Source organism: Aegilops tauschii, chromosome 2 (assembly GCF_002575655.3).
Source record: "Aegilops tauschii subsp. strangulata cultivar AL8/78 chromosome 2, Aet v6.0, whole genome shotgun sequence".
Lineage (NCBI taxonomy): Eukaryota > Viridiplantae > Streptophyta > Magnoliopsida > Poales > Poaceae > Aegilops > Aegilops tauschii.
In genome coordinates, this window is record NC_053036.3 from 338,724,250 (window position 1) to 338,868,428 (window position 144,179).

Below are 144,179 nucleotides of genomic sequence, written 5' to 3' on the forward strand. Positions count from 1 at the left end.
AACCTGAGTAATGTCGTGCAGTAAGTGAAGTAGAAAGGTAGAAATAGTATGAGCATGTGTGGCATATAGGCATTTGTCTCTTACAACACTAAATGTTGTACGTGCAATGCACGGTGATGTTATGATGTACATGCCTAACTACTCTACTACTATATTAATGGGAGGCACATATTAGGTTTTATATTTGCTTACATGTATGGCCCGAGACCTTCCAACTAGACATGTCTTTCTCTCCGGGTCATACTTTGTATCGTTCATACCACTAGTACTATGTGTGGTCTCCGACCTAAAAGTGGAAGAAGTGGAGACACTCTACCATGCTGTTCATGTCTCACTCCTTCCGCTGACATGTGGGACATCCAACACGTGTCGTGTTTGGCACTCCTTTGTCGTAAGAGTTGAAACGCTAGCTTTCATCAAAATAAAAAATAAATATACATCAGCAGTGATACTATACCACGCGGTTTCCTTGCTCCTCGATATCGGAAAGAATACTTCCGTTCGCCGACATGTGGGATGTCGACCATCCTGGTCCACTTGCCATGCATGCAGAACTCCAAGGAAGAGTCACCCCGGTCATCGCACCGCAGTAATAATGACTAATGAGCCGTAAAATCACAGGCCCAACCTTTCCCACTGTGAAGTTGCTCGGACGAAGGGACCATCATGACTTCGTTGAATTCCGCTTCTTGAAGAAAACTACCGTACCAGCAATACTGCTAGCTACAATAGTACTGTACTCCAGTGGAGGCCTCCTTTGGTTCATAGGATAGGAATTTTATAGGAATATGAAAATCATAGGAAGTGAGATGACATGCATCTCAATTCCTATAGATAAAGAGATGCCATTTGATGCATAGGATAGGAACTTTTCCATTGAGTCTAGGCTAATGTACTAGTAATTTGCTCTAAAAACTACAGTAGTAACTAGTACTGGTACATGCTCGTAATTAATTAAACAAACGTATTGGCGACACAGACACACACACTAACTACTAGTACTACTACTTCTCACATGCTGGCCAGATGCCATCGTTCTCCTTCCCGGATTTGTCGGCGACACCCCACCGTGCTTGGATCTCCACCGAGCTCTTCGCAGCAGTGCGTGCGTCCTCTTCTTTCTTGCGACGGCGGGCCTCTCTTTTCTTGAGTGCTTTCTGCCTTTTCCGCTCCCTCTGTGCGGCTTTGGCCACCTCTTGCTCTACCGCCCATTCGTCCTTGGCAGCTTCAAGGTCCGCCCACGTAGGTGTGATGTCGCGAGCAGTGATGAACTCGGCATGGTGGGATGCCATCTCTTCCCTACCATTTTGTGTGCGGTCATGGGCGGCGAGAAACTCAGCGCGGCGGGAAGCCATCGCTTCCTTCCCAGTTAGTGTGCGGCACGGTGGCATGAACGACGCTTGGTGAGAGCTCTGGGGCGGAGTGGCCGGACAACCGTATAGTGCATTGGTTTGTCAAGAGCTCAAGGACAGACGACGAAGGAAATTTGGATTCCCCTTCAATCCTGGTCATTTATTATCGTAAAATGCATTGGTGGTCATCGAACTTGTCTTGATAGCTCACTTTGATCATTGTACTTAACAATACAGTCATTATATATAGGATATGGTGATTATACGGTCACTGGCTCAGCGTATAGCTCCGTATTTGTCTGGTTGACCAGTCAAACAGTACGCATGCACCTCATCAGCTCATGTTCTGTACCTATCTGTCTATGCGGGCCTACCTGTCAATGGAGAAAGAAATAAAAACCAAAATTATGCATATGTGAGGAATCAAACACAGACTCGTCGCTGCAACACACACTCGTCAGCCAAATGAAAATGAAATACTTTGCGTTAAATGCACAAACCGATTTTTATATTATACATGATGCACACATTAGCGCACACCGTCCATAGACGCAAGTAGCATGTACGCGTGCAGAAACTCACGTTCACGCTGTCAAACCCTGCTAATGCATGCACGTCACCCTCTCAATCAAAGTCCTGCTCATGGAGCAACGCAAACGGCAAGCCTGTCACCTGCGCGCCCCGGCGGTGCCTGACATTACTGTTTAGACGTTTGATGGCGGCCTCCACAAACACCGAGCATATATTTACCTGGCTCAACACCAACGTCATACTCGTGCTTGGGCACCGAGCTGCTCGACATTAGCCATGGCTCTGCACATGACGCGACAACATGACTCGGCGCCTTGCTCATGTATATCACCCATCACAACGACAATCTATAAAACAGCCTAGCTAGAGAGGGTACTTACGGTACCTATATATGTATCGTGAGTGACCGATCATAGCCACTGCACACCAGTGTGTGTTTCATTGATTCGTCCATTATTCGTAAGTTATGCATGGTTGTGTGGTGTCTAATGGTGGTCGTCGAAGGCTAGCTAGCGACAAGAGCGGTTGCATGGACGCCTGGTTTTCTATACGTGTCGTATACGCTTCAAAGGCTCGTCATCCATGAGTTCACATTTTACCACCACGCTAGTGTCTGACCGCCCTGGCCTACCGAAACCCCTTCCATCACTAGTGCGTGCTTCCCGCCTGAAACGGTCACCGTCGCTCCAGAATGTCAAGGCCGCCTTCACGCCCGATGCAACCTCTCACTGGCGCCGGCATTGCAGCAGCGCGACGAGCGAGAGAGCGCCACCCATGCGGCATCCTAGTGCAAGCGATTGCTCTGCGTTAACGACACCACAACCATCTGTCCGTCTGCCACCCACATTAATGACATGCGGCTGCCGACGAACCTACTCCGGTGCCAACCGTCCATCCGTCTGCCGCGGCTCATTGCCATTCGCCCGCTATATTAACTTCAGCCCTACCTCCCAGCCATAGCCAAAGACCCACAATCATTCTCCTCTGGTCCCTTCCTTCTGTCGGCACCACTCCAACCATGGCCTCCTGGCGCTCCAAAGCTCTCTTGGACGTACTATCGCAGGAGAAGACGATGGACATCAGTGGCTCCGCTCCGGGCGCGCTTCAAAGCTCTGTTGGACGTATAGTCGTAGGAGTAGACGAAGGACATCGCCGGCTCCCCCTGGCCACCCTCCACCGCCACGACCATGAAGCCGGCGCACGTGCGCGGGCACAGCCGGCAGCGAGGAAGAGTAGTTGAAAGGATCGAGATGAGGTGTCTAGAGGGGGTTGATTAGACCCTCAACAAAGAAAAGTAGCAGTTTTTAAGTTCTTTAAGTTAAGGTGGACTTTTAGCACAAGTTTCAACATTCACAATACATTTCAAGCAAGCATGGCAAGAGTATATGAGCAGCAGAAAGTAAAGCATGCAAATTGCAATAAACTAAAGGGATGGGATTGGAGTGTGCAAACGCAATTGGAGACGCGGAGATTTTTGGCGTGGTTCCGATAGGTGGTGCTATCGCACATCCACGTTGGTGGAGACTTCAAACCACGAAGGTAACGGTTGCGCGAGTCCATGGAGGGCTCCACCCACGAAGGGTCCATGAAGAAGCAACCTTGTCTATCCCACCATGGCCACCGCCCACGAAGGACTTGCCTCACTTGGGTAGATCTTCACGGAGTAGGCGATCTCCTTGCCCTTACAAACTCCTTGGTTCAACTCCACAATCTTGTCAGAGGCTCCCAAGTGACACCTAACCAATCTAGGAGACACCACTCTCCAAAAGGTAATACATGGTGTGTTGATGATGAACTCTTTGCTCTTGTGCTTCAAATGATAGTCTCCCCAACACTCAACTCTCCCTCACAGATTTGGCTATGGTGGAAAGATGAGTTGAGTGGAAAGCAACTTGGGGAAGGCTAGAGATCAAGATTCTTATGGTTGGATTGGAATGTCTTGGTCTCAACACATGAGTAGGTGGTTCTCTCTCAGAAAATGAATGCTGTAAGTGTAGGCACGTTCTGATGGCTCTCTCATGAATGAAGAGGAAGGTGGAGGGGTATATATACCCTCCACACAAAATCTAACCATTACATACAAAAGAGCCAACTCGTTTAGACCGAATATGTGAACTCGGTGAGACCGATTCAGTTCAAAATGTGAACGCTAGAGTTTTTGGTCGGAACGACATGATCAACTCGGTGGGACCGGTGTGCTAGGGTTAGGGTAAAACCTCAACCCAGTTTGATCGATTACTCCAACTCGGTGAGACCGATTTTGGTAATAAGCAAATAGAGATTTAGTCAAGCAAACTCGGTGGGACCGACTGCATTTCTCGGTAAGACCGAAATAATTGCAACAGGCAACAGAGAGTTTGCAAGCCCATCTGGGTGAGACCGAGATCCCATCGGTGAGTCCGAACTGATTAGGGTTTCCGGCTGTGGCTATGTCAAGTGAACTCGGAGGCGCTAGATGGATCAAATCGGTGGGGATGAGTTTGACTTTAGGTTTGGGACATATTTGGATATGAGGAAGTGGTTGAGGGTTTTGGAGCATCTAACTAAGCACTTTCAGCAAGTAGACCATTAAGCAACACCTCATCCCCTTTTAATAGTATTGGCTTTCCTATGGACTAAATGTGATCTTGGATCACTAAAATAGAAATGAAGAGTCTTGAGCTTTTACCAATCTTCTGTCCTTAGCATCTAGAAGGGGTTCCACATCCTCTTGTCCATGCCACGCCTTTGCTGAACTTTCTGAAATATACTAGATGAAAATATTAGTCCAACAAGAGATATGTTGACATTAATTACCAAAATCACCCAGGGAGCACTTGTGCTTTCAATCTCCCCCTTTTTGGTAATTGATGACAACATACATCAAAGCTTTAGATACAGATATGAATCATAACAAGTAAAGCTTTGGAAAAACATGTAACATGCATAGGCTCCCCCTACATGTATGCAATCATGTAAATATAGAATGTAAGAGCATGTGAATGCATAAGCATGATAGAGCAAGCAATGAGTTACATGTATCTTGTTTATATGCATTAGAGCAAATGATGTGAATAGGAAATGTACCTCCATGTTCATGAGTCCTTCTTGCAAACAATACGTACAACAGCTAGAAATCATCATGCACATGGATGTGATGCATATACTTACCTTGTGGTCTTGAACTAGCTTTGGAAGAGGTGAACTTGAGAAAACAGGGTTAGATAACACAAGAACACCTACTAAACAAAGCAAATTGAGAAAACCACAAAAGTACCAAGATTGGGATGACATGTAGTGAGTGAGTACTTAGTACTCTCTTTGGATATAGACATGTCCCCAAAGAATAAAGATATGCAATGAATTCCAAAGATTTTCCTCCCTTATATATGAACTCTTTCTCCGCCTGAATCTGATATTGGATAATGGGAGAGATAGGGAAAATAAAATCAGGACAAGGCAACAAAACCTCTAATTACTTAAAATGTCTTCCCCTCTTAAAGACATGTGACTTCTCTCCACTATGGTTGATAATCATCTGGAGAAGCTAAGATGTGCTTTCTCTCTTATGTGATAAGCTTTGATGTGCCCTCTCTCCCCCTTCCACATCAATTTCCAAGAAGGGATCTTCTGGAGCATGAGTCATGTAGGTTTGGTCCTTGAGTCACATTACAAAGCAGCATGTAATTTAAGATGCTAGTAGAGGACAAGAATCATCGAGTGGAGCTGGAGAAGAAATGACAATAACAATGGCAAAATGTTTTCTTAGTAGTGAAATTGGTAACGCCGAGACGTCTAAATCGGTGAGACCGAGTTCAATACAAAGGAAAGATTTTGTCATGTCAGCTCACTAGGCAAATGAGATCTCACAAAGATTTGCAGGGAATTAACTGAAAGATTTGCAATGAATTGGATGCAGGAAATGCAGAACCTAACAGACCAAGAAAATAAATCTAGATGAAGTGAAAGGGAAACATGCTAGGCACAAATGCAGGAACACAAAGAAACACTAGAGAACTTCATCTAGAGAGGCTCGACGACAAAGTAACCTATGTTAGAGTATATTGACTGAGGAGTCAAGTGAGAACACTTGATCGTAGGTCATACTCATCGTTTATGCTAAAAATGGGGTTACCATTTTTCGTTTAAGCATTTTGATGTATTCACATCTTGTTGAGTTGCTTTGACCCATGTCTTGGGGTAAAGCTTCTCTAAGATGGAATGACATACCTTGGGTGGTGGTGTTGATCTTGATCATGTAGTTGAACTTGTGTAGGATGCTCAAGGTTGATGTAGTTCATCAAGATTTGGGAGAACCTCTAGTAGCGTGAGTTCATCTACCTACATGGGTTAGTCTTGCAGGGAAGAGCACTTGTGTATCCAAAATGACAATCATGAAATTTGATACCAAATGAAATTTGATACATAGAAAATTGTCAAAGGATATATTGAAAGGATTCATGCTTCCTTGTCTTCAACCACCAATTTGTAGTGACTTGGAGATGTACAGATTGCTCAAGATGTGAGTGAGCTACAATCTCATAGATTTAGATTCAACCAAGTACCTACAAGGGTTAGATAGCATGCAAGGGTACAAGTATAGATCCAAGACATATGATAATTATCATAAGAGAAATATCAAGGATTAGTCAAAGGCTCATGCCTTGCATGTATCCAAATGGAGTTTCTACTCCAAGTTTGAAGCATCAATGATGTTCAATTGACCTCTCAAACGGCAAAATACTTTCTCATCAAGCGGTTTGGTGAATATATCCGCCAATTGCTTATCGGTACGAACATGCTTAAGATCAATGTCTCCTTTAGAAACATGATCTCGAATGAAATGATGAAAAACTTCAATATGCTTAGTTCGAGAATGTTGCACGGGATTGTGAGAAATCTTAATTTCATTATCACAAAGCAATGGAACATGTTTCACATAAATCCCATAATCTTTAAGAGTTTGGGTCATCTAAAGTAATTGAGCACAGCATGAACCGGCGGCAATGTATTCCGCTTCGGTGGTGGATAAGGATACCGAGTTTTGCTTCTTGGAGGACCAAGACACAAGAGATCTACCAAGAAATTGACAAGTACCCGAAGTGGACTTTCTATCAACCTTGTCACCGGCATAGTTCGAATCGGAGTAGCCAACAAGATCAAAGGAAGACCTCTTAGGATACCAAATGCCAAATATGGTGTATGAATTAAGTATCTCACTATCCTTTTCAAAGTCTTAATATCACATTCCTTAGGAGCCGCTTCATATCATGCACACATGCACACACTTAGCATAACATCGGGACGGGAGGCACATAGATATAACAATGAACCAATCATAGAGTGGTAAACCTTTTGGTCAACTGGTTTGCCATCCTTTGTCAAGTCAAGATGTCCGATAGTAGGCCTGGGTGTTTTCATACCTTTACTTTCTTGCATGTTGAACTTCTTGAATAAGTCCTTGGTATACTTCATTTGGGAAACAAAGGTACCCTCCTTAGTTTGCTTGATTTGCAAACCAAGAAAGAACTTGAGTTCACTCATCATAGACATCTCAAACTTCTTCGACATTAGCCTTCCAAACTTTTCACTAAAATGAGGGTTAGTCGAACCAAATATGATCATCCACATAAATTTGGCACACAAATTCACCATTAACCCTTTATTAAAAAGAGTAGAATCAATTTTTCCAATCTCAAAGCCTTTTTCAATAAGGAACTTGGTCAAGCATTTATACCACACTCCAGGAGCTTGTTTAAGACCATAAAGAGCTTTGTGAAGTTTGTAAACATGGTTGGGTTTCTTAGGATTAACAAAGCCGGGAGGTTGTTTAACATAAACTTCCTCCTCAATTTCACCATTTAGAAAAGCACTTCTAATGTCCATTTGATACAAAGTAATTGGCATAAGCAAGTAAGATGCGTATGGACTCAAGTCTAGCAATGGGGGCATATGTCTCATCATAGTCCATACCTTCGACTTGAGTGTAGCCTTGAGCGATGAGACGGGCCTTGTTGCGTACAACTTCTCCATATTCATCTTTCTTATTCCGAAACACCCATTTGGTACCAATGACATTTTGGTTGTTGCCCGGCTTCTCTACCAATGTCCACACTTGGTTTCTCTCGAAGTTGTGTAGCTCTTCATGCATGGTGTTCACCCAATCTGGATCATCAAGCGCTTCTTCAACCTTCATAGGTTCAATGCTAGAGATGAATGAATAATGTTCACAGAAATAAGCCAAACGATTTTTAGAGCAAGTGATTCTCCCGGTTTGAATATCATCAAAGATTTGTTCGACGGGATGGTCTCTTGAAACTCTTGCTCTAACACATGAGAGCTTTTGTTTGGGTCGGGGTGGAACATCTTCTTCATCATCTTGTTCATCCTCTTGGCCTTCTTCATTGTTGGTGTTGTTGTTCTCTTGTGGAGGTGGAGAAGGAGGTTGATGAGGTTCATCTTGGTGTACATCCTCGTTTTACTCATCTTGGCGTGTCCCACTTGTGGATGCCTCCGAGTCAACTCGTGGTTCAACTTGTCGTGAGGTAGAAGCTTCCACTTGGATGGACGAGGTACTATCCTTCACCTCCGTTGGGCGAATCTTGCCAACAGACAAGCCTTGGATTGCTTCCGAAGGGTCTTTGTCTCCTACATCAATTGGCAATTGCTCTACTTGCGAGCCGTTAGATTCATCAAACTTCACATCCACCGTCTCTTCAACCATTCGGGTGAAATTTTTGTAGACACGGTAAGTGTGAGAGTTTGAGCCATAACCGAGCAGGAAACCCTCATGAGATTTAGGAGCAAATTTAGAACGGTGATGCTTATCAAGAATATAGCACTTTGAGCCGAATACTCGAAAGTATCCAACTTGGGGTTTGTTACCGGTGAGAAGCTAGTATGCTGTCTTGCTGAGTAGCTTGTGAAGATATAGACAATTTGTTGCATGACAAGCTGTCTCAACCGCTTCTGCCCAAAAGTGTATTGGCTTCTTGTACTCATCAAGCATCGTTCTCGCCATCTCAATAAGAGTTCGGTTCTTACTCTCAACAACTCCATTTTTTTAGGTGTGTACATAGCCGAGAACTCATGTGAAATCCCGTCTTCGTCAAGAAAGGTGTCCACATTAGCGTTCTTCAACTCCGTTTCATTGTCATTGCGAACCTTCTTGATCTTCACTCCAAATTGATTTTGGGCCTTCCTAGCGAAGTTCTTGAAGATCTTTGGACCTGCGATTTATCATCAAGAAAGAACACCCATGTAAATCTTGAAAAGTCATCGACAATGACTAAACGGAACGAGTTACCACCGAGACTTTTGTAGGCGTTGGGACCAAAAAGATCCATATGAAGCAGCTTGAGCGGTCTTCTCGTGGTCATGATGTTCTTCACGGGGTGACTTCCTCCAACCTGTTTTCCTTCTTGACAAGCACTGCAGAATCTATCCTTATCAAATATAGCGTCTTTCACTCCAAGGATATGATCACCTTTAATAAGCTTATCAAGATTTCGCATGCCCACATGACCTAACCTTCTATGCCATAACCAACCTTTAGAGGATTTAGCAATTAAGCAAGTTCTAGGTTGAGCCTTTTTAGTGAAATCAACAATGTATAGATCACCTCTACGTATACTGGTAAAGACCATATTATTATTATCTCTTCGAAACACTTGGCAATCTACTTCAGTAAATAGGACATTGAAATCGAAGTCAGCTAGTCTAGATACGGAAAGTAAATTATAGCCAAGAGATTCAATGAGCATAACATTTTGGATGGAGCTGTGATGTGAGATGGCCACCTTACCAAGGCCAACCACCTTACCCTTTGAGTTACCACCAAAAGTGACATACTTTCGAGGGCCGTCATTTTCAGCAAGCTCACGAAACATATCCTTGTCTCCGGTCATGGGATCGGTACATCCACTATCAAGAACCCATTCCGTTCCTCCAGCCATGTAGCCGCGAAGGTCATAAGACCAAAGTGTCTCATAGACTCATCAAGATCGAAGTCACTATCATCATCCTCATCATAGTATCCATGTTCAACATCATCTTGTGATTGATCATCACCTAGAGAGAGTGATTCATTAGATGTATGACCATGGCAATGTTCATCTTTATGAATTCTAATGACTTCCGAGATGATATTACTAATGATTCCAACATCTCCTTTGGCACGCATAAGGCCACGAAGCTCAAACAAACAATCACCAAACTTAGGATCCTTTGGATTCATCTTATCTAAAGAAATCGACTTTTGAAGAATCACATCTAGATTTTTCAAGGAATAGTTTGGAAACCGTTCCTCAAGAAATATCCATATGGTGTAAGCACATTCAAGAGTAGGCAAGCGAGTAATCAAATTTCTAGGCAATCCTCTAATGATAAGATTGATAGTTCTAAGATTGCAGATCATGTCGAGAGACTCATCAGAAGTAGGATGCAAGGGGTCAACAAGGGGAGCACAAGGGCTAGTAATGTACTTGTTCAAGTGATATTCATTGAAAATCTCAAGCATCTCATTTTTCTAAGAATTAAAGAACTCTCCATCAAGCATAGGCACTCTAGGTCTAAAACTCCCCATCGTAGACTCATCCATCTTTCTCCAATGGTGATTAAACCAAAGCAATGGAGGCCAATGCTCTGATACCAATTGAAAGGATCAAGAAGAGGTGTCTAGAGGGGGGGTGGTTAGACCCTCAATAAAGAATAGTAGCAGTTTTTAAGTTCTTTAAGTTAAGGTGGACTTTTAGCACAAGTTTCAACATTCACAATACATTTCAAGCAAGCATGGCAAGAGTATATGAGCAGTGGAAAGTAAAGCATGCAAATTGCAATAAACTAAAGGGATGGGATTGGAGTGTGCAAACGCAATTGTAGAGATGGAGATTTTTGGCGTGGTTCCGATAGGTGGTGCTATCGTACAACCACGTTGGTGGAGACTTCAACCCATGAAGGGTAACGGTTGCGCGAGTCCACGAAGGGCTCCACCCATGAAGGGTCCATGAAGAAGCAACCTTGTCTATCCCACCATGGCCACCGCCCACGAAGGACTTGCCTCACTTGGGTAGATCTTCACGAAGTAGGTGATCTCCTTGCCCTTACAAACTCCTTGGTTCAACTCCACAATCTTGTCAGAGGCTCCCAAGTGACACCTAACCAATCTAGGATACACCACTCTCCAAAAGGTAATAGATGGTGTGTTGATGATGAACTCCTTGCTCTTGTGCTTCAAATGATAGTCTCCCCAAAACTCAACTCTCTCTCATAGATTTGGCTATGGTGGAAAGATGATTTAAGTAGAAAGCAACTTGGGGAAGGCTAGAGGTCAAGATTCTTGTGGTTGGATAGGAATGTCTTGGTCTCAACACATGAGTAGGTGGTTCTCTCTCAGAAAATGAATGCTGGAAATGTAGGCACGTTCTGATGGACCTCTCACGAATGGAGAGGAGGGTGGAGGGGTATATATAGCCTCCACACAAAATCTAACCGTTACACACAAAAGAGCCAACTCGGTCAGACCGAATATGAACTCGGAGAGACCGATTCAGTTCAAAATGTGAATGTTAGAGTTTTTGGTGACCGACATGATCAACTCGGTGGGACCGGTGTGCTAGGGTTAGGGTAAAACCTCAACTCGGTTTGACGGATTACTCAAACTCGGTAAAACCGATTTTGGTAATAAGCAAACAGAGAGTTGGTCAAGCAAACTCGGTGGGACCGACTGCATTTCTTGTTAAGACCGAAATAATTGCAACAGGCAACAGAGAGTTTGCAAGTCCATCTTGGTGAGACCGAGATCCCATCGGTGAGACCGAACTGATTAGAGTTTCTGGCTGTGGCTATGTCAAGTGAACTCGGTGGCGCCGGATGGATCAAATCGGTGGGGCCGAGTTTGACTTTAGGTTTAGGACATATTTGGATGTGAGGAAGTGGTTGAGGGTTTTGGATCATATCACTAAGCACTTTGAGCAAATAGACCATTAAGCAACACCTCATCCCCTTTTAATAGTATTGGCTTTCCTATGGACTCAATGTGATCTTGGATCACTAAAATAGAAATGAAGAGTCTTGAGCTTTTGCCAATCTTCTGTCCTGAGCATCTAGAAGGGGTTGCACATCCTCTTGTCCAAGCCACGCCTTTGCTGAACTTTCTGAAATATACTAGATGAAAATATTAGTCCAACAGGAGATATGTTGACATTAATTACAAAAATCACCCAAGGAGCACTTGTGCTTTCAGTAGTACATGGTAGGTCACCACCGCTCTGGTCCTAGGAAGGCCACCGCTCCTCCACTCAGTGGACGCCAAGCTTGGTAGGGTAAACATCGACGGCCGATAAGCCGCTTGACGGTGACGTGGAGGCGGAAATCTTTAGAAGCTTGTGCTCTGGAGGAGGAGGTTATCAAGGCGAAGCTGGACAAAGCCGAGACAGATGAGGAGGAGGCAAAGACAATAGATTGAGCATCAGTTCTCGGGGCTCATGGTCGGACATGGTGGTCGGGCACCGGCGATCATTTAGATTAGGTTTACAGTAGGTTTTAGTACGGTTTGTGTGAAATATGTAATGAATTTCGTCCAGTTTATAGGAAATGTTTTTGAAATATAATGAATTCCATCCGGTTAATTTGAAATTTGCTTTGTTTGCATGAATTTCGTCCGGTTAGTTCATATACTTGTCGAAAGGTATGCGGGCAGCATTGGATGGCATCCTCTGGCATCAGTGTCCTCGGATAGATGCCGGTGTAAATTTGTGGGTCAACGCTGGAGATGCCCAACTATCATGCTATAATCGCTAATAGTGCACCATTATTTCGGAGGGAACAGTTATCCCTCGATCAAAAATCAGATCCACCATGTTTCGCACTCCTGCCACCTAAAAGTGTAGACGCTTGCTTACATAAAAATGGAGCAAGTGGACGGCACTGTAGCACGTCATATCACTCAAACTAGCCCGCCTAACGCGCGGGAAAGCCCCGCCCTCGTCATTTTGTTCTGGATTTCTATCGATCGATCGCACAAAAATGTTACGATTTGCATGTTCAAAAGGAAAAGGCGGCACACTTAAAGCATGCCTGTCGCGTTCGCGTTGCACCCCTGCCAGTCCGGCTCGCACGCCGCTCACCAGAGGGGACACATGTTGTCTTGCATTTTCACTGACATGTGGGACTGCAATTGAATAAACCGTCGATAGCCAAAATCTAATCGCTCGACGGGCGTCGGCTGAGAAGAGAGAGACGGGGGAGGGAGAAGAGATTCCCCACCCGCTGCGCACGGACTCCAAGAAATATGGTGATAATGTGAGGTGGGCCATGCGGGAGTCCGGACCGCTTCCAAGCCTGCTTCTGACCGCCCTAGCCCACCAAAAAACCCCTCCCCCCCTCCCGCGCACGCTCCCCCCTCAAATGCGAGCTGCCCGCATTCATAGCAAGTATAATACTGGGCTATAAGCCCGCTTATGTGGAGGAGAAAGAGGCATTTTCAAAGTCAAGGAGTGGGCTCTGCAAGAGCCCGTCTCTACACGTGCTCCTAGGTATGAAAAAACTAATTCTAAAAAAAGAGGTATAAAAAGATAATTGTGTCTAAAAAAAGAAGGTAAAAACATTTGAGAGGAAATAGATAGAGAAAAAGTGAGAAAAGGTTGTAACTTTATAGCAAACAATATAGTCAACACTATGGTACATGAGGAAGGAGGGAGTTGTGCACATGCCAAGTTCACTGGGCTGCCGTGTTTCACACTCCTCCGTCATAACAGTGGAGACAATAGCTTTCATAAAAAATAAACAATGAATACTCGTCCTCGATATCGGAAAGAATACTTTCATTCAGCGACATGTGGGACGTCGACCATCCTGGTCCACCTCGATCATAGCGCATGCCCAACCTTTCCCACTGTAAGTTGGTTGGACGAAAGAACCATCATGACTTCTTTGAATTCCGCTTCTTCAAGAAAACTTACTATACCCGCAATACTGCTACCACACACGAAGACTGGACGGCACTGTAGCACGTCATATCACTAAAACCCACTAGGCCAAACTAGCCCGCCTAGGATTGGTACGTCTCTGTACTGCTATGATTTTGTGTTCTCAATAAACATCCTTTGTCAATCTAATGATTAGGAGTAGAAAGAGGGTATTTCTCTCTCTCTCTAGATCTTTCTCCATCCCACAACCCCTCTAGCACACGTACACACTCTCTGTAGCCACTACGAAAGTACGACGTCACTGCACATTCATGCTTCCAACAAAAAAATTACACATTCACGCATGTTACAAGTACGTGCCAATTTTGCTGGCTATTAATGTGAGGCCTCCTTTGGTTTAGAGGAATCTAGTAGGAATTTCATAGGATAGGATTTCCATAGAAAAAATTTCTGTAGAGCCCTTTGGTTTATAGGAATGGAATCATATTCCTATGGAGGAATTCTTCCTATCCTCCACATTTCATAGGAAAATAAACATTAGCCTAGACTCAATGAAAAAAAATCCTATGATGTGAATCAAAGGGCATATCCTTTCCTATTCCTACTCATAGGATTTAAGATACATGTCCTCTCATTTCCTATGACTTTCCTATTCTATGATTTTCCTACCCTATGAACCAAATGAGGCCTGAATGTATCTGTGAACCAACTCTTTGAGTTTGATGTGAATCAATGTACAATTGTGGACTATTGTCTGATCGATTGCTAAGCCTACAATTTTAGGAGCTTGGGCTATTGGCCGATCGACGACGGATCAGACCTATAAGCGTACCACGAGCTCATCAGCCCCAATGTTTCTCTCTAGTGAGTTTTTTGCAAGTACTATAGCTCGCACAGTAGCTAGCCTACTAACACCAAGAATCATCAAACAAGCCCTGCTGATATGATAAATAGTTCAAACTTACATCTAAGCATGCGATATATTACATCAAAAGCTGGTGAGGATACATCTGTTTCCATAACTCGGAGAGGGTTCGCATGATTCACTATCAAACAAAAGTAGCAACTACCACCCACACAAGACAGTGCACTAGCCCTAAGATGGTTTGATAACACGCATCGTTCTGGTAATTAAACACAATGCAAACTACCTTGAAGGATTATCGCGACCAACTATTTCTTGTCATCGATCTCTCGGGCAATGACCACAGCACGGACAGCGGCATGGGAATCGATCTCTGGGGTGATGTCCACAGGACGGACCGCGACATTGAAATCGATCTTTGGGGCGATGTCCAAAGGACGGACAGCGGCATCAGAATCGATCTCCAGGGCGATTCCACAGGATGGACCGCGACATCAAAAACGATCTCTGGGGCGTTGTCCCACAGGACGGACCGTGACATCGGAATCATCAAGGACGTCCACCGGCACCTGCACAACCCTAACATATTAGCAAGCACATTTGCAAATAATCAAAAACCACAACTATGGTAAGCCATTTTTTTACCTTGTGTAGCTCACCGGGGGATCCCATCCCTCCGGGGGCCATTGCCTTGCCAGGGAAATACTGCTTCTCAATGGCGACTATCTCCTCAAACTCGGCCTTGAGCCTCTCATAGGTGGCCATTAGAGTTTCTGGGGTAGGCACGGTGGGGCCCTTACTATTGTTCCAACTTTCTTTGAGGACTCTGTCCGCCAACGTCGTCAACTCTTTGGCCAGTGCTTGTTTCTTGGAGTTCTTCGTCTCCATGAGTTGGCCCGCCAACATGGCCAACTCGTTGGTCGGTGCTTGCTTCTTGGAGATATCTGTCTCAAGTGGGTTGTCTGCTGGCAACTCTCTGCCTAGTGCTCTAGGATCCATCAATAAACTGACAAACAGAAAGCAATTGAAAGGAAACCACAATCGCAATGAAAACGGGAAAAGAATAGGCTATGAGAATCGGTCGGTGCTTCGCAAAAAGAAGATTCTCGGAATGAAAATATAGTAGCATCACTGATTCGCCCACCTTTCCTTCATCGGTACAGAAGAAAAATGGTAGAAGTGAGTATCCTAGAGTGAGGTTTTCTTCAAGGGGGGAAATGGCTTCAACGAGCGTTCCAGTGAAATGATGGTTGCTTCGTCGATTCCAACTTCAAGGCCACTTTACCACTGCTGGGAAAGGTGTGGGTTTTGCGATATGATGGGTCATGACGGCCACACCGGGGTGACCAGTGAGTCTCGACTATAGCACCTCGCTGTGATTTGGTGGATGGCATGCGGGCCTGGATGCTTGATTCCCGCATGTAGATAGAGTGGCTAGTCATATACAGTAGTAGTTTGGATGATACACGAGGAGCTCTGTCCTGGTTTATTGGTCCCTATGATAATCTATGCCAAATTTTTACTATAAATTTAACTAACCAAATATTCATGCATGTCACAAAAAATTACATCATTGAAAACTATGTTCAAATACGAATCCAAGAATATAATTTTTTTAACATGCAATGACATTTTCTCAATTAAATCTTTGGTCAAAATTTAGCACAAATTACAAAGGGGCTGAATAAATATTGTACTCTCACATTTTGTTTTGAGGATACTCCCACATAGAAAATATAAATAATAATGCACGTTGGGGTAGCCCACGTTTCTGATAATTTTAGCCGAGGGCTTGTTCACAATTTTTACGAGGTGGTGGTTGTTCACTTAATGGAGGATCTAGTACCAGACTTGAATGATAGAAAGTGCGACCTGGCACACCGTGACACCACTTGGAATAAGCGGGTAGCTACCTCAAAAAACAATCAACAACTCATAAAAATGGTGACCTGGCATGTACACAATTTTAAACGATTGTTTTGATGGAGTGAAAAAAGAAAACTACCCCACTATACGTATATATAGTCCGGAGCCTCCGCGCTTGCTTGCTAGGGTTGCTCTATTCACACAGTCTCATCATCTCCAGATCTAAACAAGATTGCGGTGGTAACACTATCTTTCTATCCTCACGGCTGGTTACAGATCCGGACATATTCCCCTCCGCCTATGAAGGGGAGGAGGGGCAACATTTAGGCCGTCGTCGACAGCGAGGGAGGAGACCCACTACCGGGCGCACCGTTATCTCTGGCCGAGCGCCGGCGCGGGAGGTCCTACGATCCCTTCGTCGCTGCCCTAGTGTGGGCGGATCCGGTGTCCCGCCGCCCACCTATCCACATCCCGATGACCTTCAGGTATAGCTTCCTTCGAAACCGGCCTAGATCTACTTTCCCAGCTCGCTACATCGCTGCATGTGCATCATTTTCTTCCTCTTAGCCCCCCTCATAGCTAGGCTCGATCGGATGGTCCAACATCACCTATTTTTTCTATTGTTAGAGGTAAAGCTACTTCATGGAGTTGAATCTTGTACTCTGTTCAAACAAGAAATAAAGGAGGGAAATTTAGTATGTACATCGGACATGGTACAAATAGGAAGGAAAGGGGGTGAATGTAGTACAAACTGGTCATCCAACCGGTCTCTTGGTCGAAAAGGGAAATATAGGGGAAACGTTGTACACAGTGGTATGACCAGGACTAGATTTGCTATCCACACATAGGAGTAGGTGGCTAGAGTGAAGAAAAATGGGACCAAACCAGATATGTTTCTTGGATGTTTGTTTCATGGGGCAAGAAGCTCTGAATCACCAGTTTATGCCCCAGTTTAGGTACATGGTGCTGGACTGCTATTGCACCCACTGTCCCATGCCCTTACAACAAATATTTAATTGTTCTTAATCTAACTAGCAAGATGCCCGTGCGTTGCACGGAACATCAAGATGAATTTCTATGCGTAGTTTATCTTGTGGGAGAAAAGGGTGAACGAGGGAAGGCCTTACCTGCAAATGTGGAGAGGAGTGCAGGTAAATTATCATAGTTTCCTTCCTATCCGTTAGATATAGATCGAACGGCCTATATTGCAAGATGGCAGGCACACCATCATCACCAACTATGCTTTTTATAAGATTAGAGATAATGCTCCTGGTAAAATGAAGCCATGCCACTGTTATAAGCCATGACAAGTTTAGCCAATTGTTTTTGCTAGTAATTGTTTGAGACTCTGATTGTTTCCTCTGTAGCTTTTTGTGCAAATAGGGATATCCATTTCACCTCGTTGCTATTGCCACCTTTTGGTGCACTGCACAAAACAGTTCTTAAAAGAAGTGACTTTTGTGCTGTTTAACTGGAATGTCAGAATGGAATCATTGGCTCATTTCGGTGGAACTGCATAAAGGGAGATCTGTGTTCCAATCTTCATCATCCATATTGGCACCATAACCTTCCTTTAGGTAAGAATGATATTTAATGCATGAGTTCATCTCTATTTTGCGACTGCAATGAGAAAATAATGCTATTGTTTACTAGTTCACTTGTACTCCCTCACTGACAAAACCAACTCTAAAATAGAAGGCCAATATGTACTTGGTTTCACCAACTGGTGAGGAGAAAGAGAAACAGAGCATGTAGAGGAAGACGAAGAAGAAGAAGGATGAAATGAAGAAGATCACACCATGGTACCATCCTATGTTATCCTGACATCTTGCTAGTGGTATTGTACTGTTGTGTTGCTACTAGTCTTAATTTACTTGGAAGACTAGCAAGATGCCCGTGCGTTGCACGTAACATCAAGATGCATTTGTATGAATAGTTTATCTTGTGAGAGAAAAGGATGAACGAGGGAAGGCCTTATTTGCAAATGTGGAGAGGGGTGTGGGTATCTTTTTGCAAAATTGCCATAGTTTCCTTCCTATCCACCAGATATAAATCGGACGGCCTATATTGCAGGATGGCAGGCACACCATCATCACCAACTCTGCTTTTTATATGAGTAGAGTAGATATAGATAGAGAAATGCAGCAGAGTAGTACTTGGCTTGACGACACATCATACTAATTAATCGGATTCTGGATGCATGTGTGACCCAGCTCTACACGATCAACAATGCCAAGGTGATCTTGCTGAAGCCGAGGCCTCATTCGAGGCCATTCAAGGGCTCCGGCAACGTCTCCCTTACATGTGAGATGATCCTCCAGGGAGCCCTTCCACTTCTGCTGTATCTCCTGCAAGGTCACTTAATTAATTAGGAGTACTTAAGTAGCACTAATTAATTGCTGCCTAATTTTTCTGTCTGAGTTAAACAAATCTTTAGTAGCACCCTATGCCGAATCATGTACGTGTGTATGTGTGTCTGTGGAGGTGAATCATGTGGTGGAGCAGGGAGGGAATCTTGGTAGTGTCATGACATAATAATGCTATTGTTTTGCACGCCAATTTATTTCCATTGGTTCAATGAGGCAATGTTTTACGTATTGTCCATCATGAATTTGATGTTACTGTCAAAGTAATATGCTAATGTCTTTCTATCCTTTCTCACTAAGCTAATGAAGGTTTCACCTTGTTCCTACTTGTGCAAACATGGATCATGTTGTGCCAATCATACATTTTAGTGGAACTGCATAAGAGAATACAATGAACTGTATCCCAGCCAGTGCTTTAACTCCGCTGGAAGTTCTTGATAATCTTTCGATATAATCTCACCCCTGGTAAACAAGAGTGATTTCAACCATACATTTGAAGTGCACAAAAATATATATTATTGAGTGATTCCAGTGAGTGCTTTATCATCTCTTCTGGGACTACTTGAATAAGCTTTGCTCAGGTTGGTACCAGCCTAAGGCCTTCATCCATACTAGTTTGCTGTCGTCTCTATTTGTATCATGCTACTGTGTTGCTACTATCATGAGAAACTCCTTTATCTTTGCACATTAATGTTTTGCAACCTATGATACATGGTAATGCTTCGAGTGCTGAGCTAATTGGCACTGATTAAGTAAACTAATACCTCTTTTTAAGCAAGACTACTATGTTGCTAACTTTACCCATTAAGATAATGAGGGTGCTTCTATTTGTCAGTGTATGTTCATTCAACTAGTCCCACTATTACAGTAATCTCACTCTCTCAATATATGTGCCAACAGGGATGCTCGATTTTGGTGGAACTACACAAAAACTTTGGGTGCTTCATTGCCTCGACTGCTTCCTTCCTTTCCTGTCAGTTGCTTATCTCGGCTTCCAGTCAAAGGAAATAGTAATTGATATGCTACCTCACATAGGTTCGTACCGGTGTTTATCCTGATTATTGTGCTTGTCATATGTATTGGTAATTTGGTATTGTGCTACTGTTTGCCGATTTCATAAAGGAGTAACTTGGAGCCTGAACTCGCAGGCAAATCATTACATTGGGCTGCACAAAAAGATCAGATGGACAGAGTCAATAAACGAAATAAATTTCCAACGATGAGTGTCATCGGGGAGCCTTTTTTTCATGGGTATCAGGGATCTTTTTTTTGTTGTCGCAGGAAAGGGGTATCGGGGATCTAGCTGGTATCATCTTTTCCAGAGGGCGAACTAGTATCAGCTAGGCCTAGGTTTTGTTTTTTAACATGTGTAGCCCACGACATACTGAGACAATGGTTTCAACTTATTTTTTGAGGTCCATCAAGTACGTACCGGCCTATGGGCCTCCCAGTGTAGGTTGTACTTTTTGTTAAAGATCGGCAACCCAATGTATTTTTTTAATAAAGCGCAGATCTCTGTTCTATTTATCTATATATAAGAATAATAATGGTGTGTCCAATTTATGTTTTCCCTTCTAACCACATTACATATATTTATATTATTACTATTATCGTATATTTAATAGAGACTTATATATACATTATAAAAACATCCCACATCTTATTAACTTATAGAAGTAAATGTTTAGCAGAAGTTGGCAAGGAAAATCCCGGTTGTTTTTGACTTACAGGCAAGAAAAATCCTGGTGATTACGTACAAAAGCTTGCGAAGATTTTAAGGACCAATGTAATAATAACGCGCTCATTTTTCTTTTGAGCAATAACTCGCTAATTTGTTAATTTTATATTTAAAAAATGTGTCGCTCTAGTTTATTTTTTGATATTAATTGCTCCTTCTAACATAACATTATATATAGAACAAGCCCAGATAATTTGTGTATTTCAAGAAAGTGCAAATGGGCTGGGATTTCTTAGAAAATATTAAATGGGACGCATTGACTTTAAATTATTTGTTCACCCAGCCCAGCAAATGGAATGTAAATTTTAGAAAACATGGGTTAAATATATGCCACATTTTTGCAGGCTGACATGTGGACCAATAGGTCGAAGCCTACGCAAGGCATTGTCAACTTAGTCAACAAATGATTCTGACATCCACAACCATTGGATTTATATCCAACGGCCGGCATGCACCTTCAATCTCTCGTCTTCTTCCTCCAGCGTCGCTGGGACCGCCTGCTCCGGCCTCCGGCGACTAGCGGCTCTACTTAGCACGCATCATTGCAAAGCGCTACCCCACCGCCGGCCAGGCTATCCCTTCACCCCTCCCCACCTCCTGTTATTCTCCACCGACTACAGCCCCACGCCGCAGCAGAACCGGTTATAACCCTTGTACTCCTCTCAATCTGTGACTCCACTGCCGCGTCTTCCCATCTTCGGGTCGTTCTCGTCCGGGGACTCGCTACGCTCGGCGTGGCGTGGTCAACAAACGAGAGTCATTGGAAGAGGACTGTACGTGGAGAGCCTGACAGCTGGGATCGACATGGTCCATGGTCGCACGCAAGGAAAATTCCTCCTTATGAAGATGAAAAAAATGTTTCCTCCCCCTGATAGCTGGGACCCACCGGCTAAATCTTCGCATGGAAGGAAGTGCCTCCTGGTTATGCGAAAAAACTATTCCTCCCGATGACAGCTGGGACCCGGCAGATTTGGTGGCTGACTTGTGGGCCTACTAAGCTGACGTGTACGTAAGGCTTTGTCAACTTAATCAACAAATGATTCTAGCAACTGGACCCTTGGATGTTAATCCAACAGCCATGCTGCTTCTTCAACCTCTGTTCTTTCTCCTATCTCCCATTGGCGGCAGTGCTGCCGCTCACCCGAACCAGTCAAGTTTCCCACTCCTCTCCATCTGCGACTCCACTGCCGCGTCTTCCCCATCTCCGAGTCGTTCCAGTCAGGGCCTCGCCGTCGTCCACCAGCCTTGGTGCGCTCGGCACGGTGTGGTCAATGTGGTCAACAAACGAGAGTCATTAGAAGATGACTGTACATGAGAGGCTGATAGTGGGGACACACCACGCCCATGGACGCATGCATGCAACTGCATCCTTTTTACCCTAAAAATAATGTTTTCTCCCCCTGACAGCTGAGACCCACCATCTACATCTTCGCACGCAAGGAAGTGCGTCCTTATTACGGTTAGAAAAATGACCCCCCTGATAGCTAGGACCCAGCAGCTATATCTTCGCATGCAAGGAAGTGCGTCTTTATCCTCCCTGATAGCTGGGACCCACCCGGTCAAAGCGTACGTAGTGTTGTCTGTCTTGTCACGAACGTGTACATACATACTGGTTGATCGGCCGCTCTTGAACGATGAACTATGGCCAAGTAAGTAGCAGCACATGTCATAGTAGAGCCCCCCACGTAGGAGTCCAGCATGTCCCGTCTAAACCGTGTACACGTACATATAGCCACACGCCAAAAAATACGGCCACCTACGTACATACGCGTGGGGTCTCAGAACGCGTACTCACGCATACGGACGACCAAGGCTTGTGTACATGGAGACGCAACAGACGGCAGCGACATTGTCCTGTTCATCTTCAGCTAACTGGCTGGGTCGGAATGGAGGAAACAGCGTCGTGTTCACTGGGAGCCAAGTGACTGGGTCGGAACGTGTCCTATTCATTGGGAGGCAATGGACTGGGTCGAAATGGGTTGTGTTCAATGGGAGCGAACTGGCTTGGATGGAATAGCCGGAACGGGGTCTGGTGTACCGCAAAACGGAGGAAAATGGCCTTCTATTCGATCGCGTACGGTCAAAACAGGGTCCTGTTCATCAGGAAGGGTCTAGGTACCGCAAAACGGAGGAAACAGACTTGTGTTCGAGCTCCTACGGTCGAGACATGGTGATGTTGATTGGGAGGGGAGTGGCGTACCGCAAAACAGAGGAAACAGACTTGTGTTGGAGTGCCTACGGTCGAAATGGGGGTCCTGTTCATCGAGAGGGGTGTGGCGTACCGCAAAATCGGACTCCACGGGCTACTGTTCATCCACCGTCTACTGCCTCGCTTCATCCTCCACGAGCTACTATTCATCCACCGTCGACTTCCTCCAGCCTCCACCTGCTACTGTTCATCCACCGTCGACTTCCTCCAGCCTTCACCTGCTACTGTTCATCCATCGTCGACTTCCTCTAGCCTCCACTAGATACTGTTCACCATGGGGTCCTGTTCATCCAGCCTCCAGTGGCTACTGTTCAACCAACCCTCCACACGGGGTCCTGTTCAACCAGCCCTCCACGGGCTACTGTTCATCCAACCCTTCACCGGCTACTGTTCAACCAGCCCTCCACGGGGTCCTGTTCATCCACCCCCAACCGGCTCGATCGGGGTCCTGTTCATCCAGCAGCAACGACCTCTACTACCACGGGGTCCTGTTCATCCAACCCCCACCGGGAACTGTTCATCCAACCCCCAACAACGCTCACTGTTCATCAAGACGCAACAGGTTCGATCGGCTTCAGTTAGCAGCAGTAGCGAACGAATCGCTTGGGTTCAGTTAACAGCCAGGGATCGATCGTTCGGGTTCAGTAATGTAGCCAGTGCAATCGCTCGGGTTCAGTAAGCGAACACATCACTTGGGTTCAGTTAGAGCCCAACGCCTCGCACATAGCGCGTATGTATAGAAGAGAAAACACGCAAACCTCCGTGCATCACTCGGCCCCGACCACCCACCGTAACCGGGAACTCCCCAATATTTTCCTTGCCCTTGCTTCTACCACAATTTTTTCCGTCATGGGCGGCCCAAAGAATGTCATGTAGCTGCGTCTCCAGCCCGCCCAGGAGGAAAAGCCTATTTTTTGTCATGTTTTTTTGTCATAGAAGTAGGAGTGTCGCGGGATATCCGCGGCCACCTATGGGACCGGGCGACCCCTTGCTGGTTCGGCGGGGGACGTCGCGTTGCACAAATAGCAGACCAGCGCACGGCAGCATGGCAGAGAGCACACAAGCAATTTACCAAGGTTCGGGCCGCCGCGGGGCGTAAGACCCTACTCCTGCTTTGGTGGATTGATGGTGGAAATGAACATGGTGGTGCGTGGTACACTTGCCCGGCAAGGCCTGCCTCGGGGCTACGGTGACCACAAGCGTATGGTGGCTTGGGTTTGTCAAGTTTTCAACCCTCCCCGCTCCTACGATTGCCATGGGCCTCCTTTTATAGATTAAGGGGTCACCATAGTGGCAAAACAGTCATTACCTACTGATATGATAGCAAACAGTGCTATCATACCTAACTCTGCAGGCTGACAGGGTGCATTAAATGCACCGCTCAGTGTCACATCACTAGCTGCCCGGCAAGGCCTGCCTGGCTTATCTTGCCAGCTCCGCATCTGTTCTCTTGACACGTCGCTGGATGGGTGTCACCTGTGGGTTTCTTCTGTAGGAGATGGCTGCCATGTGGCAAATGCTGCCACTTAATCACCTTGCGGCTTGACACCGCACTGATTGACAACACGACTCGTATTTGCGCAGTTGGCGGGGTGGTTCAGGCCCCGCAAGCCCCGGCAGGTGCTGCCGGGGAGTCTTGGTTGCTTACTTCTGGTGGTGGCCTGGCCCCTTGCTGGGCTCGCCTGCCCAGCAAGGGAGGCCCTTCTCTTGCCGATATCTTGTTCTTTTGGCTTGATCTTGATCTCTCTGAGCTGCATGTTGGTTCTTCAAGTCTCTTGGCTCTTCGACCTCTGGCTTAAGCTGGTGCTCCAATCTTGATCTTGTGCCTGTGCACAGTTGGGCAACAGACCCAGGGTCTGTTGCACCGGCATAAGCCCCCGGGCCTGCCCCAAACGTGCTGCTGAGCATCGTCGGGGTAGGGCCTAATAAGTGCACAGGCCAAATAGCTGAAGGGGTTGGCCCCTTGAGGTTTTTCCTTGCTGCTCCATTAGTTTTGATCTTGGGGGCGGTTTTTGATTCCCCCGCGTGTCGTGTAAAAGCCAACAGTGGTGGGGTTGTGGCAGTGAATGTCCGTGAATGACTTTAACACACGGGGTAGAAACCGCCAAATTACTCTTCCCATAGGGCGCTCTTATCCTTAGCCACGTATGCCGCATGCATAGCACGGGGTAGGTAAGGGAGGCGCATGGTGCAGAAGAGCATCTTAAAGTGGGTCCGTCCACCTTGAATTAGCGGAGGAGGGCGGCGGTTGCCCGTTGATGGAGCAGCTGCCCTTCCCCGCCCGGCCTATAAAAGGAGGGGTGGAGGAGGGCGAAGTCATCCACCTCTGCATCCCTCTCCTCCTTCTTTCCTGGTTTTCTGCTTCTTCTGGTAATGCTGAAGGAAAGAGCCCCGGGCCAGCCCCCGGGCTTTTGCTTGGGGCAATTGCTGCCTCATGTTGGTGCTGACGCTCGGGGAGTGAGGCTGGTCCTTGGCATGGTGAATTTCTTGGTCTCTTCAAGGCTCAGCTGGGAGGCGGGGCTGGAGATCGTAAAAGGAAGCGGAGGCCAAGGAAGCGCGAGAAGACGGCGTCGACCTGGTGGAAGAAGGCCGGTTATTAGCACTCAGTCGGTCTGCCATCTACCAGCAGGGTTTGCGCCGTTACCACAACCGGAAGGTCAAGCCAAGATCCTTTCAAGAGGGCGACCTTGTGCTTCGGCTGATCCAGCGAACAGCCGGCCAGCACAAGCTCTCGGCCCCGTGGGAAGGCCCTTTCGTCATCAGCAAGGCACTAGGCAACGACTCCTACTACTTGATCGACGCACAAAAACCAAGAGCACGCAAGAGGGATGATTCTGGCAAGGAGTCGGAGCGACCATGGAACGCAAACCTCCTGAGAAGATTTTACATTTGAAAGCAGTATGTATCATGCTACCGTTCTTTTTTAAATATGAGACAAACGAGCCCCCCAAGGCACACTCGGGAACTGCCCTCCTTTATCTATGAATGACGAGTGTCATACTCATGAATGTATTATTACATTTGGTTTTTTGTCCGGCACCGGGTTCAACTAGTCGGCCCGGGGACTGGCCGCCTTAAGTTATATTAAAAGTTCTACCTGAAGTCAGACAAGTAGTGTGCCGGCACCCGAGCAATCTCTTGTTGAAAGTCGCAGCTCGAAGAACCGACTGTCCGACTGGCAAGAGCCAAAGGCAGAAAGGATGCCCACACGAAAAATGGCTAAGGACCAACGAACTTATATAACGCAAAGACGGCCTCCAACCACGCCTACCGGCTGTCAAAACAGCCGGCTGGCCGGCCTCCCAATCACTTCGCTATAATCCAACAAAGCTAGAGTACTTGCCCTCCCAAGCACTTCCCCAGCCACAGATTGCAGAGCAGCTGTCCGGCTGGGAAGGCGGCAACCAAGGGAGGGCGGCAAAGGAAACATCCAAAGGATGAAAAGCAAAGAACAAGGGAAAGCCAAACGCATGCATAATTATATTTACACATAAGGCCCCCAACAGGCCGGCAGTCAATATAGTTCGAATACACCCCCAGTGGGTGGAATTGTGCAAACTTAACAAAATACTGTTCCAAGAACGGTGAAACAGGAAAGTAGAGGCAGCAGAGTAGACTAAGGGCGCAGCAGGGGAGCCGGGCTGGTTGGTGGAGACGGCGCCACTGGCTGGAGGAGTGGCCGGCTGGCGGGTCTCAGCTTGATCATCGCCAGCTGCAGGCGGTGCAGCCGCGCGTGCCTTGTTGCTGGAGGCACAGTCAAGCTGAGGCTGATCGGCCGCTCCACCATCTGGCGCGGCGTCTTCACCCTCCTCCTCCTCCTCCTCCTCCTCCTCCTCCTCCTCCTCCTCGCCCTCGTCGCTGGAGTCGATCTCCTCCGCTGAGTCCTCGCCGTCTGCCGGGTTCAGCCCAAACCACACCTCCGGCTGGGCAACGCCGTTGTCGTCCACCTCAGGAGCGAAGGCGCTGGCGTCGGTGTAGTCGACAATCGCCGAAGCCCGCTGGATGATAGCCGGCCGTGCCGGCTCCAGCTCCGTGTCGGCCTCCTGCTGCCAGGTGGCCAGCTGGTTCAGACTCAGCTCGGGATACCAGGCCTTGGCGAACTCCAGCGCCCGCCTGGCGCCGGACCGAGCCGCAGAAGCCTTCCAGGCCTCGAAGCGGCCGACCGCCACCTCCAGCCAGTCGGCAGTCCGACTGGGGATGCGGGGAATCACCTCACTAGGCCAGAGAGCGGCCAACACCTGCGCCCCAACACGCTGAAGCCGGCGGAGCATGCGAGGAGCCGGCTGGAGGCGGGCCTGAATTGCCAAGAGCTGCTCCTCCAGCGACCGGCGAGCGTTCGGCGCGATCTCGGCGCTAGCCTGCCTTCGTGCCTCACGGTGGGCCTCGACGACCTGGTTGGCAGCGGTAGAGTAGCCAGAGAAGTACTCTGCACAAGAAAAAAAGAGAAAGAAGAGAAAAACACCAAGTCAGAAAATGAGCCAAACGGCAAGCGGCAAACAAGGACGAAGAAGAAGGCGGCCTACCGTCAACCAAGTCTTCGATCTGGCCATAGCCGTTGATCAGCGTCTGCTTCACTTTGGCCCAGCTGGCCGCCTCTGTCTCATACTCGGCTTGGAGGGCGGCCTCGCTGTCCTGCACCGCCTTCAGGGCCGCCTTGTGGCTCTTCTCCTGGTCGGCCAACCTCTTAACCAGGTGGTCACACTCCTGTGCCAAGGCGTCAAACTCGGCCTCCTTAGCACGGAGGGCGGCCTGAGCCCCGCCCAGCTGCTCCCTCAGACCGGCGTTGGCCGCTGCAGGGATGGCAGAAAAGAAAGAAGCAATAAGGAAGAAGTCGTCAAGGAAGATCCGACCCGACTACTCAGCAGTCGGCCCGAATCTCGGGGACTACACCCAGTGGGTGCGCTGACGCGCCCCCACGTGAGATAAAAGACGAAGCACTTACCCCGGCTCTCAGATAGGTCAGCATTCTTCTAGGTCAGCTCCCGAGCCTGGGAGTTGAAGGCAGCCGCGCGGAGGTTGTAAGTCCTGCAAGACAGGCAGAGGAGTGAATGAGAACAAGATAGCAAAAGAAAGCCTGCTAAGAAGTTCCAAGCCGCCTGCTCAGCAGCCGACTCGGAACTCGGGGACTACACCCAGTGGGTGCGCTGACGCGCCCCCACAGAAGAAACCAAGATCAAAAAAGAAAAAATAGGAAGACTAACTCGAATGGCCGCCCGCGTCGCAAGGAACTCGTCATTGTATTTCCTCAGCGCCGCAGCCTGGGACTAAAGCCGGTTCCGGACGTCCTGCGCCGCCACGTTCACCATAGCCGTCCCACCACCCGGCGTCCACCCCGAGCTGGCGCTGGCCGCCTCCACGTCCAGGGCCGACGAGCTGGAGCCCGCGGCCTTCTGCGGGTCCGATGCGGCCTTCCCCGTGCGCTGGAGCGATGGCGACTGGACCACCTGGTCCGTCCTCGTGGCCAGCTCACCCCCGGCCGATTGCGCAGGCGACACGTTTGGCCGGCCGCCTTGATCCGCCCCAGTCGACGAGGCCGGTGCCGCCTCCCTCTCCGGGACGACGACGTCATCCTCCCTCTCCAGTCCCGGCTGGTTGCCGCCGGCTTCCTCTGGCGGGGGCTCCGGGACCTCGGGCGCCGCGACACGCAGAGGGGTGACGAGCAAGGCCCCTTCCGCTATTGCCACAGCCGCAGCCTCCGCTTGGGCCTTGGCCGCTGCGTCAGCACGCGCCTTCGCCGCCTCCTCCTCCTGTGCCGCCTTGGCAGCAGCCGCCCTCAACTCCTCCGCCTCCCGCTCCTCCCGCGCTTCCTGCGCGTTTCGCTCCGTCGCCGCCTGAAGCTCGGCGCGGGGGTCCACGCGGCGGGTGCTCCCGGATCCTCCCGGCGATCCAACGACGGAGGCTGCAGCAACCCGCTCGAGCGAAAGCGGAGCCCTGATTTTTGGAGAAAAGGGGCAAGGATTCAGAAATCACCAAGAAAAGAAGAAAGAATGTACAAAGGAATATACACTTACGCCGACACCATCTGCGGCTGCTTCACCACCTTGCGAAAGCGGGCCGCCTTGGCGGCCGCCTCATCCCGCCTGGTCGCCGCCGCCCCACCCTTGGGCTTCTTCGGCCGGCTCCCGAACAAGCCTGACGCGGCACGATGCTTCTGGCTGCCGCCCCGAGCAGGCGGCGCGGCGGAGGAACCCGCACTGTGGCCAGATGCCGGCTGGCCGCGTGAGACGACTTCCGCCTCGTCGTCATCCGGTCAGTCGTCGAAACTGGATCCAAGTCCGGAGACGCCTACTTCGCCGCCGGCTTCGCCGCCCCCCGCCTCGGTGTTGTCCTCCATGGCGGCCGCCCCCAAGTCGTGGTCCTCCAGGTCATGCTCCGCCCGGTCGGGGAGGAATCGGTGCTCCGCCTCCAACCCGTCTGCAGGTCGAAGGAGAGAGCTCTGCCAAGGCGTGCGGACTGGTCAGAGACGGCCAGAAGGAATTCGGCAACAAAACTAAGAAAAGAACAGGAAAAAGAAAACATACCGTGGGCGGAGGATGTGCACGGGAATATGGCTCCTTGCCAAACCGCCACTCTGCGGAGAGCTTGTAGTTCGCAAGGTAATTCACCATGTGGGCCACCTCGTCATGCGGCATGTCCTTGGTGCACATCCGACTCGGATCGAGCTGGCTGCTCATCTGACAGATCAGGTGAGGGCAGCTCTGAAGTGGAAGCACCCGACGCGCGACGAAGGCGGCCAGCAAGTTGGACCCAGTCAGGCCCTCCGACTGGATCATCACCCGCAGTCGGGTGACGGCCGCGGCTCCAGCCGGCGTTAGCGTCGCGGCCCGATAGGACCACTAGGGCCGCCTCCCAGCCGGCGGGCCGGCTACGTAAGCCGGCAAGTTGACGTAGTCGCCTTGTGGGGCGACGCTCTTCACGTAGAAATATGACTTCTGCCAGCGCTTCACCGACCGGATTTACGTGATGACGGGGAAGGGGTTGTCGGCCGCCGGCCTCCGCATCGCGATGAAGGCGCCGCTCTGGGCCGGCACGCCCTGCATGCGGGTGCCTAGCTTAGATTGGAAGAACTCTCCCCAGGGCTCGAGGGTGGGGAGAACGCCAAGGTAGCCTTCACACAAGGTGACAAAGGCGGACATCAGCACCACCGTGTTTGGGGTGAGGTGGTGCGGCTGGAGCTGATAGAAGTCGAGGAAGGAGCGGAAGAAAGCGCTCGCCGGCAAGCCGATGCCGCGCAGGAAATGCAAGCGGAAGACTACCCGCTCGCCTTCCTTCGGCTCCGGCGTGATCTCCCTCGCAGGCGCGAGATGGACCCGCACCTGGTCTATGCCGGGCAACCACTGCGTCTTGCGGAGGAACTTGATGTGGTCCGTGTGGACGTTGGAGCCATCCCAGTCCCCGCCGTACTGCATGGTGGCGAGAAGCTAGCAAGGAAGAGTGCGGCGGTGGAGAAAGCACGGCCCTGCGGCGGCAGAGCTGCGGGGCGGAGTGAAGAATGGTGGGACAGCACAGCAGCGAGGCGCTGCTGCAAGGGAAAGCAGGAGGAAGAAGATGGCGGAGAGGAGGGGAGCGTGCGAGCGTCTGCCGCTTCCCCCTCTTCCCCCTACTTATAGTCTCATGCGGCAAAGCCGAGGAGGAGAGGCGTGGGGAGGGACGTGGGATTAACTGCACCCACTCCCCCACGTCCCGCGATTATTGCGCCCTAACGGCGTGCGGAAACCGCCACCGGAAGACGTACGGACAGCTTTGGGCCGCAAAGAATCCGCGCCTGGGCCTAGGCGTAGGAGTGGTGGGCCCTCAGCCTGCGGCGACGTCTTGTCGCGCGCGTGGGTTGGCAGGCTCTTTTCGGCCAAGGGACGCCACGTGGTTAGCAGGCGGCGAGCGGCTGGCCCGCAGCCCGACGCACGCGCCAACAAACTCCCGCCTTCCGACTTCAAAAAAATTCGCCAAGACGGCGCGCCCAACCGAAGCCGGCTCCCAGCTGCTGGCTCGTCAAGATAAGAAGCTGACCGAGCTTCTCGACCTCCTCTCAGCCTCGAAGCCCAACCAGCTTCGGGGACTACTGTCGGAGTAAATGGCCACGGGTAGCCTAACCGACTCCCCCTGGCTCTTCGAAAAATTATCAGGCCGTTCAGGCCTTCAAGCATACAAAGCATAGGGCCGCCTTCCCCCGGCCGGCTATCCCCAGGGCCGACTCCCAGAAGGCGACCCAGCCTCAGAAACCTCCCCCAAGAAAGATACAAGATAGTCGAGTCCACGGAGCCGGCCCCAAGAGGACCGACTCCCAGAAGCCGGCCATGAAGAAAGCCGACTCCCAGGAGCCGGCCATGAAGAAAGCCGGCCAAGACTGCACCTACTAAGACTGTACCCACATAACGGCGATACGATGGGGCGTGGCCGCAGTACAGCCCACTACCCCCGAATCCCAGAACAGGCATGGCCACAGGGCGCCGTACGGGCCAGCCATCCCCCGTCCGGCGCGATACTGTAGCCATGTTGGCCTCGATGTCACCCAGGACAGGTGCCAGTACGGCCCGTGGGCGGCGGGCCCCTTTGCCAGAGAGACATCTGAAGACGGCCTGGCCTCCTCTAGTCGGCCAGGGATGTGGCCGGCTCCCAATAGCCGGCTACCTCCCTCCCTCGAAGCATGCGCCCCATTATGGAGACAAGACGAGGTAAGGCTACAGTGAGAGCTCGCAAGGCGGTGACACTGTAGCCACGCTTACCTCGACAAAGCCCTCGTCATCAGAGGCGAGGCAACAGTAACCAGCCGCCGACAAAGCCCCCAAGCAGTGGGGCCGGCCTGCCGGCCAAGAGGCCGGCAGCCGGCGGGACCCACCAGTCGGCGGGCCCCAATGACCGGCGGAGAAGCCGGCGAGCATAGACACTTACGGCTGGGACCCGCGCCCAGCCAGATTACCATTGTACCCCTGGGGGGTAGGCCTATATAAACCCCCCGGGACACCCATGCAAAGGGTTGATCTCATAGAATCCCACACACCACATAGAGAGAAAAGGAGAGCTAGCCTTGCCCTTCTTCTTCCTCTAGCAAAACAGCTCAAGGAGCACTTGTAGCTACTTCTATTGATCTAGTGATCATGCGGAGACCCCGCAGAGCAGGACTAGGGGTGTTATCTCCACGGAGAGCCCCGAACCTGGGTAAGATCCGCCGGCGTGCATGTCTTCGCCTCATCCCATTTCCAGGCACCGGCGATGTTTTACTGGCTCCCACAATGATAAGCCACCCGTTGGCATATGTCGCACCTACCACCCGACAGTCGCGCTTAGCGCCGATGCGAGCAAGGACGTCTGCCGCCTGATTACTTTCGCGGGCAACGTGATGAAATTCGAGCCCCTCGAACCGAGCCAACATTGCGATAAGCTGCCATCTTTAGATCTTTGGCATCAAAGTCTCCATTAATTTGGGATATTGCGAGGCTTGAGTCCCCGCGCACCTCCAGGCGTTGTATCCTCATTGATACAGCCATCCGAAGGCCATGTAGCAAGGCCTCGTATTCGGCTGCGTTGTTGGAGTCTGTGAATAATATTTGGAGTACGTACTGGACGATATCTCCTGTGGGGGACGTTAATACGACTCCTGCCCCTAGCCCTGCCAACATTTTGGAGCCGTCAAAATGCATACCCAGTTGGAATATGCGTTGTACTCTTTAGGGAGTTCGACCTCTTTCCATTCGGCGACGAAGTCAGCCAGTACCTGGTATTTGATGGCTCGCCGTGGTTTGTACGTGATGTCGAATGGCAGGAGCTCAGTGGCCCATTTGGCAATCCGTCCCATGCATCCCGGTTGTTGATTATATCATTGAGGGGCACTTCGGAAGCCACCGTGATCGAACACTCCTGAAAGTAGTGTCGCAATTTTCGAGATGCCATGAAGACTGCATATGCTATCTTCTGATAGTGAGGGTACCGGGATTTGCATGGTGTGAGGACGGTGGATACGTAGTATACCGGCTTCTGGAGCGGAAATTTGTGTCCATCCTGTTCTCGTTCGACGATGAGTACGGCGCTCACCACCTGGTGTGTTGCCGATATATATAGGAGCATTGGTTCGCCGACGTTTGGCGCGGCCAGGATTGGGTTGCTTGCCAAAAGGGCTTTTATTTCCTCCAGTTCGGCTATCGTTGCGTCTATCCATTCGAAGTGATCGGTGCACCGCAGAAGGCGATAAAGGAGCAGTGCCTTTTCCCCCAACCTGGAGATAAAGCGGCTTAAAGCTGCCACGCACCCGGCGAGTTTTTGGACCTGTTTGAGTTCGGTTGGCGTCCAACTGCGACAGAGCTTGGATTTTGGCTGGATTTGCTTAAATTCCTCTGTTGGAAACAATGAAGCCTAGTAGTTTACCGGCGGGGACGCCGAAGACGCACTTTTCCGGGTTAAGCTTGATGTCGTATGTGCGGAGATTGTCGAATGTGAGACGCAAGTCGTCTATTAGTGTTTCGACGTGTCTAGTTTTGATGACGACGTCATCTACGTAGGCCACCACTGTTTTGCCGATCTGTTTCTCGAGGCATGTTTGGATCATGCGCTCGTAGGTGGCGCCGACGTTCTTGAGCCCGAAGGGCATGGTGTTGAAGCAAAATGGCCCGTGTGGCGTAATGAAGGCTGTTGCGGCTTGATCGGACTCCTTCATTTTGATTTGATGGTATCCGGAATATGCATGAAGGAAGCATAGCGAGTCGTGTCCCGCGGTAGCGTCAATGATTTGATCAATGCATGGAAGAGGGAAGGGATCTTTAGGGCAAGCCTTGTTAAGGTCTTTGAAGTCGACGCATAGGCGCCAGGATTTATCCTTCTTTGGTACCATTACCAAGTTTGCCAGCCAATCCGGATGTTTAATATCTTTGATGAATCCGGCCTCGATGAGTTTGGCTAGCTCCTCACCCATAGCTTGTCGTTTGGGTTTGGAAAAGCTCCGCAATGTTTGCTTGACCGGTTTATATCCCTTTAGTATGTTGAGGCTGTGTTCGGCCAACTCGCGCGGGATTCCTGGCATATCTGAGGGGTGCCAGGCGAATATATCCCAGTTTTCGCGCAAGAAGTCTCATAGTGCGGCGTCTACTGTGGGGCTGAGTTGCGCTCCGATGGAAGCTGTCTTCTTCGGGTCTGTTGGATGGACCTGAAATTTAACCGTTTCTTCTACTGGCTTGAAGGAAGTAGATTTGGGTCGTTTGTCCAGGATGACATCATCTCTATCCACAGTGGAGCGTAGTGCGGTTAGTTCTTCAGCCGCAAGGGCCTGAGACAATACCTCGAGGGCCAAGGATGCGGTTTTGTTCTTGGCGCGGAGTGCTATATCTGGATCGCTGATGAGGGTGATTATTCCATTAGGCCCGGGCATTTTTAGCTTCATGTACCCATAATGAGGTATGGCTTGAAAGCGCATGAAGGCCTCTCGCCCTAACAGGGCGTGGTATCCACTGTTGAAAGGGGCCACCTGGAAAGTTATTTCTTCAGACCGATAATTCTTCGGCGTGCCGAATACCACATCAAGTGTAATTTTTCCCACACACCGTGCTTCCCGGCTGGGAATGATACCTCAAAAGGTTGTGCTGCTTTTCTCGATGCGGCTCCTGTCTGTTTCCATCTTGTGGAGCGTGTCCTCGTAAATGAGGTTTAGTCCACAGCCACCGTCCATGAGGACTTTTGTGAGTCGAAAACCATCCACGATGGGACTGAGGACTAATGCAGCTGGCGCTCGGACTGTTCTGTATTTAGGTTCGTCACTGGCGTTAAAGGTTTTGGCCGTGTCGTTCCAGGGGTTAATTGCGGCGACCTGGCAAACTTCGGCGATAACGCGCAGTGCCCTTTTACGCTTATTGTTTGAAGCGAATGTCTCGAATACTGTCAATACTCTATTGTCGTCGTTTGCTGGAGGGTGTTGTTCTGGGGTGCCCTTGATAAGGATGTCCTCGCCGCTCTTGGCTACCTGCCGAAGTATCCAACATGCTCTGAGGCTGCAGGTTGCCACGGTATCTGGCGTCATGTGTATTTGACATGGGCCATTGAGCCATCCCTCCAGAACGGTGCTGTGCAGCTTAATAGGTTTATGGTTTTTGACTGTTCGGCTAGGCGTTCCATGGGGGTGCATCCGTTTAGCCTGTAGGATGAGTTGGGTTGGGACAGACGGTTCCCAGCGAGCTGCCTGAGTTTTCCAGGCGCTTTCCATCGCGCTGTACTTTTGTACGATAGTTGCTAAGTCAGCAAACTTTACTATGCGGCGGCGATTGATGGCGTTGAGGATACCTTCGTCCGCGCAGTTGTTGCCGAATGCCGCTACCACGTCTTCGTCGCGACAATCTTTTACCTTATTTTTGACAAGGAGGAATCTGGCCCAGAAGTGGTGGACCGTTTCCTGAGACTTTTGGTTGATGCTCATGAGAGCGTCTATGTCCGGGTGGGTGGGTGGAGCGAAATCCGAACCCTGACCCGATTTTGGATCCGGAGTTTGAAGATCTACCGGACCTGGTAGTTCGGGCTCCGGGATATCAACTGATTTTTTAGGCTCATCGTCCGACTCCATGTTCGGGGGATGGGACACGCCTTTCTGCCGGAGAATATCCGGCCCTTCAAGATCGGAGATCCGAACATAGTTCTTCTTCAATATAGTAGAAGAGTTGCTCCGCTCCTCGACTACCGCTATCTGATGGGTGATCGGCGGAGTTTTGATTTCTCTCTGGTCGGGTTTAAGCCCAACCCGATCGTAGTCTGTAGCGACCCCCAAGGCGGCCATGCGATCCAGGAGTTCATTTAACGACGACAACTCCATTGGATCCATGCAGTTGGAGTATTCGGGATCGATGCGGAGGCAATTTTCGATGACTTGAGAGGTCGTCGTCGGCTTAAGGGCCGACCCGGCGGTCATGACGAATCAGCCTAGCTGAAGAGTTTGGCCTGGGGCCAGGACTCCTCCGGAGATGATATTATCCTTGAAAACAAGGCGAGCCATCAATCCTCTTGGCGACGGCGCAACATAACTCTCAATGAAAGCACCAATGTCGGTGTCAAAATCGGCGGATCTCGGGTAGGGGGTCCCGAACTGTGCGTCTAGGATCGATGGTAACAGGAGACGGGGGACACGACGTTTACCCAGGTTCGGACCCTCTCTATGGAGGTAATACCCTACTTCCTGCTTGATTGATCTTGATGAATATGAGTGTTACAAGAGTTGATCTACCACGAGATCGTAATGGCTAAACCCTAGGAGCCTAGCCTATGTGTATATGGTAATGAATGTATCCTTTTCGAACTAACCCCTCCGGTTGATATAGACACCGGGGGATCTAGGGTTTACATGGAGTCGGTTACGTAAGAAGGAATCTTCATAGTCGGTTGCCAAGCTTGCCCTCCATGCCAAGTAGAGTCGAATCCGGACACGGTGCAGTCTTCAGCCTTCATGTCTTCACAGCCCATCAGTCCGGCCCATGGATAACAGGCCGGACGCCTGAGGACCCCTTAGTCCAGGACTCCCTCAATCTTCTCGTCCTTTGTTGAAGCCAGGTTCACGGCAAGAACCTGCAACTCCATGTAGATGAGAATGAATGCAGGATCCAATCCTATCTATATGCATATGCAAATTCTCATGAAGTGCTTATGCAATGATCTGGGTGTGCTTCTGCATGCATGCAATCTTAGTTGGGGCCCCCTACAGCGCTTCTTTATTTTCTCTTGCACGGGGTCATCGTCCCGGCTTGTACATGGGGTTACATGCAACTTCGGCAATGCCATGTACAATGGGTGGCTGCTGGGCAGGGCCCGGCAGCCTCTGCGCCTTACGGGTAGAACTTATGGAGATGCTCAATGTTCCATGAGTTTTGCAACGGTGTGCCATCTCCGGTCTCCAGACGGACGGCGCCGGGTCTGGAGACTCGTACTACCCGGTAAGGGCCTTCCCACTTTGGTGATAACTTGTGTGTACCCTTGGCGGACTGAACGCACCTAAGGACAAGGTCACCTTCCTCAAAACTCCGGGCACGAACCCTGCGGCTGTGATAGTGACGCATGGCTTGCTGATAGCGTGCAGCACGCGTAGCGGCCCGGAGACGGTTCTCCTCGAGTAGCACAGCGTCGTCACGCTGGTGCTGATCTTACGCTACTTCATCGTAAGCAAGCACCCAAGGAGACCCGTAAATGAGTTCTGTGGGGATAATTGCTTCCGCCCCGTAGACCAGGGAGAAGGGAGTCTGCCCGGTAGCTCGTTTAGGTGTCGTTCTGAGGGACCAGAGAACTACCGGCAGCTCCTCGATCCACCGCATGCCGTGCTTCTGCAGCGTATGGGAAGTCCTTGTCTTGAGTTCACGAAGCACTTCAGCGTTCGCCCTCTCAGCTTGTCCATTGCTCCGGGGGTATGCCACAGAGGCAAATTAGATCTTGCATCCGAGGGTTTGAACATATTGCATGAAGGCATGGCTCGTGAATTGGGTGCCGTTGTCAGTGATGATCCTTGCCGGAACTCCGAAACGACACACCAATTCTTTCAAGAACTTGATAGCTGACTGAGCAGTCACCTTCCTCACGGTAGTCACTTCCGGCCACTTTGTAAACTTGTCGATGGCGACAAACAAGAATTCAAAGCCCCCGATTGCTCGGGGGAAGGGGCCGAGGATATCGAGCCCCCAGACCGAAAATGGCCATGACAGAGGGATTGTTTGAAGAGCTTGGGCAGGCTGGTGTGTTTTCTTGGAATGGAACTGACAGGCTTCACATGTCGTGACGAGCTCAACTGCATCTTGGAGGGCTGTGGGCCAATAGAATCCTTGTCGGAATGCTTTTCCAACTAATGCCCATGATCCAATGTGTGAGCCGCACATTCCTCTGTGAATCATAGCCAGCAGTTCCTTTCCATCCTCCCGGCAGACACACTTCAATTTCACACCGTTGGGCCTCCTTCTGTACAGAGTGTCATCGACAAACTGATACATACTGGCCCTCCGGGCTACTTTCTCAGCTTCATCTGGGTCGCCGGGGAGTTCTCCGGTTTGGAGGAAGTGGACGATGTGCCTTGCCCAAGTTGGAGCCTGAGGCTCGGCAACGAGGACTAGCGGCACCTCCTCGGCTATGGGAGCACCAGCCTCGTTCGCGGGGTCCATAGGCCCGGCTGGAGGGGGTGGTCCAGCAGGCTGTGAGGAGTTGTTTCCGGAAGGGTCTTTGCCGGGAGCAGATGGCTCGATCGGGAGAGGCTTACTGTAGTCCAACTTTCTCCTTTTCCGGGCCATTGTGGTTGGTGATACGGAGGGTTGAGAGAGGTGGAGAACAAAAGTTCCTGGTTCCACGGGAAGCTTCTGCGTAGCACACTTTGACAGGTGATTAGCTATGCTGTTTTCCGCACGGGGTACGTGCTCTGTTTGCAACCCGTCAAAGTGCTCCTCTAACCTGCTTACCTCCTCAACGTATGCTTCCATCAATGGGCTTTGGTAATCCTTGTTGACTTGTCTCACCACTAACTATGAATCTCCTCGAAAGATCAGCTTCTTGATTCCCAATTCTGCTGTAATCCTGAGCCCGGTAAGGAGCCCTTCATACTCAGCTGTATTGTTGGTGGCTTCTTCCCGGGCAAAGTGCATTTGGATGACGTACTTCAGGTGCTCCTCGGAGGGGGCAACAAGAAGCACGCCAGCCCCCACACCTTGTAGGGAAAAAGCACCATCAAAATACATAATCCATTCTTGGGGTGATTCCTTGCCGGGGAGAGCTATTTATGTTGCTTCCTCTTCAGGGGTTGGCGTCCATTCTGCAATAAACTCTGTCAGCGCCCTGCTTTGAATGGTTGAAGTGCTCTCAAACTTCAAACCAAAGCTGGATAACTCCAAAGCCCACTCCACTATTCCGCCAGTAGCCTCAGGGTTTCGGAGTATCCTCTGCAATGGAAAACAAGTAACAACCGTGATCTCATGGGCTTGGAAGTAGTGGCGCAGTTTCCTTGAGGCCATGACGAGGCCAAAGATCAACTTTTGCACACCAGATTACCTCGATCTAGCCCCTTGTAACAAGGAGCTGATGAAGTAAACTGGGCGCTGCACCAATTTCTTCCTTGCCGCGACCTTGGGGCTGCTCTCATTGTCGTGCTTACTGCTGTCATGTTCCTCTGTTGACTCTGTCGTGATCTGGCCACTCTCTGCTTCATCCACTTCTCGCTGTGCTACCAAGGCTGCATTGACCACTTGGTTGGTTGCTACCAAGTAAAGCAGTAACGACTCTTGGGGTTTGGGTGCAACCAAGGTGGGCACAGATGACAGGTAAGCCATCAACTCCTGTAAAGCTACATCTGCTTCTGGGGTCCACTTCATAGGCCATGCCTTCTTCAAAATTTTGAAGAACAGCAGGGCATGCTCGGCAGACTTGGAAATGAATCTGCTTAGCGCGGCAATGCATCCCGTCAAGCGCCTCACATCCTTAACTGTCCTTGACGCTTGGATCTGTTCAATGGCCTTGATCTTATCGGGGTTGGCTTGAATCCCCCGATGGGACACGAAGAAGCCAAGTAGCTTGCCGGAGGGAACACCAAACACACACTTCTCCGGGTTAAGCTTCAAGTTGATCTTGCGAAAATTAGCAAATGTCTCCTCCAAATCCTGGATAAGGGTGGCCTTATCCTTGGTCTTGACCACAATGTCATCCATATAGGATTCTATGTTTTTGTGTAACTCTGGCTCAAAACCAATCTAGAATACCTTTGCAAAAGTGGACCCGACACTCTTTAATCCAAAAGGCATGCGGACAAAGCAGTACGTACCACATGGAGTGATGAATGATGTCTTCTCCTCATCTACTTTGGACATGAAGATCTGGTGATATCCGGAGTATGCATCCAAAAAATAGAGGAGATCACAACCTGAAGTGGAATCCACAATCTGATCGATGCACGGCAAGGGGAATGGGTTCTTTGGGCAAGCCTTATTGAGATCTGCGAAATCAATGCAAAGCCTCCATTTCCCATTCGCCTTCCGAACAACCACTGGGTTGGCCAACCATGTAGGGTGCAGTACTCCTCTGACCAATCCAACTGCCTCTAACTTCTTGATTTCCTCGGCAATGAACTTCTGCCGCTCCAAGGCTTGCTTCCTAACTTTCTGCTTGACGGGTCGGGCATGTGGGCAGACAGCAAGGTGTGATACGTCTCCAACGTATCTATAATTTTTGATTGTTCCATGCTATTATATTATCTGTTTTGGATGTTTAATGGGCTTTAATATACCTTTTTATATTATTTTTGGGACTAACCTATTAACCGAAAGCCCAGTGCAAATTGTTGTTTTTGCCTATTTCAGTGTTTCGCAGAAAAGGAATATCAAACGGAATGAAACCTTCGCGAGGATCTTTTTTGGAACAAACGCAATCCAGGAGACTTGGCGTGGACGTCAAGGAAGCAACGAGGCGGCCGCGAGGCAGGAGGGCGCGCCCCAGGTGGGTGGGCGCACCCCCATCCTCGTGGCCCCCTCGTAGCTCCACCGACCTACTTCTTCGCCTATATATACTCTTATACCCTGAAAACATCCAGGAGAGCCACGAAACAAATTTTCCACCGCCGCAACCTTCTGTACCCGTGAGATCCCATCTTGGGGCCTTTTCCGGCGATCTGCCGGAGGGGGATTCGATCACGGAGGGCTTCTACATCAACACCATAGCCTCTCCGATGATGTGTGAGTAGTTTACCACAGACCTTCGGGTCCATAGTTATTAGCTAGATGGCTTCTTCTCTCTCTTTGGATTTGAATACAAAGTTCTCCTCGATCTTCTTGGAGATCTATTCGATGTAATTCTTTTTGCGGTGTGTTTGCCGAGATCCGATGAATTGTGAGTTTATGAACTTGATTATCTATGAATATTATTTGATTCTTCTCTGAATTCTTATATGCATGATTTGATTTCTTTGCAAGTCTCTTCGAATTATTGGTTTAGTTTGGCCTACTAGATTGATCTTTCTTGCAATGGGACAAGTGCTTAGCTTTGGGTTCAATCTTCCGGTGCTCGATTCCAGTGACAGAAAGGGAAACAACACGTATTGTATTGTTGCAATCGAGGATAAAAAGATGGGGTTTATATCATATTGCTTGAGTTTATCCCTCTACATTATGTCATCTTGCCTAATGCGTTACTCCGTTCTTATGAACTTAATACTCTAGATGCATGCTGGATAGCGGTCGATGTGTGGAGTAATAGTAGTAGATGCAGAATCGTTTTGGTCTACTTGTCACGGACGTGATGCCTATATTCATGATCATTGCCTTAGATATCATCATAACTACGTGCTTTTCTATCAATTGCTCGGCAGTAATTTGTTCACCCACCGTAATAGTTATGCTATCTTGAGAGAAGCCACTAGTGAAACCTATGGCCCCTGGGTCTATTTTACATCATATTAGTTTCCCGTCAACTAGCTATTTATGTCGCCGTTTATTTTGCAATCTTTATTTTCCAATCTATACCACAAAAATACCAAAAATAATTATCTTATTATCTTTATCAGATCTCACTTTTGCAAGTGGCCGTGAAGGGTTTGACAACCCCTTTATCGCGTTGGTTGCAAGGTTCTTGATTGTTTGTGCAAGTACTAGGCGATTTGCATGTAGTCTCCTACTGGATTGATACCTTGGTTCTCAAAAACTGAGGGAAATACTTATGCTACTTTGCTGCATCACCCTTTCCTCTTCAAGGGAAACCAACGCATGCTCAAGAGGTACCAAGGTGGTGCTCGATTACCTCCTTGGGAACACCGGGGATATCAGATGGTTGCCAGGTGCTACCTCTTGAGCATGTGTTAGTTTTCCCTTGAAGAGGAAAGGGTGATGCAGCAAAGTAGCGTAAGTATTTCCCTCAGTTTTTTAGAACCAAGGTATCAATCCAGTAGGAGACTACACGCAAATCGCCTAGTACCTGCACAAACAATCAAGAACCTTGCAACCAACGCGATAAAGGGGTTGTCAATCCCTTCACGACCACTTGCAAAAGTGAGATCTGATAAAGATAACAAGATAAATATTTTTGGTATTTTTGTTGTATATATTGGAAAGTGAAGATTGCAAAATAAATAGTAAACTAGAATTGTGGATCGGAAACTTATATGATGTAAAGTAGACCCGGGGGGCCATAGGTTTCACTAGTGGCTTCTCTCAAGATAGCATGTATTACGGTGGGTGAACAAATTACTGTCGAGCAATTGATACAAAAGTGCATAGTTATGATGATATCTAAGGCAATGATCATGAATATAGGCATCATGTTCGTGTCAAGTAGACCGAAACAATTCTGCATCTACTACTATTACTCCACACATCGACCGCTATCCAGCATGCATCTAGAGTATTAAGTTCATAAGAACGGAGTAACACATTGGGCAAGATGACATGATGTAGAGGGATAAACTCAAGCAATATGATATAAACCCCATCTTTTTATCCTCGATGGCAACAATACAATACGTGTCATTTCCCTTTCTATCACTGGGATTGAGCACCGCAAGATTGAACCCAAAGCTAAGCACTTCTCCCATTGCAAGAAAGATCAATCTAGTTGGCCAAACTAAACCGATAATTCGGAGAGACTTGCAAAGAAATCAAATCATGCATATAAGAATTCAGAGAAGAACCAAATAATATTCATAGATAATCAAGTTCATAAACCCACAATTCATCGGATCTCGGCAAACAGACCGCAAAAGAGTATTATATCGAATAGATCTCCAAGAACATCGAGGAGAACTTCGTATTGAGATCCAAAGAGAGAGAAGAAGCCATCTAGCTAATAACTATGGACCCGAAGGTCTGTGGTAGACTACTCACACATCATCGGAGAGGCTATGGTGTTGATGTAGAAGCCCTCCATGATCGAATACCCCTCCGGCAGATCACCGAAAAAGGCCCCAAGATGGGATCTCACGGGTACAGAAGGTTGCAGCGGTGGAAAAGTGGTTTCGTGGCTCCCCTAGATGTTTTCAGGGTATAAGAGTATATATAGGCGAAAGAAGTAGGTCGGTGGAGCTACGAGGGACCCACGCGGGTGGGGGCGCGCCTACCCCCCTGGGCGCGCCCTCCTGCCTGGTGGCCGCCTCGTTGCGTCTCTGACTTCCACTCCAAGTCTCCTGGATTGTGTTTGTTCCAAGAAAGATCCTCGCGAAGGTTTCGTTCCATTTGATATTCCTTTTCTGCGAAACACTGAAATAGGCAAAAAAACAGCAATTTGCACTGGGCCTTCGGTTAATAGGTTAGTCCCAAAAATAATATAAAAGAGCATAATAAAGCCCATTAAACATCCAAAACAGATAATATAATAGCATGGAACAATCAAAAATTATAGATACGTTGGAGACGTATCACCAGGCAAACAATCAATATTCGCTCGCAGGACGGCCACAAGCGCGCTTTCCTATTTGTCATCAAGGGTGGCGCTGATGGTCAAAGTACCATCAACACTAGCGAGCCCTGCCGGGACCTTCTTCACTTGGGGTGCTGCAAACTTGGATCTCTTGCTGTTGGAACACTCCGACACGTCGTCAACGGGTGCCGTGCACTCGGAGGGGGCACGCTTCCCGGACTCCTTGCCTGAGGTCCTACAATCCCTCTTCTTTCCTTTGCTTTCCTTGGCGGGGACCGTTGCTGCCGCAACCTCTGCTGCGATGGCATCCCGATACATCCTGTCCACGCAGATAATCGCATCCTTCTCATCTGATGGGATGGTCATGACTCCCAACGGCCCAGGCATCTTCAAAGTGTTGTAAGCATAGTGGGATGCTGCCATGAACTTGGCCAAGGCCGGTCGTCCCAGAATCCCATTATACGGCAGGGGGAGCTCAACAACATCAAACACAATTTTCTTAGTCCTATAGTTCAGCTCTGCCCCAAACTTCACCAGCAACATAATCTTTCCCTTGGGACGGCTCCTGCCGGGATTGACTCCTTGAAACGTGCCGGTAACCTCCAGCTCCTCCTCTCCTATCTGAAGCTTGTTAATAACTGCTGGGGAAATCAGATTCAACCCGGCCCCGGCATCCACTAACATCTTTGTGACCTTGAGGTTGCGAATTGTTGGGGAGACCAACAACGACAAACACCCTACCACGGTGGTGCGGCAAGGGTGGTCCTCCTCATCAAAGATGATGGGCGTGCAGGACCATTTGAGCGGCTGCCGGGCCTCTGGCGCTGGCTCCACAACATTGACCTCTCGTGCCCATTGCTTGAGCTGGCGATGGGAGGAGTGCAAAGACGCACCCCCATCAATGCATAGGGCATCAGTGGCCCTCTGAAATTCCGGCTCACTGGTTTCCTCTGCATTCCCTCCATCACTCAAATCATCACAGGTTTCCTTCTCTTGGCCCCTGGCGGGTTTTCCTTGATTCCAAAAGGGTTTGCTGGGGCGGTTTGCTTCACCGCCTCGGCCCTTTCCGCCATCAGCATTCTGACATTTCTCCTTATCACGCTTATCATACTCTGCTCTCTGTCTCTTGACAAGCTGCTCAACTTGATAATATTCATGGAGGTCGTGGCCCTTGGTCCGGTGGATCTTGCAGTACGGCCCATCACCTTTCTCGGCTTTCTCCGCGGCAGCGGCCTCCCGGCAGGCAGTGCACGCGGCAACTTCCTTGCCAGGGGCCTCAGCCTTGGCCTTCTTGCCGGTACTGGGCGTGCCAGAACCTTCCACAGTCATCACTGTCTTATCTCTTGGCTTCTTGTTGTGCTTCTTGCCCTTTCTTTGACTAGTTGATTCATCTTCTTCCTCTGAATCAACATTGATGCAATCCTCCTCCCCGGGCAACTTCCTTCCTTCACACTTATCTACTAATGTGTACAACTCCTTCACAGTCTTGGGCAACCACACATTCATCTTAGAATGAATGCGACGGTTGCGCACATTAGACTAGAAGGCTGCTATAACAACTGCTCGATGGATATTCAGAATATTCCTATGGACTTTATTGCATCTTTGTAAATACTTACGGAGAGTCTCTCCTTCTTTTTGCTGGAGAAGCTGTAGGTCGCTGGGCCTGCCGGGCTCCTGGTGGCCACCGGTGAAGGCACCGATGAACTTGTGGCACAGGTCTGCCCATGAAGAATTGGAGTTCTCTGGCAGGTGCATGAGCCAAGATCTCACGTTGGACTTGAGAGCCAACAGGAAGTAGTTGGCGAACACCTTCTCGTCTCTTCCCCCGGCAGCCTGAACAGCGATGGTGTAGATGCTCAGGAACTCTGTCGGGTTTAGTCTCCCATTGTACTTCTCGGGTATCTCCGGCATGAACGTGCGGACGGACGACCAACGGACTCACCACAGCTCAAGTGTAAAGGCAGGGCAGCCGACCTCGAAAGGTAGGCACCCGCCAACACCGAACGCAGGCTCGTCGACGTTGAGGCCGCCGCATCCATCGGTCTGGCGGGGGTCGTCGAGAGGCCGTCCCATGATGACGCGCGCGTCTCCCCGCCGCCTATCCTCCGGGGTTCGCCGTTGGCCCGGACGTGCTCAAGGGTCGGAAGAGGCCATCGAGACGTCATCGGGATCTTGATCTTGCTGCGCCCGCGCCTGCTGCCGTGGTGGGGACTGCATGGTGGGGACAGCCCCCTCCGTTCGGCCAGCAGTACGGGCAGTCTCCGTCACTTGGGGAGGTCGTGGCGGGCCAGCGCGCGGCGATTCCCCAGCCTCGGCGAAATCAAGCAGACTCTGGATGGTGACACGCCATTCATCCATTTTCTCGGCTGCTGGCGGGAACCTTAGTAGCAGCTGGGCCCGTGCCATAGCCACCGTGGCTGTGCTTGGCATGGAAGTTGCTGACCTCGACCGCACCGTCGCATGGCTCCTGACGGTGCCCGCGGCGGCGGTGGCGGTGGCGTGCCCACCTGGGCAGCAGGGTCGCGCGGTGATGGCCCTCGAGGGTCCGTGGCTCCGTCGGGTGCAATGGTTGGGTCGGCTCGCCCGGGAGGAGACGCACGCGCCGTGACCGCCCCCGTGGCAGGGACGGCCGAAGGACGGTGGCTCATCCCAGACCGAGCGCCGTTGCTATGGCTGCACCCACCAGTGGGAGGAGGGGATGTTAGCGGAGTCACCCTCCCGTACGCACCTTGCGGAGCTTGACCGTCGAAATGCTGCTGAAGCTGTTCTCCTCCGACGCCTTCAGCCCCCGTGTCGGTCACACGGGGAGTGGCGATGGCGCCACCTGCTCCTGCCACGCCCCAGCAGCTCTCACGTCCTCGCTTGCCCCTGCATCCTCCGCGGCATCTGAGGCCGCGGGCGGCGGAGCCTTCGAGGTGGATTGTTGGGCCGAAGGGCCGGACTTCTTCTTCTTGGGTGCCATGGTCGATGGCGTCGCCGAAGACAAAAATGGCGATGAAGATGACGCACTGCGCACGCTTTCAAGTTCGCATAAGCGAGCCCCCTACCTGCCGCGCCAAAGATGTCATGGGATATCCGCGACCACCTATGGGACCGGGCGGCCCATTGCTGGTTCGGCGAGGGACGTCGCGTTGCACAAAGAGCAGACCACCGCACGGTAGCACGGCAGAGAGCACACAAGCAATTTACCCAGGTTCGGGCCGCCGTGAGGCGTAAGACCCTACTCCTGCTTTGGTGGATTGATGGTGGAAATGAACGTGTTGGTGCGTGGTACACTTGCCCGGCAAGGCCTGCCTTAGGGCTACGGTGACCACAAGCATATGGTGGCTTGGGTTTGTCAAGTTTTCAACCCTCTCCCCCTCCTACGATTGCCATGGGCCTCCTTTTATAGATTAAGGGGTCACCACAGTGGCAAAACAGTCATTACCTACTGATATGATAGCAAACAGTGCTATCATACCTAACTCTGCAGGCTGATAGGGTGCATTAAATGCACCGCTCAGTGTCACATCACTAGCTGCCCGGCAAGGCCTGCCGGGCTTATCTTGCCAGCTCCGCATATGTTCTCTTGACACGTCGCTAGACGGGTGTCACCTGTTGGTTTCTTCTGTAGGAGATGGCTGCCATGTGGCAAATGCTGCCACTTAATCACCTTGCGGATTGACACCGCACTGATTGACGACGTGGGTCATATTTGCGTGGTTGGCGGGGTGGTTCAGGCCCCGCAAGCCCCGGCAGGCGCTGCCAGGGAGTCTTGGTTGCTTGCTTCTGGTGGTGGCCTGGCCCATTGCCGGGCTCGCCTGCCCAGCAAGGGAGGCCCTTCTCTTGCTGATATCTTGTTCTTTTGGCTTCATCTCGATCTCTCTGAGCTGCATGTTGGTTCTTCAAGTCTCTTGGCTCTTCGACCTCTGGTTTAAGCTGGTGCTGCAATCTTGATCTTGTGCCTGTGCATAGTTGGGCAACAGACCTAGGGTTTGTTGCACTGACAAGGAGCCCACCACATCTATGATGATACCGTGTTTTGTCACAATTATCATCATAGAATTGTTATAAGCATGACAGGAAAAAAAATCGTTCGGCCCAAAATGTCACAGATGTGTCTTTTTTTATAGTGCTATGGCTGAGGCATAGGGGATGACCTTCATACTTTCTGTTTCTTCTGCCGTGGTCGAGCTTTGAGTCTGACTCAACTTCATACCTTGCAACACAGGCAAGAACCCTTTCTTTGAATTGTCCATTTTGAACTTCTTCAAAATCTTGTCAAGGTATGTGCTTTGTGAAAGTCCAATCAAGCGTCTGATCTATCTCTATAGATCTTGATGCCAAATATGTAAGCAGCTTCACCTAGGTCTTTCATTGAGAACTCTTATTCAAATAACCTTTTATGCTTTCCAGAAATTCTATATCATTTCCAATCAATAATATGACATCCACATATAGTATTAGAAATGCTACAAAGCTCCCACCCCCTTTCTTGTAAACACAAGCTTCTCCATAAGTTTGTATAAAACCAAAAGCTTTGATCACCTCATCAAAGCGTATATTCCAACTCTGAGATGCTTGCACCAGTCCATAGATGGATTGATAGAGCTTGCATACTTTGTTAGCACCCTTAATTAGGATCGACAAAACCTTTCGATTGCATTATATACAACTCTTCCTCAAGGAACCCGTTAAGAAACGATGTTTTTATGTCCATCTGCCAGATTGCATAGTCATAATATTGCTAACATAATTCTAACAGACTTAAACATCACTACGGGTGAGAAAGTATCATCGTAGTCAACTCCTTGAATTTGTGAAAACCCTTTGCAACAAGTCGAGCTCTGTAGACGGTGACATTACCATCCGCATATGTCTTCTTCTTAAAGATCCATTTGTTCTCAATGGCCCGTCGGTCATCCGGTGGGGCTACCAAAGTCCATACTTTGTTCTCATACATGGATCCTATCTCGGGTTTCATGGCCTCAAGCCATTTGTCGGAATATGGGCTCATCATGTAACGCCCACGATGCGGCTATATCTCCCACGTGTCGAGGCACGACTTAGAGGCATAACCGCATAGTGGTTTTGTCGCAAGAAGGGTCATCTTCACACAATCCCATGTAATGAACAAGAATGGGATAAAGGGTTGGCTTACAATCGCCACTTCACACAATACATAATAAATATCATCATACATCATCCAAAATACAATCATATAGACCGACTACGGTCAAAATCCAGATGAAAATAAGACAACCCCAAATGCTAGATCCCCGATCGTCCCAACTGGGCTCCACTACTGATCATCAGGAAAAGACACATAGTAACGACCACGTTCCTCGTCGAACTCCCACTTGAGATCGACGCCATCATCGGCACTGGCATCGTCGGCACCTGCAACTGTTTGGAAGAATCTGTGAGTCACGGGGACTCAGCAATCTCATACCCGCGAGATCAAGACTATTTAAGCTTATAGGAAAAGATGGTGCAGAGAGGTGGAGCTGCAGCGGCAAAAGCATATATGGTGGCTAACTTGCGCAAATGAGAGAGAGAAGAGAAGCAACAGAACGGACGTCATCTAGCAATGACCAAGAAGTGATCCCGAACACCTACTTACATCATACATAACACAGACCGTGTTCACTTCCCGGACTCCGCCGAGAAGAGACCATCACGGTTACACACGCACTTGGTGTATTTTAATTGGGTCAAGTGACAAGTTATCTACAACCGGACATTAACAAATTCCCATCTGCCTCATAACCACGGGCACGGCTTTCGAAAGATAATACCCTGCAGGGGTGTCCCAACTTAGCCCATCATAAGCTCTCACGGTCAACGAAGGATAAACCTTCTCCCGGAAAGACCCGATCAGTCTCGGAACCCCGGTTTACAAGACATCTCGACAATGGTAAAACAAGACCAGCAAAGCCACCCGAATGTGCCGACAAATCCCGATAGGAGCTGCACATATCTCGTTCTCAGGGCACAACGGATGAGCCAGATGTCGGGTTGGCATAGACCCTGGTTGCCCGGGGGCGCCGGACATCGCTCGGTTTGGGCCAGCACTCGAAGGAGCACTAGTCCGGGGGTTTAAAATAAGATGACCCTCGGGCTCGCGAAAACCCGGGGGAAAAAGGCTTAGGTGGCAAATGGTAAAACCAAAGTTGGGCCTTGCTGGAGGAGTTTTATTCAAGGCGAACTGTCAAGGGGGTCCCATAAATCACTCGACCGTGTAAGGAATGCAAACTCAAGGAACATAATCCCGGTATAACAGTAACTAGGGCGGCAAGAGTGGAACAAAACACCAGGCATAAGGCCGAGCCTTCCACCCTTTACCAAAATATATAGATGCATTAATTAAATAAGAGATATTGTGATATCCCAACATATCCATGTACCGATATGGAACAAACTTCAACTTCACCTGCAACTAGCAACGCTATAAGAAGGGCTGAGCAAAAGCGGTAACTTAGCCAAACAACGGTTTGCTAGGAAAGGATGGTTAGGGCTGACACGGCTAAAATGGAAGACATGATATAGCAAGTGATAGGTAGCGAGCATGGCAATAGAGCGAACAACTAGCATAGCAAAGATAGAAGTGATTTCGAGGGGTGGTCATCTTGCCTGCAAGATTCTCAGAGTTGTCGAAAGCTTGATCCTCGTAAGCGTACTCGACAGGTTCCTCGTTCACGAAATCGTCTCCCGGCTCTACCCAAGACAAGAACACAAACGAATGGAACCACAATCAACAACGAGAAATGCGCAAGCAACATGATGCAAAACATGTATGATATGCAAGATATGATATGCGATGCATATGCGTGCTCCGGAGGGAAAAAGATGAACATGGCAGTAACTTGGCAAACCAAGCATGCCACTGGAAAGATGAGATGATTTCGGTCGAAATCGATATAAAGATCACCGGAATCGGATGCACGGTTTGCAAATGGCAAGCAAAACAAGAATGACACTAATCTGCGATAAACAGCAAGATAGCACATAAAATGTAACAAGTAACAAAGCTACAGCACCCCAACATAGCATCAAAGCACATGGAAGTAATCTACAGGAGATGCTTGACAAAAGATGAACACTGAGCTACGGCTAGTTCACAACATATCAAGCTCAAACAAGCATGGCAAAAGTGCAAAAGATAACAGGTTTACAGACTTAGTGAAAAACTGGACATGACAGTAAACAGCATCAGGTAGCAATGTTCAGAGCACAAAATCAACATGCTACAGGAACTTAACATAGCAAAACAAGGCATGTTAGTGTTCTAGTAAATGCACATGACAAAAGTCCCTTACTGATCATAAGCCAAAAAGGACCAGAAGATATGATGGCAAGCATGTAAACATAGCAAGTTCCGTTATCAGGTTCCAGACTTGGCAGAAAACAGAGCATGGCAGAAATATTAATATGTAGGCCTCTTTGTGAGCTTGATGCACTCACTACAGAGCAATGCATGACAAACAAAGCATACCTGCAGCAAGATGGCATGTTTATGAAGCTATCCATGGCAAGAACAATTGCATAGCATGTATAGATCAACTACAATAAGCTTGGCAAAAATGCATATCATGTTAAGAATCTGCCAGAAATATTTTATAGCAAAAGTAGAGCACGATTGAGTCATGCTATGTCACTCCATAATTGCAAACAATTTCAGGGATGGATCAATTACGACTATAGCTACAAAACATCCTTACTGAATATCTCCAAAATATGCACGGATCTCTCTGTAACATCAAGTTTACATGGCAACAAAATGACAGCAGACAAGGACTTAGAGAAATCACCAAGTCCCTGAAATCAGAAATATTACGGGGCGTAATTTGCATGCTTGTTCTAGTCACCACAGAGATCACAAAAATACATGGACTATACCACTGGAAAGATGGCATGGCATACTTCAAAACACATGTAGAGCTCATGCTCAAAAGATGCACAGATTAAATGATACAAAAATGACAAATCTCCAAGTTCTGATAAGAACCAGAGAATAACAGCAACTAGCCCTCTTCCAACGAAGATTTGGGCATCAATATGACCTCTAATGAACATGGTGCAATCTAACAAAATGAAGAGCATCACGAGACGAACAATTTGACATATTACACGCGTGAATCGGAACTACATGCAAGAAGTTATCGCAACGGTAACAGAGGCACATCCTGAAAATGTTCCATGACTTAGAAGAAAAAGAGGGGCTCGGGGGGAAAAAGTCAACGGGCCTCACCACAGAGATCGATCCAGATCCCGATCGGGGCTGGGTCGCCGGCGGGAGGAAGAGGAGCCGGAGGGCGACGGCGAGGCAGGGGCCGGCGGGGCCTGGCCGGAGGAGGGCGCCGGCGGCGGGGGAGGGGCGCCGGAGGTGGGGGTCGCCGGCGGGGGCGGCGAGCGCCGGCGGAGGCGCGGCGGCGGGGCCGGCCGGCGAGGAGGCCGCGGCGGCGCGGGCGGGATCCGGCGGCGGCGCGTGCGGGCTCGGGCGGCGGCGCAGCTCGGGCCACGGGGCCCGGGGACGGCCCTGCGGGCCGGCGGCGGCGGGAGGACCCGGCGGCGACACGTGGCGGCGGCGGGGCGGTTGGACGTGTCCGGCTCTGCCCGGACGTGTCCGGCGGCGGAGTGGGACGAGGGCTAGGGTTAGACTGCGGTTGTATTTCGGGATGACCACATATTTATAGGTAGAGGGAGCTAGGAGACTCCAAATGAGGTGCGGTTTTCGCCCACACGATCGTGATCGAACGACCTAGAGCATGGAAGAGAGTTTGGTGGGTTTTGAGCTGGTTTTAGAGGGGGGTTTTGCTGGAAACTCAAATGGACTTTGCGGATGCCCGGTTAACCGTTGGAGTACCAAACGACCTCCGAATGGCACGAAACTTGACCGGTAGTCTCCGGGTGGTATATTAAGACCACTTGACAAGCCTCGGTCCATTCCGAGAAAGTTTGACACACGCACACGAAAGAAAACAAGAGGGGTGCACCGGAGGAGATAGGAGCGCCGGATTGGAAAACAGACAACGGGGAAAATGCTCGGATGCATGAGACGAACACGTATGCGAATGCAATGCACGTGGTGACATGATATGAAAATGCATGACATGACAAAATACAAAAACGAAAGACAAAACCCGACAACGGAGGGAAAACATATCACATAGCCGAAAATGGCAAGAGTCGGAGTTACAAATATGGCAAGTTACATGCGGGGTGTTACAACACTCCACCACTACGAGAGGATCTCGTCCCGAGATCTAGGACTGAAAGAACTCTGGATATTTGGAACGGAGATGGTCCTCGCGTTCCCAGGTGGCTTCCCGGTCGGAATGGTGCGACCACTTCACTTTGAGGAATTTGATTGACTTGTTGCGAGTCTTGCGCTCAGTTTCTTCAAGAATAGCAACGGGGTGCTCATGATAAGACAAATCTTCTTGAAGGTCCATCTCTTCGAAGTTGATAGTGCGCTCAGGCGTCTTGAAGCACTTGCGGAGCTGTGACACATGGAACACATCGTGCACGTTCGCGAAGTTGGAAGGAAGCTCAAGTTGATAGGCGAGGTCGCCTCTTTTGCCAATGATCTTGAATGGACCCACGTATCTAGGGGCAAGCTTCCCTTTGATACGGAAGCGACGAGTGCCTTTCATTGGAGAGCCGCGAAGGTAGACATGGTCTCCGATCTCGAAAGCCAAATCACGATGTGTACTATCATAGTAACTCTTCTGGCGCGATTGCGCGGCTTTGAGATTATCACGGATGACTTTACACATTTCTTCAGCTTCAGTGATTAAGTCATTGCCAAGAAGTTGGCGTTCACCAGTCTCTGACCAATTGAGAGGAGTACGGCACTTTCTGCCATAGAGAATCTCGAATGGGGCCTTGCCCGAACTCGCTTGGAAGCTGTTGTTGTAGGAGAATTCAGCATATGGAAGACAATCTTCCCATTTCATGCCAAAGGAAATGACACAAGCCCTGAGCATATCTTCAAGAATTTGATTTACTCGCTCGACTTGGCCACTAGTTTGAGGATGGAAAGCTGTGCTGAAGCGAATGTTTGTGCCCATGGCCTTCTGGAAGGAATCCCAGAACTTAGAGGTGAAGATGCTTCCACGATCAGAAGAAATCAATTGTGGAATGCCGTGCAAGGAGACAATTCTGGAGGTGTAGAGCTCTGCCAGCTGAGCTGCTGTGATGGATTCTTTGATAGGAAGGAAATGAGCCACTTTAGAGAGCTTGTCAATGACAACGAAAATAGCGTCATTTCCGCGCTTGGACTTTGGAAATCCAGTCACGAAGTCCATTTCGATATGATCAAACTTCCATTCCGGAATAGCAAGAGGTTGGAGGAGACCAGCTGGTCGTTGGTGTTCTGCTTTCACTCTTCGGCAGACATCACATTCATTCACGAATTGAGCAATTTCTCGCTTCATTCGAGTCCACCAATACGACTGCTTGAGGTCATGATACATCTTCGTACTTCCAGGATGAATGGAAAGGAGAGAATTGTGCGCTTCGTTCATTATGACTTTCCTTAGATCACCTTTAGGAACCACAATCCGGTCCTCGAAGAACAAAGTGTCTCTGTCATCAATGCGATAGCACTTGTATTTGGAAAGACCCTTGTCGATACCACGTTTCACCTTCTTCACCATGGCATCAAGGAGTTGTGCCTCACGAATTTGATCTTACAAAGTAGGAGATACTATGAGGTTGGCAAGAAAGCCTTGAGGAACAACTTGGAGATTCAGCTTGCGGAAAGCTTCACAAAGATCCGGTTGGAAAGGCTTGAGGATTAAGCTGTTGCAATAAGCCTTCCTGCTTAAAGCATCTGCAATGACATTTGCCTTGCCTGGAGTATATTCGATACTCGGATTGTACTCTTGAATCATTTCGACCCATCGAGTCTGCCTGAGGTTGAGGTTGGGCTGAGTGAAGATATACTTGAGACTCTTGTGATCAGTGAAAATGTCCACTTGTCTTCCCAACAAGAGATGTCTCCACGTAATCAATGCATGGACAACTGCCGCCAACTCAGGATCGTGAGTGGGGTAGTTCTTCTCGTTGGGCTTCAACTGCCGCGAGGTATAAGCCACAACTTTCTTCTCTTGCATTAACACAGCACCGAGACCTTGGAGAGAAGCATCACAGAAAACTTCATACGGCTTGGATTCATCAGGAGGAGTCAAGACAGGAGCTGTGACTAGTTTCTCTTTGAGAGTGTTGAAAGCAACGTCACAGTCAGGAGACCAGACATACTTCACATGCTTCTGTAGGAGGTTGGAAAGAGGCTTTGCAATCTTGGAGAAATTCTCAACGAATCTTCGGCAATAGCTTGCAAGACCCAGAAAACTGCGGAGCTGCTTGACATTTTGAGGAGGTTCCCAATCCAGAACTGCGGACACCTTTTCGGGGTTAACAGCGATGCCCTTGGCAGAGATGATGTGACCAAGGAAAAGAACTTCATCGAGCCAAAACTCACATTTGGAGAACTTCGCATAGAATTGATACTCTCTGAGCTTGTCGAGCACCAATCGCAAATGTTTGGCATGATCCTGCTTGTTCTTGGAGAAGACCAAGATATCATCGAGATACACCAGAACGAATTCGTTGGTATAGGGGTTGAAGATGAAATTCATCATCCGAGAGAACACTGGAGGAGCATTGACAAGGCCGAAAGACACGACAGTATATTCATAAGAACCAAGGCTTCCAGGACAGGATTGTCGTACCATTCTCGTGCGGAACGTACCCTAGTCGACCTACGAAGTTCAGTAGTAACTTCATCCAAAATTTTATGATCATCATCATTAGCTTCCTCTTGGGTTGGTTTAGACATCATTGGAACTGCTTTCTGTGATGTGCTACTTTCCAATTTGAGAGAAAGTACAATTACCTCATCAAGTTCTACTTTCCTCTCACTCACTTCTTTTGAAAGAAACTCCTTATCTAGAAAGGACCCATTCTTAGCAACAAAAATCTTGCCCTTAGATCTACGATAGAAGGTATACATACCCAATGGTCTCTTTAGGGTACCATATGAGGATGCACTTCTCCGCTTTGGGTTCGAGCTTATCAGGCTAAAGCCTCTTGACATAAGCGTCGCCTCCCTAAACTTTAAGAAACGGCAACTTAGGTTTCTTGCAAAACTCGGTGTGGTCTCAACGGATTTAGATGGTATCCTATTTAAAGTGAATGCGGCGGTCTATAATGCATAATCCCAAGATGATAGTGGCAAATAGGTAAGAGACATCATATAACACACCAGATCCAATAAAGTACGATTACGATATTCACACACATTGTTACGCTGTGGTGTTCCAGTTGGCTTGAATTGTGAAACAATTCCACATTGTCTTCAATGCATGCCAAACTCATAATTCAAATGTTCACCTCCACGATCAGATCGTAAAACCTATATTTTCTTGTTATGATGCTTCTCCACTTCATTATGAAATTCCTTGAACTTTTCAAATATTCCAGACTTGTGTTTCATTAAGTAAATATATCTATCCATATCTACTCAAATCATTTGTGAAGGTATATATATATTGCGTTTTGTTAGTGTTTAATTATTTGGTGTTTTGTTAGTGTGTATTATATATTGCGTTCTGTACGTTGTATATAGTATCTGCCAAAATCGAGAGTATGTACGTGTACTATTTAGTTTATAATAATATTTAGATAGTATATATACTATTTTAGGTAGTATGTACCATATTTTTAGAATATTCTTTTTTACGTACAAATATGTACGTATTTCACAAATATAACAAAAACTATGAGCTCATATGCAATTTTTTGTGTAATTTGTTTTGAAATATTTAATATATAGTATATAAGCATATTTAAATGATAAAGTAGTATATATACCACTATCATGGGATTGACTATTCATCACACTGTGTGAGGAATAGTTATTCTTCACCCTAGGTGAGGATTAATTATTCTTCACCCCCTCTATTTTAACATCAATGCACCGTAATTTTATGTTACATAAATTTTATCTTATTTCAGACGTAAAAAGAGAACGTAAGAAAAATATTTAATCACCTTAAAAATATTGTATGCTACGTAAAATTACAAATGTAAAACATAGTGTAAAATGTACATAAAATGCAATTTTTTTGGTCTTATGATCTATATTTTTTCTTATGCCAGATTTGACGCAGTGAATCAATATGAATGTAACTATTCATATTTAAAATGTAATTTATTTATGAAATGATCGTAAGATTACATCGGGTGAAGAATAACTTATTATAAACACTGGTGATGAATAGACTTTCTATATATAGGTAAATTATATGGGACACCTAGGTGCCTGAGTTGCACTAAGTGAAAGAATATCTGGTGCCCCAACACTCGTGATGAATAGACTTTCTATATATAGGTAAATTATATGGGGCACCTAGGTGCCTGAGTTACACTAAGTGAAAGAACATGTGGTGCCCCATGTTTGATTTTTGTAATTGATGACATTCTCTATGGACTAATGGTTGCCTTGAGTTGTATTTGAAGGATTTATCCATATGCATTTCTTGAAGTCCGTGTGTTGGTTTCAAGGAGTTTATGAGATGACCAAGATGCTATTTAAGGAATTGTCCAAAGATTGATCATGTATAAGACATGATGCAAGGTTGAACAAGACTAAATTAGAGTGTGAATCAAGTGATCAACACACAAAGCATAAAAGATGTACCAAGAGGGATCAAGTGATCCCATGGTATGGTAAGCATTGTCCATTGATAACCCACAAGTATAGGGGGGTCGCAATAGTTTTCGAGGGTAGAGTATTCAAAACAAATTTATAGATTCGACACAAGGGGAGCCAAAGAATATTTGAAGGTATTAGAAGCTGAGTTGTCAATTCAACCACACCTGGAGATTAATTATTTGCAGCAAAGTGATCAGTAGCAAAGTAGTTTTGTAGTAAGTGTAACAATGATGATAGCAGTAGTAACTTAGCAGAAACAATAACAGTGATAGCTGTAATTTTGTAGCAAGTGTAACAATGATGATAGCAGTAGTAACTTAGTAGAAACAATATAGGATAAATTCGTAGGCATTGGATCGGTGACTTGTTGGATGATATTCATCATGTGACAGTTATATCCTAGGGCGATACGGCACTAGCTCCAGTTCATCGATATAATGTAGGCATGTATTCCGTAAAGTCATATGTGCTTTATTAAAAGAACTTGCATGACATCTTTTGTCCTACCCTCCCGTGGCAGTGGGGTCCATATTGGAAACTAAAGGATAGTAAGGCCTCGTTTTAATAGAGAACCGGAACAAAGCATTAACACAAAGTGAATACATAAACTCCTCAAACTACGGTCATCACCAGGAGTCACTCCGGGGTTGCCGGATCATAACACGTAGTAGGTGACTATAACTTGCAAGATCGGATCTAAAACATGGATATAATGATGAATTCACAAACGGTTCAGATCTGAGTTCATGGCACCTGGGCCCAAAGTGACAAGCATTAAGCATAGCAAAGTCATAGCAACATCAATCTAAGAACATAGTGGATTCTAGGGATCGGGCCCTAACAAAACTAACTCGATTACATGATGAATCTCATCCAACTCCTCACCGACCAGCGAGCCTACGAAGGAACTACTCACTCCCGGTGGGGAGCATCATGGAATTGGCGATGGAGATGGGTTGGTGATGACGAAGAACGAAGATCCCCCTCTCCGGAGCCCCAAACGGACTCCAGATCTGCCTTCCCGAGGAAGAACAAGGCTTGGCGGCGGCTCCGTCTCGTGGATTGCGATAATTCTTTCTCCTTGATTTTTTTCTGGAATAATGTGAATTTATAGTATCAGAGGGGTCGTCAGCGGGGCCACCAGGAGGGTACAACCCACCTGGGCACGCTAGGAGAGGGGGGCGCGCCCTGGTGGGTTGTGCCCAACCAGGGGCCCCTCTCTGGTGGGTTTTGGCTCCAAAAATTCTTATTATTGATATAAGAAATCCTCGCAAAGTTCATTCCATTCCGAGAACCTTTATTTCTGCACAAAAACAACACCATGGTAGTTCTAGTGAAAACAGCGTCAGTCTGGGGTTAGTTTCATTCAAATCATGCAAATTAGAGTCCAAAACAAGAGGAAAAGCGTGAGAAAAAGTAGACACGTTGGAGACGTATGATCCATTATGCTTTGTGTACTAACCCTGGGTCTACATGTGAGTTCTATGCGGGGTTAGGTTGTAGTGTATCACGAAGAAATCATCCTTGAAGCTTGACGTCCATTGTGGTGAAAATGGACTTGTGAAGAAGGGCCGAAGAGTGGCTCACCCATAGTGGAGTATGGGGAAGCAATCTACTAGCACTACAAAAAAATACACTTCCGTGATGATACGTGTTTGTCACAGTAGGTCACGTTTTTTGTCCTGCATGTACATCCATGACGATTTTATGACAGAATCAGGATAATCATACCTGTGCTGTCGTAGAAGTGTTCCATGACATTACCAAAATTATCTTCACAGAAGTGTCCACTTCCATGACGATAAACCACGCGTCATAGAAGTGCTTTCATCAAGGGTGACCGACACGTGGCATCCACTGGAACGGGTCGTCATTAAGCTATCGGGTTTCGGTTTGGATCCGATAACCCGTTAACAGCCCGGACCAATGGGGATTTTCCACGTGTAAAATTATCATTGGCTGGAGGAAACACGTGTCAGCTCACCATTGGGACAGATGTCATCCACTCATTGGACAGAATGCGCCAATGATACATCGACACGTGGCACGGCCCAACAGAGGCCCATTCCTGTGAAAAGGCCAGCCCGTTTGACTTGGTCAAAAGATAGCGGGCCGGCCCACAGAAAGCTTGTTAACGGCCTGTTCACACATAGCCCATTTAGAGCTCGCTAACCGAGGGCCCATTATGGCTTATCGGAATTAGGTCCAGTAGCGTCATCTGGGCCGTCCAATATGATTCCAGTCCGTTGTAACTTCCAGCCCATGTATGGCCCATGACGTCTTTCAGCCCATATGAGGCACTTTGTAACTCTTGGCCCATTAACGGCCCGTCGTGAAACTGGCCCGTAAAGAATAGTATATCGCTTTATACCCATTAACAGCCCATTATTCCATTGGGACGTTTCAAGCCCATGTTATCTTTCAGCCTTCTCAAGGCCCATTTATTCTTGGGCTCATTTCCAGCATTCGGTTACTTACGGCCTGTTACTGGCCTTTTCTGCTTGTGGGCCAAATTCAGCCCGTGGTTACAGTCGGCCCGTTTGTGGCTCGTTAATCCATTGGGACGTTTTCATAGCGTCATCAAATACGGCCGATTAACGACGGCCCGTTATGGTCGGCCCATGAACGAACGATTCCAACTCTAGCCCGTTTAAGGCCCATAATGCGGTTCGTTATTGGCCCATGTTTGGCCAATCAATCATACGGCCCATAGAAGGCCCATTGATGCTACTCCCCGTAGAAGGCCCATTGTTTCTATGGCCCGTATGAGGCCCAGGGTCACTACAGTAAATATGTAGCCCATGGTTATTGTGGCCTAGTTTTAAAAATAGGTTATTGCGGCCACTAGCAAACCACAGAAAAAGAACTGCACTGACTACAAGCAAACAAATAAACAAGACAACAAGGAAATAAATAAGCAAGCAACTTACACTTGGCTATCACGACTATTACACATATTACATCCACTGGGCATCAAAGTATAGGGAACAAAGCAGCATATCACATACACTGGTTGTCAAAGTTGGCGACCAGTGCAAATAAACGCCGCAACAAAACAAGTCCAGAACTGAAACCACTTCAAAAGAGCTCAAGAAACAATATCCTGGGTACCCATAATGCTGACAAGATGCTTAGCAAGCTTATTAACTTTCTCTTGTTTGACGCTTAAATCCTCCAGCGCTTGTTGTTGCACAAGAAAGTATGCATCTGAATTCTGCAGGGACTTCCTCAGTCCTTCGGCTTCTTGCCGCAGCACAACTGACTGATGCCTTCCAGCTTGTAGCTGAGACTGAAGAAGCTGAAGTGATTCAGGCAGCGAGTTCGAAGAGCTTGCGCCATTGGTACTGGCCAGTAACTCGAACACTACATCAACGCATGACTGTGGGGTTTTCTCACTGTCTACAAGATCGTTTTTATCACCTTTCTTGGAGACCAACAGGGTTGTCTCACTATCTTGAACCTTATCTGCATTACTTTCTCTACCATTGCATAGTGGGGTGCTCTTCTCCAATATTCTGTTCGCATACTACAAGAGAAACAAGCAGACACATCACAGGTTTAACATGTAGTATACGAAACTCATTTTGGTAAACCGGTTCAGTAGTAAGGTGGACATGATAACAACATGAAACAAACATATATCTATGTACTATGGTCACTGTATTGTCCATATCATCCTAGTTTATGTTGCCAAATTAAGATAGAGACACAGTTCAACTCGTATATTTTTAAGACACGACAGCATAGACAGAATATAAGTGTGAGAAACTACACAGCATTGGTGTCGGCGTCCTCGGAACGGGGGTACCCATACTTGCCTGCCTACGACCCATGGCATGGCTCCGTCAACGGCCCGGTATGGCCCGGCTTCAGCAACAATAGCTCAAGACCCTCGCGAGGCGGACGACACCAAGACCTCGTCGGGGGCGGCCTCACTAGGCTGGCTCCCGAGGAGCGGAGATATCTATGCAAGGTGCACCTCGTGAGGTTCGTATGATTTGAGCCATGACGACCAAGGCCAGGCAAGCGCCAGCGGGCGCAGTGTACCAGTTTCCTCTTTGGTGCAAAGGAGGCAAGCGCAGGCGCGGAGTCCCGAGGAATCAAACAAAGGTTTCCATATCAGTGCAACAAGACCAAGACCGCCAAGACGGCAGGACGGAGGTCATCACAGAGCCCACCGCAGCGTCACCGCCAGAGCCTTTTGCAGGCGAAGACCACTTTTGTTAGGATAGCTTGTACTAGTTGTCTCCCTTCAAATTTTGCAGTTGTAGGATCCCTTCCCGCCTACATTTGGGAAGAGGACCAAGGCCACTATATATAGGACTTAGCCACCACCATAGAGGGGGAGGGTTCAATTCCACCCGAACCACCTCACCAGCTCATTGAGCTCAAGAACACCCCCCTTCTCGAGGTTGTTCATCCACTATACTAGTTCATCCTCACCCCTCGAGGCAATCCACCACAAAGCTGGAGTAGGGTATTACACCACAAGGTGGCCCGAACTAGGATAAACTGTTGTGTCCCTTGTCCCTTGGGTTCGTCGAGCTAGGCTGTGGGATCGTCGAGCAGGCAGATAGGAAAGAGATAGTTCTTCGCATGCACCCCAGAGTTTGAACCTCTCAAGGGTCTGCGGAACCCCGAAATCCGACATTTGGCGCGCCAGGTAGGGGTGCGTCAAAGCCTCTCTTCCGTCGAACGACTCGCCATGGTTCCACGGTCTCCATGGCGGATGCTCGTCGAGCCCGTGCTGAGCGTCGAGCCGCTCTCGCCGCTCACATCGCCCAGACGGCGCCCGTCGGCGGGCCTCCCCGTCGTTCTCCATCACCTGCTGCCAACGCCGGCACCGGCCCGGCGGGGCACGAGCAGCAAGCTTCGTCGCTGCACCCCATCGCTGACTCCGGCTAGTTCATCATCTCACGCTCGTCACGCACTGGCGGACGCGCAGGCTGCACTGCTCATGGCGCGCGAGCTCCTGCACTACCGCCCCGTCGTCGACCTCTACGGAGACTGGCTGGACCGCATCGCCGAGCTTGTCAGCACCGCTGGGGTCTCTCCTGCACCGTCCCTCTCGCTACCTTGCCTGCCTCCCACCGCGGGCGACGTAGCCCATGGAGCGCCTCCACCACCTCCCCATCAAGACGTCATCCTTGGACCGAGGCACGCGGCCCCACCGCGCAGGGCGCCCGCATGTGAAGAAGAAAGCTGCCAGGAGGTCCAGCGGCTGTAAGAAGGTGCCCCAGTGCTCCCTGCACCACCATGTCAAGACCGCGTGCCACCTGCAGTGGTGGCACGTGAGTACCAAGACCAGGCTCCACCTCCACGACGGGCTCCAGTGACCACCGCGGGCTGTCGTGCCTTCACTCCCGAGTTACACAGCGTCGTCTGGCTAGGGAAGTTCAAGCCCGACCTGCCTCCGCGCTACGACGGCACCCCCGACCCTGTCGAGTTCCTGCAGCGCTATGAGCTGAGCATCGAGGCAGCCAACGGTGACGAGAAGGTCATGGAGAACTGGTTTCCCATGGCCCTCAAGGATAGCGCGCGCTCGTGGCTCCTGAATCTGCCCGCGGGATCGATCTCCTCCTGGTGCAAGATGCGCGAACGTTTCGTCGCCAACTTCCAGGGCACGCGCGACCGCCCTGAAAGATCATGGATGTCGCCTAGAGGGGGGTTGAATAGGCATTTTAAATAATTACGGTTTAGGCTTGAACAAATGCAGAGTAAACCAAGAGGTTAATTTGTCAAGCACAAAACCTACAACAACTAGGCTCACCTATGTGCACCAACAACTTATGCTAAGCCAGATAAACAACTATGTGATAGCAAGATATATGACAAGAAACATTATGGCTATCACAAAGTAAAGTGCATAAGTAAAGGGCTCGGGTAAGAGATAACCGAGGTACGCGGAGACGATGATGTATCCCAAAGTTCACACCCTTGCGGATGCTAACCTCCGTTTGGAGCGGTGTGGAGGCACAATGCTCCCCAAGAAGCCACTAGGGCCACCATAATCTCCTCACACCCTCGCACAATGCAAGATGCCGTGATTCCACGAAGGGACCCTTGAGGGCGGTCACCGAACCCGTACAAATGGCAACCCTTTGGGGCGGTCACCGAACCCTTCAAATTGCTCAGGGCAATCTCCACAATCTAATTGGAGACCCCGACGCTTTCCCAGAGCTTTACACCACAATGATTGAGCTCCGAACACCACCAACCATCTAGGGTACCCAAGCACCCAAGAGGAACAAGCTCAAGGGTACCAAGCACCCAAGAGTAATAAGCTTCTCAACTTGTAACTTCCACGTATCACCGTGGAGAACTCAAACTGATGCACCAAATGCAATGGCAAGGGCACACGGAGTGCCCAATTCCTTCTCTCCCAAATCCCACCAAAGCAACTAATGCTAGGGAGGAAAATGAGAGGAATAACAAGAAGGAGAATACCAAGAAGTCCAAGATCTAGATCCAAGGGGTTCCCCTCACATAGAGGAGAAAGTGATTGGTGGAAATGTGGATCTAGACCTCCTCTCTCTTTTCCCACAAAAAACTAGCAAGAATCCATGGAGGAATTGAGAGATAGCAAGCTCGAAGAAGGTCAACAATGGGGGAAGAACACGAGCTCAAAGGATAAGGTTCAATGGGGAAGAAGATCCCCTTTTATAGGATCTCCCGAATCCAACCGTTATGTGCCCAGGTTGTGCACAAGCGGTACTACCGCTTGGAGGAGCAGTACTATCACTTAGCACGGTCAAAACAGCCCAACGAGAGAGAAAAACATGAGTTGTAGTTCTGCCAGAGAGGTAGTACCGCTCCGGGGAGAGGTAGTACCGCTTACTGCTTATAAGAGGTACTACCGCTCGGGTGGAGAGGTAGTACCGCTTACCGCATATAAGAGGCACTACCGCTCGGGAGGAGAGGTAGTACCGCTTACCGCTTATAAGAGGTACTACCGCTCTAATACCGCGAAACCCGACACGAAAAAATGCATCCCCAGAAGCAGCGGTACTACGCGCAGCACAAGGCCGCAGTACTGCCTCTTACAAGCGGTACTACTGCTCTAGAGAGCAGTACTACCGCTTGAGGCTTTCAGGAACACAACAGAGAAAACAGAGGATGCAATAAAGCCTAAACTGCCACAACTTCTGCATATGAGCTCCGAATTGAGCAAACTCAAGATTGTTGGATAGATGACGACGAGTAGCATCCAACAACAGCTGATTATAGTAAGAAGAGGCAGGGGAGGTATGCCTAAGATATGGAGGAGTGAAAGCTCCAAAAGAGAAGAATTGGCATAACCTCCAACATCGAAAACATCATAGAAGATGCATGTGAACTCCGTTTTCGTTGAACTCGAGCTTGTCATCGAAATGACCATAAGCTCTAAGACTCACAAAGAGAACCGGCAAAAACCCCAACAACAAAAACATCATAGAAGATGCATGTGGACTCTGTTTTCGATGAACTCGAGCTTGTCATGAAAATGACCACAAGCTCCAAATCTCACAAGGAGAAGAACCAAACAAGAATCAATAAAGATGATGCAAGGATGCAATGGTTTGAGCTCTCTACGAACGATACGATCAAGCTACTCATCGAGAGCGCCCCTTGATAGTACGACAATCGATCCTATAACCCGTTCTCCGAACTACCACCATGAGACTGGTAAAATAGAAAACCTATCAAGGGCAAACCTTTGCCTTGCACATAGTCCACTTGAGCTAGATGATGACGATCTGGAATCCCTCAAGTTGGACCACCTTTCTTGATTGCATTGGCTCGATGAAGACTAGTTGACTACTCCCTCATACTCCACTATGGGTCAGCCACTCATGGGCACATCTTCACAAGTCCATTGACACCACAATGGACGGCAAGCTTCAAGGATGATCTCTTCGTGATGCTCCACTTGAACTTGCACGCCGCAATCTTGATGACGATCACCTCTTGATGTCATCCTCCATGGGTTGTATGAGATCTTCCTATTGATTCAAACCCATGGAAACAAACCTAACCCCACATCGAACTCACACGTAGATCATGGGTTAGTACACAAAGCGTAATGGACAATGCTTACCATACCATGAGATCACTTGACGCCTCTTGGTACATCTTGTACGCTTTGTGTGTTGATCAACTTGATTCACTCTTGACTTAGTCTTGATCAACCTTGTATCGTGTCTTCTACATGACCACTCTTTGGATAATTCCTTGAATAGCACATTGGTCAACATGTAAACTCCTTGAAACCAACAAATGGACTTCAAGAAATTCCTATGGACAAATCCTTCAAATATAACTCAAGACAATCATTAGTCCATAGAGATTTTCATCAATTACCAAAACCAAACATGGGGGCACCGCATGTTCTTTCACGCCCGCCTGCCGCAGGTGACCTGCGACGCATCAAGCAGTAGCCAGGGGAGACCCTGCAGAAGTACGTCCAGCGCTTCAACGGCGTTCACCTCAAGATCCCCAAGGTTTTGGACGAGGCCATCATCTCGGCGTTCTCCGATGGCATCCGTGATGCCAAGATGAAGGAGGAGCTCGCCATCCACGAGGACCTGTGTATGGCTCTGGAGATGTTCAACATGGCAACCAAGTGCACGAGAGCTGAGGAAGGGTGCCTCTCCCTCATCGAGCTCCCCGCGGCCGACCCAGAGGACAAGAAGGCCAAGGTCAAGGACGTGAAGCGCAAGGGGGCGGCCGTGCTTGCGGCTGAACCAGAGATGAAGCGCAGCTACGATCACCCAGAGTCATCCAAGAGCAGCGTCCGTTCTGCGTCTTCCACAACTTGCATAGCCACAACACCAATGACTATCAAGAGATCAGGGCCATATGCGACGGATGCCTCGGTCGACGCCCTGAGCACAACGATCGAGGCTACGGCCGTGGAGGAGGTCGAAGTGGAGGACGCTGGGACGACCGCATCCACCGCCAGGAGTGGCGCGACCAGCCTCGTGAGGACTGCTGGCAAGGCCAACCTCGCGAGGGCGCGTGGAGAGATCAGCCACGGGAGGACTGTCCTCAGGGCAATGACGGCCTCCTTCCGCTGCCACCACCACCAAGAAGGAACGACGACCACCACTAGGACGAGGGGGTTGGGGGCTTCCAGGAACCTCGCGCCATCGCCTGCATCCTGGGTGGCGCTCAAGCCCCAGCCTCCCAGCGCATCTTCAAGTAGTTCGCTCGTGAGGTGAACGCGGCCCTCCCTAGGCTCGAGGCCACGCGTCAGCTCAGGTGGTCCAAGTGCACCATCACCTTCAGCTCATCCGACCAGCTCAAGTGTGCGGCGACTACCGACACCCTCCCGATGCTCTGCTCGCCCGTTATCAGGAATGTCCTTGTCACCAAGACCCTCATCGATGGCGGTGCGGGCCTCAATATTCTTTCCATCGAGATGTTCAACCGCCTCCAGGTGCCATATGACCAGCTGCAGCCCACTAAGCCCTTCTTAGGGGTGACCGACGGCTCCACCACTCCGATAGGGCAGATCCGCCTCCTTGTCACCTTCGGCCAACGCGACAACTACCGCACCGAGCTCATCGACTTCGACATCACCCACATCCGCCTCCCGTACAACGCCATCCTTGGATATCCGGCCCTGGCCAAGTTCATGGCGGTGACCCACCATGGCTACAATGACCTCAAGATGCCAGGGAACCGTGACATCATCACGATCGCCTGCGAGGAAAAGGACGCGGTGTGCTCCCTCGAGCGTGCCTACCAGGCTGCGGTGACTGAAGACCTAGACCACGAAGGCGCCATCTACCCTCTTGAGGCTGTCCCCAAGAAGAAGAAGTAGCTGCTCCGCCAAGAGCCTCAAGAGAGCGGTGTCTCCAGCCGCACCACCTCAGGACCTGCGCCCATGGATGGGGCGCCTCCCTTCCTCGCATAGGAAGGCGCGCCTGGCGCCCTCCTCAGGCTGGGCTCGGAGGCTCTCTTCTGGAGGGCCTTTGACTTAGCCAACGTCACGAGGGAGGCGCTCGGGCACCACATGGAGGCATCCTTCATCGCACGCTTCCCTCATGAGGGCACAAGGCATGGGGTGCCTGGTGCTCAGGAGTTCATCACCAAGGCCACCGAGGAGCTTCAAGAGGCGAGAGCCATGCGTGGACACCGCCGCCCACCGCCCGGCGTGGCTCCTTGTCCTGGCGAGGATGACGAGCTGCGCGTCTGCATCAACATTCCAGGGCTCAACAAAGCCACGTCCCAGGAGCGCTTCTCGCCATCACACGTTGGTTGGTGTGAGGGCCCCCCTCACAGCTATGTTCGCATGCCATTCGGCTTGCCGAGCGCGGCTGTTACCTTCTAGCGTTGCCCGTGGAGCGTTCTGGCGGCTCAGGAGGCCAGGCACCACGCGGTCCCGGCGGAGATGGCGACGGTTCTTCACGAGCCTCCCGAGCCCCCAGATCCTCCCGAGGTTCAGGACCCAGGCGGCTCGTGAGGAGCAACTTCTTCAACACGCGTCTTCATCTGCTCCAACATCTCTCCAGCAATAGTGCCAGGTGACTCTTTTCGGTTCATTCAGTTGGGGGCGCCCCTCTGATGTCTACTACGCAACTTTATTCTTGTAGACATGTGTTGGGCCTCCAAGCGCAGAGTTTTGTAGGACAGTAGCAATTTTCCCTCAAGTGGATGACCTAAGATTTATCAATCCATGAGAGGTGTAGGATGAAGATGGTCTCTCTCAAATGACCCTGCAACCAAATACAAGAAATCTCTTGTGTCCCCAACACACCCAATACAATGGCAAATTGTATAGGTGCACTAGTTCGGCGAAGAGATGGTGATAAAACTGTAATATTGATGGTAGAAATATATTTTTATAATCTGAATAAATAAAAACAACAAGGTAGCCAATAGTAAACGGGCACAAAAACGGTATTGCAATGCTTGAAAACAAGGCCTAGGTTTAGTAATTTCGCTAGTGCAATCTCTCAACAATGCTAACATAGTTGGATCATATGATTATCCCTCAAAGTGCAATAAAGAGTCACTCCTGAGTTCCTATTAGCGGAGAACAAAAGATAGAAATTGTTTGTAGGGTACGAAACCACCTCAAAGCTATTCTTTCAGTTCGATCTATCCTAGAGTTTGTACTAAAATAACGCAAGCTATTCTTTCCGATCAATTTAATCAAGAGTTCGTACTAAAGTAGAACCAAAGAAAATTCATATTCATAATACTCAATCCACACAAAGAACTACAAAGAGACCCCAAAGTTTCTATCGGAGAGAAGATAATAAAAACGTGCATCAACCCCTATGCATAGATTACCCCAATATCACCGCGGGAATCCGCGAGTTGAATGCCAAGACACATATCAAGTGAACCAATATGATACCCCAATTTTCACCTCAAGTATTCATACCGCAAGACATACATCATGTGTTCTCATCTCTGAATATTCAATCCGACAAGACAAAACTTCAAAGGGTAAAGATTCAATTCATCACAACAAGAGTATAGAGGTGAGAAACATCATATGATCCGACTATATTAACAAAGCCCATGATATATATCACGAGAGAGAGAGATTAAACACATAGCTACTGGTACAAACCCTCAGCCCCGAGGGTGGACTACTCCCTCCTCATCGTGGTGGCCGCCGGGATGATGAAGATGGCCACCGGAGATGATTCCCCCCTCTGGCAGGGTGCCTGAACGGGGTCTAGATTAGTTTTCATGGATAGAGAGACCTTGCGGCGGCAGAACTTCTGATCTAGGTTAACCCCGATGGGTTTCGGAATATTTGGGAATTTATAGTGCAAAGAGGGGGTGCGGGAGGCCACCGAGGTGGGCACAACCCACCGAGGTGCTGCTCTGGCCCAATGGATGTCTTCTGGCCCTTAAAAAATCATCGTGGAGTTTCGCGGTGTTTGGACTCCATTTGATATTGATTTCATGCGATGTAAAAAACAAGCAAAAAACAGCAACTGGCACTGGGCACTGGGTAAATAGGTTAGTCCCAAAAAATGATATAAAGTTGCTATAAATGATTGTAAAACATCCAAGAATGATAAAATAACAGCATGAATACTTCAGAAATTATAGATACATTGGAGACGTATCAGCATCCCCAAGCTTAATTCCTACTCGTCCTCGAGTAGGTAAATGATAAAAGAAATAATTTATGAAGTGCGAATGCTAGCAAAGTGCAGAACTTTGATCAATGACAATTTCAATCACTTTTCCTAGCATCATAACAACAATTCTTTCTTATAACACTTCTCATGTTATAGTAGCAACCAATTCACATGTTAAGGTTCAAACAATGAATTCTCTTGAAACTCAACAACCTATGTTCTTAGTCACCAAGCAATTGTAATTCAACTTATTCAATAGAGTTTAAGTAAGAGCTCCACATACTCAACCATCATATAGTCTTCTATGATTGCTAACACTCACCGCGTACACGTGAGCAAAATGTTTCAACCAGACACATAGAAAGATAGGGGCTTATTGTTTTGCCTCCCAACGTATTCACCTCAAGGGTGATGTCAACGATAATAACTCATGCTACCCATATTCAACTGGACATATGTGCCTAGATATTTCCTCACCACATGATGCTTGCCAAAGGAGAAAAATAAAAAGGAATAGAGAGAAAAACTTTGACTCTTTGCATTAAAGTAAATACATAAAAGTAAAAGATAGGCCCTTCATAGAGGGAAGCAGAGCTTGCCATGCACTTATTTGTTTGTATGCTCAATCCCTTAGTGCAAGAGAATATCATGTTGTATTGCCCCTAAGATGACAACCTTTATTATGCAGTCTGTTGCTTTTATTCTTTGCCATCCAAGTTCGTACAACGCTCAATTTTCTCTTACACTAAATGATCTCACAATTTTAGAAGCAATTTTTATTGCCGTATTGCATCGATGACAACTTACTTGAAGAATCTTATTCAATCCTTAGGTAGGTATGGTGGACTCTTGAAAATAAGATTTGCGTTTAAGGGTTTTTGCATGCACAAGTAGTATCTCTACTTGGTGCTGAATTTTTGGCTAGCAAAGATGGGGGGCAAGCACCACATGTTGAAGGATCTATGACAATATGACTTCTATGTGAATATGAGCAAACATAAATCATTACGTTATCTTCCTTGTCCAACGTCAACAATTTTGGCATATAATATTTTTGTCAGGACCGGTTTTTCGGGATTTTAATTCTCCAGAAAATGGCCCTTGTGCTCACCAGCCCCAGGATTTACTGTTAGCTAATGAGGCACTAACTTGATACTGAAATTCCAAGCAAAGTACAAAAATATGTAGTACAAGACCATTGTGGCCTATGAGTACAACACTTGGTTTCTAGTGGTTGATGGCGGAAGCGGTTTGTGGCTCGTCTGCGTCTATGGGACTCCATTTCCCACAAGAATAGCTGACCAGGATAACTCCTATCTTCGCGAGGCTGCTATCACCTTTACATGGGTTCCGGGGCTGTCATCGTAACGCTCTTCTCCACGCAAGAAATCTGGCCAAGACAATAGCCAGGGACAAGCCAGTGAGTACGTTTGAATGTACTCGCAAACATTACGAACACGGGTATAATATAACAAGGGGTAATCATGCTCCGAAATATTCTATGATCATAACGTCAGTCACAAAATGAACAAAATTCATGATGCACGCATACAGGTTATTCATGTAAAAATGCATTACGGGAGTAGAAATAGAATGCACCGATCGAGTGTCTAAAGTGACGCCTCGAAAGGAAAAATAAAATAAATCCTGCCTCAGTCGGGCGTCTGGGCGACACCACATAAAGGGCTTATAAATAAAAGAAATAACAAGCATGCCACAGTCGGGCGTCTATGCGACACCACATAAAGGGCTTATAAATAAAAGAAATAACAAGCATGCCACAGTCGGGCGTCTATGCGACACCACATAAAGGGCTTATAAATAAAAGAAATAACAAGCATGCCACAGTCGGGCGTCTATGCGACACCACATAAAGGGCTTATAAATAAAAGAAATAACAAGCATGCCACAGTCGGGCGTCTATGCGACACCACATAAAGGGCTTATAAATAAAAGAAATAACAAGCATGCCACAGTCGGGCGTCTATGCGACACCACATAAAGGGCTTATAAATAATAAGAATAATATGCATGCCGCAGTCGGGCGTCTGAGCGACACCACATAAAGGGCTTATAATAATTGCAGTGAGTATCCAGGAGGTAGGACCGTCCCAGGGATACTCAATATTTCAAATAATGTAAATGGTTAGTCCATAGTAATAATAATCATAAACGTCACAAGTCACAAGTCATGATCCAAGTTCTGGTTTAACAGTTTTCTCCTCCGAAGATCGACACTAAGACCGACACCTGACCCATCCCAGACTGTAGTCCTTAACCATGGACACGGCTATTCGAATAGATGTATAATCTCTGCAAAGGGTGTACTCTTTACCCACGGGTAACGGATTTCTTTAGTCCATCGGGACTAATTCCGTCTACGGTCTTTTAATTGAAAACACGCCTGACCTGCACACACCAGCTTCACTTACCGGTGTCCGGAATCACCCACGACACCTGTCAAGCGAAACTCTAAGTGGGGAGGCTACAACCTCGACGTAGCATGGGATCACAAAATTTATACCACGCGCAAACTAGGGGAGCTACCCCTTCGGCTACAACCGAAACACCCATGCCCCCGGACCGGATGACTGGCTTTAATCCATGGCCATGGGACCCTCATCACGGCCTCTCTGTACGGTGTGTGCTAGAAAGGGGTTGACAACTTACTGAACCGTACCCTACCTATGGCAGGGACAAGTGGTAGTACGAAGCAAGTATGGGGGTTACTGGAACAAGACTCGATCTACGGCCGACTCAGGAGGTTCAAGTATTCTCTGTATGATTATCATAACAAATATATTCCCAATCACATATAAACTCACCACTCATCAAGCCTCACCATGCCATACCGGACATACTCGTCTCGACGAGGAAACTAGGGACAAGCTCGTGTCTACCCAAGACCGCGACTTTCCCGGCTTCCTTCCGGTATGCATGAGGAGCTTACGAGGATGACTACCATCACCAGCATATCCATTTATAACAGCAAAGGATCTCCATTGTGCACTCATGCGTATGATTTTATCGTCACACAAAATAACGTATGCTCCAAGTCAAGGTGGTGTTGTAACCGTATCGACAACACCCAAAAAATATTATGCCAGAGTTCAGAATGCTTGCCTTCAAGTGTATGCATGTGGGGGTGCACTTTTGAAGGTTGCCCTTTTCTCCAAAATCCTATTTTGAGAAATATTCAAATAACACATATTTCAAAAACAGTACAAAAAGTTGTCCCAAATATTTTTGAAATAAATCTTAAAATAAACTAGATGAAATTTGAGAGAGGTAGGAAAAAGAATCAACTCATTTGGAGTTTTATTTTAAAAGATATAGTCAGTCAAAGTTTAGTCAAAGTTCTGTTTTTAATAAAACCAGAAAAGAAAACGTTTCAGGGGAAAATACGCTTTCGAACAGGGGGAAACGTACTCTGGGACTTTGCGCTTCCACTAAAGCCAGCGTGGGTGGCGCATGGGTCACTGACAGTGGGTCCAGGGGGCCCACTGGTCAGGTTTGACTAGTCTTTTCTCCCTCCTCTCCCTCTGCCCGAACGGTGGCGGGACTCCGGCGATCGCCGTCGACGAACGGCGCCTCCCCGCGGGGTCCTGAGGGCGGGGATGGACCCGCCAGTCTAGGGCGGTCCTCCAGGTGGGCGCTAGGCAGGTGGGGACGGAGGAAGCCGCCGGCGGCGAGCTCCGCGGCGGACGGTGGTTCGGGAGCAAATGGGGCTTCGGGCTACGGTGGTTCCCGATCAAGTTTGAGAGGTGGGGTGGCTCCGCAAGGTCTAGGGGGGTCGAATGACGGCGTTGGATGGACCGGGGAGGTTCTACTCGCGACGCAGGGCACCGGAGCGCGACGGCGGCCGAACCTGCCGGAGGTGGGGAAGATGGCCTCTTCCGGTCAATCCGCGGCTAGGGGAGCACTAGGGGGAAGGCCTGAGGTCGCCTGAGTGCTCGGAGGGGCTCGGGGCCTCCTTTTATAGCACAACGAGGCTGTCTCCCGTGGTGGTGGATAAGAACGACGGCGAGTCGCCGTTCTGTAGTGGCCAGGGCGACGTGGCGGCGACGAGCACTAGTCGACGGGCTTGAGGATAGGCTCGGGCTGTTCCAGGGTGCAGCTGGCGCGCGCGGGTGGCTTGGGCGGCGCCGTCCACGGCAGAGCCCGCTGCCGACGCCGGCGTGCCGCCAAGGGAGCCCTGACGACGGCGCTGTAGGGCGCCAGGGAGGCTTGGAGGGTTCTGGTGAGTGGGCGAGGGCAGGGCGTGGCTCTGCAGGCGAGCAAGGGCCAGGGGTGCGACGCGGCGACCCGTGCGCACGCACGTGCATAACGCGCGCTCTGGCCGCGCCCAGAGCACGCACGCCAGGTGCTCGACGAAAAGCCAGCGCGTGCTAGAGGGCTTGGGTGATGCTGGTAGTTGACAGGCTAGGGTTAGGGATAGCTAGGAGCTTAGTGGACATGCTGGATGGGTCAGGGGCTCAAGTCCATAATGCAAACTAGGAAACATGCCAAAACTGTTCCTGCACACAGGGTGTTTGACAGAATGCCATGGGCATCTAGGCAACTCTTGGGGTGGCCAAAATCTCCAGGTCCTAGTCTCTTTAGTAGCTAAAGAAGGTGGTAAGGTTAGTTTGGCAAAAATAGAAATTTATTAGTGCAAGTTTCTGAGAAAACCAGTTTTGGGCAGAAACTAAAAGCTATCATTGCATGCACTAAAATCCTCCAATGGGTCCAATCTCCTGGACTTAAGGGTTTTGCAGGGAGGTTAATAAATAGGAAAAAGCTCAGGTTTACTAGAGCAAGATAATTTATGGTTGCAGTACAAATCACCAAACTGGACCAGAATGAAAATGAGGATGATTCACTCAATTTTTTCAAAGAACACCAATGGGTTTTTGCATAAAAGTGACCCCAAATTTTGGTGAAAATTTTAAATGCATTAATCAAATGGTTGCAGTGCAAAAGAGGCTCCAAATTTATGAAAGATCACTTTAAAAGAATAAAACTCAGGAAAAACAATTATGCAAATAAATCCACTGATAAAGAATTGTTTTATTGAGAGAGCATACAAGTCCAATAATACTTTTGAAAAGTTTCCATTTGAGGTAAAAACCCACAATATTAAAGGGAAGAGGGATTCTGAAATCAAAAGAGAAATCCAGAAAAAAAAATTAATTTCCTGGCAAATTTTTAATTAATAAAACAAGGTCAATTTTTTTTGGGGTGTTACAATTTTGATGGGGGCTCACAATCACAAAAGATTTCCATGATAGTGTATTTGCATGTGAAAGTTCTCTTCCTTATACTAATTATTCGTGAATTGCTTGTATGACCAATATTGTGATTGTCAAGCCTCAAAAGATTTCACTTTCTAAACCCAATGTGAAGCTATCACTAGGCATGATATAATTTCAAATTCATGATATTCAATTCATTCACCAATTCACTCATAGGATATAAGTGAAGCACAAGAGTAGTTAAGTAAATAGATAGCTATGTGAGGACTCTCTCTTATTTAAAACTTTCAGATCTAAGTATTTTATTAAAAAGGCAAGCAAGATGAAAATAAAATGACATTTCAAGGATAGTACAACTCATGTGAATAAGCAAAAACTTAGGCTCAACCGAGACTAACCAATAACTGTTGCTGAAGAAAGGTGGGATGCCTACCGGGGCATCCCCAAGCTTAGATGCTTGAGACTTCTTGAAATATTATCTTGGGATGCCTTGGGCATCCCCAAGCTTGAGCTTTTGTGTCTCCTTAATTCATCTCGTATCACGGTTTTCCTAATCTCAAAAGCTTCATCCACACAAAACTCAACAAGAACTCGTGAGATAAGTTAGTATAAACTAATGCAAAAACCTTATCATATTCTACTATAGAAAATCACAAAAATTATTATTCAAGATTGCATACTAAATGCCTCTGCATATTTAATACTCCTATCCTCAAATAGATTTATTAAACAAGCAAGCATATGCAAACAATGCAAACATAACAGCAATCTGCCAAAACAGTAGAGTTTGTAAAGAATGCAAGAGTATCAATACTTATTCAACTCCAAACATTATGAAAATCTACCACACCATAGAAAATTTAGCAGAGCTTATTATGCAAAACGTTTCAACATTTTATCACATTCCGACTTTCCTCGAGAATTTTTGCAACATCTATAAACTTTCTGTTTTCAAACAGCAACATGTATACTTGCAAGATAAGCATGGCCAAGGCTATCAATGCCACTTTTATTGAAATAAAAGATGAAAAGCATTATTCTAAATAACAGCAATAAAATTCTTAACAAAATAAAATGACGCTCCAAGTAAAACTCATACAATGTGACGAATGAAAACATATATAGCTCCAAGTAAGGTTACCGATAATGTTGGAGACGAAAGAGGGGATGCCTTCCGGGGCATCCCCAAGCTTAGTTGCTTGGATCTTCCTTGGATATTAACTTGGGGTGCCCTGGGAATCCCCAAGCTTAAGGTCTTTTCACTCCTTAATCTCCTCATATTGATATCTCACCCAAAACTTGAAAACTTCAATCACACAAAACTTAACGAAACTTCGTGAGATAGGTTAGTATGATAAAGAGCAAATCATTTCACTTTTGGTACTGGAAAATACAAGATACATAATTGCTCTCACACAATTCCTACTGTATCATATCATTTCCACAATTTATATTGAGCAATATAAGCCATAGAAACTAGAAAGCAAGCGAACTATGCATTGAAAACCGAATCTGTCAAAAACAGAACAGTCTGAGGTAATCTGTACTCAAACCATACTTATGCTACTTAAACAATTATGAAAAACATTGTAACACGTGGGAAATTTGTGTATTAAACTTCTGCAAAAAGAATCAACTCAAAATAAATCTTCTATTAAAAATGAGACTTATTTTCGTGAGTGCAAAAGTTTCTGTTTTTCGGCAGGGTCAAAACAACTATCACCCAACATGATCCCAAGGGCTTTACTTGGCACTTTATTGAAACAAAAGCAATACAACATGATTACTACGGTAGCTTAATCATGTGAACACACAAAAACAGTAGGTAAAAGTGTTGGGTTGTCTCCCAACAAGCGCTTTTCTATAATGCTTTTTAAGCTAGGCATGATGATTTGAATGATGCTCACATAAAAGATAAGAATTGAAACACAAAGAGAACATTATGCATAATAAGTTCCTCTCTCATAATAATTTTCAGTATCATCATGAATAGATTCATCAATATAACCATTACATAAAGCATTCTCTTCATGATCCATAAGCATAGAAAATTTATTACTCTCCACATAAGCAATTTTATTCTCATTCACAATAGTGGGAGTATCATATGAGACTTGAATATTAATAATTGTTCCCACATTAAGAGAGTAATGTTCAGTAAAAGGATATTCAAAATTATGACAATAAATATCACTACTTTTTATAACATAAGTATCATCACAATAATCTGTTGGGGAACGTAGTAATTCCAAAAAAATTCCTACGTACACCCAAGATCATGGTGATGTATAGCAATGAGAGGGGAGAGTGTTGTCCACGTACCCTCGTAGACCGAAAGCGGAAGCGTTATGACAACGCGGTTGATGTAGTCGTACGTCTTCACGATCGACCGGTCCTAGTACCGAACGTACGACACCTCCGCGATCTGCACACGTTCAGCTCGGTGACGTCCCACGAACTCACGATCCAGCAGAGTGTCGAGGGAGAGGTTGGTAAGCACGATGGCGTGATGACGGTGATGATGAAGCTACCGGCGTAGGGATTCGCCTAAGCACTACGATGATATCACCGAGGTGGATTATGGTGGAGGGGGGGGGGCGCTGCACACGGCTAAGAGATCAATGATCAACTTGTGTCCATGGGGTGCCCCCCTCCCCCGTATATAAAGGAGTTGAGGAGGGGGAGGGACGGCCCTCTACTATGGCCCGCCCTGGGGAGTACTACTCCCACCGGGAGTAGGATTCCCCCCTTCCAAGTAGTAGGAGTAGGAGAGAAGGAAGGGGAGAGAGAAGAGAAGGAAGGAGGGGGCGCCGCCCCTCCCCCCTAGTCCCATTCGGACTAGGCCTTGGGGGGCGCGTGGCCTGCCCTAGGAAGCCCCTCTCTCTCCCCCAAAGCCCAATAAAGCCCATATACTCCCCGGGGGGTTCCGGTAACCCCCCGGTACTCCGGTTAATGCCCGAACTCACCCGGAACCATTCCGATGTCCAAACATAGTCATCCAATATATCGATCTTTATGTCTCGACCATTTCGAGACTCCTCTTCATGTCCGTGATCATATCCGGGACTCCGAACAACCTTTGGTACATCAAAACACATAAACTCATAATACCGATCGTCACCGAACGTTAAGCGTGCGGACCCTACGGGTTCGAGAACTATGTAGACATGACCGAGACACGTCTCCGATCAATAACCAATAGCGGAACCTGGATGCTCATATTGGCTCCCACATATTCTACGAAGATCTTTATCGGTCAAACCGCATAACAACATACGTTGTTCCCTTTGTCATCGGTATGTTACTTGCCCGAGATTCGATCGTCGGTATCTCAATACCTAGTTCAATATCGTTACCGGCAAGTCTCTTTACTCGTTCCGTAATGCATCATCCAGCAACTAACTCATTATTCACATTGCTTGCAAGGCTTATAGTGATGTGCATTACCGAGAGGGCCCAGAGATACCTCTCCGACAATCGGAGTGACAAATCCTAATCTCGATCTATGCCAACTCAACAAGGACCATCGGAGACACCTGTAGAGCACCTTTATAATCACCCAGTTATGTTGTGACGTTTGGTATCACACAAAGTGTTCCTCCGGTATTCGGGAGTTGCATAATCTCATAGTCATAGGAACATGTATAAGTCATGAAGAAAGCAATAGCAATATACTAAACGATCAAGTCCTAAGCTAACAGAATGGGTCAAGTCAATCACATCATTCTCTAATGATGTGATCCCGTTAATCAAATGACAACTCATGCCTATGGCTAGGAAACTTAACCATCTTTGATTCAACGAGCTAGTCAAGTAGAGGCATACTAGTGACACCCTATTTGTCTATGTATTCACACATGTACTAAGTTTCCGGTTAATACAATTCTAGTATGAATAATAAACATTTATCATGATATAAGGAAATATAAATAAAAACTTTATTATTGCCTCTAGGGCATATTTCCTTCATAATCATCATAAGTAGCAACTTTGTTCTCATCATAGACAGGAGGCATGCAACCATCATAGCAAGTTTGATCCTTCAAAGTAGGAGGACTAAAAAGATCATCTTAATTAAACATGGCATCCCCAAGCTTGGAATAAACATTAATTGCAGCAAATAAATTCTCAAACATGTCATTCTCATCAAATATAGCATCCCCAAGCTTGTGGCTTGGCATATCATAAGCATAATCATTCTCATCATTAATAGTATGAATGGCACCAATGGTATAACAATTGCTATCATCATAATTTCCCAAGTTGGTGCCAAAAGATTTCCAATATTGTAAGAAGTATCATTATCTTCCCAATCATAATCATCACAACAAGCAATAGGCATAACAAAATCATCATCAAGTGTATCATCTTCCACAATTATTTTTGATTCATTTTCATGAGGCACAACAATAATAGGAGAAACATTATTCGGGAGAGATACCTTTTTACCTCTATTATTTCTTCTTTTCTTCTTCTTCACCACAACATGAGTGGGTTTAATTAATCTTTTCAAGCTTCTTATTGATGAGATTTGTTGGATAGGAAGCTCCTCCTCGTTACCCGATTCATCATAATAAACACTAGGAGGGTATTGGGAAATATTTTCCCTTTCATTAGTACTCTCTTCATATTCTATTTGTTTTCTTGACTTTAAGTAGTTGGCAATATAAGGATTCTCAATGCTATTTACCGCACAAAACATATAAATTTCTTCTAGATCAAAATCATCAAATCTCCGGGATTTGGAAAATCCTTAGTTATACGCTTCATTTCTTCATACCCCAAAAGAAGACTAAGCTCTTTGTGATGCTCAAGGGTAATCAAGTTATCACAATTTTTGGACATGATTTGATCATGAAATAATTTGCATTGGAGATTTAAATGGCCACATTCATTGCAAAGTTCACAAGGATGGTGACAAAAATTACATATTTCAGCACAATCATCTAGCCTCTCTTGCAACTTTTTCATTTCTAAATATTTATGCTTCTTACAACATCTATCTTCCATTTTTGGTGTGCAAAGGCACTCCCAATTCACTCCGCAAAAAGTGACATGCTTATAAGAAACATTTTTGTCATGACTTGTGCAATCATCATTAGCATTTTGGATATTCAAAGAATTCATACTAATAACATTGCAATCATGTTCATCATTCAAATATTTTGTGCCAAGCATTTTATTGACTTCTTCTTATAACAATTGAGCACAATTTTTCGAACCATCACTTTCAAGAAAGATATTATAAAGATGATCAATAATATGATGCAACCTAAATTCCATTTTTATGTAGTTTTCTTTTATAGACCAAACTAGTGATAAAAAATAAACTAAGAGATTCAATTGCAAGATGTAAAGATATACCTCACCTCCCCGGCAACGGCACCAGAAAAGAGCTTGATGTCTACTACGCAACTTTATTCTTGCAGACACGTGTTGGGCCTCCAAGCATAGAATTTTGTAGGACAGTAGCAATTTTCCCTCAAGTTGATGACCTAAGGTTTATCAATCCATGAGAGGTGTAGGATGAAGATGGTCTCTCAAACGACCCTGCAACCAAATACAAGAAATCTCTTGTGTCCCCAACACACCCAATACAAGGCAAATTGTATAGGTGCACTAGTTCGGCGAAGAGATGGTGATAAAAGTGTAACATTGATGGTAGAAATATATTTTTATAATCTGAATAAATAAAAACAGCAAGGTAGCAAATAGTAAACGGGCACAAAAACGGTATTGCAACGCTTGAAAAAAAGGCCTAGGTTTCGTACTTTCGCTAGTGCAATCTCTCAACAATGCTAACATAGTTGGATCATATGATTATCCCTCAAAGTGCAATAAAGAATCACTCCCGAGTTCCTGTTAGCGGAGAACAAAAGATAGAAATTGTTTGTAGGGTACGAAACCACCTCAAAGCTATTCTTTCCGTTCGATCTATCCTAGAGTTCGTACTAAAATAACGCAAGCTATTCTTTCCGATCGATCTAATCAAGAGTTCGTACTAAAGTAGCACCAAAGCAAATTCATATTCATAATACTCAATCCACACAAAGAACTACAAAGAGACCCCAAAGTTTCAATCGGAAAGAAGATACTAAAAACGTGCATCAACCCCTATGCATAGACTAACCCAATATCACCGCGGGAATCCGCGAGTTGAATGCCAAGACACATATCAAGTGAATCAATATGATACCCCAATTGTCACCTCAAGTATTCATACTGCAAGACATACATCATGTGTTCTCATCTCTGATTATTCAATCCGACAAGACAAAACTTCAAAGGGTAAAGATTCAATTCATCACAACAAGAGTATAGAGGGGAGAAACATCATATTATCCGACTATATTAACAAAGCCCATGATATATATCACGAGAGAGAGAGATTAAACACATAGCTACTGGTACAAACCCTCAGCCCCGAGGGTGGACTACTCCCTCCTCATCGTGGTGGCCGCCGGGATGATGAAGATGGCCACCGGAGATGATTCCCCCCTCCGGCAGGGTGCCTGAACGGGGTCTAGATTAGTTTTCATGGATAGAGAGACCTTGCGGCGGCGGAACTTCTGATCTAGGTTAACCCCGATGGGTTTCGGAATATTTGGGAATTTATAGTGCAAAGAGGGGGTGCGGGAGGCCACCGAGGTGGGCACAACCCACTTGGTTGTGTCAGGGGGGGCCTGGCGCGCCCTGGTGGGTTATGCCCCCCTCGGGGAACCCCCTAGGTGCTGCTCTGGCCCAATGGATGTCTTCTGGCCCATAAAAAATCATCGTGGAGTTTCGCGGTGTTTGGACTCCATTTGATATTGATTTCCTGCGATGTAAAAAACAAGCAAAATCAACAACTGGCACTGGGCACTGGGTCAATAGGTTGGTTCCAAAAATGATATAAAGTTGCTATAAAATGATTGTAAAACATCCAAGAATGATAAAATAACAGCATGAATACTTCATAAATTATAGATACGTTGCAGACATATCACCCTCGGGCTGCATTATCCCAAGGTCGCATGGGCCTGTCTCTGCGACATGTATCCTTTCGCGTCTTTGATTTACTTTGATGGGGGCGCCCCTCGGGCTGCATCATCCCCAGCCCGCATGGGTCCGTCCCTACGGCATGTATCATTCTGGCATCTATCCGAACTAGCTTGCCTCCTCCCATAAGATGATTTATGTTGTCACCTGCTTGCCTATTGCCCTTCGTGGCCTCCCGCGATGCTGACCGGCCTCCTGCTCATCCCGCAACGGAGGCTACACATGCTGGCACGACGCTTGTGCTCGGGTTCGTCCCTGCAACATTGATAAACCTGAGAGATCGAGCTCTGGCTCGCGGCCCATCCCGCGCATGTCACCTCACTAGGTCCTCAGTGCCTTCATCTTCTTGCGGAAAGAACATCGGCATGACAACAAACGTGATTATGAGTTTCATTCTCCCCTCAGACTAACTCGCAGGAATCTCCAGAGCTTAACTATAGGTGGCCCCGCCAGCTGCCTCTTTTTCACGCGACTCGCTTGCGTGTTAAAGGGGGTGCTCCTGAGCATCGCGCCTTAGGAGCTCCTACTGACTCTCCAGCCCTCACCCCTGGCCTTGACCACGGCATCGCGACCTGCCATACCAGCGACGGCTGAGCCTTGCTCGAGGGTCGGGACCCGAGGACGCAGAGAATTCAGATGAGCGAGAAAAGGGGAGGCCGGCAGGAGCCCTACCTAGTAGTACCGCCCCTGAAACGCGAATGGGACGCTGCGCAAGGAATCACTTCAGGCTTGTTAAGATAAGTCACCTATTCGAGTTAGCGCGACGCTGCTGTTTGGAATTTCCGACTCTCATAGCCTTGCTCCGGCAATGCCGCCTTCCTTTTCGGCCTTCAGGAAGCTGCTTGCACACCAAAGGGGACCTCTTGAGCATCGCACCTCAGGAGCTCTTACCGGACCTTGGGCCGCTCACCTCCTGGCCTTGACCATGGCATCGTGACCTGGCATACCAGCGACGACCGAAGCTTGCCTGGGGACTGGGACCTGCCGGCGTAGAGCGCTAAGCTGCCGCGAGGATGAAAAGGGGGAACAATGCCGAAGCAAGATATGCAGCCACAACCTTATAGTAGGAATAATAAACATTGGAGCAAAAGCATTACAGGTTCTTTACACACCCCCACGGGGTTCGTCTCGATTCCTCGCAGGGAACAAAAGAAGAAAAACCCCAAGGAGCCCTGACTACGTGCGTCGCCACCGACGCCATCATCAACAGTGGGCCACGAGAGGCTGACGCCAACCCCATCCAGGTCATTGGCAACGCCGAGCGGATGCCGCCGCTGCGCTCCGGGCATAGCGAGAGCTCGGAGGCACGTAGCTATCGTCGGTCCACTCCGGGGACTCGCTAGGCTCGGGAGAGTCGCTGGACTCCCAGGAGTCGTCGATGCTGCTGGAGGAGCTATCGGCAGGACGGGGGGGGGGCAGGCTCGACGCCTGCTGCCGCGCCATCCTGGCGGCTTCCTCTAGGGCAGCAGTCCAGGCGGCAGCCTTCCTCGTCGAAGACCTTGAAGAACAATGTGGAGGCGCCGTCATACTCAAAATGGATGGTGAGGGCCCCCTCCACGCGGCAAGCGCGGGCGACCTCGCCCCATCCTCGGGTCATGAAGATCTTGCCTTGGGGGACGACATCGACCTCCGCCCCCGTGGCCAGACTGCAGCACCCGACATGCTGCAGCCACAGATCGAGTGGCCTTCTCGGCGGCATCTCCTTGGCGAAGAACCACGGGAGCTGAATCCATGTGTGCGGGGGCATCGCCGCCCACACCACGAACTCGCGCGAGGAGCCTTCGACATGGGTGCGCGGGCCTGCAACCCGCGCGGCCTCAGCCTGGCCACCATTGCCATAGCTGGTGTGGCGCGGGGCATTGCCACCTCCTCCGGAGCCTTGCGCCTGAGCGTACAAAGGAAGCGGGTAGCCGGGAGGAGGTCGCTCGTACCAAGGCCGCATCACCACTGGCCTGTCGCCGGCGTCGCAGGGGCGGCTCAGCCTCTTCTTCGCCGGGAGCGGCCTCTGCTCCTTGCAGGGAGTCTTCCCTCTCTCTGCTATGGAAAACCTCCTAATCGGTGCCATAGGAGCTGCGGCAAGACGGCGAGGCAAAGAGGAGGAAGAGAGAGCATGCGACGAGAAGAAGGAGATGAGCAATGGGGGCTCCGCCCATTTATAGCCAAGAGGAGGCCAACCGCCGTCCTCCAAGATAGCACGTAATGATGATTTTTCCTTGTATGCAGCAGAGTCTCGTCAAGTCAAATAGTTGTCGAGGCAGCATCGGGAAGCGAAGGCGCCCACGTCCCATCAATCGCCACGCGTCGACCGTGGCCGCAAGCGGTTAGGGCCCGCGACGTTCCGCACTTGCCCTTTGGCTTCGCCTCAAAGCCAAGTTCGAGCGCGCCTTGGGACCGGGAGCTACTGTCGGTGTCCTGGGAACAGGGGTACCCAGACATTCTTGCGTGCGGCCCACGATGTGGCTCCGTCAATGGCCCGACTTCAGCAACAACAGCTCAAGACCCTCACAAGGGGCCAAGCCTCGTGAGGCCGACGACACCAAGACCTCCCTGGGGGCGGCCTCACTAGGCTGGCTCCCGAGGAGCAGAGATATCTATGCAAGGTGCACCTTGTGAGGTTCGTATGACGTGAGCCATGATGACCAAGGCTAGGCGGGCGCCAGCGGACGCATTGTACCAGTTTCCTCTTTGATGCTAAGGAGGCAAGCACAGGCGTGGAGTCCTGAGGAATCAAGCAAATGTTACCATATCGGTGCAACAAGACCAAGACCGCTAGGACGGCAGGACGGAGGTCATCACGGAGCCCACCGCAGCGTCACTGCAAGAGCCTTTTGCAGGCGAAGACCACTTTTGTCAGGATAGCTTGTAGTAGTTGTCTCCCTTCAAATTTGGCCGTTGTAGGATCCCTTCCCGCCTACATTTGGGAAGAGGACCAAGGCCACTATATATAGGACTTAGCCACCACCATAGAGGGGGAGGGATCAATTCCACCCGAACCACCTCACCAGCTCATCAAGCTCAAGAACAGCTCCCCTCCTGAGGTTGTTCATCCACTGTACTAGTTCATCCTCAGCCCCTCGAGGCAATCCACCACAAAGATGGAGTAGGGTATTACACCGCAAGGTGGCCTGAACCGGGATAAACTGTTGTGTGCCTTGTCCCTTGGATTCGTCGAGCTAGGCTGTGGGATTGTCGAGCAGGCAGATAGGGAAGGGAGAGTTCTTAACATGCACCCCAGAGTTCAAACCTCTCAAGGGTCCACGAAATCCCGAAATCCGACAACTGGCAACACTTGTAATGTGCATCACATGAGAGCGTAACTGTTTATACAACTGAAACTGAAATCAACATAGAGCAAGAAGTTAGAACAACAATCCAGTTAAAGAAATAGCTTTAAAACATACCTGTTGCGCCATTGGAGTTTCAGTTGGATCCTTCAAATTCGAAAGTAGTTGGTATGAGTAAATACAGTGATGCAACAACAAAGGAGTATGGACCATAGCTACGGAATCTGACCTGAGAACAGTTGCTCTTCTGCTTTAAACGTGGAGATTGGGTTCGCTGTGGTGGTCTTCGTGCTTTGGGCACTACAGTTTCTTTACAAACTGTTCGTGTGGGGGTACTCTATGGTGGGCATGGTGCTTTGTCATCTAGAAGTGGGTTACTCTCCGCTGGGGTTGGGGCTAGATGGGTTGTAGCTAGTTCTCTGTCCAATGGTGTAAGTGTGCAATCTGGAAGAGTCTCGATTATGTGTGGTGGGGCTAGTTCGTGGGCCAGTACAACCATGGTTCTATCTGCATCGACGGGTAGCACTGTCTTTTGTGAAGAACGGGTTTTTGCTCCCTTAGATACTGCCATCACCCCCTCCGATTCAAATGGCTGATAAACAAGAAAAGAAATTGAACGTACAGACATTGTATGATAGACAGATGTGGTAATTCACATATATGTTGACTAACCAAATAGGACAGCATGACACAATTTCACATATATGATGCTAACTAAACAGGATAGCATGACACAGTTTCAGATATATGATGGATAACTTAACAGGATATAGAGGCATAATTCAACATATGATGAGTATCTAAACATGATGACATGACCAAACTATATGATGTCTTTCTAAAATAGGTTGGGATGAAATAATTCACATACATGTTGTCTAAGTATACAGGATGGCATGATATAATTGACATAATTGATTCATATACTAAGCAGCTTGCACTCGCATGTATGATCTCTAAACTAAGCATATGTAATTCAATATTGTGCATATGATGTCTAAACTAAGCAATGCAAGACACCATATGCATGATATGAGAAATATAAACATTGCAACTTATAGTATACACCTCAGGTGGGATATAGGACCGGTCATCTGTCTCTGAATCCTCCTCTGAGGAGCTACCTGTAACCATTGAGATATATGCTTCAACAAGTACCATTGCCTGCTCTGAAGACCTTGTTTTCGCTCCTGATTTTTCCATAACCGGCTCAAATGGCTTATACACATGAAGAGTAGTTCAATATACACAGATTATCGACAAATGGAATACGTAATGAAAAAAAAGTTGGCATGAGATAATTCACATATCTAATGCCTGGCTACATGGCGGTGCATAATTCACATATATGATAACTGGCTGAAAAACAAAGCATTGCATAATTCACATATCTGATATAGAAAGCAAATATGAGGCATTCACACAAAGCATGTCTAATCTAAGCAGATGGCATGGCAATGCAAGACACCATATGCATGATATGAGCAATATAACCCTACCAAGTTAGAGCATGCACCTCGGGGGGGGATATGACTGGTCATCTGTCTCTGAATCCTCCTCTGAGGAGCTATCTGTAACCAGCAAGAAATCTGCATCGACAGGGAGCACTGACTGCTCAGAAGACCTTGTTTTCACTCCAGATTTTCCCATGACTAACTCAAATGGCTGGTGCACAGGAAGAGTGGATGAATGTATAAACATTGTTGAAAAAAGGAATACATTATGAAAAAAATATGGCACGATACAATTCACATATACGATGACTGGCTAGACAGGATGGCATTGCATGATTCATGTATATGATGTCTGGCTAAAGAAGATGGCATTGCATAATTCCCATATACTCCCTCCGTTCCTAAATATTTGTCTTTTTAGAGATTTCAAATGGACTACCACATACGGATGTATATAGACATATTTTAGAGTGTAGATTCACTCATTTTTCTCCGTATGTAGTCACTTGTTGAAATCAGTGAAAAGACAAATATTTAGGAATGGTGGGAGTATGATATAGAAACCAAACAGGTGGCATTCACACAAAGCATATCTAAACTAAGATGATGACATATAAGATGTATAACGTAAGCAATGCGAAGCGCCATATGCATGATATGACCAACATCAGCATGCGAGGTTAGAGCAAACACCTCAGGTGGTAAATAGGAGTGGTCGGCTCCCTCTGAATCCCCATCTGAACAGTTATCTTCCTCTGGAATACAATCTGGAATGGCGGGAGGGGGGCACTTCGCCCACCATGGAGCGGCGTCTGCATGACATTATATTCCCACGCAACGGTCTTCTCTTTTCTCTACAAGTTGAGTACATTTGTGAACAATAACTGACATGCATACTAAAAAACATAGTTAGATTATAAAAGGCCTAAGGGGTGCATGCAGAAATCAAGACTGATGGTAGCAAACGAGTGGATAGATCCAAAACTAATGATAGCAGGTAGATTATAGCTTCAGTTTAAAAAGATAGACAATGGATCATCTACTGTTTGTTGCCCACCCAACATGAACCACATAGAAGACCCTAGGTGAACCAGATAGTACACATATACTATTCATTGCTGCCTCGATATGTGCCCCACGGGCATTTTAAAACTCAAGTTTGAACGATAAAGTAGCAGGTAATAATAACCGATATATATATATATATATATATATATATATATATATATATATATATAACGTAAGCAAACATGAAAGAGTGCAACCTCTCTTCCGGAACTGTGTAGTCCTCAGGTTCATCTTCTCAGTCGATGATGGTAATGCAGTTGGCGTGGCTGCCGGCAATGGGGAAGATGATCTGAGGCGGCGAAAGAAAGTCTGTAGGGGGAATCTTTGCTGAAGTGAACGCTTCTGTTAATGGTGGACCACAGGTGGGGTGGATGACGGCACGGCAGGAGCAAGACATAAAACACAGAGTTTTCTTTGACGCCTATCTAAAAATGAAGTAAATCTGTAAGGGCTCCTTAGAATGGAAGGATTCTATAAACGCAGGGACAGGAAAAACGCAGGAATATGATAGGAATGCACGTGCAAAACAGAGCATTTGGAAACATAGGATTTCTGTCAACCTGGGTGTTTGGTTCACATGAATTGGAAGAACACAGGAATGGAGAAACATAGTCAAATTAAAGTCAAACCACGTGAAAATGAAAAAAAATAAGAATCTTATTATGCCAGTAATGCAATTAGTCTTGTTCTTCATGCATATTAGTTTGAAAAGGACGTCCAAGTGGATATTAAAATTCCTACGTTTTATCTTTGAAAGAGACACCAAAGGAAAAAAAATCCTCCAGTTTTGCTTTGCTCCACTCCTTCTAACCAAATGCACGAATAGAAGTACCATAGTAGTTCCATAGCAAAGGATCCCTGAGGGATCGACATGAATGCAGAGTAACAAAGTGATGCAACGAGTGTACAACCTCTTTGGCATTGCCTTGTCGACCTCAGCATCATTGGGTTGGACGTGGAGGATGGTGATGCTGGTGTGACTGTCAGAGGCGGGGAAGAAGATCTGAGGCCTCTGGAAATGGCGCCGAGGGTACTGCTCCGCTGTGATGGACGGTTCCGTTGTTGGAGCAGCTTCGGTGAGGTGTACGGTGGCGAGGCTGAAGCAGGACAAGACAGACAACGTTAATCTAAAGTGGGACTCTAATATCATCTGCAATAGATGATGTAAAATATATCACCAAAAAGTGCTAGATGTAAAATGTATCAGCCGCGCCATGGCCGCTCCGATAGATGCTGTAAATACTGTTCACTCTAAACTTAACTGAAGAAACTGAACTTTACAATCGAAACTAAATTTTACTATGGAAACTGATTGAACTAGTAGCAGAGCATTGCAATAGATGTTTAGGGCATTCGAGCACTAGTAGCAGAGAAGCAGTGATCTAAATCAGCAACCGCTCGAGTAGGGAACACACTAGCAGAGAGCAAGTCGTGCAGCAGCACCGCGAGCGAGTGCTAAAGCAGCAACTCCTATAGCTGCCGGAGGTTGCACAACAGCAGCAGCAGTGCGAGCAAGAGCAAGAGCAGAGCAGCAGCATGCACGAGAGCAAGAGCGGAGCAGCAGCGCGACCAACAACAATAGCAGAGCAGAGCAGCAGCAAGAACGAAAGCAAGAGCAGTGCAATAGCGTGACCGTCAACAAGAACAGAGCCGCAACACGAGCGAGAGCCAGAGCAGCTGCAGCTAGTGCCGGTGCGGAAGTCGCTGCCGAGGAAGCAATGACATGGGGGAGAGATGCCATGGATGAAGTGGCCAGCGATGGCGCCGTCGATGGAGACCCGCCATGGCTACTCGGTATCAAGCCCTGGCAGCCCCGTGAGATCGAATAAAAGATAATGTCTGCAAGTGCTGAAATTGTAAGTAGCAGAAATTGTATCTCTTTTTGATAAGTAAGCTTGTCGAACCCAACGAGGAGTAGAAGGAAATGACAAGTAGTTTTCAGTAAGGTAATGTCTGCAAGTGCTGAAATTGTAAGTAGCAGAGTAGTTTCATAGCAAGGTAATTTGTAACGAGAAAGTAACAATAGCAGTAACAAAAGTGCAGCAAGCTAGCCCAATCCTTTTGAGGCAAAGGACAGGCCAAAACAGTCTCTTATGATAAGCAAAGCGTTCTTGAGGGTACACGGGATTTTTATCTAGTCACTTTCATCATGTTGGTTCGATTTGTGTTCGCTACTTGGTTAAGGGAACGGAACCCACCGGAGCCGTAGCGAAAGCGAGTCTTAATAGGGCGATTGTCACTGCTTTTTACCTGTTGGGTAATCATTCGATTAAGTCTTAAATGAGCCAGGAGTACCCTCCCGAATGAATGTGGGACAAATATTTGAAAGCTCGCTCGGATTAGTGGGGGATCGAAGGTAAATTGAGCTCTGGCCTGTGGGGAAGGAAAAGGCTCTGGAAACAGAACTTCCACATCCTCTGTTCACACTACCTGGATTGGAATTGGTTCTATCGAGATATATGGGCGGACCGGTGCTTAGGTGACGTTCTTACTTGAAAAAACCTCCTACTTATGCTTAACCCTCCCGCAAGCATCCGCAATTACGAGAAAAGTATTAAGAATAAATTCTAACCATAACATTAAACTTTTGGATCCAATCGGTCCCTTACGGAATAGCGCATAAACTGGGGTTTAAGCTTCTGTCACTCTCGCAACCCATCATCTAATTGCTACTCCACAATGCATTCCCTTAGGCCCAAATATGGTGATGTTTCGTGTAGTCGACGTTCACATGACACCACTAAGGGAATCACAACATACATACAATCAAAATATCGAACACATATCAAGTTCACATGAATATTTGCAACATGATTTCTTCCGTGACCTCAAGAACAAAAGTAACTACTCACAAATAATAATCATGCTCATGATCAGAGGAGTATTAAATAGCATAATGGATCTGAACATATAATTTTCCACCAAATATACCATATAGTAATCAACTACAAGATGTAATCAACACTACTAGTCACCCACAAGCACCAAACTATAGGTCCGGTAACAAGATTGAACACATGAGATGAACTAGGGTTTGAGATGAGATGGTGCTGTTGAAGATGTTGATGGAGATTGCCCTCCCCAATATGGAAGAGTTGTTGGTGATGATGATGACGTTGATTTCCCCTTCCAGGAGGGAAGTTCCCCCCGACGAAATCGCTCTGCCGGAGGGCAAAAGTGCTCCTGCTCAAGTTCCGCCTCGAGACGGCGGCGCTCCATCACGAAAGTTCTATCCTTATTTTTTCTAGGTCAAAACAACCTATATACCAGAACATGGGCACCGGAGGTGGGCCTGGGTGAGCAGAACCCACCAGGGCGCGCCTGGCCTCCCTGGCGCGCCCAGGTGGGTTGTGCCCACCTGGTGGGCCCCATCTGGTAGTTATTTGCTCCAATACAACTCAAGTATTTCATAAAAATTCCTCATGAAGTTTTGGCTTGTTTGGAGTTGTGCAGAATAGGTGGCCTGACGTAGCTTTTCCAGGTCCAGATTTCCAGCTGCCAGAATTCTCCCTCTTTGTTTATACCTTGCATATTATGAGAGAAAAGGCATTAGAATTACTCCAAAAAGCATTATTATGGATAAAAACATCATAAATAACAGTAAGAAAACATGATGCAAAATGGACGTGTCAGTAGGCCTCGGCTTCATCGGAGGAATTGGTGAGGCTGATGCGGTTCCGGTGGGGCAGGTCAAGACGGTGTTGTGGGGATGGAGGTGGCGTGATAGACGAGGTGAACATCGGGCAGCTCCTTGGAGGTGGAGGACGGGGCGACTGATCTAACGAGATGACGAGATTGATGACGGATCCTCATCCGGTGCGGTGGATGAGGGACGACGAGTTGTTGCGGTGGACGACGTCGTCGGGGAAGAGTCTCCGGTTGGGCGGCGGTCGGGACACCGACGGAGGAGCATGGGGTTTCGCGGGTTTTGGTGGCCTCGGTGTATGAATGGGGGGCGAAGGGGAAGTTAGGGGGAGCCATGGCTGAGGGACGTGCTTGTTCGAAATGTAGGGTACGTTACCAGCGTACCCCCACCGGTTTTGACCACGCGATGTCGAGCCGGCATTTACGGCTGAGGGGTAGAAGGGGGATTTCGCGTGTCTGGGGTGCGGGACCAATTTCGGATGAGGAGGGAGTTTTCGCGCACGTCGAAATTTTGAGATAACAAGGCGCGGCGTGGGTTGAAGAGGCGGGAGTTTCACAGTAGATGAGACAAAAGATGCTCAAGATTGAAAATTTCGGGATAACATGGCGCGGATTCCATGTTCGGCAGAACAAACTTAACGTGTACAAAAAAACAATTCATACAAGACACAAGAGAGTCATGTCCCCTTTTACTATATTGCTATAAATGCCATTGAAAAAGCTACAAGAAAAATGTAAAAAAAAATCAGGAGAACAAGATTACCCTGTATAGTACCAAATCAATTCGCACTTCCCTCAAGAACAACAAAAAACAAATCAATTCCCACCACAAGAAAGAGTCAAGTCCCTTTTTATATGATTACAAATGCCAGGATCTCGAATTTCAAATTTTTGAATCCACGTTATGTTGAATTCGAATATATCGTTAGGTGACCTTGCGGTTTATAATGGATGTAGTCCTACATTTTGATCTTCCATCAAATATGAACATTTTACTCCACCCTATGAACATATATATTGTCGTCTACCATATGGACTAAATTTGAATCAATTTTCCTGATTTGAATACAATTGTTGTCAAGTTATACCATCATTTAAATATTATCTTGATAACAAAAAACACGCATATAGCAGTAGTCATATTTCACTATGATCTACATGTACCATACGATCTCCAATTCAAATATTTGTATCCATTTTACGTTGAATTCAAATCAGAGTACATTGGTCTAGGTAGCGAGATGTTCGGGATAATCTAAACCCTATTATCATATGTATAATTTTTGGCTGAATTGGGAGAAGTTTTGGTATAAGCTTCTTGCAAAACCGGAGATTCTCTCAACAAGCCTCGTGGTTCCGAGAGGGAGCGTGTCATCTTTGTGTGCGAAACGATATACGCTACCTCCCCCTGATTTTCTTTACAGAGGCAACATAGAAATATATGAGTTCCCTGTTCAATTTTGGAATTATTCCAGGTTCATTTGGCCTTTTTTATACATAAATTGAGTTTCTGGACATTTAATGTGCATAATTCAAATTTGAACTGCAAGCACATGCTCCGGTGCACCAAAGTTGGTTGAAAAATCACATGTGTGTCCTTGGGTGAATTTCTAGGTCCCATGCAAGAAATGGGAATGAAATTCAAACATCTGGGCGTCATGAGTCGGCCGAGAACATCGAGAAACTTGGTTTTTAAATTCCTATAAATCCAAAACTTGCCTACAAATCATGAAACTTGGCGTGGCGTAATGTCATGGCACTAACATCCTGTGGTAAAAAATTGGGCCGAATTGGAACAAGTTTTGGGTATAAGCTTCTTGCAAACCGGAGCTTCTCTCAAGAAGGCTCGTGGTTCTGAGAGGGAACGTGTCACCTTTGAGTGCAAAACGATATACGCTGCCCCCTTGAGTTTTTTTACAGAGGCAACATAGAACTACATGAGCGCCCTGTTAAATTTTGGAATTATTCCGGGTTTGTTTGGCCCTTTCTATACATTAATTGAGTTTCTGGTCATTTAATATGCATAATTCAAATTTGAACTACAAGCACATGCTCCCGTGCACCAAAATTGGTTGAAAAATCGCATGTGTGTCCTCGGGTGAATTACTAGGTCCCATGCAAGAAATGGGAATGAAATTCAAACATCTAGGCATCGTGGCTTGGCCGAGACATTGAGGAACTTGGTTCTGAAATTCTTTTAAATCCAAAACACGCCTGAAAACCATGAAACTTGGCATGGTGTCATGTCATGGTACTACCATGCTATGGTAAAAAAATGTTCGAATAGGAAGAAGTTTTGGTACAAGCTTCTTGCAAACCGGAGCTTCTCCCAAGAAGGCTCGTGGTTCTGAGAGGGAATGTGTCACCTTTGTGTGCGAAACGATATACGCTGCCCCCCTTGATTTTCTTTACAGAGGCAACATATAACTATATCAGTCTCCTATTAAATTTTGGAATTATTCCGGGTTTGTTTCGCCTTTTTTATACATTAATTGAGTTTTTGGTCATTTAATGTGCATAATTTAAACTTGAACTACAAGCACATGCTCCAGTGCACCAAAGTTGGTTGAAAAATCACATGTGTGTGTCCTTGGGTGAATTTCTAGGCCCCATGCAAGAAATGGGAATAAAATTCAAACATCTGGGCGTCGTGGCTCGGCCGAGAACATTGAGAAACTTGGTTTCAAAATTCTTGTAAATCCAAAACACGCATGAAAATCATGAAACTTGGCATGGTGTCATGTCATGGTACTAACATGCTGTGCTAAAAAAATTGACCGAATTGGAACAAGTTTTGGTATAAGCTTCTTGCAAACCGGAGCTTCTCTCAAGAAGGCTCGTGGTTCTAAGAGGGAACGTGTCACCAAGGTCTCCATTAATGGCGCCCGAGCGTCTGTTTAATGGTGTGGCTATGTCTCACTCGACTGAGATTTAAGAGAGAAAAAAGATAATCTGAAAAGAAAATTTTGCACGGATCTTGATGTAAGATCTGACGGACCTATATAGCATCTACCGCGACTTATAGCAAGACTGGTGAATATATAAAGACGATGACATTGGATAATAATTTTCTTACATAATTAGGAAGATAATTAAAAAAGCCACATGCGGCTATGCCTGAAATACACAAGGGCAAAAGAAGAAGGAAGACAAAGATCTGGCTCGCTGATCTCTACTTTCTTGATGCGTTGCTGCAGGCCGCGGGAACTAGTCTCCGCGGCGAGCGGCGATGAGCTCTGTCGTGTCCTCAAGATGCTGCTTGAGAGCATCCACGGATTCCTCCACCAGCCTTTGGCGCTTGATGCGGAGCATCTCACTCTCATCCATAAGTTTCTTAACGATGACGCCGGTCCTCTTCCACAAGGCACTGGTCTCCTCCTGCCGCTCTACACTTCCGACGAGCTTCGCCCTCAGCAGGTCGCGCTCATCCCGGAGCCTCTCATTGCCCTCCCTTAGTTGCCGAATGACACCGGTAGCCTGTTCAAATGAGGCTTTCATGTCGTCCTGCAACCTCGCCCAACCAGAGATCTGATCCATCTGGCTATGGACGATCGCATGCATGTGCCTGTAAGAGTCGTCGCCTGCCCGCGAGACATTTTCTTAGGCCGCCGCGGCACGGCGGGACATCTCTACTGCATTCGCGGCACGGCGGGACATCTCTGCTACTTCCGCGGCACGGCCGGACCAGTCCACTACATCAACGGCGCGGCGGGACCTCCGTGCTGCTTCGGCGGCGCGGCGGGACCTCGGTGCTGCTACTTCCGTGCGGCGGGACATGTCGGCTGCTTTCACGGCGAGACCGGACATCTCTCGTCCTTCCACTTCCATGCTCGCCTCTCCCTGGTGGTAATCTCTCGACCCATAGCTCACGCTGGCCATGGCAGACGCAAGGGAAGGATGCTGAATGACTTGTTTGTTTTTGTGGATGAGGAGTTGAGGAGGAATGTGCAGTCATCTTGGCATAGTAGTATTTATAACCAAGTACTAATACACTCCTAAGTGGGAAACCGTTTAGGTTGTGATCAGTGTGAACAGGTTTGCAATTAAATATAGCGTGGTAGTAATTTGGAATGTGACAAGACACAAGCTCAAAATTTATTGACGGTTCTAGTTTCGAAGTGCGACACTATGCCCGGATGGCGTAACGTGGGCACGTGTTGTCGGCCATGGTGTAGCATATGCCATGGTACTTCTTTTTCTACTGTTGTGTACGTGCAATAAATGGCACCGTGGGATACATATCTTACGGTTATTGGGGCATTCGAGAGGAATAGCCTTGTGGCGAGCTATAGACTAGTCTTTTTTTCACACGCATTACATCGACACATATCATCTCTATCCCTATTTCCCACACACACACCTATCTCTCGGGACTTCTCGCACGCACCATCTCTAGCTCCCTAGGTCGATGGCACCCACATACACTTGTACTCTAAGTTTAGTACGTTATACAGGAAGAGAAGAGGTGCACGCTGATACGTCTCCAACGTATCTATAATTTTTTATTGTTCCATGCTATTATATTATCCATCTTGGATGTTTTATATGCATTTATATGCTACTTTATATGATTTTTTGGACTAACCTATTAACCTAGAGCCCAGTGCCAGTTTCTGTTTTTCCTTGTTTTTGAGTTTTACAGAAAAGGAATACCAAACGGAGTCGAATTGACGTGCCAATTTTTGATGATTTTTTATGGACCAAAAGAAGCCCCCAGAGTAAAATAGTTGGGCCAGAAGAGTCCCGAGCCATCCACGAGGGTGGAGGGCGCGCCCTACCCCCTGGGTGCGCCCCCTGCCTCGTGGATGACTCGGAGACCCCCTAACGTGAGACCGAAGCAAAAAATTCCTATAAATACAGAAACCCCTGAAAAGAAACCTAGATCGGGAGTTCCGCCGCTGCAAGCCTCTATAGCCACCAAAAACCAATCGGGACCCTGTTCCGGCACCCTGCCGGACGGGGGAATCATCACCGGTGGCCATCTTCATCATCCCGGCGCTCTCCATGACGAGGAGGGAGTAGTTCACCCTCGGGGCTGAGGGTATGTACCAGTAGCTATGTGTTTGATCTCTCTCTCTCTCTCGTGTTATGGATTTGGCACAATCTTGATGTATCGCGAGCTTTGCTATTATAGTTGGATCTTATGATGTTTCTCCCCCTCTATCTCTTGTAATGGATTGAGTTTTCCCTTTGAAGTTATCTTATCGGATTGAGTCATTAAGGATTTGAGAACACTTGATGTATGTCTTGCGTGGGATACCCGTGGTGACAATGGGGTATTCTATTGATTCACTTGATGTATGTTTTGGTGATCAACTTGCGGGTTCCGTGACCTTGGGAATCTATGCATAGGGGTTGGCACACGTTTTCGTCTTGACTCTCCGGTAGAAACTTTGGGAAACTCTTTGAAGTTCTTTGTGTTGGTTGAATAGATGAATCTGAGATTGTGTGATGCATATCATATAATCATACCCACGGATACTTGAGGTGACATTGGAGTATCTAGGCGACATTAGGGTTTTGGTTGATTTGTGTCTTAAGGTGTTATTTTACTATGAACTCTAGGGCTGTTTGTGACACTTATAGGAATAGCCCAATAGATTGATCGGAAAGAATAACTTTGAGGTGGTTTTGTACCCCTACAATAATCTCTTCGTTTGTTCTCCGCTATTAGTGACTTTGGAGTGACTCTTTGTTGCATGTTGAGGGATAGCTATATGATTTAATTATGTTATCCTTGTTGAGAGAACTTGCAGTAGTGAAAGTATGAACCCTAGGCCTTGTTTCGAAGCATTGCAATACCATTTGTGCTCACTTTTATCATTAGTTACCTTGCTGTTTTTATATTTTCAGCTTACAAAAACCTATATCTACCATCCATATTGCACTTGTATCACCATCTCTTCGCCGAACTAGTGCACCTATACAATTTACCATTGTATTGGGTGTGTTGGGGACACAAGAGACTCTTTGCTATTTGGTTGCAGGGTTGTTTGAGAGAGACCATCTTCATCCTACGCCTCCCACGGATTGATAAACCTTAGGTCATCCACTTGAGGCAAATTTCCTACTGTCCTACAAACCTCTGCACTTGGAGGCCCAACAACGTCTACAAGAAGGTTGTGTAGTAGACATCACACGCACGCACTCGTCCTCTCTCACACAAGCATATGTAGCTACGAATTGCAGTGTTCTCAACCATCTGATTGGCTCTATCATAGGTTTCCCGTTGCTCCTTGGCCTTGAGATTGAGAATTTTAACACGCGGAGGCTAAGTTGGAGGTGAAGTTTTGGTTAATGTGTGGGCCGCACACGGCACCAACACGACACGAGCTTCATCTGCCTGGTGCGCAGTCGGGTGAGTTGTCCAAGTATAGACACAACCAGACCCTCCTTGGTATCCGCACCTTAACTTAGGACAAAGAAATTAGGATCTGAGGGAGTACTGCTAGTAGTAGTACTACTTTGATGTGTCGCGTCAACTCACACAAGTATGCAACACTTCCTGAACAAACAAGCATATAAGCTGTTATACTTCTTACCCACAAGATCTTTATATCCAACAGACACAAAATATCCATTCGACTGTTGGAAATTACTTTAACTGCTGATCTGATGTCGAAGTAATTGCTACATCGCCACCAAAACCCAACATCTCTTAAGCTAAAGTAGACCAAGCTAACCCCTATATTAGCATATTACTAAGATAAACAGAAGGCACTGTAGAATCATTTAGGAGGTGAGCTTGTCAATATGAATGTGGAGGGACACCGTCCTCGACAACCCAGCCCCGGCCAGCAGCTTGGGCGGAACTGTGAAGAAGGTCAGCTCCTGCACGGCGACGTCGCCAGGATCCTTGCTACTTGTCACCTCCATTTCCACCTTAACGGCGTCGGTCCTGCCTTTGGGCTCCCCCGGTGGGCCGTTCGCCCACTACTTGGCCACGTAGTGCGGTAGTGGGGACGCCCCTGCTCTGATGCAGACGACCGACACGGTGATAGGCGCGCCGATGTTGAGCATGCCGCCGACCAAGAAAAACGCGCGGCCGTCCTCCTCCACGAAAAGCAAGAGCCGTGGCTCCAACAGTGGCACTTACAGCTGGAGCATCTTGTTGTACTGGATCATATGCACGGGCATGGGATGCACGGTGCTGATGTGGTGGGAGAGCACCAACGGCGGGCCTTCGTAGCCGTAGACGGGCACGGGGCATTTGCAGGGCGCGAGCGGACACACGCTCTAGTGATCGGCGCGCTTGTAGTAAGTGGTGTAGAGCCCACAGCCTTCGTGCGGGCACTCCGCCCTCACTGAGGAGAGGCCGGTGTCCATCGCCGTGTTCCGCACGTCAAAGCCACCGCCACGCTCGCACTTCTGGCACTGCCGTTGGTTCCCGGGGCGCTCGCCACAGGAGTCCGCGCAGGCCAGGTGCCCTCCCTTGCACTGCACAAATCAATCGAACAACACATCAATCAAGAAACTTGCACCTTGCTCGATCAACCGAACGGACAAGGTGTATTCGAACCTCATACACTTGAGGCTTCAAGGGGCGGAGGCACAAGGGGCAGTGGAGCATGGTGAGGTCCGTCGAGACCATAGAGAGCTCCATCGTTTGGTCCTATTCCGTCGGCATGATCTCGCCCTCCTCGTGCACAACCATCTCTCGCTTTAGGGTCGGGGCATTACAAAACTTTACTGTCACATATTCATACTACTTCAAGGTGCATTAAATCAACACATGCAAGTATCATGTCGGGGATGTCGTGCGACATATGCCAACGGGTGGCTTATCATGGAGGGGGCTAATAATACGTCGCCGGTGCCTGGAAATGGGATAAGGCGCAAACATGCCCGCCGGTGAATCTTACCCAGGTTCAGGGCTCTCCTAGGAGATAACACCCCTACACTACAAAAAAATACACTTTCGTGATGATACATGTTTGTCACAGTAGGTCACATTTTCTGTCATGCATGTACATCCATGACAAATTTATGACAGAATCAAGATATTCATACCTGTGCTGTCGTAGAAGTGTTCCATGACATTACCAAAATTATCATCACGGAAGTGTCCACTTCCATGACGATAAATCGCGCGTCACAGAAGTACTTTCGTTAAGGGTGACCGACACGTGGCATCCCCCATAACGGAACGTCGTTAAGATATCGGGTTCGGTTTTGGATCCGATAACCCGTTACCAGCCCCGACCAATGGGGATTTTCCACGTGTAAAATCATCATTGGCTGGAGGAAACACGTGTCGGCTCACCGTTGGGACATATGTCATCCACTCATTGGACCCAAAGCGCCTATGATACGTTGACACGTGGCACGGCCCAACAGAGGCCCATTCCTATGAAAAGGCTAGCCCGTTTGACTTGGTCAAAAGGTGGCGGGCCGACCCACGGCAAGCCTGTTAACGGCCTATTCGCATATAGCCCATTTACAGCCCGCTAACCCAGGGCCCATTTACGGACTATCCGAATTAGGCCCAGTAGCGTCATCTGGGCCGTCCAATATAATTCCAGCCCGTTTTAACTTCTGGACCATGTATGGCCCATGACGTCTTTTGGCCCATATGAGGCCCTTAGTAACCCTCGGCCCATTAACGGCCTGTGGTAAAACTGGCCCGTAACGAACAGTGTATCACTTTATACCCATTAACGGCCCATTATTCCGTTGGGCCGTTTCCAGCCCATGTTATCTTTCGGCCTTCTCAGGGCCCATTTATTCTTGGGCTCATTTCCAGCATTCGTTTACTTTCGGCCCGTTACTGTCATTTTCTGCTTGTGGGCCAAATTCAACCAGTGGTTATAGTCAGCCCGTTTGTGGCCCGTTAATACGTTGGGCCGTTTTCATAGCGTCATCAAATATGGCCGATTAACGACGGCCCATTATGGTTGGCCCACGAACGGACGATTTCAACTCTAGCCCATTTACGACCATAATGTGGTTTGTTATTGGCCCATGTTTGGCCAACCGATCATACGACCCGTAGAAGGCCCATTGATGATACGACCCGTAGAAGGCCCATTGTGTCTACGCCCCATAGAAGGCCCATTGTTTCTATGGCCCTTTGAAGGCCCATTGTTTCTACGGCCCGTAGGAGGCCCATGTTAACTAGAGTAAATATGTAGCCCATTGTTAATGTGGCCTAGTTTTAAAAAATAGCTTATTGCGGCCACTAGCAAACCGCGGAAAAAGAACTGCACTGACTACAAGAAAACAAATAAACAAGACAATAAGGAAATAAATAAGCAAGCAACTTACGCTAGGATATCATGGCTATTACACATATTACATCCACTGGGCATCAAAGTTCGCCACAAGTGCAAATATAGGGAACAAAGCAGCATATAAACGCCGCAGCAAAACAAGTCCAGAACTGAAACCACTTCAGAAGAGCTCAAGAAACAATATCCTGGGTACCCATAATGCTGGCAAGATGCTTAGCAAGCTTATTAACTTTCTCTTGTTTGGCGCTTAAATCGTCCAGCACTTGCTGTTGCACCAGAAAGTATGCATCTGAATTCTGCAGGGACTTCCTCAGTCCTTCGGCTTCCTGTCGCATAACATCTGATCGGTGTCTTTCAACTTGAAGTTGAGACTCAAGAAGCCGAACTGATTCAGGCAGCAAGTTCGAAGAGCTAGTGCCAGCAGTAGTAGCCAGTAACTCGAACACTACATCAAGACAGGACTTTGGGGTTGTCTCAGTGTCTTCAATATAGTTTTTATCAGCTTTCTTGGAGAACAACAGGGATGTCTCACTATCTTGAACCTTATCTGCATTACTTCCTTTACCATTGCATAACGGGGTACTCTTCTCCAATATTTTATCCGCGTTCTAAAAGAGAAACAAACAAACACATCACAGGTTTACAATGCAGTATATGAAACTCATTTTGGTAAACCAGTTCAGTAGTAAGGTGGACAGGATAACAACATGAAACAAACATATATCTATGTAGTATGGTCACTGTATGGTCTATATCATTCTAGTTTATGTTGCCAAATCAAGATAGATACAGTTCGAATCATATCTATTTAAGACAAAGCAACATAGACAGAATATAAGTGTGGGAAACTACACAGCAATAACAACACTTGTAATGTGCATGGCATGAGAACATAACTATTTATTCAATTGAAACTGAAATCAACATAGAGCAAGTTACAACAGCAAACACGTTAAAGAAACAGGTTTAAAACATACCTGTTGCGCCATTGGAGTTTCAATTGCATCCTTCAAATTTGAAATTAGTTGGTATGAGTAAATACAGTGATGCAAGAGCAAAGTAGTATGAACCATAGCTACGGAACCTGACCTGAGAACAATTCTTCTTCTGCTTTAAGCGTTGACTTGGAGTTCGGAGTGGTGGTCCTCGTGCTTTTGGCACTGCAGTTGCCTTACTAACTGATCGTGTTTGGGTGCTCTGTGGTGGAGACGGTGCTGTGTCAATGGGAACTGGGTTACTATCTGCTAGGGTTGGGGTTAGAAGGGGTGTAGCTGGTTCTCTGTCCAACTGGGTAGGGGTACAATCTGCGTGAGTCTGGGTTATGTGTGGTGGGGTTGGTTCTTGGGCAAGTACAACCGTGGTTCTATCTCCATCGACAGGTAGCACGATCTTTTCTGAAGACCGTGTTTTTACTCCCACAGATACTGCCATCACCCCCTCCAATTGAAATGGCTGATAAACAAGAAAAGTAATTGAATGTACAGACATTGTAAGATAGACAGGTGCAATGCATAGTAGGGAAGAAAACAGGGCATGAAATAATTCACATTTATGTTGTCTAACCAAACAGAATAGCAGGACATAATTTCACATATATGATGGCTAATTAAACAGGATAACATGACACAATTTCAGATGTATGATGGCTAACTAAACATGATAGAATGACATACTTCAAAATATGATGACTATGTAAACAGGATGACATGATATAACTATACGATGTGTCTATTAAAGTGGTTGGCATGCCATAAATCACAAACATGCCGTCGATGGAAACATGATGGCATGATATAATTCACTGATAGAATGACATAATTCAAAATATGATGACTATGTAAACAGGATGAGATGATATAACTATATTATGTCTTTAGAAAATGGGTTGGCATGCCATTATTCAGATACATGTTGTCTATGTAAACATCATGGCATGATATAATTCAAATATATGATTTATATACTAAGGAAGTGAGCAGAGGGCAATCGCATATATGATGTGTCAACTAAGGAGATGGCATTCAATATTGTGTATATGATGTAAAAACTAAGCATTGCAATACAACATATGCATGATATGAGTAATATAACCCTGCCAAGTTTGAGCATACACCTCAGGGGGATAATAGGACTGGTCATCTGCCTCTGAATCCTCCTCTGAAGAGCTATCTGTAACCAGCAAGATATCTGGTTCAGCAGGTAGCATTGTCTGCTCTGAAGACCTTGTTTTCACTCCAGATTTCTCCATCACCAATTCAAATGGCTGATGCACAGGAAGAGCAGTTGAATATACAAACATTGTCGACAAAAGCAATGAGAAATACAAAAAAAGGACGACATGATATAATTCACATATATGACGCTCGGCTAAACAACATGGCATTGCATAATTCACATATATAATGCCTTGCAACTAGATAGCATTGCATAATTCACATATATAATGTCTTGGAACAAGATGACATTGCATAATTCACATATATGGTAATTAGACACTAAACAGGTGGCATTCACACAAATCATGTCTAAACTAAGCAAATGACATAGCAATGCAAGATACCATACGCACGATATGAGCAACATAACCCTGCCAAGTTAGAGCATGCACCTCGGGGGGGGGGGAGGGAATAGGACTAGTCATCTGTCTCTGAATCCTCCTCTGAGGAGCTATCTATAACCAGCAAGACATGCGCTTCGTCAGATAGCATTGTCTGCTCTGAAGACCTTGTTTCCACTCCAGATTTTTCCATGACCGTGCCGAATGGCTGATGCACAGGAAGAGTAATTGAATGTACTAAAATTGTTGACAAATTTAACACGTAATAAAAAATGATGTCATGATATAATTCACATATAAGATGACTGGATAACCAGGGTGGCATTGCAAAATTCATATATATGATGCCTGGCTACACTAGATGGCATTGCATGATTCACATATACGATAAAGAAACTAAACAGATGGCATTGACACAAAGCATGTCTAAACTAAGCAGATGACATCTTTGATGTATACAGTAAGCAATGCAAGGCACCATATGCATGATATTACCAACATCAGCATGCCAAGTTAGAGCGAAGACGTCACGTGGTAAATAGGAGTGGTCTTCTGCTTCTGAATCCCCCTCAGAACAATTATCTTCCTCTTGATTACGATCCGAAATGGGTGGAGGGGGGCTGCCTTTGCGCCCACCATGGAGCGACGTCTGCATGAAATTTTATTGCCACGCAAGGCTCGTCTCTTTTGCTCTACATGTTCAGTTCCATTGTGTACAATAACTGACATGCATAGGAATAAAACATGGTGAGATTATGTAAGGAGTGCATGCACAAACCCAGAGTGAATGTAGCAAACTGTGGATAGACCCAAAACCAATGATAGCAGGCAAATAATAGCTTTAGTTAAAAAATACAGATAATGGCTCCTTTATTGTTTGTTTGCACCCAACATGAAACTCATAGTAGACACCCGAGATTAACCAGATAGTAGACAGATAGTACTGATTGCTGCCCCAATATGTACCCCACAACCATTTAAAAACTCAAGTTTCAGCATAAGTTTGGACCTGACTCGGAGTCTAATAGGTGAACACGACGATAAAGTAGCATGTCATCATATTAAGCGATGCATAACATAAGCAGAAACGAAAGAGTGCGACCTCTCTTGCGGACCCGTGTAGTCCTCAAGGTCATCTACTCAGTTGATGATGGTAATGTAGTTGTCGTGTCTGCCGGTGGCGGGGAAGAAGATCTAAGGCGGCGAAAGACAGTCTGGAGAGCGGATCCCTGCTATGGTGAACCCTTCTATCGTTGGAGCAGCTGAGCTGGGGTGGAACACAACACCGCAGGAGTAGGACAAACCACACAAGGTTTTCTTTGACACATATCTATAACAGAAGTAATTGTGTAAGGGCTTGTTTGAATTTGAGGATTCTAACAATGTAGGGATATGAAATAGACAGGAATATGATAGGAATGCACATGCAAAACAGAGAATTTAAAAACACAGGATTTCTGCCAATCTGGGTGTTTGGTTCACAAGAATTGGAAGATCATAGGATGCAAAGAAGCATGGTGAGATTAAGTCAAACCACAAGAAGTGTACAACCTCTTTGGCGAAGCCATGTCGATCTCAGCTTGATTGGGTTGGCCGGTGAGGATGCTCCAGCTGACTTGGCTGTCGGAGGAGGGGAAGAGGATCTTAGGCGTTTGGAGATGGAGCCTGAGGTACTGCTCCGCTGTGATGGAGGGTTTCGTTGCTGGAGCAGCTCCGGTGAGTTGTACGACGCCGAGGCTGAAGCAGGACAAGAGAGACAATGCTAACCTGAGTGAAATTCTAATAGCATCTCCAATAGATGACGTAAAATACATAACCACAAAGTGCTAGATGTATACATCAGCCGTTCATCTGTGAACTTAACTGTCGAAACTGAATTTTGCTGTCGAAACTGAATTTACTGTCGAAACTGAACGCGCTAGAGGTGAGGCTACACGTCAGTCGACTGACTTTTTCATCTCTGGTCAGTCGTTTTTGCAGCCGTTGGATACGAAATCAAGGGCCTGCAGTTCATCTTCAACCTCCACCCCCCTGAGCCACCAGCCACCAACGGCCAAACAGCTGCCCCCCCCCCCCGCCGCCCGCGGCCGGTGGTGCGCCGCCGCGCCCGCCCCTAAAACACTCCCCACCACCGGTCCACCGCCGCCCTGGCCATCCCTGTAGGCCCCCCCGTGCCGAGCGTTTTCTCCGGCGATCCCCACGCCACCACCCCACCACCGCTGGCGACCACCGCCCCCACCCTGAACCCTAAGATAGATAGTGGGGTACCTCTCCAGCGAGCCCCCCTCCCCGTTGCGGCTGGTTCTAACTCCGGTGAGCCCCCCACCCCCTGAAAATCGACTGAGCCGATTCAGTCGACTGAAGTGTAGCTAAATCGGAGCAGCATCGCAAGAAAGAGCAAGAGCGAGAGCAGCAGCAAGAGCAAGAGAAAAAGCAGACCAGGCAGGGGACCGAGAGCAAGAGCAGAGCAGCAGCGCGAGCGAGAGCTAGAGCAGCAGCAGCTCCTACTGATGTGGATGTCGCCGCCGAGGGAGCGATGTCATGGAGGAAGTGGCCGGCGACGCCGCCGTGGATGGAGCCGCGCCGTGTCAGCTCGGGACCGAGCGCCGGCAGCACCGTGAGATCGAATCAAGAAGAAAATGTGGCGATTCATGTACAACCTCTTTGGTGGCGCCGATTAGGCCGCAGCTTCATCCGAGGAAACGGTGATGATGATGCTCTTCCGGTGGTGCAGGTGAAGACAGCGGTGTGGGAATGGAGGTGGCGCGAAAGATGAGGGGAACGTCGAGGCAGCTTCTTGGAGCTGGAGGACGGGGTGGCTGAACCGGCGGAATGACCAAATCGACGACGGATCCTCATCCGGTACGGTGGATGAGGTCGAGGTGTTGCTGTGGACGACATCGTCGGGGAAGACGCTCCGGCTGGGTGGTAGACAGAGGAGGGGTGTGGGCCTTCGCGGGTTTTCCCGACCTCGGTGTACGAATGGGTGGGCGGATGGGATGGGAGTGGGGAACCATGGCTTAGGGACGCGCTTGTCTGAAATGTGGGGTAAGTTACGAAAGTACCCCCACCGATTTGAGGCGGTTCTTTCGGTTCAGGGGTATCACGGGCATTTCGCGTGTCGGGATTCCACAGGAGGTGGGAGTTTTCGCACGCGTTGTAATTTTGGAATAGCAATGCGCGGGTTGAGATGGGGGGAGTTGTCGGAGCACAACGAGACAAAGATATATCTTAAATATTTCGGGCTAACAAGGCGCGGGTTGAAATTTCCGGACAAGCCTAACGTGTACTGTACCAAATCAATTTGCACTACAAATGTCATTCAAAACTTTGAATTCATGTTATGTTCAATTAAAATATTTCGCTACGTGTATAATGCATGCAACCTAGTACTCAAATGAACATTTTAGTGCATTCCAAACGTATATACTACCGCTTCAATATGAACTAAATTTGAATTCGTTTCTCTATTTGAATAAGATCTACAATAATGATTGTTGTGAAGTCAAAGCATTTGAATTCGTTTCTCTGTTTTAATAAGATCTATAATCATCATTATTGTCAAGTTAAACCATCGTTTGTGTATTATCTTCACAGCACACCACATGATTAGTCTCGAGTTACATATGAACTATGTGTACTATATGAACTCGAACTCGATTTTTTGAATCCACTTTATGTTGATTTCAAATCATAGTACATTTCAAGCTCTAGCTAGATCTTCACAAACTAAACCATGTCTCATATGTATAATGTGTTTAACACATTATGTATGGTGCCCCGCCCCCTACGCCTACAAGTATTTAGATGTGAGTTGCAAACACCACACATTACCACAAATTCAAATAAAATGTGAGAATGTTCGATATATTGTGTTGTTTAGATTGTTCGATATTTAGTTGTAAGCTGCAAATGCCACACATTATCACAAATTCAAATAAAATGTGACATTATTCGATGTATAGTATGGTTTAGATTGTTCGACATGTAGCTGTGAGTTGCAAACGCCATGCATTATCACATTATGGTATAACATGTGCAAAACCAGAACACGCGTATCACCACTATATTCATGCATGCATATGTTTAAAACACTATGATCTCCTATTCAAATATATGAATCCACTTTCATATCAAATTATGATCTTTGTTAGTCTCTTACACCCACACAATCCTCTAACCTTTGTAGCTACCACTAACTTTCTCTCGTGCATGCACACGCCCTCTTCGCCCTCCCCCTCCCTTAGCATTCTATCCATCGCGCATAGTCATTTTTTTTTCTTTAGGTCATTCTCCCACAGTCTCCACAACTCATTTCTGACACACAACGATCGATAAACCTCTCCAGCGATGTCTGCCTACAACATACACACGCACCTTCAATATCCTCCTTTATGTGTCCTTGCCTCGTGTCTCTCATACGGTCCCACACACGTGTAAACTCTCGCCCCTCTTTTCATCAATCTCACAACCGCACACTCCTCCCCCTATCTAGCTAGCAGCTGGGCCTCTCGCACCACCTCCTAGCTCCATTCTCTCTGTCTATCCGTCTCGCCGGGCCTTATTTACCTCTAACAAATGGACGTACACCGACCGATCTCCCGCTATACATATAGCTAGCTAGGTCCTTATAACACGTTTTCCCCACGCGTCGATTGATCTACCTCATTAGTTATGTCTCTCCCTTCCTCCGACAAACAACAATTGATCTACCGATCTAGTTAGGTTTGCTTACCAAACACATGGTTCCCCTTCATCATCCATGGATGTGTCCCGACAAATCTATCACGCACAGGCACACACAGAAACACATCCCCACTCTTATTGATAATATTGCAGTTCCACCCTCAGTTTGTCTAGTAGGCCTCTCCCACCATCTTCGAGAAGCAACTCCATCACCCATCCAGCACTCTACCCCTCTCCCTCCCTCTCTCTCTCCTTTCTCTCTCTCTGTCCCATCTTATTTCCCGTCCTTCAGTTATGTATGGATGTCGACCAATCTCCCTCAAGACATAGCTGGGTCTCTCGTTCTCAACACATATACGAGTCGTTCTACCTCTATAGTTAGGCCTCTGCCTACCCCTCCTCCCATCCCCTCCCACACACACACACACCGATACATCGAGCGCTCTAGTCATGTCTCCCTGCCACACACAAACTTGACCTGTGCCCTCTGACGTTCCGGTAGCTAGGTCAGTCGCCCTATATCTTTGACTTGCACACACACACAATTTCGATGGCTCTCTTCATCGATCTCGCATCCACCCACTTGATCCTCTCTTCGACTCTATCGATATCTATGACCCCTCCCTCTCTTCTCGTGGATCGCCCGACCCTCTATAGATGATATGGATAGGCCTCCATTTCACACACACTGCATGCAAATTTTTGTTTGAGATGTCATCGACACATATTCCCACAAATACATTCACGAAATCAACCTCCCCCCAAAACAAAAAAAACACGAACGCATAAGCCATTTGTCTAGGTTTGTATCTCTCACACACACCCACGTAGGTGGGGGACGTGCACGAAGAGAAGAGGTGCACGCACGGCGCACATACTCCTGTCTCTTTCCCAACCACACCCGCGCGGGTACACGGTGGAGCTCATTTCTGTACGAAAAGGCAGCCCACGTGGTAATTTGACACGTGTACTGGTTGTCCACTAGATGGAGGGAGGATCGTCTACCACGGGTGAACAAACAAATTGCAACTTGACGTGTTATGTTAAAAAAGAGGCAAACCATGTGGGGCCTACCTTAGAGGCAAGGGTCTATACACTGGAGTACTTTTGATGTGTCCCGTCAACTCGCAGAATGAGGAGAAGCTTTCTTAGTACACCGTCTCCCCCGCCACGGGCGCGGTGGCTCGCAGGATGAGGTGAAGCTTGCTTACTAGTAGTAGTACTGTACGCCTTACGCCCGCTCCCTCACCCATGCGCGCGGTGGCTCATAGGACGAGGAGAAAATTTTACTACTCCCTCCGTTTACTCCTCGTCCCTACTACCTTGGTTAGAGAGATTACCATATTTTTTGGAATATATATGTCCTTTAGTAGATTTCAATATGAACTACTAGTACATACTCCAAACACTGATGTATATAGACGTATTTTAGAGTGTAGATTCACTAATTTTGCTCCGTATGTAGCATAAAGTTGAGACACTTATTTTGGAACGGAGGGAGTACATATTTGCTATGATCTGTCAATCATTGATATGCAATAGCATGCATGTTAGTCTCCTTTGTATTTGATGAAATGTTGCAGTGGGCAACCTAGGACGCAAGATACATGTAACAGAAGCTGGAAGCTTCATAGCATTGTACTATCTCGCTGATAAATTACAGTACATACTATACAAGTACTTCCTCTGTTCCTAAATATAAGTCTTTGTAGATATTTCACCATGAACCACATACAGATGTATATAGATGCATTTTAAGTGTAGATTCATTCATGTTGTTCCGTATGTAGTCCACCTGGTGGAATCTCTACAAAGACTTATATTTAGGAATGGAGGGAGTACTATGTAAAGAGTTAGGTGTCGCACGGTGTCCAGAAAATATGGTGATAGTGTGAGGTGGGCCATGTAATCACTGAGCCTGCGTGTTTTAACTGCTCTTGCACTCCTCCGCCGTAAGAATGGAGAAAATTGTAATCTAGTAGTACCTCCTTTCGCCGAAAGCGTGGGACACCCAGCAGTCCTACCACCTCATTAATAATGACCAATGAGCCGTCAAATCACATAGACCCAGCAGTAAGTTGGACGGATGAAGCAACCATCACTCTTGAATCCGCTTCTCCCTTCAACGCAGGTGCCAGTGAGAGGTCGCGTCCGCTCTTCCCGGGCATGAATGCGGCACCAATTCTTTGGAGCGGCGCTGACCGTTTCGGGCAGGAAGCGCGCGCGGGCGATGGAGGGGCTTTGGGTGCGCCAGGCTGGTCAGGAGCGGGTGTGGCAGATGTCCGCCCGTCCCTACCGGACGCCCGGAAACGAGAGGATGCACCGACTCTCGCGGCTAAAATCATACACTACACACCATCTCTCTGTAGGAGTAGGTCGATCTGTCGCTCTCTCTAACACACACATGCTGTTAAACACACACACGTACACGCACACGCACACACAGGTTCATAGAATAGGAAAATCGTGCGAGTGCGAAGCCACATGAAGTGAGATACAAATGGAGTACGTACAAGAAGAGAAGAGGTGACGAATATTCCATCAAACCTGGACTGAGGAGTAGTACTCCCTCTATCTAGGTGTTAAGTCATCCTACGGAAATCATATATTCCCAAAATGTTTAGGCGTCGTTGTCGGTGTCAAAACCGGCGGATCTCGGGTAGGGGGTCCCGAACTGTGCGTCTAGGATCGATGGTAACAGGAGACGGGGGAGATGATGTTTACCCAGGTTCGGGCCCTCTCTATGGAGGTAATACCCTACTTCCTGCTTGATTGATCTTGATAAATATGAGTATTACAAGAGTTGATCCCACGAGATCGTAATGGCTAAACCCTAGAAGTCTAGCCTGTATGACTATGGTAATGTGTGTATCTTTCCGGACTAACCCCTCCGGTTTATATAGACACCAGGGGGATCTAGGGTTTACATGGAGTCGGTTACATAAGAAGGAATCTTCATAATCGGTCGCCAAGCTTGCCTTCCACGCCAAGTAGAGTCCAATCCGGACACGGGTATAGTCTTCGTCCTTCATGTCTTCACAGCCCATCAGTCCGGCCCATGGATAACAGGCCGGACGCCCGAGGACCCCTTAGTCCAGGACTCCCTCAGTAGCCCCTGAACCTGGCTTCAATGACGAGGAGTCCGGCGCGCAGATTGTCTCCGGCATTGCAAGGCGGGTTCCCCTTTTTCCGAACTCCAAGATAGTCTTCAGATGTATTGATTGTATCCGGACTTGTGTACACAATTGCGGAGGATATAATGTTTTACGAGTTCAACCTCCCAAGACTCGATTTTATTGGCATGTCTTATCCAAACGGAGATCGTGGCTCCCTTTTTTAAGGGATTCCTGTCAACCCGGATGTGGGTAACCCAACCGTCGCTTGGGTACAACTCCTTGGAGATAAGCAAGTTTCGAGGCCCAGGAGGAGACGTTTGATATTCGCAGCCTTTATATAGGGGTACAGACCCGTCTTTTTCCTTCACGCTTGCTTCTTCCTCAGACCCTGCTATCCCGAGTTTCACCACCCGAGTTTCGGTCGCCCCAAGCCCCAATTATGTCCGGATCCAGCCGTCAAGGCCGTGGGTAGCTTCTTCTGTCATGGAGGAAGATATTGCAAAGCGTCGGGCGGCGAGGTATTTGACCGCGGAAATCCATCATCGGCTTCCTGCCGAGGGGCAGGTTATTCCCACCCCCAAATCCGGCGAGAGGGTCGTGTTCGTGTCCCACTTCCTTCGCGGGTTAGGGTTTGCACTTAAATCCTTCGTCCCGGGGCTCATGTTCTATTACGGGCTAGAATTTCACGATCTGGCCCCGGACTCTATTCTTCTTATCTCGGCAGTTATCGTCACGTGCGAATCCTTCCTCCGGACTCCCCCGCACTTCGGCTTGTGGCTCAAGACCTTTGATGTGAAGCCGCAGGTGATGGAGGGGGAGCAGGCCGACTGTGGTGGTGCTTCAATGAGCAAGCTTGCTGGCGCCGTCTGGCTGAAAGGATCCTTCGCCAAATCTTCCGATCTGTGGCAGCAGGGGTGGTTCTATATTATCCAGCCCCGTGGTTCCAAGTGGGCAACGGCGCCCGCATTCCGATCCAGCGCTCCAACTCAACTTGCATCGTGGGTTAACAAGGGGCTGGATTGGGGATCAACGAATGATGTGCGAACTCTGCAGAGCCGCATCCGAAGCCTTATTGAGAAGGACATCGACATAGCCAACATTGTTCAAGTAATGCTAGTTCATCGGACCCTGCCGTGCCAGCGACGGCCTCTCCGCCTTTGGGACTTCAATCCAGAAGGGCCGCGAACTCTTCAGCACTTCTTCGGCACTACGCACGAAGGAATGTGGAGATTATTCTTCAGGAAACGAAGGCAATGGCCAGACACCACCGCAGATGTTAGCCTAGACTGTAACCATCCGGACACCCCGATAAGTCCCCTTTTACCGAATACCTTATAATCAGATACTCAGTGGCTAGATACCAATAGTATCATCCTTTTTTCAGGGCTGGATAAAGAAGGTGGAGCGGATTAGGTGTCCGGCTCCCCTTCCCGAAGACTCAACTACTCCCGTGTTAACAAGGATGCTGGCCTCGGCGCCATACCAGGCACCAGCAGGGGAGTGTGAGGAGACCCAAGAGGACCTTGGTTCCGGAGGTAAGTCGGACACTGAGTCCGGGGAAATCGTCCTTTCCTCGCCCAAAGACGGACGCGGGAAAGGACCCAGTATCCCTTCTCCAAGCAGGAGAAAAAGGGTCGCCTCCGAAGATTGGGAGGGCGGTCTTCCAAAAAGGGCAAGATGCCGCCGTCGAGCGGCTTGGGTTTGGAGAGCGACGCCGTTGAACAACTCCTACAAGGGGACAAGCCCTTGACCAAATCGTAAGAGAATCCGAAGTACATTGATATGGTCCCGCTCCGATGTCGTTCTCGAAGATATACGTAACGCATTTATGCATTTTTACAGGTTGGCACAGAATTTTTCTGGACGATCCTCTTCTTCGGGGTGTCTCCTCCCAGAGATGATGGAGAGCGAGACGCCTCCTCAAACCTCCTCGCCCACTAAGGCGAATGACTCTGAAGTGTCCTCGCGGAGGGTCCCTTTAGATCAGGGGACAAAAGAGGCAATACCCAAAGGCGGACCTCCGACCATCCGAGATTCCGGGGCCGATGATAACAGAGGCCCCGGACTGTCTGGTTCACAACCGACAGTAATTTTGGAGGCTGGTGAACAGATTCCTTCAAAGGATGATTGTGCTTTTGGAGCAGCTTCCGGAGACCCGGGGACTCCGGATATGTTGCAGGACATGTTGCGGAAAGCATCCGTCTCGGGGGAACAGCGTACCTTGATGGGTACAATGATTGAAAAGGTTTCGACCGCGAAGAGCGGATTAAATGAAGCCTTCATGAGCCTACTTAAAGGCTTCGATGTTTGTGACATAATGTTTTTCAGCTATGTTTCATTTGCAAAGATGCGCCTGTGTATAGGTAGTAGCCCCTGAGACTCAGGTTGTCTTCCATTAGGAAGCAAACAGAGGATTGAAAATGATCGTTTTGAGGACTAACCCGATGAGCTTGAACACAGGCTGATTCCCCCTTGGCCACTTCTCGGACTATGGAAATTGCCGAGCTACAGCGGAAGCTTGACGTGGCAGGGGATGATCTTGCATTAATCAATACGCGTCTTGATGAGTCGCAAGGTATGTATTCGAGGTAATCCTCATACATTATTTGTGTTATAAGCATGATGCTGAGATTTAGATGCTGGAATATGCATGGCTGCAGATGGTGCTGCCGCCGTTGAAGTTCTTCGAGCGGAGATGGCCCGGGCCAAGGAGCAGGCCCGTCGTAGCAATGCTGCTGCCGAAAAGGCATCGGTGATACGTCCATTTTGCATCATGCTTTTATATCGATATTTATTGCATTTTGAGTTGTTATTACACATTATGTCACAATACTTATGCCTATTCTCTCTTATTTTACAAGGTTACAATAAGGAGGGAGAATGCCGGCAGCTGGAATTCTGGGCTGGAAAAGGAGCAAATATTAGAGACCTATTCTGCACAACTCCAAAAGTCCTGAAACTCCACGGAAGTTGTTTTTGGAAATAATAAAAAATACTGAGCGAAGAAAATACCAAAGGGGACCCACACCCTGGCCACGAGGGTGGGGGGCGCGCCCTACCCCCTGGGCGCGCCCCCTACCTGGTGGGTCCCCTGGTGGCCCTCCGGTGCCCATCTTATGCTATATGAAGTCTTTCGTCCGAGAAAAAAATCATAAGCAAGCTTTCGGGACGAGACTCCACCGCCACGAGGCGGAACCTTCGCGGAACTAATCTAGGGCTCCGGCGGAGCTGTTCTACCGGGGACACTTGCCTCCGGGAGGGGGAAATCATCGCCATCGTCATCACCAATGCTCCTCTCATCGGGAGGGGGCCAATCTCCATCAACATCTTCACCAGCACCATCTCCTCTCAAACCGTAGTTCATCTCTTGTATCCAATTCTTGTCTCCAAGTCTGGGATTGGTACCTGTAGGTTGCTAGTAGTGTTGATTACTCCTTGTAGTTGATGCTATTTGGTTTATTTGGTGGAAGATAATATATTCAGATCCTATATGCATATTAATACTCCTCTGATTATGAACATGAATATGCTTTGTGAGTAGTTACGTTTGTTCCTGAGGACATGGGAGAAGTCTTGCTATTAGTAGTCATATGATTTTGGTATTCGTTCGATATTTTGATGAGATGTATGTTGTCTCTCCTCTAGTGGTGTTATGTGAACGTCGACTACATGACACTTCACCATTATTTGGGCCTAGAGGAAGGCATTGGGAAGTAGTAAGTAGATGATGGGTTGCTAGAGTGATAGAAGCTTAAACCCTAGTTTATGCGTTGCTTCGTAAGGGGCTGATTTGGATCCATATGTTTCATGCTATGGTTAGGTTTACCTTAATACTTCTTTTGTAGTTGCGGATGCTTGCAATAGGAGTTAATCATAAGTGGGATGCTTGTCCAAGTAAGGACAGCACCCAAGCACCGGTCCACCCACATATCAAATTATCAAAGTGCCGAACACGAATCATATGAACGTGATGAAAACTAGCTTGACGATAATTCCCATGTGTCCTCGGGATCATTTTCCTTCATATAAGAAATTGTCCAGACTTGTCCTTTGCTACAAAAAGGATTGGGCCACCTTGCTGCACTTTATTTACTTTTTTACTTGTTGCTCGTTACAAATTATCCTATCACAAAACTATATGTTACCTATAGTTTTAGTGCTTGCAGAGAATACCTTGCTGAAAACCGCTTATCATTTCCTTCTGCTCCTCGTTGGGTTCGACACTCTTACTTATCGAAAGGACTACAATTGATCCCCTATACTTGTGGGTTATCAATCGGCTGAATTAAAGGCCGAACAAGCTGCACGGTGCCAAGGTGAAGAGAAGATATCCACGATGACACTCGAGCTGGAGAATGCTACTGGCCGCTGCGAATTTCTGGAGAAAGAGAATAAAGCCTTGACGGCTGAACTGGACAAGGCCCGACAGGAGGCGAGGGAAGCGCGATCAGAATCCAGAGCAATCCATGAGGATGTTCGGCAGGCGAAGGAGATTGTGGCTGGAAAGCCTTTTCTGCTGCAAACTAAGTTCGGTGACCCGGACTATGCTCAGCTTAACCAAGTGTGGAGTTCTCCGGACGAGTATTTGGACTTGCCGAAGAGTTCTTCCGATGCGGCGCGGTATTACCAAGCGCGAGATGGATATGCAACGGAGAAGCTTTTTCGGTCGCAGTTTGGCACGTCAAAGCGCCCTCTGCTGCACAATGAACAGATGTCCCAACGGGCTGAACTTCATAGGATATGTGGCGCTGCCATGAAGGATGTTGTAATCCGGTTGTGGCCAACCGAGCCTGCTCCGAATAGCTATTTCGGTTTGGTGCAGAGGCTTGTTGATGCGGTGCCGCGTATCGACGCTGTGAAGCGGTCAACGTGCATTGAGGGTGCACGGATGGCCTTCGCCCGAGTCAAGACGTTCTGGGGGAAGATGAAGGCCATCGATGTTTCGACGAAGAGTCCACCCAAAGGCAAGAACCATCCAGAACCGGAGCATTATTTTGAAGACGTCCTAGAGGCCGCCCGCTTGATAGAGGGTCAGTGCTCGAAAGACATAATGTTCGAGTGAGATGTATGGGAATTGTAAAAGACAATTTTATAGTTAATCTATTTTTATGTTTTGCTTGAAAGCTTGAATTCCTCCTGTGCGGCCGTTTTAATATAATCTGAAAGTTTTCCAGTCGTCGGCTTCAGCCCCCTCGTAGGAAGTACGGGGGTGTTCGCAAAAGCATTTAATCACTCTTTATCCAACATCTTGGTCCATGAAGGAGGTGATAATGCGGCAAACCAGGCAATCAGAGAAGGAGTTTTATGGTGGGACTACGACATAGCCCCTGTATGTATGCGGCGTATGGTGCCTTACATATTTGATCTGGAAAAGATCCTTCGTGTGACACGGAGAATCACTAAAGATTCCAAGAAGTCGTCAAGTGGTTGACCAGCTCACGCCGCATCATGACAGTCAGTTTTCGGCTTTCTCTACTGAGGTGCTCGTCCAGTTTAGACCAGGGCACAATCGCAGTAGTTCTCCCTTTACTACCCTAGCTGATAGAGCGGAACGTAGGGTAGCAAGCACAGGAGTCGGGCAACCCAACTATTGACCCAAGACAATGATTCAGAGCTGATGCATATAAGGCCAAACTTGCGACGCCGAAGTGTGCTATAGAGTTGTTCGGACTTTTACTGGCAACTCATTTGTCCCCACACCGAGCCCCTGGCAGGTTATGCCAAGGTATTTCTGTGAAATAACCGTAGGAGCCATACTTTGTTGGGGAATAATCCGGATGATTAGTTCGGGTATTGTTTAATTGGAACTGAGCGATATGCCAATGATTACCTATGATATATATATAAGCCATCCCCCGGCTATTGGACATGCTCGGGGTTGGAGGCGGAGGAACAGGCATAGTACAGGCTCGAGAAGTAGAGAGTGCGGTCTACAAAAAGTTATTTTGGACCTCCTGTCGCACGTCTGCGCCGCCAGTCCTTGGTGGGGGGAATCCTTGACAGAAAATAGCCCCTTAGGTGAGTGTATGGATCCGGACTCCGATAGAGCCAGTTTTTAGAGTTTTTATCCTGTTCTTCACTTTGTAGGTGTATGGAGTGGGCGGCGGAAGTCGGGTTGCTATTTCTGTTCCGGGAGTAGTTTATCATCGGACGGAGATTGCTTTTTACCCCCGATGCTTCGTTGGTGAACCTTTCCGTTATCCATGTCGCCTGGCGGCCTCCTTCCCCTCAGCGTTAAGCTTGCCGGCCTGCTTAAGGACCCAGCAGTTTCTGTTAGTATGATTGGCTGGTTTATCGGGGTTGCCATGAATCTGGCAGGGTCGGTCCAATATCCTGTCCAGGTTGGATGGTTCGTCGCGATTCGCCTTGAATGTCTTCTTCCGTTGACCGGGCTTGGGATTGCTGAATCCAGCGTTGACTGCTGTGTCGCGTGATCTTTCATTATCATTGCGACTATTGTATTTGCTTCATCGTGGCTTGCCGTTGCCGTCTCGGATTTTGGAAGTGCCCGGATCGCTGGCGCTATTACTTCTACGAGCGAGCCAACTGTCTTCTCCCATGCAAAAGCGGGTCATCGGAGCAGTGAGGGATGTCATGGATTTAGGTCCTTCTTGGCCGAGGTGGCGTGTCAGCCATTCGTCCCAGACACTGTGTCCAAAGGCCGCAAGGGCTTCCGTGTCCGGACAGTCGACGATTTGGTTCTTTTTGATTAAGAACCGAGTCCAGAGCTCCCTGACTGACTCCCCGGGCTGCTGGACAATGTGGCTTAGGTCATCGGCATCTAGTGGCCGGACATATGTTCCTTGGAAGTTGCCAAGGAAGGCTTCTTCCAAGTCCTCCCAGCTGCCTATGGAATTTTCAGGCAGGCTGTTTAACCAGTGCCAATCTAGCCCTTTTAGCTTTAGTGGGAGGTATTTAATGGCGTGGAGGTCGTCTCCGCGGGCCATATGGATGTGGAGAATAAAATCTTCTATCCATACCGAGGGATCGGTTGTTCCGTCGTATGGTTCAATATTGACGGGTTTGAATCCCTCGGGGAATTCATGATCCATTACTTCATCGGTGAAGCAAAGAGGGTGTGCGGCGCCTCTATGTTGGGCCACAATGCAACGTGACTCCGAAGGAGTCCATTTGTGGTTATCGGCTCGGGCGTGGCTAGGTTTGCCACGTCCGAATAGGTAGCCGTCGTCATATGTCGGGACGTGCCCTCGCGATCCATAAATCGATTTTGCGTGTCCTGCTATACTGTCCAAGTCCCGTCGAAGGTTGTCTGTACAACCACGAGCTATGTTATTCTTGCCTTTACGGCGAGGTAGGGCGGTCTAGAGTTTGGCTTGAGTTGCCTCTTTATCTGGACCGGGTTGTCGTCGACCTGCCGCATGGTGTGATAATGGTATGGGCTCCAACGCCTCGTTATCAAACTGAGGTAGCGATCTATGCTTCGGGTTGCTTTTGGCTGGGCCACTAAGGCCGTATTCTTCGACGGCCAGGACTGTGGTCCATCTATTATTGAGCAGCTCTTGGTCAGCTTGAAGCTGCTGCTGCTTCTTTTTCAGGCTCCTTGCAGTAGCTATTAGCCTGTACTTGAAACGCTCCTGCTCGAGTGGTCCTTCGGGTACGATGAAGTCTTCGTCGCCGAGGCTTACCTCGTCTTCGGAGAGCGGAAGGTAGTTGTCGTCCTCCGAATTGTCGCTGGGCAGGGCCTGTTCGTCGGGGCTGGCTTGCCCGTTTTCTTGTTCCTCCTGTTCGGATTTTGCTCCGACAGGGTCTTCATTGTGTTCGGCGTCATCCGGGGTATTGTTTCCTCCGGTCCCGGTGTTGCTGTCTTTTGGTGTATCGACCATGTACACATCGTATGAAGAGGTGGCCGTCCGACTTCTTGTGAATGGCTGGTCTTGGCCTTGCTCCTTGTCAGCATCGCTGTCCGAGCTGTCGATGTCTTTGGAACCCCAGTTAAGCACGTCGGTTGAGTTTTCGACAGTAGCTATGAAGTGGGTGGCGGGTGGGAAGAAAAATTATCCATCAGCCCCTAGTTCCAACCGAACATAGTTCGGCTGTGAGTCCCCTGCCAAGGACAGGTTTTTTAATGAATTTAGCATATCGCCCAAGGGCGAGTGTTGAAAGATGTCTGCGGCGCTGAACTCGAAGATCGATAACCGATCCAACTCGGTGTCCGCAGGCATACGTGGGTCGGAATTTATAGGCGAAAACGAGTCCGGAATTCCGTTGACGCGGATATTGTAAGGTGTTGAGTCTGTGAGCGGTTCCAACGCCACAGACTCTGTGGCTTCGGATGGTGCAAACTGCTCCGGATCTAAGGTCGTAGCAGTTGCAGGAACTGTCTCCAGAGTCTGGTCCGATGACAGATTTAAGCCATGTTCATCGGAGCTTGGGGGAGAGATTACCGCTGCCTCAAATCTGTTGAAGATCAAGTCTCCATAGATATCCGCGACATAGTTCAAGTTTCCAAATATGACCTAGTGGCCAGGAGCGTAGCTGTCGACCTGCTCCAGATGGCCAAGCGAGTTGGCCCGCAGTATGAAGGCGCCGAACACAAAAATCTGTCCGGGGAGGAAGGTTCCTCCTTGGACAGCGTCGTTATCGACGATTGAAGGGGCCCTCAAACCTTTTGTCGATGGCACAGTGGAACTCTCAATGAAAGCACCAATGTCGGTGTCAAAACCGGCAGATCTCGGGTAGGGGGTCCCGAACTGTGCGTCTAGGATCGATGGTAACAGGAGACGGGGGACATGATGTTTACCCAGGTTCGGGCCCTCTCTATGGAGGTAATACCCTATTTCCTGCTTGATTGATCTTGACAAATATGAGTATTACAAGAGTTGATCTACCACGAGATCGTAATGGCTATACCCTAGAAGTCTAGCCTGTATGACTATGGTAATGTGTGTATCTTTCCGGACTAACCCCTCCGGTTTATATAGACACCGGGGGGATCTAGGGTTTACATGGAGTCGGTTACATAACAAGGAATCTTCATAATCGGTCACCAAGCTTGCCTTCCACGCCAAGTAGAGTCCAATCTGGACACGGGTACAGCCTTCGGCCTTCATGTCTTCACAGCCCATCAGTCCGGCCCATGGATAATAGGCCGGACGCCCGAGGACCCCTTAGTCCAGGACTCCCTCAGTCGTCCATTAACTTCGCATCTCAATCCCCTCCTGGCCTCGTTGCTAGCGAGCGTTGTTACTTAGGGAGCGTTTGGATCCTTAGCAAGAACAGCTTATAGCATAGCCGGACAAGGTTAGGTGTTTGGAACTGTTAAAATATGTTAGCTTTTGTGGGCCAACTAGCTTGGGTGGGCTAGACAAAACCTTGCTAGCTCAGGAGAGCCAGATCGGCTCGCTTCCGACGGCAAACTTCGCATAGTAGTAACATAGACTAGTAACATATGCATGTTACTAGTCCAAGTTACTCACCACTATGACCAGCCTAAGCAATGTAACCAAACGCTCCTTACTCTGCCTTGTTATCTCCCCCGGAAACCCAATGCATGGAGCGCAACTATGTGTTGATCAGTCAAGAAATCAAAGTCGGCTTGCATGCGAGTTAATACGTGGCCCTGCATGGTAGCTAAAACGGCATCTCTTAGTTGTTTGGATTAACTGTTGCGTTTAGAGATAGAAATCAGGGCTTTGATTGGAGGAATGACCGGTCAAGTTTCTCCTTCTCCTCCAATCTGCTTGCACCTTGGTCCCGCTGCACCTTCTAAAGTGACTTATTACACCTAGACGGAGGGAGTCGTACGAGATACGGTGGCACACTGACTTAGGTCGAATACAAGTGCCCAAAATTGTGTGCATGTTCTAATAAGGATTCACTTAAAATAGTACGTGAGCGAACAGAGGGATTAATTGGACAGTGTTCCCGAGCAGTAGCGAGATGTGTGAGGTAAGATACACCGCTGGCGCTTTTAATTTTTCTTATTAATTTGTTTGTTTCACCCTCTGACAGGCGGGACCCAACGTACTACGTGGAGAGAGGTAAGGTGACTAAGGCTGCATTATTTCTGCACCACTGTGGATAGTCTTACCACCAAAGCCACATGACACGATTATGATTTAAATCCCAATGACTCCCACACACAAAAAAACACGGCATGCTTATCACACGAATGCAAGAATGTATAAAAGGTTACTTTCCTCTCGTTGAACATAACGGGAGGGTCGTGTAGCTGGTTAGAATATTCGCTCATCAAACTTGAGGTCTCGGGTTCGATAACTACACTTGAGCATAATTCGTCCCTGGAGGATTCTTTGACTGGTCAAAATGGATGGATACGGAGCTATACGATCTCGTAGTGACCATATAATCATCTCATCACGTATAAGCTGCAGCCTCGGCGCTTGTTTTCTAGGGTTTGCACTCTTCACACTCTCTCCAGTATATATATACACGCTGGAGCCTCAGCGCTTGTAGTTGCTCTCTTCACACTCTCTCACCCTCTCCAGATCTAAACAAGACTTCGTTGGCCTCTCTCTCTCCCCTCACTGCTGGTCTGCTTGTAGTTGCTCTCTTCACACTCTCTCACCCTCTCCAGATCTAAACAAGACTTCGTTGGCCTCTCTCTCTCCCCTCACTGCTGGTCAAAGAGCCGGCAGGATCCGTCCGCCGGGAAGGGAAGGAGGCTTAACGCTGTCGCCGTCGGTGAGGGAGGGAATCCACTACCGGCGCAGCTGTTCACTTTCACCCAGCGGCGGCGCGGGAGAGCCTCCGACCCCTTCTTCTTCGCCGCCGTACATAGTGTGGGTCGAACGGCCTCCGGTCGCCCACCGAACCACACCCCAAGAACCTTAAGGTATAATTTACTTATTCCACATGCATTGCTCTAGCTGCATGTGGGCTTTTTCCGCTTCTGCACTCGAATCTAGGTGTTGGATCAAACAGGAAAGTAGTGGGGAAAGTTGTATACCATGAATCTAGGATGTGGTTCAAAGAGGAAAGGAATGGGGGAAAGTAGTGGGAAAAGTTGTATAGCATAAATCTAGGACGTGGTTCAAAAAGGAAAGGAAGGGGGAAAGTAGTGGGGAAAGTTGAATCTCATGAATCTAAGACGTGGTTCAAAGAGGACAGGAATGGGGGAAAGTAGTGGGGAAAGTTGTATAGCATAAATCTAGGACGTGGTTCACAGAGGAAAGGAAGTGGGGAAAGTACTAGTACAGACTGGCTATCCAGCACCTACGTTGGTCGAAAAGGGAAAACAATGACAAACACAGTACGCACATCTGTAACGAACTGATCTTTTGTTTTGGGGGACAAGGCTGTAGAGTTTGAGCAGGACTAGATTTGCTGCGCTCACATAGGGAAAGGTGTCTAAAGATAACAAAACTGGGACCAACACAAATATGCTCCTTGGTTGTTTGTTCTTTGTTGTAACAGACTGTGCATCACCCCAGTACATCGGTAGATGCACATGGTGCTGGTGCGTCCACTGTCCCGTGCAACTCTTTAGCTGTTGTTAATCTAAGGCCCTATTTGGTTAAAAACTACTTAGTCCCTACCTGCTTGGTTCCAGGGACTAAACATGGACTAGAGGTTATTAAATGACATGCTAAAAGACCATGTTACCCCTAGTAATGAACTAATAGAGACAACGTGCGATGCGTGGCACGGGCAACTGTTGGAAAAAGTCCCAAAAAGACTCTCCCTCGGTGTCTTCTTTCTTTAGTCCCAAATGCCCACTTTTAGTCCCTAAAAGTCCCTCCTGTTTGGTTTAGATGGGACTGACACAGAGTTTTTTTAGTCCCTCCACCAAAATGTCCCCGTAAACAAACACCCTCTAATAATGCCGTTGGAAAATTGATGCAATGCCACAGTTAAAAGCAAATTACATGTTTAATGAATTTTATTGTTAATATAATCTCTCTGTTAATATTAATCAATGTCACCGTTTGAGAAATGCTACTGTCTTGCTTTATTTCCCATTTAGATAAGGTAGATGCTTCTTTTTGTTGGCTTCTGTGCCATCCACCGTTATTGACCACTAGTTGTTTCCTTTGCACCTCTGTGTAAACAGGGTTATCTACTTCACCTCGTTGGCATTGTGACCTTTTGTTGCACGGCACAAAACACTTTTGTTTTAAGAGTGTTTTGTGCAGTTCAACCAAAATGTCACACCGACAACGTTGCTTGATTGCTTGATCTTAGTGGAACTGCACAAGAGGAGATCTTACTTCCTATCCGTGTTGGCAAATTTGGTTCAGATCTTCTTCTTCTGAGTTGTTTGAATTCCATGTCATGAGAGGTCAGTACTAGCCTTCTTTCACATGATTCTGCAGTGTGCTTTCATATGTTGTGCTACTTGTACGGTAATGTTGCTTGATTTTAGCGAACTGCACAAATGGAGACAAGACTTCCAATCTGTATGTGCACCGCAATATCCCATTGAGGTAAGATAAGGATATTTCACAACTGTTGGCCTGTATTTTGCCACTTTCATCAGAAAACCAATGTCATTGTTTAGTGCTATACTTGTGCAACCTAATTGACATGCCAAATCTTACATTGAAGGCGAAGCTTGTCTGTTATTGAACCAAGTGATGAAGGGGAAGAAGAAGCGGAAGAAAAACAAAAACAACTCCTGGTGCTGTAATGAAGCACTGGAACTGTGACGACACAAGTAATGATATAGTTTTGCATCTTAATTTATTGCTATGGCTGGAACGAGCAATTGTTTTGCCACTGATTTGATGCCACTCTTAATGTAATACGTAATTATCTCTACTTGTGCAAACAGGGATCTTCTTTGAAGATACCATATATTTTAGTGGAACTGCACAAGAAGATGTTGGAAACATTAATCTAATCGAGGAGTATATAGTAAGCATGGGCACCACAGTAGATAGCAACAGATGGTTCCGGAGAAGTGCTTCATCTGTATGCTCTACACCATAAGCCTCCTGACAAAGGTTGGTACTCGCCCACTGACTTCATCCATATGATTGAGCTTTGTCATCTCTATTGGTGTTGTGCTATTGTTTAGATACTGTCATCAAAAGTGGTATGTCCTTGAGAAGTGCTTCATCTGTGCTGTTTTAAATATTTCCTTTCCTATTTTTTGAGCAAACAGGGATGCTAGCATTTAGTTATCCTCTTGTATTTGCACAACAGGATCATCCTCCTCTGAAGAAGAATATGGAGTACATGAAGTGACTAGTTCCGATTATGCCAGGATGTAGAAGCCCTGTCTATCTTCTCATCATAAGGAGCAGTTGAAGGATGGTTACATTACCCCCCACAAGACCAAACTAACTTCAGCTCAGAAGGACTGACAAATCTCCATTTTCTTGCTGTTATGCGCGAGTACAATGTTGTTCCAGGATTCTTTCCGGTGAGTTCCATTTTTCTAAAAGTGTGCTCTACATGGACCATGTAGGTGCCTGTTTAAACTGTCAATTCATAGTACAATTTGCTTTATACTAATCACTTTTTTTGTATTTGTGCAAACAGGGGTGCTCAGCTTGATTTCAATGGGAACTGCACAAAATGTTCATGAATACATCAAATCATTCATTTCCACCACAAGAAAGGAGGTGCCGATAAGTTCAAGGCGTTGCAACATATAAGGGCGAAATCATACAAGCCACGCGCGAATTTGGTTGATTTTGGTGGAACTGCACAAAAAGAATAGCTAGTTTATTTAGGACGAGGTGCCATGTCAATGTCCGAACTGATGGTAAACCCTGCCCATTCCACAGTCGTAGGCATTTGATATTTTGGAATGGGAAAACCTTGTCAAATTTTGCTCATAGATTTTAGCAAGAAGACATGCATCGATCCATTTTTTCTTTATTCTTTAGTTGTGAAGTAAATATTGGCTCTGACATGTGAATCGCTGAGATGCATAATCATCAATTGTTTTGAATGTTCTCTATGAATTGCCAGGCCTGTGTCTTTGATTGCAATGTACAGGAACGCTAAAAAGCTGCTCAAACTCTTTGTACTCCTTCTGTTCCTTTTTACTTCGCACATTGTGAAAGTGCATACTTTTTTCTATAAGATTGGTCAAAGTAGAGATACTTTGACTGCAGAAAAAACTTGTATGCAGACTAGAAAGGACCGGAGGGAGTACATGTGAAACTGCTGCAAACGAGGTGATCACCCTGGGAATAATGCTAGTACGTATTGTTTTGCATGTTCATCCAATGCCAGTGATACAAGAATTCGAACTAATCGAAATAAATTCATTCATACACGGTCGGATTTCTTATAAACATGCCGGATTTCATTACATTTAATACATTCTTCAACTAAAAAGGGGTGCGCTAGAGGTATAATTAATTAACCGAAGCTACCCACCTGTGTTCGGCTGAGCCGAACGGAAGCTTCAGTGACTTAACTACAGGTGTAGTTGCGTAACTGACATGTGGCCCAGATGCCTGTTGGGCCCACGTGTCAGTCAGCCAACTGCACCAGCAGTTAAGTAGAAGCAGCGTCCTTCTCCAACATAGCTCTCCGACTCCACGTCGCCGCCAAGAAGCTAACCGGCCGTCAGTGGTCAACCTGCCTAGCTTATCATAGCGATTAGGGCAACTAGGAGCCCAATGATCAGGATCCCCACATGACAAACACCTTTCTTCTTGTCATTCTTCTTCTTGAAGTTCGTGTGTTGCACAGCCTTGTTCTTCCCGTCAAACTTTGCTTTACCATCAAACTTGCCCTTGTTCTTGAACTTGTGGGTCTGGAAGTTCTTCTTTTGTACCAGATTGGCACTAGATCCTCCCTCAATTCCTCGAACACGTGTGTCCTTTGCTCTCGCCTTTTCTTCCACATCAAGAGTGCCAATGAGATCCACGAAGGAGGAAGCTTAGTGATGATACCTCCGGCAACAAACTTGTCCGGTAGCATACAACTGAAGTGCTCAAGTTCTCTAGGAAATGACTGTATCTCCTGAGCTTGCTCAACCACGGAGCGGTCTTCAATCATCCTGTAATCATAGAATTGCTCCATGATGTACAGCTTAATGCCAGCAACCGGAGGGCAGCAGTGGTGGCCTTACTTGGACCCGAGCGGCGGCAACCTACCGTGTTCTACTCTTCCTCGTTTTCTGTGTGGCGCGGCCTCATTGGCAGCAGGGTGTGGCCTCGGCGGAGCCGGCGATGTCCTCTGTCTCGTTGCCGGCAGGCGGCGCCTCGGCGGAGAGGGGGAAATCCTCCCCCTCGTTGCCGGCAGGGTCGGGCCTCGGCGGAGCCGGTGGTGTCCTCTGCCTCGTTGTTGGCGCCACGGGGCCTAGTCAGATCAGGGCCTCGTCGACGCCAGCGGAGCGGGGGCTCGTCGGAGCCAGCATTGTCCTCTGCCTCGTCCTCGGTCTCGCCAAACAGCGCCTCGCCCGCTTCATCGCCCTCTTTGTAGGCAGCCACAGCCTCCACCACCCGCATGCAGTACCGCCAGCGCTTGAGGCGGCCCTCACGGGCGGAGCGGTACGAGTCGATCAGCGCCTCCTGCTCCGCCTGCTCCGCGGCAATCTGCTCCTCCGCCTGCAGGTGCCCCTGGAGTAGGTGGTGGTTGTAGGCGGCATCGGCCTACGCATCCCGGAACTGCTCCTTGATATGTCTCCGTCGTATCTATAATTTTTGATTTTTCCATGCCAATATTCTACAACTTTCGTATATTTCTCGCAACTTTTTATACTATTTTTGGGGACTAACATATTGATCCAGTGCCCAATGCCAGTTCCTGTTTGTTGCATGTTTTTGTTTCGCAGAATATCCATATCAAACGGAGTCCAAACAGGATAAAAATGGACGGAGATTATTTTTGAATATTCGGAGAATATGGGAAGGAAAATCCACGCGAGACGGTGCCCGAGGGAGGCACGAGGCAAATCTTGGAGCGTCTTTTGCATTTAGTTTTCATTTTTCTTTTATGCACCATGCTTGTATGAGATAGTCCTTGGTTGATTTATAGAATGCTCTATGCACTTCACTTATATCTTTTGAGTATGGCTTTATGGAATGCGTCATGTGCTTCACTTATATCATTTGAAGTTTGGATTGCCTGTTTCTCTTTACATAGAAAACCGCCATTTGTAGAATGCTCTTTTGCTTCACTTATATTGTTAGAGCGTGGGCATATCTTTTGTAGAAAGAATTAAACTCTCTTGCTTCACTTATATCTATTTAGAGAGATGACAGGAATTGGTCATTCACATGGTTAGTCATAAAATCCTACATAAAACTTGTAGATCATTGAATATGATATGTTTGATTCCTTGCAATAGTTTTGCGATATAAAGATGGTGATATTAGAGTCAAGCTAGTGGGTAGTTGTGGATTAGTAGAAATACTTGTGTTGAGGTTTGTGATTCCCGTAGCATGCATGTATGGTGAACCGTTATGTAACGAAGTCGGAGCATGAGGTATTTATTGATTGTCTTCCTTATGAGTGGCGGTCGGGGACGAGCGATGGTCTTTTCCTACCAATCTATCCCCCTAGGGGCATGCGTAGTAGTACTTTGCTTCGAGGGCTACTAAACTTTTGCAATAAGTATATGAGTTCTTTATGACTAATGTGAGTCCATGGATTATACGCACTCTCACCCTTCCACCATTGCTAGCCTCTTCGGTACCATGCATTGCCCTTTCTCACCTCGAGAGTTGGTTCAAACTTCGCCGGTGCATCCAAACCCCGTGATATGATATGCTCACACATAAGCCTTATTATATCTTCCTCAAAACAGCTACCATACCTACCTATCATGGCATTTCCATAGCCATTCCGAGATATATTGCCATGCAACTTCCATCATCATCATATACATGACTCGAGCATTCATTATCATATTGCTTTGCATGATCGTAAGATAGCCAGCACGATACTTTCATGGCTTGTCCGTTTTTTGATATCTTTGCTACGCTAGATCATTGCACATCCCGGTACACCGCCGGAGGCATTCATATAGAGTCATATCTTTGTTCCAGATATCGAGTTGTAATATTGATTTGTAAGTAAATAAAAGTGTTATGATCATCATTATTAGAGCATTGCCCCAGTGAGGAAAGGATGATGGAGACGATGATTCCCCCACAAGTCGGGATGAGACTCCGGACATTACAAAAAAATAAAAGAGGCCAAAGAAGCCCAAATAAAAAAAGAGGCCAAAGAAGCCCACCAAAAAAATAAAAAGAAAAAAGAAAAAAATAAAAAAAGAGAGAAAAAGAGAGAAGGGGCAATGCTACTATCCTTTTACCACACTTGTGCTTCAGAGTAGCACCATGTTCTTCATATAGAGAGTCTCTTGAGTTATCACTTTCATATACTAGTGGGAATTTTCATTATAGAACTTGGCTTGTATATTCCGATGATGGGCTTCCTCAAACGCCCGCGGTCTTCATGAGCAAGCAAGTTGGATGCACACCACTTTGTTTTCAGTCTGAGCTTTCATACACTTATAGCTCTTAGTGCATCCGTTGCATGGCAATCCCTACTCACTCACATTGATATCTATTGATGGGCATCTCCATAGCCCGTTGATACGCCTAGTTGATGTGAGACTATCTTCTCCTTTTTGTCTTCTACACAACCACCATTCTATTCCACCTGTAGTGCTATGTCCATGGCTCACGCTCATGTATTGCGTGAATGTTGAAAAGGTTTGAGAACATCAAAAGTATGAAACAATTGCTTGGCTTTTCATCGGGGTTGTGCATGATTTGAATATTTTGTGTGGTGAAGATGGAGCATAGCCATACTATATGATTTTGTAGGGATAACTTTCTTTGGCCATGTTATTTTGAAAAGACATGATTGCTTTATTAGTAGGCTTGAAGTATTATTGTTTTTATGTCAAATGATAGACTATTGCTTTGAATCACTCGTGTCTTAATATTCATGCCATGATTAGATACATGATAAAGATTATGCTAGGTAGCATTCCACATCAAAAATTATCTTTTTTTATCATTTACCTACTCGAGGACGAGCAGGAATTAAGCTTGGGGATGCTGATACGTCTCCGTCGTATCTATAATTTTTGATTGTTCCATGCCAATATTCTACAACTTTCATATATTTTTGGCAACTTTTTATACTATTTTTGGGGACTAACATATTGATCTAGTGCCCAGTGCCAGTTCTTGTTTGTTGCATGTTTTTATTTCGCATAATATCCATATCAAACGGAGTCCAAACGGGATAAAAACGGACGGAGATTATTTTTGGAATATTCAGAGAATATGGGAAGGAAAATCCACACGAGACGGTGCCCGAGGGAGGCACGAGGCAGGGGGGCGCGCCCCACCCCCCTCGTGGGCCCCCTATAAGGCGGTTGATGCCCTTCTTCGGCCGCAAGAAAGCTATTTTTTGGGAAAAATCACGGCGAAGGTTTCAGTCTAATCGGAGTTACGGATCTCCATATATATATGAAACGGTGAAAGGGCAGAACACGAGAACGGAGAAACAGAGAGAGACAGAGAGACAGATCCAATCTCGGAGGGGATCTCGCCCCTCCCATGCCATGGAGGCCAAGGACCAGAGGGGAAACCCTTCTCCCATCTAGGGAGGAGGTCAACGAAAAAGAAGAAGGGGCTCCCTCTCCCCTTCTCTTCCGGTAGCGCCGGAACGCTGCCGTGGCCACCATCATCATCACCGCAATCTTCACCAACAACTTCACCGCCATCATCACCAACTCTTCCCCCCTCTATGCAGCGGTGTAACCTCTCTCTTTCCCGCTATAATCTCTACTAAACAAGGTGCTCAACGCTATATATTATTTCCCAATGATGTATGGCTATCCTATGATGTTTGAGTAGATCCGTTTTGTCCTATGGGTTATTTGATGATCAAGATTGGTTTGAGTTGCATGTTTTATTATTGGTGTTGTCCTATGGTGCTCTCCGTGTCGCGCAAGCGTGAGGGATTCCCGCTGTAGGGTTTGCAATATGTTCATGATTTGCTTATGGTGGGTGGCGTGAGTGACAGAAGCACAGACCCGAGTAAGTAGGTTGCTTGCGTATGGGATAAAGGGGACTTGATGCTTTAATGCTATGGTTGGGTTTTACCTTAATGATCTTTAGTAGTTGCAGATGCTTGCTAGAGTTCCAATCATAAGTCCATATGATCCAAGTAGAGAAAGTATGTTAGCTTATGCCTCTCCCTCAAATAAAATTGCAATAATGGTTACTGGTCTAGTTATCGATTGCCTAGGGACAAATAACTTTCTCGTAACAAAAAGCTCTCTACTAAAACTAATTTAGTTGTGTCTTTACCTAAACAGCCCCTACTTTTTATTTACGCGCTCTTTATCTTCTTGCAAACCTATCCAACAACACCTACAAAGTACTTCTAGTTTCATACTTGTTCTGGGTAAAGCGAACGTCAAGCGTGCGTAGAGTTGTATCGGTGGTAGATAGAACTTGAGGGAATATTTGTTCTTCCTTTAGCTCCTCATTGGGTTCGACACTCTTACTTATCGAAAGAGGCTACAATTGATCCCCTATACTTGTGGGTTATCAAGACCTTTTTCTGGCGCCGTTGCCGGGGAACAATAGCGTTGGGTGAATATTCTCGTGTGTGCTTGTTTGCTTTATCACTAAGTAATTTTTATTTTCTATTCTTGGTTGTTTTCTATCTTTAGTTATGGGTAGGAAACGCAAAATACCAAAAAAATTAGTTGTACCTACTGAACCAATGGTTGAAGAACCACTCAAAATCTATCACACTCCTGAAGCTTATTACCTGGATCATCTTCGATCCCTATGTGCTCGTGCTGAAACCCCAACTAGCTTAGTTGAGGGCAAATCTTTAGATGAGCATGCTTGTTATGTGCGACACCGTATATCTGAAAAAGGGAAACGTTTACTGGATCAAATTCATCGTTTGCAATGCTATGCTTGGAATTTATGTGAAATATATGATGTTACTTGTTGTTCTGAAAACCCTATGAAACACCTTCCCTACCAATGTGAGTTTATTGATAATGGAATCGTATCTTCGTATGCTAAGGGTGTTTATAATTACTATGATGTTCAACAAATTGAAGAATTTGTTGCTTTTAAGGGTGCTTACGAAATTGCTTCTTTGATTGAAACGTATGATGCTACTCTTTACAAATCTGAAAAAATTTCCATACTTAAATATTGCTATGATAATTATGCTTCTAATGCCTATGTTGAACCATATATTGAGGACTACTCCGCTGTCCAAGAAGAGACTAATATTTTGTAGGGGTCTATGGAAGAAGAAATTGATGAAACTGTGAGCTCATTGGATGAAAAAGATGACGAGGAGAGCAAAGAACAAAAGGAGGAAGAGCGGATAAGCTACCCGTGCCCACCTTCTAATGAGAGGAACTCTTCAACTCATACATTGTTTAATTTCCCTTTGTGCTTACCGAAGGATGATTGCTATGATGATTGTTATGATCCCGTTGATTCTCTTGAAATATCCATTTTTGATGATGCTTGCTATGCTTGTGGCCAAGATGCCAATATGAATTATGCTTATGGAGATGAACTTGCTATAGTTCCTTATGTTAAACATGAAATTGTTGTTATTGCACCCACGCATGATAGTCCTATTATCTTTTTGAATTCTCCCGATTATACTATAACGGAGAAGTTTGCCCTTATTAAGGATTATATTGATGGGTTGCCTTTTACCATTGCACATGATGATTTTGATGAATATAATATGCATGTGCTTGCTGCTCCTACTTGCAATTATTATGAGAGAGGAACTATATCTCCACCTCTCTATGTTCCCAACACGATAAAATTGCAAGAAACTGTTTATACTATGCATTGGCCTTTACTTTGTGTGCATGAATTGTTCTTTTATGACATGCCGATGCATAGGAAGAGAGTTAGACTTCGTAATTACTTGATATATGTACTTTGTGCTCACTACTAAATTACAAATAATTGCTAATTAAAATTGGCTTTGATATACCTTGGGATCCGGGTGGATTCACTACTTGAGCACTATATGCCTAGCTTAATGGCTTTAAAGAAAGCGCTGCCAGGGAGACAACCCGGAAGTTTTAGAGAGTCATTTATTTCTGTTGAGTGCTTTTATATAGTTTAGAAACAAAAAAATAAAGAGGGGAACCCGAAACTTTCCAAAAAGAAAAGCGAAAGTGAGAAAGACGAGCATTGTTGAAGTAGGAGCTAGCCTTGAACTTTGTTCATGCTCACGGAAACTTTGTGAATCTTGAGTACAGATACTTTTCAACAAAAATAATTATCCCCTTTTACAATTCCATTGTACTATAAAAATAATGTGCCAAGGTTTGCCTTTAGGATGTTTACAATGCTTGTTGGTTTGTACGGTGTAGGACAGAAACTTTGGCTGTAGTGCGCGATTTTACATTTTTTACTGGAACGTCAAATGGTTCTGATTATTTTTGCACTGTCTTTCTATACAAATTTTTTATTTTCCTAATTTTTTCAGAATTTTACAAGTACCAGAAGTATGGTGAATGTTCAGATTATTACAGACTGTTCTGTTTTAGACAGATTCTGTTTTTGATGCATAGTTTGCTTGTTTTGATGAAACTGTCAATTCCTATCAGTGGATTAAGCCATGGAAAATTATATTACAGTAGCTATAATGCAAAAACAAATATGAATTGGTTTGCAACAGTACTTAGAGTAGTGATTTGCTTTATTATACTAATGGATCTTACCGAGTTTTTTGTTGAAGTTTTGTGTGGATGAAGTGTTCGATGATCGAGAAGGTCTCAATGTGAGAAGAAGGAAGGGAGGCAAGAGCTCAAGCTTGTGGATGCCCAAGGCACCCCAAGTAAATATTCAAGGAGACTCAAGCGTCTAAGCTTGGGGATGCCCCGGAAGGCATCCCCTCTTTCTTCAACAAGTATCGGTATGTTTTCGTATTCGTTTCATTCATGTGATATGTGCAAATCTTGGAGCGTCTTTTGCATTTAGTTTTCATTTTTCTTTTATGCACCATGCTGGTTTGAGATAGTCCTTGGTTGATTTATAGAATGCTCTATGCACTTCACTTATATCTTTTGAGTATGGCTTTATAGAATGCTTCATGTGCTTCACTTATATCATTTGAAGTTTGGATTGCCTGTTTCTCTTTACATAGAAAACCGCCATTTGTAGAATGCTCTTTCGCTTCACTTATATTTGTTAGAGCGTGGGCATATCTTTTGTAGAAAGAATTAAACTCTCTTTCTTCACTTATATCTATTTAGAGAGATGACATGAATTGGTCATTCACATGGTTAGTCATAAAATCCTACATAAAACTTGTAGATCACTGAATATGATATGTTTGATTCCTTGCAATAGTTTTGCGATATAAAGATGGTGATATTAGAGTCATGCTAGTGGGTAGTTGTGGATTAGTAGAAATACTTGTGTTGAGGTTTGTGATTCCCGTAGCATGCACGTACGGTGAACCGTTATGTAACAAAGTCGGAGCATGAAGTATTTATTGATTGTCTTCCTTATGAGTGGCGGTCGGGGACGAGCGATGGTCTTTTACTACCAATCTACCCCCCTAGGGGCATGCATAGTAGTACTTTGCTTCGAGGGCTAATAAACTTTTGCAATAAGTATATGAGTTCTTTATGACTAATGTGAGTCCATGGATTATACGCACTCTCACCCTTCCACCATTGCTAGCCTCTTCGGTACCGTGCATTGCCCTTTCTCACCTCGAGAGTTAGTGCAAACTTCGTCGGTGCATCCAAACCCCATGATATGATATGCTCACACATAAGCCTTATTATATCTTCCTCAACACAGCCACCATACCTACCTATCATGGCATTTCCATAGCTATTCCGAGATATATTGCCATGCAACTTCCATCATCATCATATACATGACTCGAGCATTCATTATCATATTGCTTTGCATGATCGTAAGATAGCTAGCATGATATTTTCATGGCTTGTCCGTTTTTTGATATCTTCGCTACGCTAGATCATTGCACATCCCGGTACACCGCCGGAGGCATTCATATAGAGTCATATCTTTGTTCCAGATATCGAGTTGTAATATTGAGTTGTAAGTAAATAAAAGTGTGATGATCATCATTATTAGAGCATTGCCTTAGTGAGGAAAGGATGATGGAGACGATGATTCCCCCACAAGTCGGGATGAGACTCCGGACTTTACAAAAAATAAAAGAGGCCAAAGAAGCCCAAATAAAAAAAGAGGCCAAAGAAGCCCACCAAAAAAAATAAAAAAAATGAGAGAAAAAGAGAGAAGGGGCAATGATACTATCCTTTGACCACACTTGTGCTTCAGAGTAGCACCATGTTCTTCATATAGAGAGTCTCTTGAGTTATCACTTTCATATACTAGTGGGAATTTTCATTATAGAACTTGGCTTGTATATTCCGATGATGGGCTTCCGCAAACGCCCGAGGACTTCATGAGCAAGCAAGTTGGATGCACACCCAGTTAGTTTTCAGTCTGAGCTTTCATACACTTATAGCTCTTAGTGCATCCGTTGCATGGCAACCCCTACTCACTCACATTGATATCTATTGATGGGCATCTCCATAGCCCGTTGATACGCCTAGTTGATGTGAGACTATCTTCTCCTTTTTGTCTTCTCCACAACCACCATTCTATTCCACCTATAGTGCTATGTCCATGGCTCACGCTCATGTATTGCGTGAAAGTTGAAAAGGTTTGAGAACGTCAAAAGTATGAAACAATTGCTTGGCTTGTCATCGGGGTTGTGCATGATTTGAATATTTTGTGTGGTGAAGATGGAGCATAGCCAGACTATATGATTTTGTAGGGATAACTTTCTTTGGCCATGTTAATTTGGAAAGACATGATTGCTTTATTAGTAGGCTTGAAGTATTATTGTTTTTAGTCAAATGATAGACTATTGCTTTGAATCACTCTTGTCTTAATATTCATGCCATGATTAGATACATGATCAAGATTATGCTAGGTAGCATTCCACATCAAAAATTATCTTTTTTATCATTTACCTACTCGAGGACGAGCAGGAATTAAGCTTGGGGATGCTGATACGTCTCCGTCGTATCTATATGATTGTTCCATGCCAATATTCTACAACTTTCATATATTTTTGGCAACTTTTTATACTATTTTTGGGGACTAACATATTGATCCAGTGCCCAGTGCCAGTTCCGGTTTGTTGCATGTTTTTGTTTCGCAGAATATCCATATCAAACAGAGTCCAAACGGGATAAAAACGGACGGAGATTATTTTTGGAATATTCAGAGAATATGGGAAGGAAAATCCACGCGAGACGGTGCCCGAGGGAGGCACGGGGTAGGTGGGCGCGCCCCTGACCCTCGTGGGCCCCCTGTAAGGCGGTTGACGCCCTTCTTCGGCCGCAAGAAAGCTAATTTTTGGGAAAAAATCACGGCGAAGGTTTCAGTCTAATCGGAGTTACGGATCTCCATATATATACGAAACGGTGAAAGGGCAGCAGACGAGAACGCAGAAACAAAGAGAGACAGAGAGACAGATCCAATCTCGGAGGGGCTCTCACCCCTCCCATGTCATGGAGGCCAAGGACCAGAGGGGAAACCCTTCTCCCATCTAGGGAGGAGGTCAAGGAAGAAGAAGAAGAAGGGGCCCCCTCTCCCCTTCTCTTCCAGTGGCGCCGGAACGCTGCCGTGGCCACCATCATCATCACCGCAATCTTCACCAACAACTTCACCGCCATCATCACCAACTCTTCCCCCCTCTATGCAGCGGTGTAACCTCTCTCTTACCCGCTGTAATCTCTACTTAAACATGGTACTCACCGCTATATATTATTTCCCAATGATGTATGGCTATCCTATGATGTTTGAGTAGATCCGTTTTGTCCTATGGGTTATTTGATGATCAAGATTGGTTTGAGTTGCATGTTTTATTATTGGTGTTGTCCTATGGTGCTCTCCGTGTCGCGCAAGCATGAGGGATTCCCGCTATAGGGTTTGCAATATGTTCATGATTTGCTTATGGTGGGTGGCGTGAGTGACAGAAGCACAGACCCGAGTAAGAAGGTTGTTTGCGTATGGGATGAAGGGGACTTGATGCTTTAATGCTATGGTTGGGTTTTACCTTAATGATCTTTAGTAGTTGCGGATGCTTGCTAGAGTTCCAATCATAAGTGCATATGATCCAAGTAGAGAAAGTATGTTAGCTTATGCCTCTCCCTCAAATAAAATTGCAATAATGATTATCGGTCTAGTTATCGACTGCCTAGGGACAAATAACTTTCTCGTAACAAAAAGCTCTCTACTAAAACTAATTTAGTTGTGTCTTTACCTAAACAGCCCCTACTTTTTATTTACGCGCTCTTTATCTTCTTGCAAACCTATCCAACAACACCTACAAAGTACTTCCAGTTTCATACTTTCTGGGTAAAGCAAACGTCAAGCGTGCGTAGAGTTATATCGGTGGTCGATAGAACTTGAGGGAATATTTATTCTGCCTTTAGCTCCTCGTTGGGTTCGACACTCTTACTTATCGAAAGAGGCTACAATTGATCCCCTATACTTGTGGGTTAGCACTCCTCACGCTTCAGCCTCACCGTGTCCATATATTGGGCACGGGCCTCGCCGATAGTCATGGTGCAATGCACCGGCAAGGATGGTGCGGAGGAGGGGGTTGGCGCCGGATCGTCGACTACCATGTTCTCCATTGGGACGTCGTCGTCCTCCATCTGCCTGCCGGCCAGTCGGCAGCAATGGCTGCCATCTCCTTGTGGTCCGTCGTCCGCCCGTCCCGAAGAGCCCTGGAGCGCGAGGAAGGCATGGTGGGTATTAGTGGCGTGGACAGGAGAATAGGAATGAATGCGGATGACTGCGGCCATGGCCGGCGCAGTAGTTTATATAGCAATGGTGGGCGGTGGAGGGACGGACGTGTGGCGCCGGAGTAGCCGCCTCGGCAACCGCATATCATTAATGTGGGCGGCAGAAGGACGGACAGACGGCACTTGTGTCGTTTGAAGGCGGAGCAATCGCATGCACTGGGAAGCGGGGCGGGCGGCGCTGACCGTTTCGGGCGGAAAGCGCGCGCGGGCGAGGGAGGTGGTCTGGGTGGGCCAGGGCAGTTAGACTCGTGCTTGGCAGCGGGTCGGTCCAGCAGCTGGACATGTTGGCTCGCCAGCTACCTCGCCGAGTTGAGCGACGACAATCAGACGATGGACGTAGCTTCCGACCAGGAGCCGGCGCCACTGTCCAAGCCGGTTCATGTCGTGTTCACCATAGAGCAGGTGCGGCCGCACTTCGACGCCCTAATGGCGGAAGAGCTACCAGCGTAGGAGGACCTGTGCTGCAACCTCCGTCTCCTCAACGAGCACCGGTGAACAAGCAAACGACAATGCCATCGCAGACATGTGGCCCTATGATCCTAGCTTCCCGAATGAGCAGCGGGCGCTGTATTAGACCATCCGTAGGGCCCGCGAGGCCCTCTCCGTCGTCCTTCGAGTTGTTGCGCTCATCGCGGCGCCGCCGTCTCGCGTTGTCAACATGGTCAACGGACATGAGGATGAGGAGATGACTTTACTTGGAGAGGATGACAGTGGGGACCCACCAGGGCCATAGCCGCACGTACGCAAGTGCCTCCTTATTAGTATATAAAACTATAATTTTTTTTGCTTCCTCCTGGTTTCCTGACATCACGGTCCCACACCATTGTCAACCTATGTAGTCAATAAACGAGAGAATTGCATAAGAAGCGGACAACAGCTGGGACCAAGCAGCTCGAGCAGTATTTGTGTCTTTGAGGTGTGAGCACTACAGAGTTTTTCTTGAGCGATGTTTAGCCCAGATATTAATTTTTCTTCTCTGAACAACAACTAAAACATCGCTGCAGCTATTAACTGGGCGGGCTGTGGCCCGTCTAGCCCAGGCCAGATATCCAGCCCAGATATTAATTTTTTTTCAAGCTGAAAATGGCTAGCCCGGCTATACTTTTTTTAGGAATACCCAGGCAAGGTCAAGTTGTTATTCTCCGCCCCGCTGGGCTGCAAATCTTTCCTAGGAGGGATGCATTAGGCTTAACAAGAAAATGGGCTTTATGAAATAATAAATGGGATGTAATTATAAAAAATGGGCAGTAACTATAAAAAATGCACCAAACACATAATTACTTTATAAAATATTATTTTTGGATATTGAAAATTTTAATTTCATTAATTGTTGAGAGCGCAATGTTTCGTTGGATTTTTACGTAATATATATTTATATTGAAATTGTACTTAAACTGACTAGAAATTTCGGGATAAAAATATTTTGAATCCCATCAAAATGTGGGAAATTTTATTGAATTCTGTTTTGAACGGTTGGTTGAAATGGGTTGTACTTTTAACAAACTGTAAATGGGTTATAGTAAATTCCATTAGAATTCAAAAATTGGCTGCACATTCTTACAAATCTCAAATGGGCTATAAGTTCTCTGCCACACACTTGTGGCCTTACTAAGTTGACGCGTCCCCTAAAAAAATAGTTGACGCGTATGCAAGGCTTTGTCAACTTATAGTCAACACACGGTTCTAGTAGCAGTGGCCGTTGGATGTCCATCCAACGGATGCCGTGCTTCTTCTTGAATCTCGGATATTCTAGCTTCACCCGCCCAAAAAATGATTCCTGCCCCTGACATCTGGGGCACACCGTTTCGGAAGCTGACCTGTGGGCCTACTAAGTTGATGCGTACCAAGGGCTTTGTCAACTTAGTCAATATAAACGATTCTAGCTGCAGTGACCGTACGATGTCCATCCAACGGCCGTCGTGCTTCTTCAACCTCTGGTCTTATTGCTCCAGCCGCCCAAAGCAGCGCCGGTCGTGCCGCCTGCTCTTGCGCCCCGTGGCCGGTTGTGCTGCCGCGGAGGCCTCACCGCCCCCTACTACTCCCACCGCTGGCCAGGCCATCCCTCCACTCACCCACACCCCCTGTTATTTTGCAGCAACGGCAGCCTCACACCACAACCAAATCAGTGAACCCTCGTACTCCTCTCCACGTGGGTATCCACTGTCGCGTCTTCCCCGGCTCCGCATCATCCCCTTCCTAGGCCTCGCCGTCATCCACCGCCGTGGTGCTCTCGGTGCGGCGTGGTCAATGTGGTCAACGACCGACTTCCATCGGAAGAGTACTGTACGTGGAGAGGCTGATAGCTGGGTCCACGGCCGCAGCAAGGAAGTGCCTCCTTATTACGCACAAAATAATTATTCCTCCACCTGACAGCGGGGACCCACCGGATGGGCCACCGTATTTCTCAGAAAAAACATTTCCCCCTGACTGCTGGGACCCACCAGCTACATCTTCGCACGCACGGAAGTGCGTCCGGGCAAAAAAAATGATTCGCCCCCTGACTGCTGGGACCCACCAGCTACATCTTCGCACGCAAGGAAGTGCCTAACAGTCGGGACCCACCTGGTCGAAGCGTACGTAGCGTTGTCATCCTGGTCGCGAACGTGTACGTACATACTGGTCGATGTAGAGGCGCGCACGTGTCGTAGTAGAGGCGCGCACGTAGCATGTACACGTACGTACAGCGGCCAGGGTGCAAGAAAGTAAATATGGCCACGTACGTACATACGGGCGGGGTCTCGAATGCCTACTCGCGCATACGTACGGCCAGGGCTCGTGTACATGGCTGGGTCAGAACGGAGAAACTGCGTCGTCGTCGTGTTCATGGGGAGGCAACGGAACGCGTCGTATTCATTGGGAGGCGACGGAACGCGTGGGAGCCAACCGGCTTGGACGGAACAGCCGATGGAAACGAGGCCTGGCGTACCGCAGAACGGAGGAAACGGCCTTGTGTTCAACCGACCACGGCCGAAACGGGATCCTGTTCATCGGGAGGGGTCTGGCGTACCGCAAAACGGAGGAAACGGACCTCCTACAGTCGAAACGGGGGTCCTGTTGATCGGGAGGGGTGTGGCGTACCGCAAAACGGAGGAAACGGACTTGTGTTGGAGCGCTACAGTCGAAACGGGGGTTCTGTTCATCGGGAGGGGTGTGGCGTACCGCAAAATGGGACTCCACGGGATACTGTTCATCTCCACCGTCGACCCCCTCCAGCCTCCACGGGCTACTATTCATCCACCGTCGACCTCCTCCAGCCTCCACCTGCGACTGTTCATCCACGGGCTCCTGTTCATCCAGCCTCCACCGCGCGCTACTCCATCGGCTACTGTTCAACCAGCCCTCTCCACGGGCTCCTGTTCAACCACCCCTCCACGGGCTACTGTTCATCCAGCCCTCCTCCGGCTACTCTTCAACCAGCCCTCTACGGGGTCTTGTTCATCCAGCCCTCCACGGGGTCCTGTTCATCCACCGGCTCGATCGATCGGGGTACTGTTCATCCAGCGGCAACGGCCTCTACTACCATGGGGTTCCTGTTCATCCAGCCCTCCACGGGGTGGTCCTGTTCATCCAGCCCTCCATGGGGTCCTGTTCATCCAGCCCCAACCGGCTCGATCGATCGGGGTCCTGTTCATCCAGAGGCAACACCACGGGGTCCTATTCATCCACCCCCACCGGGAACTGTTCATCCAAACCCCCCAGCAACGCTCACTGTTCATCAAGAGGCAGCATCGATCGGCTCCAGTTAGCAACAGTAGCGAAGGAATCGCTCGACCGGGTTCAGTTAACAGCCATCGATCGATCGCTCGGGTTCAGTAACGCGTAACCTGCAATGCAATCACTCGGGTTCAGTTAGAGCCCAACGCCTCGCACCCACACGCGTGCGTGTACGAGGGAAACACGCATCGCTCGGCCCCGACCACCCACCGTAACAGGGAACACCCTGATATTTTCCTCGCCCTCGCTTCTACCATGGTTTTTTCCGTCATGGACGGCCCAAAGAATGTCATGCAGCTGCGTCTTCGGCCCGCCTAGGACGAAAAGCCCATTTTTTGTCATGATTTTTTTGTCATAGAAGTAGGACCCCACCACATCTATGATGATACCGGGTTTTGTCAAATTATCGTCAAAAGTATGACATAATTTTTTTTCGTTCGGCCCAAAATGTCACGGATGTGTCTTTTTTTTGTAGTGCTACTCCTGCTCTGCGGGGTCTCCGCATGATCACTCAAGCAACAATGGTAGCTACAAGCTTGCTCCTTGAGCGGTTTCTCTAGAGGGGTAAGAAGAGCAAGGCTAGCCCTAGCTTCCTCTGTGTGTGTGTGTGTGTGTGGGTGGACTAAGGTCTGAACCCTTTGCATGGGTGCCCTGGGGGGTTTATATAGGCCTACCCCCCAGGGGTACAATGGTAATCTGGCCGGGTGTAGGACACGGCTGTCAGTGTCTATGGTTGCCGGCTTCTCCGCCGGCCGCTGGGGCCCGCCGCCTGGTGGGTCCCGCCAGTTGTCTCGTACTTCACCGACAGGTCGCGCCCGCCGCTTGCGGGCCCTGCCGGCTGCTTAGTACTGTGGAAATGCCACTGATGATGTGTGCTTTGTCGGGGAAGGCGTGGCTACAGTACCGCCGCCTAGCGGGCATTCACTGTAGCCACTCCCCGTCTCTTCTGATTAATGGCGCACAGACTTTGAGGGAGGGGGAGGGCCGCCTGCTGGGAGTCGGCCTCCCCCGTGCCGACTGGTCAGGGCTCGCCACCTTCTGGCTTCTCACGGACAGGTAGGGCCCGCCGCCTACGGGCCGTATCAACAGCCCGTAGTGGGAGCATGGCCTTCTCTGCCATGGGTGATGTCATGGGCTGCGTGGCAATAGTGCCGCGCCGAGCGAGGGATGTCCGCCCGGTACGCTGCATCGTGGCCACGCTCTGCCCAGGATTCAGGGGTGGCAGGCTGCACTGTAGCCACACCCTGTCTCGTCATCTTAATGTGGTGCAAACTTCAAGGGGGCGGAAGGGGGCAGCCTCCTAGGAGCCGGCCTCTCTGGAAACCGCTTGCTAGGAGTCGGCCCACCTCATAGCTGTCTTCTAGGAACTGCCGCCCTCTAGCAGCCGGCTGCTTGGACCAGCCAGCCCCTGAGAAGGCGGCTCTTCGTCTTTGAGGCTTTAGGGGCGCAACCGGCCCTGATGTCTTGAATCGCCATGGGGAGCAGATGAGGCTACCCGTGGTCATTTACTCCGACATATCAGAAGGAAAGTCATGACATGCATGCATGCATGCGTTGTAATTAATGCATTGGTAAACGCAAATTATTGAAATATATCAAGTGCACTACTTTGATGTGTCACGTCAACTCGTACAACAATGAGAAGTTTGATTACAACGCCCTCTCCCTCGGCCATGAGCGTGGTGGCTGGCAGGACTAGGAGAAGCTTTCGCTACACACTCTCCCTCCCGCACACGGTGGACATGCAGCAGTTCATTGGGTGTCAGATGGCCAGAGGCATACTGTAGTACTCCACTACAGTAGTACCATCATTGTTCGACTTACCGAAGAGGTGAAGTGCCAAGCACAGCCCGGACGCTCGTGTGGCAGTTTCATGTGTAGAGTAGTCTAGGATAGCATGTACCGTGCCTCTAAGCTTAAAATCGTTGGGGTCGGCTCCATGCTATGAGGCCGTCTCGAAGCATTTTTTATTAAAATAATCTTCTGGCCCTACCTGTCATCCTGGTGATTGTAGTTTGCGTGCTCATCTGGTCAAGACAGGAATATATATTTTAATTTGTGGTGGGGTAAATGTTAGAGGTTGCAGCAAATATATTGTACACTATGGGTCTTTTAGCCAAGTTTAGATGCAAGTATGTGGGGCCAGTGGTATGATGTGTCGCATCAACTCGTACAATGAGGAGAAGCTTGATTTTACTACTACATGCCTTCTCCCTCACCCATGCGAGTGGTGGCTCACAGACGAGGACATGCTTTTGCTTACTACAATAAGCTACCCCTCCCGCACGCGGTGGATGGACATGCATCAGTTGATTCAATACTGTAGAAGTAGTAACATCATTGTTCATCTTCTCGAAGAGGCGAAGAGCCAAGCGCAACCCAAACGTGGCAGTTGCGAACGCTTGCGTGGCAGTCTTTGTGTAGGGGTGGGGCATGGTGCGGAGCCTTGGAGCACGCATATAGCCAGGCTCTTGCATGAGACAAAATTGCTATGTGAGCCCACTATTTTAGTACTTGCTAGTATAGCCCTGTAAACCGGAAAGGAGTATTTGCCTTTCTAGAGATTTCAACAAGTAACTACACCCTAAATGAGTACATATGGAGTAAAATGAGTGAATCTACACCGTAAATAATATGTAGGTCTCTCGTTTTCCTCTCCGCCTTGGTCGCGGTGCACAATATTGAGTATACTACTACTGACTAGTCTCTTTTTGACACGCATTTACGTTGATATGGCTTGAATGACAACGGCGTAGAGGGTAGCGGTTCCCGAAACGTTGAACGGTCAATGATGCCTCCGCACTCAATTAGCATGCAGAGGAAGGACTAAGTAATTGGAGAAGCAGAATGGAGCCAGCACAATGTGAATGCAACGCAGTTTGGACTCTCATACAAAGGCGCCCACCACTCCAATCCATCTACTCCTAGTCTCTGCGCTACACTGCCCACTCCAATGCAAAACCATGACCCAGTGACCAGAAGCCACAAGTACCCATGGCGTCAATGGATGCTTGCGGCAATCAGCTGTGCCAGGTCGTCCAAGATGCCGACCTGCGGCCCCGCACCGCGCAGTGTTTTCAGACGGTGCTGGTGACGGCCGGCGTCATAGCCCTCGTCGATGCCGGCTTCGCCTCTCGCATGTGCCAGATGATGGTCGACTCCATTCGCAGGTTCACCGCCGTCAAGAAGCGCGCAGACGAACTTGTCGTACTACTCCAGCCCGTGTGGCCAGGCTCCTCGTTCCCTGCCACCCTCATCGGCCTCCAAGGTGATGAACTCTTTGAAGCACTGGTGGCCCTGCAGCTGCCAGAGGTCGCGAAGAAGAATGTGCACCTCGAGGTCACGCTCGCCACCAGTGCCTCGCCATGCAAGAAACTATCGATCTGCACATCCACGTCTACGAGGAAATCATCTACAACGGCCACTACAAGGCCAGCAAGGACAGAAAGACGTTGGCCTTCTTCCAGCGGCTGGAATCTTTGGATGCCATTGTTCAGAAGCACGTCGAGCTGGTCATGAAAGGCGCTGCTACTTAGCCGCCATTCGGTGGGCCAGCGCCCTGAGTCGAGGAGGTGGACGTCGTCGGTGGATGCATCTTTCTTCTTGCCTCCTGTAACCAGCACTGCATCGCCTTGTGGCCTTAATGTTTTATTAGTGTATGGCATTTTTATTCCAGTCATAAATTACATGTGTGACCCCTTGCTCTTATTTGGCGTTAATTATATCTAGTATAATTGTCTTCGACCTGGTGTACTACCTAGGTCCTGGTTTATTAGTCCCTTTTGTACTTTGTGCTACATTTTGACCAAAGATTTAACTGACAAAATGTTAGTGCATGCCAACAAAAATTATATCATTTGATTTGTATTTGAACATAGTTTTCAATGATATAAGTTTGGTGACATGCATGAACCTTTTATTAGTCAAATTTATGGTCAAAATTTAGCACAGATTATGACGGGGAGCAATAAAGCAGGACGGAGGTAGACTAGTCCGTCACCATCGTGTTTTGTGTCTAATTTTGACCTCAGCGACCCAACCTACATGGAGGGAGTGCTCTATATATTGGCGCGACAACCAAACTTATAAAGTATATTCAAAACCGAGCGTTACTACAAGTCACGAGTTCAAAATGAGAAAGTGGGTACAACATGCATGTGTCGTTCACGTCGCACCCCCACACGGTCGCGGTGCACAATGTAGTAACTAGTCTCTTCTTGACCCGCATTTCCATTGATACGGCTTGAATGTCAAGGAGGGAGAGGGTAGCGGTTCCTGAGACGTTGAACGGTCAATGATGCATCCTCAATTAGCATGCAGAGGGAATTAATTGGAGAAGTAGAATAGAGCTAGCACGATGTGAATGCAACAGAGTTTGGACTCTCATATAAAGGCGCCCCACCACTCCAATCCATCTA